Consider the following 144,179-nt stretch of genomic DNA (forward strand, 5'->3'; position numbering starts at 1 on the left):
AAACACAAAATCGAAAACTGAAGAAAAGAATCGTTATCTGTTTTTTCATTTTGGTTTTGGAGACAAATAATGAAGAAAACATTTTTATTTATTTATTTTTTTTTTCATTTTCTTAAAACGAATGTCTTAAAAACAAATGAATGAATGACACATGGATTTTTACAGTGGGCTGTGTTTGGTTCTCCTCGACGTGTTTCAGTGCTGTGCCATGAGTCACCTGAGCTCCTGCTGATGGGAGACTTCCCTTTTTCACGGTGCACCTCGTCCTGTTTGTTCTCCGCTCGTGTCCCGTGGGGAAAGGACCTTTGCTCCGTGGAATCTCTGAAATCCCGTGGGACCTGAGGGAATCAAAAGTAAACTGGGACATGTAACTCGCGGACAATGGACAATGAAAATACACCGAGCGGCTGATGGAGCAGATTCGCAGCCTCGTTTGCCCCCCTCCTCAAACACGAATCACTACATACACCTTCAAATGAGTAAACGAGAAAGGAAACAATGACCTCGTTCTATTTGGCGGAATACGACTCCTTTAATACGATTACACGCAGTAGGTGGAAAACACTGTGTAGTATTGACCGAGCAGCGCGCATATGGGAGCGGATACTAGCAGGGCTCCTTCTGCTTTAATCTCCTGCACCCCCCCACCCCCCCGGACCCCCCCGGACCCCCACAGACCCTCCCTTAGCAGGAGATCAGAGGCTTGGCTGTGATCCACCAACCCCCGGAGGCACGCAACTCACCGAGGAGCAAGAGATAGAGCATAAAACGCACAGTCAACCGCTCTTTACCGCCGTGCCCAGGCTCCCCGGGAGAGACGGAGATCAGGTACGGATATCCACAGCGGAGGAGAGGGGGGTGAGGATTAGGGTGTGAGCGGAGAGGTGAGGTGGGAAAGGATTGAGGAGATGTGCTGACAAAGCGGTGGAAGGAGCTGATAAAATAGTTGGTTTGAAGTTAGATTTTTAAAAATCTTGATCGAAGCAAAATGCAAAAGGCAGAGATGATTGCGCTTGTTCGTTTGGTTGGCTTGTCGCCTCCTCACAGATCTGACTTGTAACTTGGCGTGATGTCTCTATGGTGATGTGAATACTTTTATCTGTCAAAATGTCATAAACACTGCTCAAAAAATATCTTTATTACTGTGAAGAGTCACTCACTGTGACACAGAGAGAGAGAGAGAGGGATCTGTCACTCTCTCTACCCTCCCTCTTTCTCTCTCTCTATCACTCCCTCTTTCTCTCTCCGTCCCTGTCTCTCTCTGTCTCTCTCTCCACCCTCACTCTCTCTTCACCCGTTGTTCACTCTCTCTCCCTTTCTTTCTCTCCCACGCTCTCTCACTCTCCCTACCCTCCCTCTTTCTCTCTCCACCCCTATCTCTCTCTATCACTCTCTCCACACTCACTCTCTCTTTTCACCCTTGTTTCACTCTCTGTCCTTTTCCACCTCTCCCTCCCTCTCTCTCTCTCTCTCTGTCACTTCTCCACCCTCACTCTCTCTCTCTTCACCCTTTGTTCTCTCTTTCTCCCTTTCTCTCTCTATCACTCTCTCCACCCTCCCTCTTTCTCTCTCGGTCCCTATCTCACCCTCTCTCTCTCTCTCCACCGTCACTCTCTCTCTTCACCCTCCATTCTCTCTCTCCCTTTCTCCCTCTCCCTACCTCTCTCTCCACCCTCCCTCTTTCTTACACCCTCCCTCTCTCTCTCTGTCACTCTCTCCACCCTCACTCTCTCTTTTCACCCTTGTTTCACTCTCTCTACCTTTCTCCTTCTTCCTCCCTCTCTCTCTCTCTTTCTGTCACTCTCTCCACCCTCACTCTCTCTCTCTGTCACCCTCTCCACCCTCCCTCTTTCTCTCTCCACCCTCACTCTCTTTTTTCACCCTTGTTTCACTCTCTCTACCTTTCTCCTTCTACCTCCCTCTCTCTCTCTCTCTGTCACTCTCTCCACCCTCACTCTCTCTCTTCACCCTCCATTCTCTCTCTCTCCCTTTCTCCCTCTCCCTATCTCTCCCTATCTCTGTCTCACCCTCACTCTCTCCACCCTCCCTCTTTCTCTCACCCTCCCTCTCTCTTTATCACTCTCTCCACCCTCACTCTCTTCACCCTTTGTTCTCTCTCTCTTTTTCTCTCTCTCTCCCCCTCTCTCTATCACTTCCCCCCGTCTCCCTGTCCCTCTCTCCGCCCTCACTCTCTCTCTCCCTTTCTCTCTCTATCACATTCTCCACCCTCCCTCATTCACTCTCCGTCCCTATCTCACCCTTCCTCTCTGTCTCTCTGTCAATCTCTCCACCCTCACTCTCTCTCTTCACCCTTTGTTCTCTCTTCCTCTCTTTCTCCTTCTTTCTCCCTGCCTCCATCCCTCTCTCCTTCCCTCCCTTTCTTTCTGTCACTCTCTCCACTCTCTCTCTCTCTCTCTCCATCCCCTTCGTTCTCTCTCCTTCCCTTTCTCCCTCTCTCTCCACCCTCACTGACTCTTCGTTCACTCTCTCTCCCTTTAGCTATCCCTACCTTCCTCCATCTTCCTCCTTTCTCTCTCTCTCTCTCCTCCCTCTCTGTCACTCTCCCACCCTCTCTCTCTATTTCTCTCTCCATCCCTCTCTTTCCCTCCTTCTCTACCTCTCTCTCTCCTCCCTGACTCTCTCTTTTCATCCATCGTTCTTTCATCCTGGCTTTAACCAATACGTCAGATCCTTTAAATGTGCACTACGTAACATTTCTAGTGGAGAGTCTGCCACCTGCTTGTTGCTTGTTGTCTAGAATGTTCCACGTTCTAGACAATCCTGCGTTTTTGCGGCACGTCTTCATGAAGAGAATCTGGTGTTGACGAGGTGCATCTCGAGTGTTCAGGTGTCGGACCAATCAGGGACTATTATCCAGTGACATAGTAAAATTGTCTCTTGTGAGTTTTAAATTTTTTCTTTCTTTTTTTTACTTTCTTTTTTTAATTCAGTATTTGACCAGGTAAGTCAGTTGAGAACACTTTCTCATTTACAGTGACGACCTGACCAAGAGGCAGAATAAAACAAAACAAACAGGAAACACTCACACATAAACTCTAACATGAAACAGTGAGTAGAGATATAAGACAGTGAAACATTTGCAGATTAAAGATAAAAAGTGTTAAAAACATGTGCAAATATCCTGTAAAATAATCCGGATGGAGTTTTAAAAAGTCAACAGAGGTAAAAACAAACTAAGTTTTAAAGTGTGTTGAAGGTGGTTCCAGTTACTGCTGCAGAAAACTGAAATAAGGAACGACCCAAAACTGTGAGGACTTTAGGAACGACCAGGGTTATGTATCTGTTGGAGCACAGCGTGTGTGTGTGTGTGTGTGTGTGTGTGTGCTGAGGTAGGACAGAGTTTTACCAATTAAACATTTATAAATGAAGAGTAACCAGTGGGTTTGTGTGCGGGTGTGGAGAGACGGACACTTCACCACAGAGTATAAAGTCATGTTATAATGTTGTTGTCTCAAAATCAGACCTGGAGTTGTGTTTTGTTTCATTCACACATTTTTGAGTACCTCTTTATTATTCGTCTGTCTACATCTGCAAAATGTTGTTCCACCTGATGATGTCATGTAGTGGAAGTTTGCAAGTTGACTGCTGCGTTTTACCTTTAGTTCAGAGACGGGCGAATCCAGTAGCCTGATTCATCAGCCGGTTTCACTTTGTAGAAACTGTCTGACCTCGCAGTATTAGAATTCTTTCGCTCAACAGTAGGTGGGTACTTTTATTTAATTTAACCAATCACTGTTGTTTGGTCGTGACATATGTAATCCCAAATTCCGTAGGAAGAAAGACAATAACGTCTTTCCCCTTGATAAAATTCACCAAACATTCTCTTTGTTCCGGCTTTAAATCCGCGATCTTGGGAATCGATGACGACACAGAATATATGGCTCTTCACTGATTAGTTGGAGCCTAAACTCGCACTTCTGGGGTCTTTGCCAACCGTCTATAGAGCAGGGGTGTCAAACATAAGGCCCCGAGGCCAGATCCGGCCCTCCAAGACCTTTAATCTGGCCCTCGGCTGATTTTTTACTAAAATATTTTAATAATATTTTCTATTAAAATATTGTTAATTTTCTGTGGTGCTTATCATAGCAGTGTCTCCAGCGTCTCTGTACGTGGCCCCTCCCACCAGAGCAGCACAAATGAAGACTTGTCTCTTTCCAAACGCTCTTAAAGGACGATCGTTTTGACTGTTGACCGTGACACCCTCATCAGAAAAATGTCCAACATGAGAAAAGTGGAGCCGAGTGCAGGATTTTCCAAGAAAATTGGACTTATTCCTATTTACATACAAGTTCATGTTAAAACATTGTGTTTAAATTGCATTTTTCTTAAAGTGTGGCTACAAATCCAGGGCAGAAATCATTCAAATGATTCTAGTGATGGTGTGTGGAGTTTAAAAACACAGTGGAGCACTTTCTATACGACCACATGACATCACAAGGTGGAAAAGAGTGTGTATAAGAAGGTTAAAAGTGAAAAGTTAATTTTGCGTATCAGGTCTGCTTTAATACAAAACTACATTCTACATTCTACCTTATGGTGACATTATAAATAACATAAATATGCAAATACACCACATTTAATTCATTTCAAATCACATGATGAATTAGACCTACATTTGTCCTTCTCCACTCTCTCTCCTTCTCTCTCTTTCTCAACTCTCCTCTCTCTCTCCCTCTCTCCCCTGCGGCTCTGATTATGCAGATTATACATTCACAGGTGATCACATGTGTACAAATAACTGCTTTTCCCCGCTCTTTCTCTTTTATTATACCAAACTGCAGTGGGGCATGTTAGTGGGGAGGTCACCTTGTATGCTTCGCTAAATCAGGCCATATATAGAGCTCAGCCTGCACATGCGAGCTTCACAAAGGTTCATATTTTATGGCACTGGAATGACGCAAATGTAAACATCTCACAGCAAACAAATCATTCAACTGGACAATGCACATAAAGCCGCTAAAGGGAAATGAAAAGCAGCGTAATGGGTTTATAACGATTCATACAGAAGCACGCGAATGCTGTTTTTAAATTTCATTTTTATTTATTCATTTATTTATTTCCTTCACCCATTCTTGCTATGTTTAGATATACCGTCATTTATTGAGTGCACCTGAATATAAGCCACATCCACTCATATAAAAAATAAAAATAAAAATCTTGCACGTCTTCCACAACGTTTTCAAGTTCGGGCCATCTGTTGTTTTTATCTCCTCTGAAAGCTGCCGTCGCCAAAATCTCACCATCAACTCACTGATGTCGAGCTCACGTGCAGCAGCTCTGTTTCCTTCTTCCACAGCCACATCAGTTGCCGTTATCTTAAAAGCTGCATCATCTGCATTTCTTCGTGTGTTTTCCATGAGGAGGGTGTCTGTATGAGGCGCAACATAACTGTTCAAAACACAATCAAACCAGCATCTTCCTCGGCGCATCACCCCCGTCTCTACCCGCGATTTACTGCACGTCTCCTGCAGAAAGAGTCTCTGTTCTGTCTGTATCATGTCGGTGTCTTGTAGGATTTCAGCAGATTTCAGACTCTCCTGGGGGGCGGGGATAGGTGTATGGATCAGGTATGAGGGGATGTCCGGCTACTGAAGTTGAGTCATTTCTTCTCAATATTTATGCATTCACCTGCATTTAACACATACGGGTCATTAATACATTAAAATCAAATCAAACTTTATTTATAAAGCACTTTTCATACAAAATGTAACATAAAGTGCTTTACAGTGATTAAAAATAATCCTACATTTCCATCTACCCACCAACCCAACCCCCACACAACCAAACAACCCAGACACACACACACTCACACACACTCACACTCTAACATGCTAAAATACATAAGACCTCACACAGTAAAATGTGAGGCTGAATACAGGCGAACCAGTTGATAAAGCACCATCAGAGGAGTCGTCTACACCAGGAGCAGAGAGACGTCCACCACCACCAGGAACCGCCACAGGAGCCAGGGGAGAGATGAAGCCCAAGCACCTGTTTCCCACTCACTAATGTTCAGTTAGCATCAGAACAACTGTGTTATTTTATCACACACAACCGTGTAATAAAATAACACAACTGTTTTAGTGCTGACAACACCACTAACTAACACGGCAATTTCATGTTAACCGCACAGACAGCGGCGCTTTCTGCACTCAGGCTGCACGCGCATCCATTGTGTCGATAAACAAATAATCCGTCCATCTATTCACCGCATCGTTGTGTAAACCGCAGATTTCAAAGTGTGAAAAAAAAAGGAGCGGCTTATAGTGCAGAAATTACGGTACATCAGTCATGTGTTTGTCTCTGTGGATGTTTTATTCTTTTGTCTGGATTTTTTCATACAGTGGCATTAAACTTATCTTGCATTTATTCAGTTCCATTTTTTTATTTTTTTATTTTTTTTATTGCTATAAAGAACTAGGAAAAATGCATTCTCAATGTGAGAGGGACTGTAAAACTCAACTTTGCTTTGCCCCACAAAAAAATCTGAGGGTTAGACTCTGTTTCCATCTTGTTATAAAATGTTCTATTTATTGTTAACTTGAACCATGAGCCAAGTGAGTCACTATACGACTCTTTGGGATGAGAGGTGACTGGCTGTCCGCAGAGTGGTCCTCCCTGTTTCACATTTCTGTCTGAAAACACTGTTCTAAAGTTGTGATAGTGGCCAAAGAATTCTTGCATGTGAGTACAAGCGATGTGCCAGTAGGTGTGTGAGTGCGAGGGACTAGTTAGTTTTAAATACATACTTTATTTTTGAAGGTTTGAAAATCAGATACATCAGCTTTAAAAGACACTTCATTTTGACCTTTTCGTTATATGTGAAGAATCCCTCAGTAGGTAGAATCCACGGCTCATCCAAGCTGCGAAACATCTTCAACCAAACTAACTTTAGTCCAGTGGACAAACTGAATGTTCTCCTCGCCTTTTTGTTATATGATGTAGACAGTGTTGGGGTGTAACAGATTACATGTACTGGAGTTACGTAATCAGAGTACAAATTATGAGTAACTGTTTTCAGTTACAGTTATTGTTTCAGTGAGTGGTAATTGGATTACAGTTACTTTGTTGAAATAAATGGATTACACAGTGGTATTTTCCTGTTTTCACATTATTTTTATTTATTTATTTATTTCCGGTAATTCCACTCATTGCTGGAAAATAAACCAGGTCTAAACCAGGTCTAAAACCAGGACTAAAACCAGGTCTAAACTAGATCTAAACCAGGACTAAAACCAGGTCTAAACTAGATCTAAACCAGGACTAAAACCAGGTCTAAACTAGATCCAAACTAGATCTAAACCAGGTGTAAACCAGGACTAAAACCAAGTCTAAACTAGATCTAAACCAGGACTAAAACCAGGTCTAAACTAGATCTAAACCAGGACTAAAACCAGGTCTAAACTAGATCTAAACCAGGACTAAAACCAGGTCTAAACTAGATCTAAACCAGGACTAAAACAGGATTTAACAGGACTAAATCATGCTGCGTGGACGTGTCTCCTCCTCTTCTATCAATAATATTTTTAATACGGTTAAGTATCCTAGTCTTTGCTTGTCTACAGCAAATCAAGCAATCCAAAGTATTCAGATTACGTTACTCACTTTAAGTAATTTAATGGATTCCGTTACAAACTACATTTTGGGGTATGTAATCTGTAATCTGTAGGAGAATACATTTTAAAAGTAACCTTCCCAACACTGGTTATAGAGTTGTTCACTCTCTGAAAACATAGCTGAAGTTTGCTTCTTTCACCATTCGCATTTTGCCCAAATTATTGCCTCACAGGTAAAAATATGAACTTTTAAACCCGTAAATGATCCCTGGACTCATTCTGTTGTCAAATAGTGTTCACACCAAACACATGGCTCTGTTAGCGCAGCATTCACAGGGGATAAGTAGGACTTCATTTGTTTACTTTCTCATTATTTCTTCCAGTCACTGACAGCAGAGGGCAATGCTTTAACTACACCTGGGGTGTGCAAAAGCAGAGATTATTTTAAGTTTGAAATGTGAAATACCCCAATGTGTCCATGCTTAAAAGATTTCTGATCTCTGCTCTATTGTTTCCTTATCACAAACAGACCTGGAGTTGTGTTTTGTTTTATTCACACATGTTTAACACACAAACCTGCACATTTAGACTGAGCTCTTCTCTCAAACTGAAAACACCACCACCTTATGATGTCATGTGGTTATACAGGAAGTGCCCCACTGTGTTTTTAATTTTCATACACCTTCACTAGAATCATTTGGATGATTTCATCTTGGAATTGCCAATCTGTACTGAAAAAAAAAAGGTTAAAGGAACTGTTAACTTGAAAACTACTGCTTCATGACATCACAAGGTGGAACAGAGCATTTCAAGCTTTTGAGATGTTTTAGCTAATAATCCAGGATTACTCAAACATATGTGTATGAAGCAAAACACAACTCCAGGTCTGTTTTGATGAAGTAACAACAGTCTATCATGGCTTAAAGTTCACAATAGTCAATGTAGTGAAATATAGGCCCTTTAAAATCCCCAGAATGCATAATGTGTTCTTTAAAACTTGTTGATGGACTTCTTCATCTTCTGTTTTGCACGCTCTTGTCTTGGCGCTACAAAAGAGTGGAGGTGTCTTGTATCTGTGTCCCTGATGTGACATGAATTATGTATAAGTCCCCAGCTCACCTCATCTCCTAATAATGCTAATAATAAAAGGCTTTGCAAGCTGCACTCACAAAACTTTCTGTGGCATAGAAAGAAACATGCAGCCAGGGTAACTCAAACTCCAACCCCAACAATACACTCAGACTTATCTCTAGATCTTTATCTAGAGAACTACATATTTCTATATCTATACAGTATAGCTAGGCCTATATACTGTATCTCTGCCTGTCTGTCCAGTGATTGACCTATGTATCTCTATGTATGTATGTATGTATGTATGTATGTATGTATGTATGTATGTATATATCTTTTATTTATCTTCTTCTTAATCTATCTATCTATCTATCTATCTATCTATCTATCTATCTATCTATCTATCTATCTATCTATCTATCTATCTATCTATCTATCTATCTATCTATCAGTAAATCAGTAAATCAGTATCATTTTGTTTGGGGAGTTTAAGCACATTGATAACTAAAATACAAAAATAGAAAGCTCAAACAATAGTCTCAGTGCAGCTCCACAGTTCGAGTCAGCAGATCCAGTGTGAGGGCAGTGTGGGGGGAGTAGCAGCCCTCAGGACAAAAGTGTCCCTCCTCTGTGTCCTCTGTGTCCTGCACATAGACTGTATATATACATGGACATAGCTAGCCTGAAATAACATTGTAATTTGTTTTTTGTTCTGTTCATTTGTTACAAAGAATGGCAGCATGGAGGCTGAGTGTCTAGCACTCATGCCTCACAGCAAGAAGATTCCGGGTTCGATCCCCGGGCCATTTCTGTGTGGACTTTGCATGTTTCTCCCCGTGTCTGCATGGGTTTCCTCCGGGAGCTCCGGTTTCCCCCATCAACCCAAAACATGCTGCAGGTCTCCAAGAACAGTTGATAGTCAAGGTCAGTTAAACACAAGCAATCAATGAAATCTGCCCAGGGACGACAGATGGAAATTAGCACTGATGCTACAACCTGGTACAATGCATCTCTCCTGTCGAGGTTGATGTGAAAATTGTGTGCTGTCCCTGTCTCAAAATAAATAAAATAAATAAATCGCTGAGAGCTGCATTGTTGCTGATTGTGTTTTTATTTTATTTTATTTTTTTTTTGTGAAACTTCTCGTCCAATCTCTGAAATAAATGTCTGAATTATTCAAATGCTTTTCTGAACACAAATGCTTTGCCCAGAGATATTACGAACAGTAGCGCTAACAAGTGCTGAAAATTGGATTGTGCTAACGTCCCAGGGCGCTACATGGAGCAGAATGAGAAGAACGGCTGCAAGTGAAATAAGTGAAGATGTAGGCCACCAGGACCAAACCGCAACTAAACTAGGGCTGAACCAGGACAGAAGCAGGACTGAACCAGGACTGCACAGAACCAAACAAATACCAACCTAGTGCTGCAATGTGGCCTTCTTATTACACCCCCATCTTCAAGAGTCTTAACCATCATCTCCTCAGTAACATATTTATAATTTAATTATTTTTAAAAAGCTCTACTATCAAAAGCTAAGTATTCATTAAAGAGTTGGTATTATGCAAAATCTTTTTTTTTGTTTTTGTTTAGCTTTCATACCGTGTTATAATGTTATTCCCTCATCAAAAACATGTCTGAAGAGGTTTTAGAGTCATCCATGCAAGTCTGAGTAATTAAATGATCTCTCCTGGGCCTCCCCCATTACAGCTGTACACCTGTAAGATTCTGTACAAGGCTCCGCCCACAAGCCTACATCACCCATGCTCCCACAAAACAATTCTCCATAAATATACAAAAACATGATACAAAACTGTACACAACAAGTTCACAAACCTGATGTGATGTGCAGTAGTTTCATTAGCAGGATGCATGTTGTGTTGTGATGGTACTCTGAAGGTGGAGTGACTTAGCACTGAGAGCAAAGGGAGGGAAGACTCAGAGCAAAGCAAACTTATAAAACATGTCAAAATGTTGTTTAAGCTGAAATAGCATAAACATGCTGATCAAAATATGTTCTGTGTTACAGTTCGAAGTAAATCCCTCCTCTTTAAGGAAGTGCAATTGTGAATTCTATTAATATACATATTTCATATTTTCCTGTATACATTTAAAATTTGTATTTACATTTATTGAGCAATACAAGCTGTTTTTGACAGTTCTTTTATTTTTAATAGCTTTACCTTATTATTAATTAACCTAATTATGACAACAATCGAAATACTATTAATAAAGTAATAATAATATAAAAAAATTATAACTTTTTCAAGAAGCTGTACTTCTAATAATTCTAATTTTAAAATCTTCCCCTGAGTAATATTTTCTGAAGTAACAAGTCTAAAAGTGACAAAAACTGTCAGATGACAAAAATACAAATTCTATTGAAATAAATATAAGTCTTTATGATTTATCTGGGCCATATTCACCGTCCATACATAATGAAAATATATGCTTTTATTGCAGTATTTATTTGAGTTACGTGGTGTTGCAAAGTGTTTGAGTGGGTGTGGTACACACCAGACTAGTAGAATATTTGGATAACATATTAGTACCCTAACAATATGGTTTTGGAAAAAAAAACAGGAGCTCATGTATGGCCAGTTCAGACCTTGTAGAGAAAATTAAGCAGTATGTGCATGTGGAGGCACAAAACTCACACACAAAAATCATTAAGATAAGACACAAGGATCCATTATAGAGCCACTCCTATTTATGATTTACATAAATTACTTTGTATTTTGATCCAGTCACATAAAATACTTTACGCTGATGACACATAAAGATCTGGACCAGTTAGAAAAACTTCTAAATGAGCACCTGGTCAAGGAAAATACTTGGTCTGAAAGCAACAAACATTTTAAAAAAACTTTTTTTTTTTATGTGCATTGTCTCTGATAAATAATATAATCTAAACTAAACTAAACTAAACTAAAGTAATCTAAAACATAAACCGAATTATTACATTTAGTTTTAAATCATCTTAAAAAACATTTCATTTTAAATCATTTTAAAAACCCACCGTATAAAAACCCACCATATATACGGTCTATGAAATCCACGCGTATTGGAAGAGGTTTTAGAAATCCGAGTTGCTTTTAAACGCGCCACAGCGCTGTCACGCGCTCCTTCGTTAGCAAACACAGGAGCTAGCACAAGAGCTAACTCGGAGCTGACATGAGTGCTGCGGTCGTGGTGCGGAGGTTAGCGGCTCTGTCCGGGGCTTCTGCGGTGGGACTGGGGGCGTACGGAGCTCACGGTACCGTCACACATCCGTTAACACTCAGTCCGTTATTACAGGCTTTTTATTTGTTGCTTTTAGCCCACAAGAAAGCTAAAAATACAAGACGTCAGTGCTGGCAAACCGGACTCCCTTCATAATAGTGTATACTAAAGATTGCATGTCGTATAAACGTGATCGTACGTGGAATAAAGAAATAATACGGGACTTTTTGAAGACTGTAAGATATAAAGGTTAATTCGGGTTCACTAAAATTGATTTAGATCTATGTTGTTCTTGTGATTGCTGAATAAGTTATGCAAAAGTTCAGATAACAAAGTGGTGGTTAATTATCTGATAAGCAACAAAACAAATAGTGTGAGTTGAAGTTTCGTGTTAACTCCCTTTTAAAAATCTTTAGTTACACGTTAAATGTTGTAAGGCACTAATCATATATGATACTGGAAAATTTTCTGCAGAATTATACTGTTATTGTTTGCTGAATTAAATTAATTTGCATATTTAATTCTCTATTTTTGCACAGGTTTCAAAAATACAGATCCTGATGACTACCAATTAATGGTAAGTAGCAACTTCAGTCAGGCTGAGTATTTTCTATACTAATGTTTAAAAATAGATGCATTTAAGTCACACAATTCTCTCTACATTATACATCATTCTACATGTTTGCCTATGGTGGACTGTTCAGCAGTTATCATGCACATATTTGTGAACACTGCCAAGAAAAGTTTTCAGATTGTCTGAAAACTCAAGAAAAAACACAAAAATGGATGTTGAACACATTTTCAGGAGCTTGTGATCAATAGGAGCGTTCATGGTCTTGTTTAGGAGTTTGATTTTTCTACTAAAAGGTGATAGTGTGAACTAGCACGTGATTGTAATTTTATGTGTGAGGGATGTATTTAACAGCACAAATCATCTCATCTGCCATAGTTCCAACAAAGCCAGCTCTTTAAGGTCGGTTCTTGTGTTTAAACAAAGCTCGGACTAAAGTCAAACTTGAGTAACAGAGCTTCAGACAGAGCAGAGCCTACAGTTAGCATTACATCCCGAGGGAATGTTGATAACAGCAGCTGCAAAGTATCAGTAGGTTATACACTGACATCATTTTACATGAAATCTCCATTGTATTATATTCCCTTCAAGTACAGGAGGAAATGTCCTAACTCACCACTGATCCTCGTGAACCTTTGCCTCAGTAATAAAGTTCCAAAGGTTGTGATCATGTCATCTGCATAACCTCTACTGAAAAAAACAGCTCCTCATCTCTTGTCCCCATCTGGGAGTATGGAATGGAAGATAATTTGTTTCATCAGATTTTGAATTTGAAATGCCGTTGAATTTCTCATTTTTAATTTTTTAACTCAAACAAGTTTGAATATTTTTTATTCTGAATGTCAGTTGCTGAAATTTTAAGTATACTTTTTCAAAAATGGTGCAGTGAAGCGATCTGAGTGGTCAAAATTCACCTCATCAAAACCTCATCTCTTTGATTTCTTAAGTTTAAACCCCCCCACAGATGAGAGCAGCCAATAGGAAACAGCCTCTGTCCTCCTCACTCACACAGGATCCATGCTTCTGCCTTGCCATTTTCACAGCAAATTTTATGCTTGAAATTTTGACTATTTAAAATGTGACATTTTTATTCTGAATTTGAAACATATTGAAAAATATGCTTAAAACTTCAGCAACTAAAAATCTGAATAAAATTAATTCATTTTTTACAGAATTCAAATTGAGAAATTCAGCGGCATTTAAAATTCAAAATCTGATGAAACAAATGATCTTTTCTAGTATGGCATCATTACATTCCAGAATCTGAAAAACACCAATACAACAAAATATTTATTTCTGTAGACTTATTTGAGCAACTACCACTTTAAATTGGCACTGTGTAACTTTTCTTGTGGAGGGTCCGTCAAATACTTTTCTCTGTGGAGCTCCATTTATTTATTGCTTTATCTGGAATGTTTCACAGTATGGCATTAAACCTGTCTATTTATCTTCATGGAGACCAAACCAGATCAAGTTCCAGGTCAGATCTGTGGAGAAGAATGCCAGATTTTAGGTATTTCTGAGCTCTAAAACCACCTGTAATCAAATGTACAGAATGAATGTTTAATGTCACACTGTGGAACATCCTGGGCAAAGCAATGACATCTCCATAGAAACAAGCAGGTGATGGATGCCCAACTAAAAAGCGACATAGTGCACCTTTAATATATGGTCAGTATTTTTGTTGCCACCCAAAAATACAACAGCAAAAAAAAAAAAAAAAAAAACTCACGAGAGACTGTTCTATCCAGAGTACAAAGTGAAAACAAAGTGTTCAACTCTTATCTAAGAACACTTTTAATATTGTTAACAGTAATTGTGAATAATGCATGAACATTACAGCACAATGTATTACTTGGCATGGTACAATTACAATCTAATAATATAATACAGATGGTTAATTAGCAGGTTTCTAGTGCTACCACGTATAATGTAATCAAATCTAATTAGCAACTTGAATAGGCACAATTATCAAACGGCAAAGGCTGCAGTTCTTTAGGTAATAGAATGTTCTCAGGAATAATTTATGAATAGAAATATGTCAAACGGATTGTTTAGACCTCAAACAAACTTCTGAAGTACACGGGATTCTTGTATTTCATATATTACTTTAGCACAGGGCTGTCAAACTCAAATTCACAGAGGACCAAAATTAAAAACTGTCGTGGGCCAAACTAAATATTTATTGAAAAATTTCAACAACATCTGCATGTTTTCTCTTCTTTTGAGATCTGTAATGTTAAACCTTTTCTTATTAAAATGAATGTTTAATAATAGTTTTGCCTAAACATTGAACCCAGAACAAGCAGAATATAAAATAAGAACATTTTAAGTCAATAATGTCTCTAGAGTCCATCTGTAGCCGGTGGGCAGTTCTAATACATATTTGATATGATCTTGCTGGCCAAATATAATTATATCATGGGCCAAATTTGGCCCCTGGGTCTGAGTTTGACATGTCTGCTTTATCAGTTTAAATTTCAGTCTTTCAGTCGACAGATGTTCACAGATTACATGTCTAGCATTCAAACTGCACAAATCTATCTATGTCAATGATATATCAGTATCCCGGTAATTAGCCATCTCCCAGTTATGGTAGTATTCGGGATACTGCGTTTACATGCACGCGGAGAAACCGGGATACTCATATTTGTGTATACATGATCAAATAGAGTATTCCGGTTTCTTGACATAATCTTACAAATGCACAAGCACAAAAATTAACCTAATTTAAGTTAATAAACCAGGAAAAATACAAACGGGAAGCTTGGGAGGTTATTTTAACAGATCCATGGGTTCTAACCAGAGACACGGAGCTATGACATATCCCACAATCCACTGCACCGATCAAACCCAACGTGTAGATTTTTTATTAAAATATTCTGCATAAATAAACTCAGCTTTATAAGATATGAACCATAACCACATTAGCCCGTTTGATAATGTAATTCAGCTTTGTCACATTTGTTTACGTTTTACTGAAACTAAGACTGCATGGCTAATTTGCATAAACTCTTAGCGCCGATTAAAAACAGCTTGCTCCTTGTGCCACTGATGTGGTTCAGCTTCTGTCGGACTAAAGGATACGACAATTTTTTTCTGTGACAGAGGAGGCGCTGATGATGGTGAGTGTGTTCTGTGTATATATCATGGAGGAGATGTTTCATGTTTAACTTTTCAGAGATCATACGTGTGCAGGTTGTACAAGTGCAGGTTTAGTGCAGCTCTTTATTTTACAGTCATTTCACTCATGTATGGTCACTTTATTTATGTCGCTGTTGTAGTGGTGTGTCATTAATGTGTGGTCATTGTTCTCCTTTAAGTTTTTGTGTTTCTTCTCTTGATAGTTGTGGATAAATTCTTCATGTTAGCATATTTATCCTTTTTGGAGCTTGTTGGTTGAAGATTTGGTGATGGGGCAGATTTATGAAGCTGCTGGAGAATACGACACACATTTACACACATATTTTGCAACAGAAAATTATTAATTGGAAGTTCAGCAAAACTACAGCGTGTCACTTCTGGCCGTTGTTAAAAAGTTCTATTTCATTTGGTTGGACTGTAACAGCAGTGGATCATGGTCTATGTAGTTCTCTCTCCCATGTGACAGGCCCTGACACTGAAATGCCGCAGTGGTTGTTACATCTCCATAAATGTCATCTTTGTTTTGTTTTGTTTTTCTTTTAGTTAATCATCGCATTTGTGTCTTTGTGTCCACAGCTTTTCGAAACGGCCAACAAGTACCACTTCTACCACAGCCTGGCCCTGCTGGGAGCGGCTCAGTGCAGACAGCCCGCCGTGGTGAGTGCCTGCAGAGTGTGAGGGCAAACATAATAGTGGAGGTTCACTGTACCATTGCTTTTTAAATGGATCTGGTGAAAAGGCTGGTTTCTAATCAAGGACAATGAAAACCAGTCTGTGAGAGAACTAGAAATGATGTAATATTCAGGCTTTTACAGTACATTTGGACAGCTTGGCAGTGCAAAAAGAAGTATTAAATTTTGCAAAAATTTACTCAAGTAACATAAAAGAACATCTACTTAAAGGTGTAAAATTGTGTAACTTTTCTTGTGGAGGGTCTGTCAAACGCTTCTCTCTATGGAGATGTTATTGCTTTGTCTGGAATGTGTCACAGTATGGCATTAAACCTTTTTATCTTCATGGAGACCAAACCAGACCAAGTTACAGGTCAGATCTGTGGAGAGGCGACTCCGTTCAGTCAGAATGCCTGTTTTTTTAGGAATTTTTGAAGTGATTCAGCCTCCACCAGAAAAATTACACAATGCACCTTGAAGTAAAAGTACTTCACATAGATTTTTGACAACTGTTAGTGTGTATTTCTGTTCCGATACCTATACTATCTGCTGGTCCCCGATATCAGCCGATACCAGGACAGACACTGAAAATAAAATGTATTCCCTTTAAACACAGTGTGTGATAAAAATGATCCAACTGAGTTTTGTACAGGGCAGCCGCGGGGTCTTAAAAGTCTTAAAGGTCTTAAATTTCATGTTCCTAAATTAAGGCCTTAAAAAGTCTTAAATTATGTTGTCCAAGTCAAATTTTTTTCCACAAACGTCTTAAATTTCATTAGCCTATTATTTTTATATACTCTCCTGGGCTGCAATGCAGTGTTAAATGGAGGGAGGAAAAAAACAACAACGTGAAATCATGTAACATGAATGAACGTCTAATTTGGAGTATGCACAAACAATACTCTGGTTTCTGGCGCCAGCGGTAAAGAGTAAACCATCAGTAGAGTGAACAACAATTTGTTGTTATTGAAAATGTTAAATGATTGAAGCACTTTAAAAGACAATGTGAGACAAGACAATGTGAAAGATTTGTTTGTCTTGTTAGAATGTTATAAATAATTTTTTGGCCATTTTGCAAGCAATGCGTAGGACTATAAATGAGTTCTGAATGAGATTTTATAATGAAAGTATTTTTTATTTAAAGCAGTGAGTAATGGTCATTATTACAATTGGATCTGGTGTTTTTCGCCTGCATAATGGGTGTGATGTTGGTCTTAATTTTCATTTAAGTGGTATTTAAAAGGTCTTAGAAAAGTCTTAAATTTGTGGTAGTCAAACCTGGGGATATCCTGTTGTAACGGTTGTGTTTGTGTTTGTCCAGTAAATCCTCTTATTACACCAGACCAAAATGGGATATCGACTGAACCAGTATCGGCACCTATATCGTATCGGTGCATCCCTAGTGGCAGCTGTATATGTAGTATATTTTTGTTTGCTCAAAGCTCAAACTTTAACTCTAAACCTTAAGTGTGGATGTTACCATGAATGTGCTAAAAAAAAAAACAACAACAACTCTCAAATCATCTGAAAAGTACTTTTCAATTTTTAGTCCAGACCTGCTGTTGTGAAGTTAAAATTTACTTAAAAGAAAAGTACATACACATAAAAATTTGCATCAAGGCGCTCTACCTGTTTGTACTGTCTTAAAAATGTGAACTTATAACTTTACAGTGATCCAAAGTTTTTGCTCACTTCCCTTTCATTCAGAGCAGCTGAATTATTCACTTTCAGACACAAGAGTGGAGACAACTACAGTGTGGATCGAACCAAATGTTTCTGTCCAAGCCAACCCAAGCCCGATAGGCATTATATATTATTATTATTGTTAGATATTTGTGTCTGAACCTGACACAATTAAAATCTCACTATTTTCATAGGCCTAATAAAACACGGAGGATATTGTTTGTGTGGCCTTTAAGAGACACAGAGGTACAAAATACAAACTCGGTAATCGGGATATAGAGAAAATAATGAGCAGACTTTATTCCTCACCTCTGGTAAAGTGGTAAATTTAAAGTGCAGCATCTCATCCACATTATCCACAGAAATTGTCCTCCGCAAATAATGACATCCAAACCACAAAACAGCACTGTGAATCCAGTTTGAAGCGTTATTTAAAAGTAATAAGAGGAAAGTAGCTCCTCATGTGTGTGTTTACATCCACACAGTGCACAGATCGAGGTGAAGCTGCAGATCAGCCATACTGACTCTATTTCCTGTGGACTTAATTGCCAATCTTTTATGCTTTACAAATCACGTATCTGAAATATTGCACCACATTTCACAAATATTCCACCACATTTCTGAATCTGTCAGACTTCATTCGGGTTTCCTTGCTTTAGAGGCAACAATTAGCATGCTAGCAATGTTTTAGAATTAGATGCAGACAGAACACAACAGTCTTATTTTGACCTGAAGAGCCACTTATACAATATTTCTATACTGGGACAGTTTTTGGTTTCGATATGATATCGGTAAAAGTGGCTTTGGAGCTGCCAATAGCCGTAAAAACATGTAAAAACTCACTGTAAACCTTCAACTGATTCTAAAACTTTGATTTTATTTTACTCAATTGGATTTTAAATCACACTTTGATAAAAACAGCTGTAGTTTTGTTGCTGGCCTAAACTGTGCTGAAGTTCACTTTTATTTATAGTAAATATTTTAGATCAGACACAAGTGCTGTCTCAGATCACACTGGGGTAAACAAGCACACGTGAGTGACGTAACTCTGGTGCGTTCAGGTGTAGTTCGGCTACACAGACACAGATAAATATTGATGCGGCGCCACACATTAGGACATTTATATGTCTGTAAATTGGATTAAATAGACATAATATTAGGGTGACCAAACGTCCGTTTTTCCCCGAACATGTCGCATCCTGTCCTGGATGTCCGGGTTTTTTTTCATAAAGTGATGTAAATGTCCGGGTTTTCATGATCTTTCATTGGGCCATTAAATTGAGCGTCTCTTGTAGCTCTCTGTAACTCAGAAGGAGCGAGCAGACACAAACAGTTAGTCAGTCTGCAACATGCTGAAGTGCAAATGTGCATTTAACAATGACATGTACAAGAAATTCTCCATTTTCCGTCCTGGTCGGGACAAGTGCGAGGCCATGTGCACAGTTTGCGAGGTGAGAGTAGCTCAATGTCGAGGCCCCACCCCCGGTAAAGTGTCCGGGTTTTCACAAACGGAAATATGGTCACCCTAGGTAATATAGAGTCTGAGCTTTATAACGAGGTATAACCTGCACACTAGACACACTGGACTATCGGTCTAGATCGGCAAGATTTAGGCTGATAGCCGATATGTCTTCAAGTGCTCATATCACCGATATATCGATCGGTCGGGCCCTAGTTTCTGTTTCCATTCCTCTCCAGTCTGGCTCTGCTTCTGTTGTAGGGAGTATTGTACCTCTGATGACATAAGCCAAGATAAAAGGTGCTGAGCTGGCAGTGTGGGGTGAGCACAGCACAGAAATGCTACAGTATCTCTATCAGTGACGCACATTTATCAAAGAAGACAACAGTAATGGATTCTAAAGCATAATATGTCTTTTTTGAACTTCTAAAATAGGACATTGAGAATGATACAAAAATCAGTTTTGGTTGACATATTTTCTTTTCTAAATGGTTGGTTGGCTTGTCTTCTTTCTCCTTTGCGCTCATCCAGAACAGGCCCTTTTGCAGACTTCACTTTTAATAATGCGAGATTTAAACAAAGAGGAGCGGTCAGGGGCCCTCTGTGGACAAGTGCACTTTGATCCAGCCCCAGCACAAAGGTTCAAAGGTGCGCATATGAAATAGAATATAGATTACCCTCATTAATATATACGCATGCTGTTATGGCCCCGCTCCTATAGATGTGTGCTGTGGGAGAGAAGGAGACGGGCGGAGAGAGGGATGGAGCGAAACAAAGCCAATTCTCATTCTACTATGACAATTCTGTACATTCACATTCACAACAGTAAGGCGAAAATATATTGTCATAGCACGAAAAATTGAATGAAAAATAAATGTAAATGATGAGTCTAGGTTGTCAAGAGTATCGAGAATCAGATATGAATCAAAACTAAAGCTATTATCAAAACTGGATACTCATTTTTCGAAGGTACCAATGCTAAAAAAGAAATAAAGCTTTCCTGAATCGCTTTAGAATGATCTGGAGCTGTATCAGAACAAGAATAACGGCACATAAACTAGTGTACACCCATGGACCTGGTTTAGACCTGATTTAGACCTGATTTAGACCTAGACCACTATGGAACCTACCTGGAGCACTGAGGATTACACACATATAAGGACACATGGGAATTAGGGATGGGCATGATTAATCGATTAATCGATAATTGATCATTAAGAATTTCATCGATTACGTAAATTTTAATCGACAAACCGAATGCAGGTTGCTGTGCGTAGCGTGACCAAACAGGTCTGTACATGTGTCTCTCTGCACTCAGAAGGAGCGAGCAAACACAAACAGTCGGTCAGCCTGCAGCGTACCGAAGCACAAATGTGTATTTAACGATGACTTGTACAAGAAATTCCACGCTTTCCGTTGCGTTCGGGACAAGTGTGAGGCCATGTGCACAGTGCACAAAGCAGGAACATATGTTTCGGTGTCCAGTGGGAAAAAGCTTTACCAGGTGAGAGTCGCTCAATGTCGATGACGAGGCCCCGCCCCCCTCCCCCCGTACGGTGTCCTGGTTTTGACAAACGCAAATATGGTCAAACTAACCTGTATTCACCTGAGTCATGTCTTTTAATCTGACAGAAATTGACCGCATCAGCGACACAAGAGCTGTATTTTTTTTTTATCTTCGCTGAGTTTATGCAAATTAGCGATGTGGTTTTAAGTTTTGTTTCTGTGAGAGTTGAACAAAACTGAATTAAACACATTATAATGTCAAACGGGCTGATGTGGCTCTAGAGTCGTTACGGTTTATATGTCGTAAAGTTGAATTTATTTATGCAGATTAGTAGTGCAGATAGTAATAATAATGATGATCATTTTAATATAAAAACGTTAATGATTAATTGATAATCGATCGTTAATTCTTCCGACGGTTGATTAAGAAAATTTCATCGAATGCCCATCCCTAATGGGAATAGAAAAAAAAGTACTAGCATTTAATGTGGAAAATGACAGGCTATTCTCTAAAGAAAGAATGAATGAAGAATGAAGAAGTTTTTTATTATCATCATGGTATTGGAATCAGTATTGAGTATCGAGTATAATTTGAAACTTTTATAACACTAGTCTCGATTTTTAGAGCTTATTCTTGCCATATTAACACTGCTTCTCTTCAGCAGGGGCCTCAAAAATCAGAAAAGAAATTAATGTTGTTCTATGCCTATTAGTGCTGCCTCAATATTAAAATTGATTTCAGTTCACTGGAAAAAGCCTGATACTTGATGCATTTAAGATAAAATTATTTTGATTTGTTCCACAATGGGAATAATTCAATGTTGCAATGCAAAGTTTCAAAAATGCCACATTATTTGACATAGAATAATTCTAGTTTCTTTAAAGGTGCACTGCGTAGCTTTTTGGTTAGGGGTCCGTCACCTGCTTGTTTCTATAGATACGTCATTGCTCTGCCTGGAATGTTCCACAGGATGACATTAAACATCTCTACCTTACATTTTTTTTAAACTACAGGTGGTTTTAGAGCTCAAAAAAACAACAACAAAAAACTATAAAAACGACATTCTGGCTGTGAGTGGGGTCGCCTCTCCACAGATCTGACCTGGAGCTTGTTCTGGTTTGGTCTCCATGAAGATGGAAAGGTTTAATGCCATACTGTGAAACATTCCAGAGGAAGCATCTCCATGGACAGAAGCATTTGATGGAGCCTCCACCAGAAAAGTTACACAATACACCTTTAAATAAATTCAGTGAGGAACCTTTAACCCTGGAACCTAGAAATGCATTGTTTGATTTTTTTCCTTTTTTTGTCTCCCCCAGGCTGGCACTCTGCTCGTCGCTGGGATGGGCTTGTTCTGCGGAGCTCTGTACCGCCAGGCGCTGACCGGGGAGGTGGCACCCAAGAAAGTGGCACCCGTGGGCGGTGTGGCCATGATCGCGGGGTGGTTGGCCATACTGCTGTGAACCTGCGAGCGTCTCCGTGACCATCGGCTCGACCTAAAGAACTGAACTAGAACTACGTGAATGACGCCCAACCGCTCCCATGGGTGTCATCGGGAGATAAGGTCACCCTGACGTTATCAGTACTTGTGCTTTGTGTTTAGCTGAGGCCAGTTGAATCAAAGGGACCTGTAGTCAATACGGAGTCAAACTGCTATGGCACTAATAAGAAATGTATTTTTTTGAGCATCACAATGAAGTTGAAATTCACTTTCTCAACAGCTAATACTTTTTATAGCTAGATTATACGAGCAGCTTTATTAAAATTTGAATAACAAGATTGCAGTTGTTTTGCCTTAAAAAGCTATTCATATAAGCTTTTTCCAAATGTAATCTGGTACTATTGCTTTAATTATAACCAAAATATCGTGATATCGTATCGTCAAAAGTCTCACAATAATATCATGGACCACCACAATATATCGAATCTCAAGTCTCGTTGCTTAAATTCATTGTTACGGTGCAGCAACAGCTAAAAAAAACAGTGAGAACTACATAGACCATGATCCGTGTCTCATTCGTTCATTCGTTTTTTTCCCAACCAAAATGAAAAAACAGATGTTGATTTGTTTTTTCAGTTTTCGATTTTGTGTTTAAATGAAAAATGGAAAAAACGGATAACGGACGTTTACGTGACTCCCCTGACTGTGATGCCGGACTTTTGCACTGCATACGGATTGAACCAGGACTGATCCAGGTCCGGGACCAGACTGGGACCGAGATCGGGACTGAGATCGGGACCAGACCGGGACCAGAGCAGACTCCGCAGGGTCCGAGCCTCAGCTTCGAGCTCTGGATCAGTCCTGGTTCAGTCCGTATGTGGCACAAAAGTCCGGCATCGCAGTCAGGGGGTCAAGTAAACGCTCGTTATCCATTTTTTCCATTTTTCATTTAAACACAAAATCGAAAACTGAAAAAACAAATAGTTATCTGTTTTTTTATTTTAGTTTTGGAGACATAATGAAGAAAACGGTTGTTTTTTTGTTTTCTTATTTTTGGTTTTATATTGAAAAACGAATGAACGAATGATACAGTCTACATGCTGAAATAAGTGTTATAAGCACTTTTAAAGCTTAGTTATTTGCATTATGACCAGAGAAAAGTAGCATACTCACACTTTTGTTCACCTCAACAAAATATCATACCGTGACATGCATATCGTGTAAATACGATATCGAGAGATTTGGATCTGGTTACATCTTTATTCTAAAGTGTATGATGTCCATGATCAGGATACAGATTTCTTTAGAGACTTAAATCTAATAATTTTGTGATGAAAACATTTGCACTAAGATCCAGTACTTTGTGATATGCCAAAACACGTGTACATTTGGAGTACATTTTTTGTTTTGAACAATTTACAATAAAGGGACAAATATTCTAAAGCTGAATGAATTATGATTTTTTTTTATTGTGAAATAATTTTGAGCTTTGAGGAAAATCATTTATTATGCAAATTAAAGTAACAGGTTATGACCATGGATCTATAATAACAACTGGATAAGCCCCTCCCCCTCTGTCCCGCCTACAGACAGACTAGTGGCCGCTCCAGGTACTGCAGCTTCCGGGAGCTTGGGCCCAGAAAGAATTCTCCCATAGAAGCACAATGCATTTTTTGGGAATTCAACCTGCCCGTGTTTGGCTGACAGGGCATCCACCACTTTCAAAAATAAAGTTTGCATTTTTTTCTCTGATGTCTGAAGCCTCCTCAGGTTTACTCCTACACTAAGTGGTTTTCTTTGGGACAACATTTAATATGACACATTTCATTGACAGCTGAAAAATGGAGAGGAATCAAGGAGAAGGAAGCGAGGAAAGAGAAATGAGACACAGCCATTGTTTCTTGATTGGTGTACAACCAATTTAGTATTGCAGTACTACAGTATGTCCCAGATAAGTGTAAGTATAAATGCATGCACAATCACTGTCATAAGGTGGAACATTCGTGGCATTTCCATGGAGACAAACTGGATGTCAGACCTTCCACCAAAAACAGGATTACTATTTTGAATCAAAGTTCAAAGTTAGCTTTATTGTCAATTTCTTCACATGTACTTGATAAACAAAGGAACGTAGATGACAACTGGGAGAGTGAGAGGCCGTTACGTCTGCACGCGCCGCCATTCAAATCGTAACGCCATTCAAGTTTTGCTGCAGCCGACTGTTGCAGTTGTGTCCTTTATGTCTCAGTCAAAGGTCTCAGGTCAGTTTCACAGGAGGACTGGTCAGGGAGGGTCAGCAGATCCTGTGGAAGAGATAAACATGTCCCTCCTCTGTGTCCTGCAGCATCACAGCAGCCTCCAGGGGGCACAAGGTGAACACAACAGGAAAGTAAATTCTTACTCCGCTCTGGTGTTAAAATGGTCCATTCCCTCAAAATGTTTTCTCTGGATCCATACCCATTTCAAAGTGGCTGTACTACTTTTTTTTTCTGTGTAGCAAAGTTAGTTTTACCCCAGTACAGATATATTGCATAAGCAGTTGAGGTAGAAATGACACCACTGTGTACTGTCTGCATTTAATGAATCAGGAAGTGTGTGTTTACCATGATAGTTGCTGTTGTTAGCGCTACTGTGAAGGCAAAACTCCCCTCTGGTTTCTAAAAGTTGTGAAACACGCTGATAAACTCATCACGGTGATGAATTATTATGCTCAGAATGCCTAAGGTAAGTGAGGAAGAACTTTGTACCACTGCAAACTAAAGCCTTGTTCACACGAGATTAGTTTGACCTGTGGATCTTTGGTGATTTGTAATAATTGTGGAGGAAGCCTGAGATCTTAATCTCGTGCCAATGTGCCATATCTGTAATTTGTAAAGTAAAAATTCCGCCACAAATGCTCAAGTATGTCTGGCGATACTAGTCCTGTGCGAATCTGCTTCTCGGTGTTTGTTGTTGTAATTGCACCTTTTCGATCTCTTTCTTTTCTTTCCGTGTTCTTTTCTCTTTCAATCTCTGTCAATGTCATTAAAATAGAATCATTTACGGACTTATCTGAACACAGAGGTGGGGTGGTAATTTGCAAATGACCAGACGTTCCCATGTTGTACTTATCCCGTGCGAATAGGACTTCTGAGAGTAAAAATCATTTACAGCTCCTTTAACTTGAATATTTCTTATTCCATTGCACAGACAGCACAAGACTGACGCTCTGTAAAGGCCACAGAACATTCCTATATATGTTTCATAGGAGTTTCCGGCCCAGAGGAACTGAATTGACTCTGCCTCGCTTCGCTCACGACTCCTCACATCATCATCAAGTCTGAGAAGCGCTGCCATATTTTGTGAACATCTAAATCACAGTTCACTTCACAGACATTTGCGTTGGATTGCTAACAACTTCCAGGTGATTTTAGGAAGTTGCTGTATTCTGAGACTGGATAAAGAAGTGGACTGAGCGAGTGTGACGTCACCACAGTGTATCAGCTTCAGCCAAATGAAGCTCATAGCGGCCGGCCGTTACAGGGGCGAATTTGGAGCGGAGTTTAATATTTGGAATTCCACACGCGAGTATCATGGCAAAAAGCCAATCGGGACCGAGGCTACTGAAGGTGACGCCCCTTCTCGCTTAGCTACGCTGTCAATCAACCTGTTGCTGAACTAACGCCAGCGGGAGTGACGTCTGGAAAAGAAGGTGCCTGACTGGTCTGTTATGAATGTTTATATCTTGATTTACAGTCAAAATAGAGAAACAAAACACCAGGATACAGTAGAGCAGATGAATACAAATATTTTAAGCTCAAAATGAGGAGTTTGACAGCAGCAGTTACGGAGAGAGGAGCGACGGTCTTTCAATACAAAGAGCCAGAGTCAGTGGACAGGAAACTCGTCCATACTTACTTCCTGTTATTTTATTGGAACACGACGGCTAGCAGGTTAACTGTGTCCATTTAAATATAGTCTATGATACTACCACAAAAAGACTAGCCTGGGATCCAGAACACACACTTCACACTTCAGAACAGTGGAAAGTTACTTTAAAAAAGTAGTGTTTGCTCGTTACTTCTTTAAAACGTCGTCCCTTATTTTACTTAGTTACCCTCTATGAAAAATAACTTTTTACGTTACTCTTTACTTTTTGGTGGTAAACTCCATCTAAGGGTAAAATCGGCATGAGACTGATAGTCAACAAGAACTGTAAGGGAACGCTGAAAAGATCTTTGAAGACAGAGTTCAAGAGGACATGAAAGCGTTCAGAGGTAAACGGGTGGGATCTGTGCAGTCTGCCGGGGGGATTCAACTCAGCGGCTAAGGGATGGTCATTTGGTGCAGGAGGATCTCTGCAAGGGTCCTCTCCCCACTTCCTTTGAGGCGGTGTGCCGCGACTGGCTCTGGGTCAGCCAGGAAAGGCTTAACGCGAGCTCTATAGCTCCTCCCACCAGGACCTCGCCGCTTCCTGGAGCCATGAGATCACTGCCCACTGCATCCTCTGCACCTGGGCGAGGATGGGCGCCCCCTGCTCCCGGTGTGACTGTCAACTAGGCTGGACTGTCTTTCCCAACTGCGTCACGCTGCCAGGGCAGAGACGGCCCACGTACACAGAAAAGTAATGTTGCACTGAATTGAAAAAAAACCAACAGTTTCATCACCAAATTTTCAATTGTAGAGCGTTATTTTTACCTGAAAAAAGTAGTAACATTACTCTAAGTAGTTACATTACACCCAGTTCTGGTCACCAGTGAATCTCCCTTCACATGGTGTGATTGATTGTGTCCATATCAAAACAAATATGGCTGATTACCAGAAAAAAGAAGAGAGGTGAGAGAATATTAGGGGACTAATGAGCTCCTTCATTTCACATGTTCCACTGAAATAAACACACCTGATTGGACAGTGGTGTTTGTGCCTGGATTGAGATGCAACAGAGGGAGAGGTGACCAGACTGATCTCACTCTGTACAAAAATACTCAGAAATACCAGTCTGGACTTGCCAGGCAACAGGAATACAGTTAGTCAACATTAGTATTCTGCATGTGTTTTTGGTAAATGTACATGACCAGTCAAAGGTTTGGACACAGCCTCTCATTTGTAAATATTTTTTTACGTCTTTCTACATTTTAGATACATAGAGAAGACATCAAATACATGAAATAAATGTATGGAATTATGCAGCAAAGCACACAACTTAAATCACACCTCACCTAAATATGTTTTATATATTAGATTCAAATCCTCAAAATATCCACGATTTACTTTGTGGACTGTGCTGTAAACCCTTGGCCTTCTCTCATTGATCTTCTGGATGGAGTCTTCTGAAATGGTTTTCACTTCACAGCTGTGCCACGTCAGGGTCAAGAAATGACAAAAGTGCAAACCAGGACTCAAATCAAAGATCGACAAGTATGTATGAGTTATGCTGAGATGCTACGAAAGAATCTACAATGCAAATAATCATGGAAATAAAGAAGAAACACAAATAAAAAAGTGTTCCCAAACTTTTGACTGGTCGTGTACAGTTACTTCGCTCATTATCGGAGTTTCCAACCCAAAGAAACTTGAATTAACTTTGCTTTGGTCACGACTCCTCCTCACCTCCTCATCATGTCCTCACCTCCTCATCATAAAGTCTGAAAAGCTCCGCGTTATTTCCGAGAACTCCCAACAGCCCAATCACGCGTTTCTCACTCAAATTCGCACGAGAAAAGTTCCCGAGTGCGTGTGCGGATGATTCAGACGACAGCTCCTTTACAGTTCGTCAGCTCGCGGAGATGAGACAGGCCAGGTTTAATTTAGCGTCCCTGTTGGCTCCTCGCTCACACGGATGGCAGTTGGCATCTCCATAAGGAAACTGATGAAGAGGAGGATCACACCGGCGCTGTCAGCAGACCATCCAACGCACACAAGAAGGAGAAGGAGGGGGAGGTGTACACTCGCAGGCAAAAGTTTGGATACACTTTTTGTTTTGTGGTATGATTATTTGCGGTGTAGATTCTCAGTGAAGACGTGGCACAGCTGCGAAGTGAAAACCGTTTCAGGAGAATTCATCATGAAGCTCACTGAGAGAAGGTCGAGGGTTTGCAACGCTGTGGACAAAGTAAAAGGTGGATACTTTTAATATAAAAAATAATAAATCTACAGAACTTGCTTCATATATTTGATGATGTCTTCAGTGGAATGTGGAAAGCATGGAAAGCATTAAAACCACATAAAAACAAAAACAAAACAAAAACCATGAATGAGAGCGTGTGTCCAAACTTCTGACTGGCAGGGTCCTGGTGAAGACAAGCTACACAAAGTATACTTGAAACATGTTTGTGGTCATAGTTTGATTTCTACCGTATTTTTTGGACTATAAGTCACACTTTTTTCATGGTTTGGGTGTTTCCTGCGACTTATAATCTGGCATAACTTAAATATTAAAATTTTCAGACTGACAGCCACGAGAGGCTCTAGACATGTGTGTCAGTATCTAGTACTACTATTAGTCCTGTACCACTGTCACTTCACTCTACTGCGCATGTCTCCTGTAGAAATAGTCGCTGTCTCGCTGCAAGTTGTGAACTATTCAACCGAAAACGGTAATCGAGCAGCAGAAAGAAAGTCTGGAGTGAGCGAGAAACTTGTGATTGACTGGCAGAAACCAGGGATGGAGAACACAGCTTCACGGCAACCGGGCGGGTGCAGCATGTAACTTTCCTGGAAGTCACTGGATGAATCGACAAAGCCAGAACTTCAGTGACAAACTGAAACCATCCTGTCGGGATTCAGAAAGGCCAGAATAATTCTAACTGGAACTGAAGCCGAGTCTGACGACAGCGACACAGAAGAGGAAGCGACGCTCTGTTTACCTCATGGATTTATGGTTTACCTCTGGAGGTTGCTCAGAAGTGACACCGAGGATGAAGAATTCAATGGATTTAGTGATTTGGGGTGAGATCATAAGTTTGATAAACTTATGCTATAATTATCTGAAGAACTGTTAATATTAATATTAATAACTATTCAGTCTTTTGTTCTCTGTTCTGCTGTTATTACTAGAACTTGCCTTTCAAGATGAAATGTCGGTTCCTGGTCTCTGATTTTATAAAATACATTTCCCCAAAAAGTGAGACTTATAGTCCGGTGTGAATTATATATGTTTTTTTCTTCTTTATTATGCATTTTTTGGCTGGTGCGACTTATAGTCCAGAAAATACGGTATTAATATTTTAACTTATGGGGGCGGTTCTAAGTGAGTACATACTATTATACTTTCTATCTTTGTTTGTAACTCTCATAACCTTAAAAGATGGAGTATTAGTCCATTACCACACTGGTTTGTCAAAGCCTGATCCTGTCAGATCTCAGAAGCTCAGCAGGGCTGGACCTGGTCAGGACTTGGATGGAGACACTGGGAATTCCAGGAGACACAATGTGGTGACAAAAACTGTTGTTGTGTCCTTAGGCAAGACACTCCACCCACATTGCCTAGTAAGAAAGTGATGTGCGTGTGAGATGGTGGTGGTTGGAAGAGTCTATGTCACATTTTAGCAGGGTCAAAGGTCAATTTTTAGCCAAATATTTTTTACAGTATTTCTTCACATGATAAAGGAGGTCTCAAATACAAACAAAATGACATGAACTCATTTTTGACAGTGTAGTTGTATTATAAAGAATTGTATACATAAAAATAATAAATATGAATGTAATAAATATTAAGAATGTTAAGTTTGATGAATAAATGAACAGATGATGTTAGTGGCAGAATCAGAGAAAGTGCAGCTCAGATTATATTACAATGTGACAGACGGAGAAATTAAAGTATAGCAGAAATAAGTGCACTTAGAATTTTGACTTTTTTCAATTGTTATGAACACAGACACTCAGAGCATCGACCAATTTGACTCACTACACTCTTTGTCAGAGTTTGAACCAATCAAAATGGATGGAGCACATGTGTTTAGCAGAAAACAAAGATCCTGTTGGACACTCGTTTTGTCGGAAATATACTTGGAAAGCCTCTCTCAGCTTTTCAAGGAAAAAAGTAAGTTTCTCTCTTGTATGGTTGGAAAGTTCTGTGCAGTTCTATAAAACATACTCTCAGGTTTATATGATATCTGGAAGGGTTAAATAGAGATTTCTTTTATATTTCTATTGAAAATGTTTTATTTGTATTGTGCAGCACTTTGGAAACGTTTTTTTTTTTTTAAAGAAATATGCTATAGAAATAAAGTGGATTGTCGAATGTCACAATTTCTCGTGAACACAACCTACAGAAGTCACTTTGACCAAGACAAGACATCACATTTTTTTCAGTGCGGTTGAAAAAGTAGACTGTTATAATATAGGTCCTACATGCTTCTTTTCCCGCGCTTAAATGATGTTGTGTCCCGAGCCCATTCTTCTTCCTCTGTGCAGGAGACATGTTTAATTACAGCGGGCCTGTGGAGGGGGGGATCACCGTGTTCCATTGATTTTCACTCTGGCGTGGTTTCAGCCCTACATGAAGACGAGGGGCCGCTTGTGTCTTCACAGGAGCTATGAAGACACAGCAAGAGGACAATAGGACTGCACACACTGAGCTAGGGCTCATATTACACTATTTTATGATCAGTGTTGGGAGTAACATGTTATAAAAGTAATTAATTACTGTAATGTATTGCTTTTTGCTGTAACACAGTAATGTGGCATTACAGGGGGAAAAAATGTTAATATTTTAATCGGTACAAATGTCAGTAATGGATGTTACAATGCTTTTTAACATGGATTGAAGAGGCGGGTTTTTTCATTTTTCTTCACACAAATTCACTAAAATCACTGTGATCAGCAGTGGTGAAATGCTGGAGACACACTCGTGTAGACCGTCAGGTGACCGCGGGCAAAAGGACCAGCGCAGAGCTCCATGCTCCACAGAGCTGACCGCAGCTGACCCTCGATCACCCCTTGTAGACAGCCTGTTCCACGGACTCGGGGTTCTGTCAGAAGAGGTCTTAGATTCCAAGTTTTACTCCAAGATTAGTCCTGGTTTAGTCCTGGTTTAGACCTGGTTTGGTCCTGGTTTAGACCTGGTTTGGTCCTGGTTCAGCTCTGGTTTAGTCCTGGTTCATTTCTGGTTCAGTTCTGGTTTAAACCTGGTTTACTCCTGGTTCAGTCCATATATGACTCAAAAGTTATTTTGGTGAGAGTAACTTAAAAGTGCTGTAATAGTAATGTAATGTTTTACATTTTAAATACAATAATATTGTAATGTAACAAATTACTTTGAAATGACACTAACAAGTCATAAATAACACATTACAGTTTTAAAGTCACTTGCCCAACAGTGTTTATGATCTATGTTAAAATGTTACATCCACATGTCCACACACCTTCACTAGAATCATTTCTGTCCTGGAATTGACGATCTCTATTTAACTACGATCATTTATTTCTAATTTTATTTATGTGCAATTATGGTTTATAATTACTCTTAAAAACTTGACTTTGTACTTTTTAATGTTTCTAGTGACAATTTATTAATATCAAACCAGACTTTAACTTTATTACTACATGACCTCAAAGTAGGTGTAACGTTAGCAGATATTTTCACGCACTGCTTCCCTCTTCACTGCACGGGGGACATGCAGATCTACCGCCCCCTGCTGGTAGAAGCTATTTCCATTCACATTAGGCAAGTCTCAGTAGAACAGACTCCCTGGCTTGGGACGTGGCGGCTGATCCAAACTCATTTGACTGGCAAAAATGTACTTTCTGCAGGCAAAAAATGTACTTTCTGCAGCATAAAACATGATTTGCATAATTATTTATTTATTGCACAGGTCAAACTTAAAGGTGTGTTGTGTAACTTCTGCTGGAGGGTCCGTCACCCGCATATTTCTGTGGAGATGTCATTGCTCTGACTGGAATGTTCCACAGTGTGACATTAAACAGCTCCATTTAACATTTATTCAATTACAGGTGGTTTTATGTCTCAAAAATACCTAGAAAAACAGACATTTCTCACCACAGATCTGACCTGTAACTTGTCTTCATGAAGATAGAAAGGTTTAATGCCATACTGTGAAACATTCCAGACAAAGTAATAACATTTCCACAGAGAAATCCATTTTGAATGACCCTCCACCAGAAAAGTTACTAAGTGCACCATCAAACCATTCTTATTTAATACACTATTCAAGATACACGACATTTTCAGTCCTTTCTAAATTCTGGTCTGGTCTGTACATCTATGCAAAACACAACACACAAGCTCATATTGGATTAGACAGAGAGAGGTCAAGTATCAAAGAAGAGTTCTAGTTTTCAACACATTTCACAAAGTTGACTGTGTATGATTAGAAAGCTTAAAGAAGACCTCTATGGAGTACGAAAGCTTTCAGAAATATTCGTGCGCATAGAATAGAAATCCGTGCATATTTGGCTGTAGTTGCTGTAGTTGTAGTTGTAGTAGGAGTACAGGACTACATCACACACAGAGGTTTCATGTAAAAACAGAAGGAGTGATCGTCTGGAAAGTCCATTACCTGTCCAGCCAGAACCACACACTTTGACAATACTTTACAAAGACGAGTCATCTAATTTGAATTGGCTATAATTGACAGGCTGATTAACCAATCAGAGAGGTGCAAACTCTGTTCCGCTAAAACAAACAGTGCAGTGAATGGGTAAAAAATAATAATAATAAATAATAATAACAACAACAGCAACAACAACAACACAAAGGACTGAGAAATAGCGTGGATTTCTACAGAAGCTACAACTGAAGCACCAAACCTTCATTTATATATCATAGTACTTTCTTTTACCACGTGGTCTTATATTTGTGTAATCCCTCAGTGGTCCAGGTGCCATAATGTTCAAATGGCATATCATTCTAAATCTATTCAGGAAAGGTTCATTTCTGTCCTGTGAATGTGACTTTTTAGTATTAATACTTGTTCTATTGAGTATCTAGTTTCAATACTAGTTTTAAAGAAGACTATTGTGCTTGTGTCTGCTCTATAGTTATAATCTATCACATCATTAGGTTAGAATTTGCACATTTTAAATCTTAATATTTATCTAAAACAGGGATCTCCAACATTTTTCCTAAATTGAACTACTTTTACAAAATGAAAATGCCAGAGAGCTACTACTTTTAGCAGCCTTACAAAATGAGTGAATAGCAGAGTCACATCCTTAGATGAGGTACAGTTAGATCCTATAAAACATAAACTATTATCTTAGTGTACAAAGTTAAGCATCAAAATAATACATGTTCAATGGAAATAGGCATTAGTCAATCAAATTTTACTTATTCAGCACAATACGTACAATTCAAAAGTCCCTTGGAGACCCCTGATCTAAAACGACGTAACAAAAGAAACAAGTGTGCTGACTTCTGCGTTAGAAAACTGTGACGCCAGGGGGCGCTGTGGAGCCGCTGAACAAGATGGCAGCCTAACGTGGGTTCTACTCAACAACTCTGCTAAAAGTTTTAAAATCCTGGTAACCGTCGCTTTCCATTACATCCACAACATGTCTAAACAAACACGATTAAAGACTGTGAGATTAGCTCCAGATCACGCAGTGCTCAGAAGCCCAAAACTAGTTCTGCAACGACTGCGCTAGCTGACAATGCTACAAGGAGCATGAGCCACAGAGCGAGCAAGCTGCTGTGTTGAGTGAGCTGCAAGCGATGCGCATCAAAATCAACTCAACTGACACAAAAATAGACACCATCGTTAGCTTTGGTGACAAACTGGACGAACGTATAACTGAGGTGAACAAGTCTGTCATTGAGGTGAAAGGGAGCTTCGCTACTCTAAAGAAGGACATCTCTGCCAATGCTACGCGGCTTACGGAGGCTGAAAGCCGCATTGGAACTGCTGAAGATAGTTTGGAAAGTGTGAAATCTGAACTTGTTGCTGCTACAAAGCGGATTGCCTATTTGGAGTCAAAGACGACAGATCTGGAAAACCGCGGTCGGAGGAAAAACTTAAGACTCGTGGGGCTTCCTGATGGCGCTGAAGGTACCCAGCTGATGATTGACTACATCCAGCATATGATGCCGCTCTGGTTGGGTCTCGACGCTGCCACCAGGTATACTCTGGAAAGAGCGCACCGCACTTTGGGGAAACCAAAACCGGGTCAAAACCGAATCGTGCTCATTCGTTTCCTGCGCTATCAGGACCGTGAGTTTATTTTTCGCACAGCCAAGAACCGCACCATCAACCACGAGGGCCACAGGATCTTCTTTGCGCAGGACTTCTCAGCTGAAAACATGAAGGGGAGGAGCCCATTCAACTCAGTGAAGAAGAAGTTCATTGATGCTGGAACTTTCCGGGGATTCCAAGTACACCCTTGCAAGATGAGAATTCTTCACAACTGGAGAGTTGTTCTTTTTTCTACACCAGAGGAAGCTGAGGACTTTCTGTTAAACTAACTTGTTTTACATGACCATGGAGCACAGGTAACTTCAGTAGACTTAATGTGGACAACAGAAGGGGTGCACGCTGCTTAACTTTCATCTGCGTATATTATCATTTAGATGTGTAGGTATTACACTTGATGCTTTCTTTATTATTATAATAATTATTATTTTTGATAGATTTTTGATGTCTGAATTTAAACTACCGGAGCTGGTGGACAATTTATGTTATGCACCTACCTTTAGCCTGAAGTACTAAGAGTGTCATGGATACTTTGCGTTACAGTTCGATAGACTAGGATAAAGTTATTTTAAGGTAACAGTTGTTAAGATGCAGGGTTGGGAGAGAAAATATGGGAGAGGTGTCTGCACAGTTTAGTCATTCCTCTTTTTTTTTTGTGGATTGACACTTGCCCTTACACTGTTCAGGTTAAATAAGGGAAGGGAGTTGGGATTTGAGGGGTCTTTTATGTATTTTTGTATGTTTAGTTTTATTTTTGTACATTTCACTATCCTTGGCTATTTATTTCTTGTCACACTCAATGCAGTTACCCTATTACACTTAAGATTATGGAAAGATCAAACTTTACGAGCTGGAATGTCAGGGGACTCAATAAAATGTCAAAAGTTGAAGCAGGTTATGAACAGACTTAAAAGTTTACATTCTAAAATAATATTTCTTCAGGAAACTCACATTACTACTACTGAAATTAAGTATGTGCAGCGTAGATGGCCAGGTCAGGTTATACATGCATTTTATAATAATATCCACAAAACGATTCCTTTTCATCTTACTAAAACTATTCAAGACCCTCAAGGTGGACTTGTTATTGCTCAGGGTAATATATTCTCTCTCGCATTGAATCTGGTTTGCCTATATGGACCTAACGAGGACAATCCTAAATTTTTTGAGGACTTTTTTTTAACCCTGTCCTCATTACAGGGTTTAAACATTATCGGTGGGGATTTCAACTGTACGTTGAACACCTTGTTAGATCGTTCCACTAAATCTGATCCACATAAAAAACAATGTAGGAAAACAATAATGCAATATATGAAAGATTTAAACTTGACAGAAATTTTGGAGAAACCTTAACCCTGATAAAATAGAGTACTCATGCTACTCAGGTATACATAAGTCCAGATCTCGCATCGACTATTTCTTATTGTCACAAGAACTGGTTGGTATGATTGTATAGTCATTAGTGACCACTCTCCTATCTCAATGTCTGTAATGGTGGACAAGCTAACACGATCCCCTCCTATCTGGCGTAAAATGGCTTCAAAATCCAGAATTTGTCAAATACATAGAGAGCAAGATTAATGCTTATTTTGAAATGAATACTGATCAAACAATGCGTCCATACGATGGGAGGCTTTTAAAGCATATATTCGAGGGCAAATTATAAGTTTTACAAGTTCTAAAAGTAAAAAACAAAGAGAAAAAATTATCAAATTAGAGAAACAAATAAAATCTTTAGAAATAGAAATAAATGAGAGAGATGACCCTGAAAAACAAAAATGCTTAGTACTTTTAAGGACAGAGTACAATAAAATAACAGCTGAGAAGGCAGCCAAAAGTTTATTGTGGTTAAATCAGACCTTCTATGATCAGGGTGAAAAAGCTGGTAAATTGTTGGCATGGAGAATTTAAAAAATTGAATCCGAAAGGGCTATCAATTGCGTATCCACACAACCAGGAAACATGATAAATGATCCACAAGGTATTAACAACGCATTTAAAGAATTCTACCAATCATTGTACAAATCAGAACGGCCTCCTTCCTCCACTGATAGAGATGCATTTCTTAATCATCTTGAGTTTAAAACTATTGCAGAAGAGGCTCAACAGGATTTGGATAGTGATATTACTGTCCAAAAACTATTAAAAGCCATTAAAAGCATTAATTCGGGCAAGGCTCCAGGTCCAGATGGCCTGCCTATAGAATTTTACAAAACCTTTCATAATCAGTTAGTAACTCCACTTCTAAAAATGTTCATGGAGTCATTAAATAATGGTATCTTACCTCTGACTTTAAGACTAGCAACAATAATCCTTATTTTAAAACCTAACAAAATACCTACTGACTGCTCTTCATACAGGCTCATCAGCCTTATGGGGGTTGATACAAAAATATTGTGTAAAGTTCTCGCTAAAAGATTAGACCCACACATTCCCCATTTGGTGCATAATGACCAAAATGGGTTTGTACAAAATCGTCAAGGTTTTCATACCATTAGAAGAGTCCTAAATATAATTCACTACACAAACAACACAAGGGATACAGCACTTCTGTCTCTAGATGCAAGACAAGCGTTTGATAGGATTGAGTGGCCTTACTTGTTTAGTGTGTTACCGAAATATGGACTTGGGAAAAAATTTCTAGCATGGATTAAATTATTATACACAAGCCCCACAGCTTGTGTAAAGACGAACAACAACATATCAAGCCAGATAACACTAGAAAGATCGAGTAGACAGGGCTGCCCCCTTTCACCGTTGTTGTTTATTTTAGCCATCGAACCCCTGGCTATGTCTATTAGAACTGACACAAATCTTTCAGGAATAAGTGTCGGAGGATGTGAACACAGAATATGCTGACGACGTGATTCTTTTTTAATCAAATCTGTCAACTAGTATTCCAACAATTTTACAATTAGTCAATAAAATTGGTCAGTTCTCTGGATACAGCATTAACAACTCCAAATCCTCCACACTTTTCTTAAACAAAGAAGAAAGATCCCACCCAGTCATACGCACTCCATTTTACAGTGCGAGAGATGGATTTACCTACCTTGGAATTAGAGTTACTCCAAAAATAAACACTCTCATTAATACAAACTATGAACCGCTGTTGAGTGATACGCGAGACTCACTTGAAAAATGGACAACAATGCCCTTATCAGTGATAGGCCGAATTAACTTAATTAAGATGACACTTCTACCAAAATTTTTATATTTGTTTCAATCTCTTCCTCTCCCATTGCCAAACTAATTTTTTAGAGAAATTAATAATGTACTTTGTAGATTTATCTGGAATAACAGAAAACCTAGACTTAGATTTAAATTACTGTAGCTGCCGTATGACGGGGGGTTTCAAATGCCTTGTTTTCAGTGGTATTACTGGGCTGCTCAGCTACGATGTGCTATGTTTTACTTTTCCACACAATCCTCTCCAGCATGGGTCTCTATTGAACAATCATCATCTAAATTGTCATTATGCCTTTACTTCTACTCTGCAGATATTAAAACACTAATTAAAACAACAGCTAACCCTTTTCTTAAAAATACAATCAATATTTGGTTTAAAGCTCATAAGCATATTGGTGATACACCCTCCATCTCTCGATTCTCTCCCATTTGGGGTAATACCCGGTTTGCTCCGGGCAGGGCAGATGGTGGTTTAAAAAATTGGGCAGGCCATGGTCTGCAGACAGTAGCAGATTTATATGGTCAAGGTCATTTACTAACATTTAATGACATCTGCTTGAAATATTCCATCCCCAAAAAACATTTTTTTAAATATCTGCAGTTGAAAAATTTTATCTCATCAAAACATTATGACATTGTGCATGAGCCACCGCTGTCCTGCCTGGAGGACACTGTCATGAAGCATATGCATGGGAGAAGGCATATTTCCATACTATATGCCACACTTGTTTCTCATGACAAAGAATCCAGCATGGATAGAATGAGAGCATGGAGTTTAGATATCAAGGAAAATATTAATGAAGCAGAGTGGGCAGCTGCCTGTTTAAAAGCTCAAACACACACGATCAACACAAGATTGAAATTATTACAACACAAATGGCTAATGAGGACATATATAACCCCTGAAAAACTTAGTAAATGGTCCCGGGCATTCCAGACACTTGTGTTAAATGTTCGGCGGAGAGGGGCACCTTAATTCACTGTGTGTGGGAATGTCCTAAACTGGTAACTTTTTGGAAAATGGTGGTTTGTACCTTAAGTAAAATTGTTGGCATTCGGGTGCCTCTCTCAGCAAAACTGTGTGTCCTCGGAATATACCCAGACAACTTCACTATCAGCTCTAAAAGTAAGACTCTGATCGACTTTGGCCTCCTGCAGGCCAGGAGGATGGTTGCTTTATTGTGGAAAGAGACTGAAGTTTCTTCTGAACAGTCCTGGAAAAGAGAAATGTCTTTGTGTGTTACACTGGAAAAGCTGACCTATATCATTAGAGGGTAAAGCACAGGAATTTGAAGAAGTATGGACACCCTTAATGGTCTTTCTCAGAAAACTATAGTTGTGACAGAGTGTGACAATTATTATTCTTTATTCATTATTTTATTTTTGTTATAATTATTATTATTTATTTTATTTTTTGCTTTTTTATTTATTGTTATTTTTTAACATTGTATGCTTATATGCATATGTATTTATACATATGTGTTGGTGCATTACTTGCTATGCAATTACAAATCTCTTAATTGAAAACCAATAAAAAACATTGTGGAAAAAAAAGAAAAAAAGAAAACTGTGACGCCCAATGGGAGCTAACGTCAACGTAAACATCACAACAAAGTGTTGTGAAGTCGTCAGCACTTCCCATGGATAGCTGCACATCACACACTGCCAATCCTATGCTCATGCACGTGCACATTTAAGAAAATGGAATTGGAGAACCATAAGTACAGAGCAGTGGTTGTGTACTGTGTACAGGTAACGGTGAAAATACGAGTCTTGAAAATAAGCGATTACAGATAGATGGAACATGCACAAATCTCTCCAGATTCAAGTGAGTAAATGGTGAGAGGAAACAACTATTAGACTGAGAATAGTTCTAAGAAATATGTTCAGAAAAAGTTCTAACGACAAATTTGGGGAAAAGTGGGTAAACGCGCTATTTCCCATAATTTGAGGGTGCTGATTCCAAATATTTTGTTTACCAAGTTGAATTTTGAGTTTTAAGAATGTTAATTAGCATAATACCATAGACACCAGGCTAATCAAATTAATCTTCTCTTTAATTTAATGGATTTCATAAAAAATGACTACGTCTCTCGGCTGGCCTGGGAACGTCTCCGGATCCCCCTGGAAGAGCTGGAGGAAGTGTGTGTGGAGAGGGAAGTCTGGGAAGCCCTCCTCAGACTGTTGCCCCCGCGACACGACCCCGGATAAGCGGAAGAAAATGGATGGATGGATGGATTTCATAAAAAGTCCAGAAAACAAATAGCAGTATACTGTACATATATATCAGGTAAATATTATAACTAAGATAGAAGTCACCACATGACCTCTAATTAGCATACTGAAATAAAAACAAGACTATACTGCAGTTTTTTAAAGCCAGCGTCCTTCATTTCCTTCATTTGATGAGCAGAAATGAAACTAATTCCTGATTCAGATTTCTACTAGGTTTGAATTCTAGGTGACTGCTCATTTTTATTCCTATTTATATTACATGAGTAAAAGCTCTGAAAAGTTGATTTCCTAGAATAGGTGTGCGATACTTTTGACAGTCCCAGTTATAACCAGGTAACCTAACTGTGTTTACTCAATGATGCACCATAAAACTGAAGTGACAGGTTTTCATGTTTTTCATAATATTACTTCATTTGGTGGATAGTGCCTGTGGCAAATATAGTTTTACATTAATCATGCAACAGTTTGTGGAAAAAATATAAAAATTTTATAAAATAGAGTCAATTTAAAAAAAAAAAAACCCAAAAAAACTCCATGGCACTGATTCAAAATTCTAACCAAACTGCAAGGATGTTTTACACAAAGAACCCCATTTTTGATTTATTTAACTTAATAAAAGATGTTGTCCTTTATTTTTACTCATCAAATTATAAAAGATGAACTTTGGTCCTTGTTCACAGGATGTTTGATAGTAGATAGCAGTTTTGGAATCCAACCAAGAAGTAACGCTGATGATTAAAGAATAAGAAATGAAAGAATGTTTACTGCATTTACACTGTTTGTTGAAATGAATAGTCTAACCTGTGATATGCATTTGAAGACATTCCACATTAGGGTTGTCAAAAAATTTAAAAAATCTGATACTAAAACCCAGTATTGAAAATGCATACTTTTGTTTAACAATTTAATAAGTATTGGTACTAAAAAAATCCCAAAAATGTGAGAAAATCTGACCTTTCTTGAAGAGTCTTAGAGCAGTCTTGAACTTTATCAAGACCATCAAACCACATTGTAACTTAAAGCTGCATTGTGTAACTTTTCTGGTGGAGGATCAGTCAAATGCTTTTCTCCATGCAGGGTTCTCACTCTTTTTCTCTGAGAAAATTTCCAAACTTTTCCATGACTTTTTCATGACCTAAAATGAATTTTCCATGACTTTACAGCACCTCCATGTGTAAAATTGATCAGACTTTTAGGGCTAAATATGAAATGTTAACCCTTTCCACTCACCTTAATCTGTAATCCGTAAGGGAATACATTTTAAAAGTAACCTTCCCAACACTGTTTGTTTACCCAAAATACTGAAAAAACATGCTTGAAAAAGGCCAGAACACAAATAAAATGTACTCACTTAATATACTGACTCATAAGTAAGTCGTGAATAAGTCATGGACCGAGTGCATAACAATTTTCTCTAATTACGTACTGTTTTTATTATTACCAACCGTCCCAAAGTGAGTGAGGGTGTCCCAGTTTTTGAAATTCTGGTCACCCTAACATAGGCAAGAAAAAATAAATACATCAAATACCAATAAGTCTGAACCTTAATGAGACTCACCACAGAGCAGCAGAGTGAAGAGCATTGGTCCACAGTACATGTCTGCTTTTCCCATGAGGCACTGCTCTATCTCTACACCCAAAACACCAAACTCTGCAATATTTAAGAGCCCAAACTCCAAGTGAAGATGTAAAAAGTGAGTGAATAAACAAATAGATGTGAGGGAGGTTGTATTTGATCAGATTGAATCGTAAGCACCTTATTTGGATATGCACTCGATGTCACAAGCACATAAATATTCAAAGTAATTTCATTTTCCAAACCAGAAAGTTAAACAAATCTTTAAAATGCAATCAGTTTGTTTTGTTTAGAGTAAAGTGCATTATCTATCTTTCCTGGTATTCCACATGCTTGTCTCCATAGAATTTATTGCTTTGCCTGCAATGTTCCGCAGTATGGATTTAAAGTAGGCCTATCTATCTTTCAATTATTCATTTGGTTCTGTCCACAGTGGCGTGCTGCTAGCTCACTGTGAGGCACAGCGAACACAGATTTTTAATTAAAATGTGAAATATAAAACAGCCAACCACATCAAACTAAAAGTAAAGACAGCCCGATTATTTGTTTGTTACTTTAGTTTTTGGCAGAATTTGAATATGTACTATTCCTCAAAATTAGCCTTAGTAATGAGACAAAAAGATGTATGTTTATTATCTCTGAAGTGTCCTCCAGTGAAATATTCACCTCATTTCTGAAGTGTTTAACATGTAGTGAGGGAAACCCAGCCACAGCTCTCTGCTCATGATTCACTCTTGTGCACAGAGCCAATTACAGGTGATTTTATTGTATTTTTGGCTGAAATGTTACATGGTGGGGCTTTAAAGCATCATGTTATAGTTGTTTCCCTTCACCCAGAGTGGTATTTAGAATGATTCGTGCATAACTGAGTAATCTCTAATCACTTATTTTCAAGATGTCATATTGCTGATAAGTCCCTGTTTCACCACCAACAGTACACACCCACTGTCACGTACACACTCTGATCTCCTGTTTTATTTTCTTCATCACTGATTAAGGATTTGGCAACATTGTGTAGTCATTTTGGTTCAAATGAAAAAAAAAAAAAAAAAATCCACTGCTTGTTAGTGTGATGTGCATCTGTTCACAGGAGGGGGCCACAGCTCTTTGCTGTTTACGGCAATGTCAGCAGCTAATGGGAACTGCAGTTTTCTAACATAGAAGACAGCAGACTTGTTTCTTTTATTACATCATTTTAGATGAATGCTGACATCTAAAATGTCTAATCTCTAACACGATGATCCATGGGTGTCATAGATTATAACTACAGAGCAGACACAATCACAGTAGATGTTCTTTAAAGTCTACAGAAGACAAGAGCCACGACACACAACTCAAGACATGTTCAATCTCGAATGACAAACCACAGTTCACTATTCTCTGTGCAATTTGTACATTTGAATTGATATGTAAAATAGATCAGATTTGCTTTCACCTTATTTTGCCTATAAACATTTGTGTTGCTGAACGGCCTCTCAAAATTGGCTGAATATCCAAACCTATTTGACTTGCAAAAAAACAAATTTGAACTTAAGCAACGTCTGAACCTACTGAGTGACTTTTTTATTCAGCTTGTTTATATTTATATTTCTACTTCAACTGTACAAGGACCCAGTGCATTTATTAACATTTGTGTGCATGTAGAGATCAGAGGGGTAGGAGCCTAATCAGTTACATTTACTTGAGTAGGCATACTAAAGTACTTTTCTAGCAACATATGCTTTTACTGTTACTTGAGTAATATTTTTATTGAAGTAACAGTACTCTTATTTAAGTAAAAGTTGTGCTTCCTCTTCCCACTCTGAGTAAGTCTACAGTGATAAAAGCTTTATGTGTCAATATATGAAATGATTTGAACATTTGTGTTTCTTGCAGCGCTCCTTCTCATATGGTTTAATTTGTCTGTCCTTTAAAAATACCGTATGTTGTGCATTATTTTATGTTCATCCTTCAAATGACTTTAACTTCAAATTAAAAATCATTATGTCCCAACAGTTACTCTTTAAGTTAATCTAATTTGAGTAGTGGTTTTCCCAATACTTCTACTACTACTACTTAATTCTTACTTGAGCGATTTCATGGACCACTACTTCTACCTGAGTAATATCAATATACTTCTACTGGAGTAACATTACTCTTACTTGAGTACAGTTTTTAGCTGCTCTACCCACCTCTGGTAGATAGATGCTTAATTAGTTCACATGGAAATTCTACTATTGGGCAGAACTAAATGAATTATGTTTTAATAATAAGAAAAGGTAAGTAAATTGCTAAAGATTCTTCTCCTGCCCTAGGCCTAGAGATTATCACTTGTACGTCAGGAGATATTGAACAAAAGCATGAGGTCATTGTATTCGTTCCCTGGAGCTCATGCCGTTAAGGTGTATGTTTCTATTGCACCATGTCTAGCGGCACTACTCTAACATTACAAGAGTCTGAGTAATAATGTGTCATGTCTTGGGTTTTGCATGTAGCTTCCACTGAGCTGCTGCAATCATCTTCATGAAAACAACAGATTCTTAACTGCTTCTTACAGGTATATTAGACTTTTTTGTTTTACCTTGTTTGAAGGCTCGCTGTATTCTGATGGGGGTTCACCAGTTGTTTGTCTCCATAGAGATGTTAACACTTTACCTGAAATGTTTCACAGAATGATATATTAACTTTCTTGCATTCTTTGCATGTTTATTTCTGCTGAATATTATGTTATTTTTATCTATTATAATGTGGTTAAAGCTCACAAGAGTCAATTTTGCATAATATAGAACCTTTATAAAAACAGGCATCCTCCACAGATCTGACCTAAGCTCTAATTTGGCCTAGTAACATCAATTGTTTGTGTCTAGGATACATTTAAAGCAGTCAGACCTATTATGCAAACTTGACTTTTTAGTGCTTTTTACCATATTATAGTTCTTTCCCCTCGTCAATCACTTATTTTCAAGCCACCATATATAAAACTGTATATAAAGATGTAAATATGTTAGGAGGGTACTATCTTCTTATAATTTAAGATAAATATAAATTTTCTTTATTTCCACTAGGCTTTAGATGATAAAGACTTATTGTACTTATTGTCTTTCAGTTGCTAAAATTTTTTTGTATTTTATTTAAACTTTCTTAACATTATTTTTGATAACTTTATTCATATGCATGTTGGCTACATGTCTGTAATAAAAATGATTTCCCCTTGTAGATGAATAAAAGTATAATACTGATTTATTATATTATTTATATAGTAACATTATATATGGTATTAATATTTAAATGTATAATACACATCAGCCCATGTTACGTTATTTTCTGATCTCTGTTATAATGTTAATTGTTTCCACATCAATACAGAAAGTGCTCCACTCTGTTTTTAAACTCCACACACCTTCACTAGAATTATTTGGATAATTTCAGCCCTGGAATTGCCAGTCTCTACTGAACTAAAAGTAAAAGGAGCTGTTAACTTGAACACTACAGCTCATGACATCACAAGGTGGAACAGAGCATTTTGAGCTTTGGAGATGTGGACAGACTAATAACAAAGTTTGAAGAAGTATGAACATTATAAAACTGAAATAAAGCTCAATTTTGTGTAATAGTGGACGTTCAACCTGTGTGAAACCTAATATATGCAGTTTATTTATTTTACCATAATTGTACAATGTTGTGCTGAAGTTTTAATATACATTTATGTTGTCTTTTGACTGCACATTTCTATTCTCTTGCTGTTTTTATACTATATGTTGCAACACTGGAATTTACCCATTGTTGGACAAACAAAGGTTCTATTGATTATCTTATCTTAAATTTTAAAACCCTGCATACTGAGCGAGAGAGCAAAACATTTCTTGACTATTGCCCAATAGCCTAATAGAGCCTCACAGACCATTCCACTCTGTGCAGAGCTTAGTAAAATCGCCCACCTGTCCACTAAAACCCCACCTCCACCACCAGACTCTATCTCACCAGGGCAGGGGATTTTAATCATAAACCTGACCTCACAAATCCATCCGTGCGCGCTTCGCTGCTAACGAGGGGCGTGCGTAATGCGTAACCGTGCCACCACCACCACCACTCCCCTCTCCACTGACTCCCAGCAGCCGCTAATCCCTTTCCCTGCGCGCATCCTGGAACTGGGAGGAGGAGTAGCTCGGACCATGATTTCTGGGATCGTGTTGCCAGGGGGAAGGTGGCACCGTCGGGGACTTGCGTTTGGAAATGACAGCTGCGTGGACGGAGAAGAAGCACCACCACGGGGATCTTCGAAATAGTAAACAGACAAGATAACGATTAAAGGTCTCCCTCGCCTCGCCGTGGAAAGGGTACGTGTGTCGGTGCGTGTTTTTTTTTTTTTTTTTTTTTTTTTGGAGGGGGCGATCGGACCCAGAATGAAACCAGGCGTGCGATCTGTGGCACATGTTTTGCAAAAATACGGAATGCAAAATACGTGCAAGTTGTGCGTTAGCCTCTATCCCTTTGGCACGGGCTTTGGAAATAGCCTGACGCGTAATGGTGCTCTTGCGTTGCACTAGTTCCACAAATGCACGAAAATGAAGCATCGTATCATATCTATAGATGAGTTAATTTAATGTGCATGCCTGGGACAAATCTTCAACGCGCGTTAGACTTGTTACGAGCCCCAAATCCCGTGCAATCCAACATGGAGCGGCGGATTCGCTCACACCGTGGGGCTTGGAAGAAGTTAGCGTGTTAGCTCGCGGTTCCAGGGCTACTTGGGAATGCATGGGCAGCTAGCATTCAGGCTACAACCGGGTAACGATGGAGGTTTCCGTGTGAATATTTGCGTGCGGGCTGAGTTGTGTCGCTGCACCTGTCTGGCCGTAGCCACCTGTCGTTAGCCCCGGCGTGCTAATGATTAGGCTAGTTAATTGCCCGATAAATGAACTCGTTTCCCGGGCGGCTTAGCTCTCCTACGTGACTCATGCCTCGTACCGTTCACTTATGGTTACTCAAGCGCTCTACAGCTAAGATGGATTGTTTAAGTATTGTTTTAAGAGCTGTGAAAGTATTAATTAGCTTGCTTTTATCCCGAGACAACAGGGTGGCTAATTAGCGCTGCTATTAGCTTAGCGGCTAGATTGACCCAGTTGAGTTGGACAGAAGCCATATTGACATGCCACCTGACTGAGATTTGTTTACATCGAGGATTGAAACGATTTCCTCTCGCGTTGTCTCCATAAATACATGAACTATTGTCCAAATACGTTGCCAAATCCGTGGTCCCTTTTTTACAAACTCGTAATATGAAGATTCTTAAATAATTAATGGCTTATTGTCAGTGTTGGGAAGGTCACTTTAAAATGTATTCCCCTATAGATTACACATTACATACACCAAAATGTAGTTTGTAATGTAATCTATTAAATTACTTAAAGTGAGTAATGTAATCTGAATACTTTGGATTACTTGATTTTCTATAGAGTAGCAAAGACTCGGATATCTTCACATAAGATGTTTTGTCTGCTAAAAGACAATAAAAAGCCCAGTTTTTCCTTAATCATATTAAAACTATTATTGATAGAAGAGGAGGAGACATGGTCCGAGCGGCATGGTTTCGTCCTGTTAAATCCCGTTTTAGTCCTGGTTTAGACCTGGTTTAGACCTGGTTTAGATCTGGTTTAGATCTGGTTTAGATCTGGTTTAGACCTGGTTTAGACCTGGTTTAGACCTGGTTTAGACCTGGTTAAATCTAGTTTAGACCTGGTTTAGCTCTCACTTATACCTGGTTTTAGTCCTGGTTTAGTCCTGATTTAGACCTGGTTTCGATCTCGTTTAGACCTGGTTTTAGTCCTGATTCAATCCTGATTTAGTCCTGGTTTAGACTTGGTTTTAGTCCTGGTTTAGTCCTGATTTAGACCTGGTTTAGATCTAGTTTAGACCTGGTTTTAGTCCTGATTCAATCCTGATTTAGTCCTGGTTTAGTGTCCGGCAATGAGTGGAATTACCAAAAAAAAAAAAAAAAAAGTCCAAAATGTGAAAACAGGAAAATACCACCATGTAATCCATTTATTTCAACAAAGTAACTGTAATCCAATTACCACTCATTGAAACAGTAACTGTAACCGAATACAGTTACTCATAATTTGTACTCTGATTAAGTAACTCTGGTACATGTAATCTGTTACTCCCAACACTGTCCATAAATACATGAACTATTGTCCAAATCCGTTGCCAAATCCGTGGTCCCTATTTACAAGCTTGTAATATGGAGATTCTTAAATAATTAATGGCTTATTGTTGCCAAGTAGTTGCAGAAAGCCTCTCAAATGAGGACAGAGCATCCAGTGTTTATACTTTGCAGCCCATGTCGTCAACATTCCCTAGGGACAGGGTGACCAGCCGTCCCTATTTACCCCAGGACGGTCCAAGTTTTGAGTCCTGTGTCCCCTGTTCCAGCAGATTTCTCCAAAACCATTCATTTGTCCCTCTGTTATATAAGAAATGTCCCAGTTGTCCCTGTTTTTGAGTGATTTCATACCCACCAATAGTTATGCTCTCTGTGCAGCTTTGGAAACTGCTTTGTTTGTAAAATGTGCTATAGAAATAAAGTGGATTTGGGTTTAACGTGCGGAATATATTGTCATTTGTTTAGCTAAAACACAGAAAACGGTGCTTGGAAATGACTATAAGGCGACAAAATGCACCAACAAAAGTCGAGAGTTGCGAGTTGAGAATGGACAAAGTGATGCTCTCTTTTCTAGGGATGTGCAAAAATATTGAAATATTGATATATTCTATAGTTTAATATGATGATACAGTATCAATGTGGGGGAAGAATATTTTTTTGGTTTAGTTTACTCAATTATTTTGTTACAGCACTACAGTTTTGTTGCTGGTTTAGAGGAAGGAAACTCAGTGACACATCTGACATGTTCACTGTTTTGTTGATTAAAATGATTGTGTTTCATTTTCACTTTGTGCAAGAAGTGGTTTAACAAAGACTTTTAGTATCACAGCCATCATTTTTTATTGAATAGCATCAAATTAGTTTGAAATATATCGTATCGAATTGAAAGTGCGCTGTATCGAGACATGAATCCTATCATGGCCTATGTATCGAGGTATGTGTCATATTGATACCCAACTCTTCTCTTTTCACAATTTTATTTATTCCAATATCCCAACCCGGATGTGTCCCAGTTTTAAATTTTGAAAATCTGGTCACCCTACTGAGGGCTGTGATGCGAACCTTTAAATCTATTTTGGATTTTTTTCTTTAGTTTTCAGATCTTAAAACCTTTTTAATGGCTGTGCTTGTAGATTTCATGGTATTTCTTAAAAAGAAGGTGGGAAAAAAGTGCTAAATTTAAGTTCACATTATGAGGGGGGAAAAGTGTTTTTCTATAATTCCATTTGCAAAATAATTATTGACACAAATTCAGTACAATAACAGAAATGTATAAAGCAAGAAGTATCTCTCTGGCTCAAACCTGGTAATAACTTTTAATTGGGTTGGTTTATTTCAGTGATACATGTGAAACAAAGGAGCTCATTGGTCCATTGTTTGTCTGATGGGAGAAAAGTTTAATTTCACACTAAATACTGGTCCAGAGTTTAGTGCTTTGCTCATTGATTCTGCAGAAATTCACAATGTTTTTCAGTCCCCTGCGATATTTTTTCTTTTTTTTCCCCTTTTAAGCAGACACTTGTTTTGATATGGATGGAGCATGCGTGTCCCTGATAGGCTAATCCACTTGCCAATCACACCCATCTGATTTTTGGGAGATTCAACAGTGTCCAGACTCACATCTTCATGAAGTATGGGTATATTCATCTTTTTGCAGTTTATTGTGCTGCCCTAAACTTGGACTTAGATGCAATTTCTATAGGCTACTCATATCCTACCATACCTCAAAATGTGCCCATTTACAAATAATAGGCCATTTGTAGCTGCCCCCATCTCAGTCAAACCTCATAGTTTTGCATATTATAAGCCTCCTAATTAGTTTACGTTGTAGTGAAAGCCTTTCTCACACTTGTTGCTAAATGGCTTACTATTACCTACATTTGTCACTAAATTGTTTGTAAGCTTCTTGCTAAGTGACTGACTGCCATTTATAACGCTGATCCTGTTGGTATGCTTACTATTTGCCAAGTTTATTTTAGCAAACCATAATCTTCTCAGCCATAATAGCATGAACAGTAAAAAAAAAGTTTGTAGTTTTTGCTCAAAATGTATACTTAAAACAAGGTTGGGAATAGAATTTGTGTAGTGTTTTATATTTTTGCTTCATGCTCTATGATAAAAACTGTGCTCTACTTGTGGTTGTGGTATAGCTTATATATTAAACACAGACATTTTCTTCTATAAATGTACCTAGATATAATTATGGACCTCTGGCAGCCCGTTTGTACTGAAATAGCTCATGCACTTCTGTAATTCCAGACACATCAATTGCAGCCTTGTGGTTCTCTGACGTCATATTTCCATTCAAAACAAGCGTCCTTTAGTCCCATGATTAACACATGGCAGGTATTGTAAAAACACTCCATCTGTGCTAACAAGGTGTTTTTGTCACTATAGCTCTAAAACAGAGTTTGTCATATTTATATTCTAAGTATATTCATAACACCATTGTTCTTATTTAGGTCATATTCTATAAAAAAAATGCACAACTTCTTTTTGCATGTTTATTCGGGAGGTGTCAGGTGGATTTGACAGTGCTTTGTGAGTAAATAACTATGATGTTTGAGCAACCAATATCTGTGAAATTTTATATCTGAAGATTGTTTTCTTTGTAGATAAAGATAAAGTCATCCCCAGACTAAACTAGGTCTAACCCGGGACTAACCTGGGACTAAACCAGGTCGAGCTCAGGCCTAAATGTGGACCGAGCCTGATGATGATTCCATGTCTTGAGCTTTGTGTTGTAAAGTTCTAATCACCCCAAGTTTGTGCTGCAGTGGATGTCTGGAATCAGAAAGCTGGTATTGATCTGTGTGTTCCAGTAGCAGTACTTGTGGAGTTTCTCGTCCTCCTGTGATTGCAGCACAGTGGAGAAAGGCCAGGTGCTTCTCCTTGGCAGCCTCACGTGTGTTTTTGTGTCTGGGGCCACAGCATTCATATGCTCTTTGAAGGCTTTCACTTCTTGTTTTCTCCTTTTCATACAAGTTCACAAGTAGCTGAGGCATGCTAAAATGAATGTTACAGACTAAAGTAATGATTCACAGGAGGAGCCTGTGTTTAGAAAGGGAGATGTTTGCATTTCAATGCTAAAACTAATGCAAATTTTTTCCTGTAAATAGTTAATAAATTAAAATAACAACTCAAACTGAAGTAATCTACATATAAAATAAGCAGGGAGCCTTTTCATTAGATTTTTTTTGTATTTTAATTGGTTGTTTATCTTATATTTTACACTTTTGATAAAAGTTGGCATTAGCTTTGAGACACAGAGAGCTAGCTAGCGTGCTGCTTTGAGATTTGTTTTTAAATGTCAAGATTAAATTTAAATGTCAGAAACAGGATTAAGTTTAAATAATGAAACTAAATGAAACAAAATGCTTTTGTATGTTTCAGAGATGGAGACACTGATGAGTGCGGTGGCCCCGCGCTCCCCGGCCCCTGCCAAGAGGCCCTCAGAGGTGGACTTCAGATCCGGGGCCTCGCTGGAGCAGCTCTCTGCACAGGTGACCGAGCTGGTGCACCAGGAGCAGGGGGAGTTTGGAGACCAGACTGCCTTAGAGGTCCACACCGCCAAGGACTTCATCTTCAACATGCTAGGTACTGAAGACATTTTACTTACGTCTGGTTCTTACAGTTTAGTATGATTAAGTCAGATTTGCCTGTTTATAAAGCATTTTTATTATGAAGCAGGAAGTAACACTAGTGCACTCTTAGCATGCTAGTTGTTGTTACTTATTGTGGGTGCAAAACTCTGGCCTCTGAAAGTTGTGAACAATGCCTTTAAACTCATGAAACACATTTTGACAGAAGTACAAGATCTGAAACAGAGTACTGCTTTTTCAAATACCTTTATCAAAATAACAAAAAAAAAAAACAAAAACAAAAAAAAATCCCTAAAAAATATATATATAATAAAAAAAAAAGTTAAATCATGTCAGACCAATGGATCATAACTTTTTACACCAAGTTCTTCTGCTTGAAAAATTTAGGTCCCACCAGAACTAAACCTGGAAGAGTTTCACCAAATCTAAAGCAGGATTTGCATTGATATTGACAAAATGATTAGGACATTTTAGCATACTTTATTTATTATTCAGTGTCAGTGTATTCATGTGATGCAGTTGCTGCTTTTAGAATTCTGCCATGTCTTCATCTTAACAAGCACAGTGTGAGAAGTGCGTGCTCTTGGTGCTGCTTGTTATTTGCTGAAGGTGGTTTTGTTTGAGCGCTCTGCCCACACCTGCTCTCTCTCTCTCGTCTCTGGGCCCTCGTACATGTGGAGACCTGAACTCTGCTGAGCTCACTCCGGTATTATTATCAAGAAATATCTGTGTTTTCCAAAATAGCCGCTGTACTGTGGTAGTGCTGTCACAATACCACAGTGGTGTTTTAAACAATATAATGCAGGGAGAGGTGATATATCGGTGCCACTATTGCTATCTTCCGATATTCGATACTGATATTTGTTCTACCGCATTCTCTTCGTGCCATGTCTCAGTCCCAGATTGTCTTCAGGGCATTAGTTTTGTCTTTTTGAACAGATTCATGAGTCAGAATGGAAATAGAAGAGACACTGCAATTTATAATTTATTATATGTCAAATAAATTATTACATTGTGTTATTTTTACATACGTAAATTGTAACTTCATCATCTTTACTTCAACTTAAGATAAATTTGTGGGCCTTACTATGGATTTTAAAGGTCTTTTATTACACTAAATGGACTCTCGCAGGCTTTAAGACATATTAGAATGTGTAGAATGTGAAGTTGTGTTTTGTTTAAGTAAACCTTTATTATTAGACTGTTTGCATCCCCAAAGTTCAAAATGCTCTGTTCTACCTAGTGAGGTCATAAAGCTGTAATTTTCCTTTTTACCTTTTAGTTCAGTAGAGATTGGCAACTCCACAGTTGAAATTATCCAGATGATTCTAGTGAAGGTGTGTGGAGATTAAAAAAACAGTGGAGCACTTCCTATATTACGCCAGGACATCACAAGGTGGAACAGAGTGTTTTCTGTTGGAGAGAATTATACGCAGGGTTAGATCAGATCCTTTTAGAAGCTCAATATCGGTATCAGAAAATATCAGTTATTGGCCACAGCAATAGGCCAAATATTGGATATTGGTATCGGCTCAGAAATCCAGAGCAGTCACTCCCAGATGTGTCATTTTCTGCACAAAATAAGAGCCGTTTGTTTTGAATTACCATGCAGTAGTTTTGATAAAGGAAAATGTCATTCACCAATTAACCTTTCAGTATTGGTAAAAAAAAAATAAAAATGCTAGTTTTAATCTGAGATTTAAAATATTTACTATAGATACATTACATTCAAACTGATATGAAGTTTCCGTACCAGTATTTATCCTACTTGTTGTGTGTTCCGTGTTTCTATTATTGGCTCTACATGGTGATTATGGAACAGTTATTTTGACGTGAGTGGATTTGAAGTGATTGCTTTGGTGTTAACTCCATGTATGTCACCCTCAGCTGTTCACAGTGGTATTTACGCCTTTAGCATTCATTCTCTGCTTCGTGTCGTGCAACTAAATATAGGTTCTTCCAGCAAATATACACTATAGAGATTAACAGTTCAGATGTAATGGTGCCGCCTTCCAAGCTCGAGCTCATGATTACTCAGTGAAAACCAGTTAAAACCGCTTAATTCCACTTAAGCGTCTTTAAAGGAGAGTGCCAAATTGGCAGGTTCACTCCAACTGCAAAGCTTCGAAAAACAAAAAAAGCCTAATTTATGATTTTTCCAACAGGTGTTGAGATTATGAGGAAATTTCAGATTTCTGTTTTAGAAATGGGATTCTGTTCAAAGTGGACGTTTTAAACTCAGGAAGATTAATTTACAAAAAGATTGAATTATGAGCTGAAAAACTATAATGCAAGTTTGCATTATAGTTTGCATTTTGCATTGCATTTGTGCCGGTTAGCTGTATCGGCGCTTAGCATTCGCATTAGCAATACAGTGACACCATAGAACTATAATAAAATCTGGAAGGTGAAACCAAGATGACGTCGTATGAATCATTTTCTATTCTGCATTTACTTCCTCAATAGGCTGTATTCACGCTTATGTCACAAACTAGGAAGACTGTTCACGGTAATAAGTCTGACAAAATCTAGAAAAAAATAAAAATGGCCCAGTTTTCTTCATCTGCCATTGTAGTATTCCGTTTAGAGATGTGCTGATAGCCAAATTAGGGTGACCATATTTCCGTTTGTGAAAACCCGGACACCTTCCCGGGGTAGGGGGTGGAGCCTCGACATTGAGCTACTCTCACCTCGCAACCTGTGCACATGGCCTCCCACTTGTCCGGAATGGGCTGGAAAACGGAGAATTTCTTATACAAGTCATTGTTAAATGCGCATTTGTACTTTGGCATGTTGCAGACTGACTGACTGTTGGCGTCTGCTCGCTCCTTCTGAGTTCCAGAGCTACGAGAGACGCTCAGTGTAATGGCCCAATGAACGGTTATGAAAACCCAGACATTTCCTTCACATAAAAAAAAAACAAAAAAACCCCCAGACGCCCAGGGCAGGACACAAAAAATTGACATGTCCGGGGAAAAACGGACGTTTGGTCACCCTAATCCAAATCTCTCGGTACGATAATATTTATTGTGATATTTTGGAGAGGCTTATATAATTGTAGGTAGGAGACTTTTTTGCTTTTAAAATACTTTGACAAGTTTTGGTGTGAATTATTTGTCATAATCCGAAGAATTCAAGTAAAACATTTCTTCATGTTGTTTGCACTGAAATGAACCATGGGATATGTAGTTCCCGATGTTTATAAGACTATACTACTACTATACTACTATAAAACGTGCATTTAAGTAAAGGAACTTGTGATTTGATATATTGTGACAGCTCACGGTATTATTGCGAGACTTAAGACTATACGATTCATGATATTTCGGTTATTGTTACATCCTTAGTTCCGTTATGTTTGGCGACTCAACAATTCCAACCACACCTCAGTTTTCATCATTTCTCCACTGACACACAACTCCGAGTGCACTGGTACATGTGATTAGAAGAGATCAGGGACAAACTCCAGATGATTCCAAACAGCACATACATCTGCAGTCTACATTTTACCACTGATCACATTTACTTCAGTGGGTTTGATCACAGTCGGTCGGTGAGACAAGTGTCGGGAACTACACCGGAAGTCGTCATCGCATGTTTCCAAACTTCTTCATGGTTTGTGACATAACATAAAGTTAACATGAAGAGCCTATACGGGTGAGCTCCTCCCATCCGTGTGAAGTCTGTAATGTGCACGGCGTGGAGCGTTTGGACCTATCAGAGTGAGAACTGGTGCGGGCTCAGAGCAGGTCTCCGAGTCTTGCAAAGATCACTTTTAGGCGCTTTGAAGATTTAAAAAGGTTAAAACGTTGTGAAAATTCGAAAAGAATCCCTATAAAATTGTTCCAGTATTTAAATACATACACATCCTAACACATGCTAATACGCACTTCCTGATTACCGGACATTTAAAACACTTTCTTATTAGATGCAGGCAGCACACTGGAGACATATTTTGACCTCGAGCTGCTTATACATTATATCTGTACACATTTTGCTCAAATACATGGGAAAAATAGTGTACAGGGCTTTCAAAGTTGGTGTTCATTCATGTTCCCCACTGGGCCTTCCACACGCTGTCAGACTGGCCTCACAAACCAGAGCTGGATTAAACCTCTGCTGGAGCGTGTTTTTTTATTTTATTTTTATATTTAGTTGCTCCTCACTGGCTGACAGATCCGAGACAGACCCTTATTTACTCTGCCTCGGAGTAAACAGTTGTCTTTGCCTGGGGCGAGTTGGCAGGCGCCGCTGTACCGACCCGAATCTCAGCAAAAAACAAAAGCGGGATGAAAGAGGTAAAAGGATGCAGCTCCAGACCCCCAACCTGGTGATCAGACGTGGGAGCCTGTTAGCTAGCAGGAGGGCTGAGTTTGTCTTACGCCTGAACGGAAATAACGATTGGCCAGGTAGGGGAGGCTTATTCACTTTGCAAGGAAAGGTGGGCCAGCTTGAAATGTATGGATGTAACAATATTGGAATTACAAATGTTGTGTTTTCTCCCCAAAGAGCGTACTGAAAAAACGTTGCAAATTTAAATCACTGTGCACTGTCCAGAGGTGGTAGAGTAGCCAGAAATTATACTCAAGTAAGAGTAACGTTACTTTAGAACAGGGGTGTCAAACTCATTTGGTCCGGGGGCCGTATCCAACCGACTTTGATCCCAAAGGGGCCGAATCAGAAAACTCATGGGATATAAACCCCAAAAATAAAAATAAATTCAAATATTTGTGCAGAGAAACACAAATCTATTACAGAAATCTTTTTTAATTGATGAACTCTTTCTTTTACAAAATATTATAATATTATGAACATCCTGAAACTTTAAGAAAAATACAATTTCAACACAATTTTAACATGAACTTGTATAACATTAACTTGTAGAAATAGGAATAAGTAAATTTTTGTTGTAAAATCCTGCACTCTGCTCCACTTTTCTCATGTTGGACATTTTTCTGATGAGGGTGTCACAGCCAGTCAAAACGATCGTCCTTTAAGAGCGTTTGGAAAGATACAAGTTCTCATTTGTGCTGCTCTGGTGGGAGGGGCCACGTACAGAGACACTGGAGACGCTGCTGTGATAAACACCACAGAAAATGACCAATATTTTAATAGAAAATATAATTAAAATATTTTAGTAGAAAATCAGCTGAGGGCCAGATTAAAGGTCTTGGAGGGCCGGATCTGGCCCCCGGGCCGCATGTTTGACACCTGTGCTTTAGAATATTATTACTCAAATAAATGTACAAAGTAGTGATCCAAGAAACAACTCAATTAAGTGTAACATAAAGAACTTCAGATTTATAATTCAGATATAATTCATGTAATTGGAAGGACAAAACATTAAATACTGCACAACATCTGGTATGTTCAAAAGATGGGCACAAAAATGACAAAAACAACATTACAGGGAGTTCAAACATAAATGTTCAAATAATTTCATATTGTGAACATACGCTTTTGTCACTTCCTCACAATGGGGAAAAATAACTTAAAGTACTTGTTAATTCAGTAAAATATTACTCAAAAGTGTAAAAGTATGCTAGTATTCTACTCTGAAAAGTGCAATTTCCTCAAAAAGTTACGCAAGATTAAAAATGGGGTGCTGTCTGTAACTATAAAATTAGGCGCTGATCAGGTAACGCAGCTTAAAGGTTACACATTTGTTTTGTAGACTTTTAACTAAAAACTTACCCTTTTTTTTTTTTTTTTTTTTACTAAAAGGCGCACAGTTCAATATCGATAAGGTTGAATTCTCTTATCTGTTTTTCATACATAAGGCACATTAAGTGGAACTATCGGACGACACTTTGCATAAACTATAAGCGGTGAAAAAAACGGCTCGCTTCCTTTGCGCTGAGGCGGTTCAGCTTCTGTCGGACTAAAGGACACGATTCAATGGACTGTAGGTGTTCTTTCTGTGACAAGGCGATGGCGGCAGGGTACATTGCATTGACACAGAACTATACTTTGCTCTTTACTCTGCGAGGCTCGACAATCCATCAAGCAGTGTGGCTTCGTAGCTTACCAAAGTTGTTTTAAAACATTTTGACAGATTTTTGAACACCATGTGCCACATAAAATCAGTTCAAGGTCAGTAAGCACAACCAGAATTAATACATGAGGTCCAATGTTTGAGAAAATGAAAGGATTTTAAGTGCGCATTATAGTCCGAAAAATACTGTAAATGACTAAGTGAAAAAGTATGTTGGTTTGAAAATGTTTATATTTATGTAAATTTTACGTTTACATAGGTAATAGTCTGATAAGGATTAGGGTTGTCCGAAGTGTCAAATCAGAAACTAATCAACACTAAAACTAGTATTGAAAGAAGATACTTGATAGATACTAAAAATGTCCTTAGTCACAGGACAGAAATGAAAACCAGTAAGCACAAAACTAGATCAATATAGTTTAGAATAAAATAACACTGCCCTTTTGTAATATATCTATAGCCCTAAAATGCAGCAACACGGTAAACTGAAAATACGATGAAAACTACATCGACCACAGTCCTTTGCTCCATTCATGTGCAGCCAACAAAGAAATGACTCTTACTTTACACGCCTTCTGAATTATTGCACAAAAGGTTCATTTGGACATTATCTTCGGAAAAACTCCTCCGCGTTCTGTAGCGTCTACCTCCATTCCTCACTACATAATATAACACAATACATCACATTGATTTTTAGCACTTGGTTTTATACGCCGTGCTTCATTAAACATTGAGTGAAGGGCGTGCTTATTCTTATCCTCCCTCCTCAGTTTGTTGCTAGCTGGTTTCTTTGTGAGATTTGTGTCTCAGCTTGTGGATGATGACTTTTTAAAATGGCGTTGCCTTAAAATATGACCTTCTCTGGATTTAAATGATGCTGTGTTCCTGGTATCTCGTAAGGATTGAACAGTGCAGAGTAGAGCTGGTTATACAGAGGAGGAGCAGCCCTGTCATGGAGGTCACCTTCAGCTAAGATAAGAAACAAAAACTATTTATCAACTCAACAAGTGATTTTAGAACATTGTAATTGTTTTTAGGGCTGTTTGTAGGGTTGTTCCAATACCATTACTGGTATCAGCAAAAGCTCAGGTACCGCACATTTTTACAAGTATCTGTTATCGCCAAGTACTCAGACCAAATCACTGATCCGATACTGTGTATTTTCCACAGTGAGGACCTGCGAGCAGCCGCTGTTTACCTCGGTGGATAATGCTACTGTTAACACCCAGAGCAGGTTTCATGTGGACTGTGGAGGGAACATGCTGATAATGACAGAAAAGACATCTGTGTTACCTCTTTGATACCTTCATTTTGCCTTTAGTGTGGACGCTGAACGTAGTAGAAAAACTGCGCTACAGAGAGTGCAGCCCAACAACAGCAACAACAGCACTAACTCTGACTTTGTTTACTTGACAGAATCAGCCATGTGCTCTCAGGACAAGTGTCTTTTTTACAGGCCTCACTGATGGTTTTATCCAAGCTGTGGTAGAAAGTGACGAATTAGAAAAGTATAAGTGCTTAAATCAGCACTACTTATGGTCAAAATCATGATATATTTGACTCAAAACACTTAGTTCCCAATCAGTTTTATTCTTCTAGATTTTCTTAGAATGGCCTTTTAGTAGATTGATTTATTGCTCTTGTACTGTAACAAAATCTGTATTGACGAATACACTACACTAAAGTACACAAAGTACACTAAGCCCAATTATGAGTGTCGGTTCGGATCCCAAAAATGGTATCAGAACAGCACTAGTTGTTTGTAGGGATGCGAGATTAATCACAACCTAAATCGCAGTTTGAATGGAGATATTTCACAAAATGGTAAAGTACCATAATTTCCACTACAAAAGACAAGTCTTATAAGTCTTATTCTGCATAAAACCTGCTAACATTTATTGGTTTGTCAGTTAATATTTCAGTCCTTTCGGCTCTTCTGTTTTAAAACGTGAACTTTGAACAAAATTCTATTATTAAAACCAGACCTGTCAACAGAAATTTGGAGTCCCGGAGCAAGAAGCCTCACATGAGTCCCCTCTAAAATGAATAGAAAGATTCTGGGTCCTTAAGAACCTGGGGCTTGGGACAACAGACCCCTTTGCACCCCCTCCTTTGCCTAGCTAAAAAAAAAAATAAAAAAATCTAATTGCCATTGCAGTCCTCTTTTTTTTTTTTTTTGGAATCCTTATTTTTTTCTTTGTTCTCGGTTCTTGGTTAAATTAGCTGACGGGAAAATAATAATTTCTCACCAAATGCTGACCTTGATCTTATGATATGGTGAATGGAACTTAATACTTTAAGCCGACATGTTCGCAAAACAAAGCTAGCGGGTTTGGAACAGGTGTTTCCTGTTTACCCATAATGCATCTAACAACAGCCAAAGCAGCTGCATTACATAAAGAGAGGTTAAAACACTGTGAAGGTGCACAGAAGGCAAATTAAAGTGTAAAAAAATTGACATAAACCAGTAGTTTAGTGTTTTTAGACTAGCTTTAGCCATGTCTCACAGTACCACATAGTTGGAATTATTAAATGTCCTTTTGTGAGTTGCTCAGATCAGCCTTATAATTGTGAGTGTAATTTAGCTAAGATTTAGAGTTTATTCATTAAGAAAAGCTGAGTTATGGTAAACCCTGGTCCCTGAGCCGTGCCCAGAGCATGGAATGTCCGTCCTCTCTTACTGTAAACTATGCCCAAGTGCCAGTCGAAACTTGCCTTAAGAAGCACTGTCTGCGTTTCTGACATGTTAACCCATTTCTAGGATTCTCTGTGTAAAGTGAAAAGTGTTAAGCCAGTACAGACTATGACAAAAGTATTTATTTTAGCTGTCTGCCATGAGTCATTCCTTCATCACAAAACACTGACTTGTGTTTTGTTTCGTTCTCAAATATAAAATCTTTTCATCTTTACTGCGGTCTCTGAAAACACATTGTTGTTCTTATCCCCTCCCACTCTAGGAAGCTCCGACCAATTATGAGGCTCTCTAACTGCAGTCTGAACTTACCTTTGTAAGCATATATGGTCATAGAAAACATTACAGGTCACATTACGTAAAGTGGACTCTTGTGAGCTTTAAGCCATGTCAGAATGTGGTAACCTCTTGAAAAACAGACCTGGAGTTGTTTTGTTTCAGGGCTGAAATCATCCAAATTATTCTAGTGAAAGTGTATGGAGTTTAAAATGTGCGTGCGGTCCGCCTGGTCCTCATCTGACGGAGCAGTGATCGAATCCACCCGGAGCCCGATAGGCATTAAGATATTTGTGTCTGTACCTGACACTATTAAAATCACACTATTTCCACAGGCCTAATGACACACAGAGGATATTGTTTGTGTTCCTCTAATGGACACAGAGACACAAAATACTAACCTGGGACAGAGTGAAAATAATGAGAAGACTTTATTCCTCACTTCTCATAAAGCGGTAAATTTAAAGTGCAGCATCTCATCCACATTATCCATAGAAATTGTCCTTCGCAAATAATGACATCCGGTCCACAAAACAGAGCTATTAATCCAGTTTGAGGGGTTCTTTAAAAGTAAAAAGGTGAAAGTAGTTCACGTGTGCTTACATCCACACAGCACACGGATCGAGGTGAAGCTCCACAGTTTTGACTTGTATCTAAACTGATTTTACTGGAAACGGGAAACAGCTGATGCGCCGATGTGTCAGAGTCCAACCTGAGCCCGAACATAAGCATAAACCAACACGCATTCTAAATATTTGTCTGAACCTGTCGGACTTCGGTTGGGATTCCGTGCTCGAATTTAAAAATACAGTGGAGCACTTGCTGTATTACCACATGACATCACGAGGTGGAACGGTGTGTTTTCTGTGTGAGAGAAGAACTCAGCCTAAATATGCAGGAAAATTGCAATTATGTTTTTGATGAGGAAATATCATTATCATGTAATTCAGGAAATAGTATAATGTGGGCCCTTTTTAAAGATGCATTGTGTAACTTTTCTGGTGGAGGGTCTGTCAAATACTTTTCTCCATGTTGCTTTGTCTGGAATGTTTCACAGTATGGTATTAAACCTTTCTATCTTCATGAAGACCAAACCAAACCAAGTTACAGGTCAGATCTGTGGAAAGGCGACCCCGTTCACAGTCAGAATGTCTGTTTTTCTAGGGATTTTTAAGCTATAAATCTACCTGTAATTGAATAAATGTAAGTTAGAGCTGTATAATGTCATAGTGTGGAACATTCCAAGCAGAGGAATGACATCACCATAGAAACAAGCAGGTGACCCCCCAACCACAAAGTTACATAGTGCACTTTAAAGACACATGAACACTGAGGATGAGGAAATATTACTACTGCCCTCTGCTGGCCACTCCATCCGTTTGAGCACATTTCAGGGCAGAGCGATTACCTTAAAGCACCCCGCGCCCCTCTGGCTCACTCCAGCGCCGCTCCCTGCCTCATTAAGTGGCGTGCCCGTGGCTCTCCTCAATCATTCACAACTCGCTGTTTTTTCCCCCTCCTGGTCCTCCACACCTCACTGAAAACACTCTCTCTCCACTACAGCGTCTGATTTAGGGCCAGGCTTTTAACTAGCGGCCTGGACCCATCCTTTTAGCTAAAAATATCTGCCATTTCGGACGATGGAGCCTGCCAGCACAACGAGGATAAAATATTTTCCTTATTAAGCTTTTTGGTTGGGTGTGATGGGAGTTCCGCCAAGCAGGAGATGAGTGGATTGTCAATGAGTTGTGTTCATGTTTTTTAGAATTTGATGATGTTATATTTTCAGATGGATGGGGCAGGCCTATTGATTGACTTTGCAGTGACATCAAACTGGGGGTGTTCTCTGTACATCTCTGTTGAAGGAACGATCATCGGTTACCATGGCGATACAATGCACACATCAGCAAACACAGCCAAAACATTTTAAGACTGAAAACGCATTTTAAAAAAAAATAACAATTTGCATTTAAAGAGCACATTTTCAAGGGGCCTAAATCAGCTCTTTCTGATCAGATTGTGTTAAAATGAAGCTCAGTTTAAGTCTAGTTTGTGTAATAGCTTCTAACAGAGTAGTGCTTTCAGTTAGCTTCACACTCCCGGGGAATGTTGATGACATCAGCTGCAGAGTATCAATAAAACTTCAATCATGGGTTATCAGAGATAAACCCATACTGGTTCACCTACAAGACAGAAGCGATATTTTAGTTCAGTGCAGAGTACTAAAAAAGTGTATACAATATTTAAGGCAGGGGTGTCAAACATACGGCCTGGGGGCCGGATCCGGCCCTCCAAGACCTTTAATCTGGCTCTCGGCTGATTTTCTACTAAAATATTTGAATTATTTTATTTTAATTATATTTTCTATTAAAATATAGTTAATTCTCTGTGCTTATCACAGCAGTGTCTCCAGCGCCTCTGTACGTGGCCCCTCCCACCAGAGCAGCACAAATGAAGACTTGCCTCTTTCCAAACGCTCTTAAAGGACGATCGTTTTGACTGTTGACCGTGACACCCTCATCAGAAAAATGTCCAAAATGAGAAAAGTGGAGCCGAGTGCAGGATTTTCCAAGAAAAATTTACTTATTCCTATTTGCATACAAGTTCATGTTAAAACTTTGTGTTGAAATTACATTTTTCTTAAAGTTTCAGGTTGTTCATAATATTATCATATTATGTAAAAGAAAGAGTTCATCAATTAAAAAATATTTCTGTAATAGATTTGTGTTTCTCTGCACAAATATTTGAACTTATTGTTATTTTTGGGGTTTATATGCCATGACTTTTCTGATCCGGCCCCTTTGGGATCAAAGTAGGTTGGACCAAAATGAGTTTGACACCCCTGCTTTAAGGAGTAATTCGAAATTGAATGTTTTTGGAGAAATTATCCAAATAGGCCCCACCTATCAGCCTAAAAATATCGGCAAAGTGTATCAGCAGCTCTGGATTCTAATATATCTCACTGGTCATGGAAAAACTCATATTGGTCGATCTCTAGTTTCACCATTCAGACGATGTATTTTGGTTTAAGTTGTTAATCGCTATGTCAACAGTACAACATTTTCTTCATTCTGAAACCCATGAATGTGAGATTTAGTTTTTGAAAGAAACATACAAACCTTTGATCCACAAATGGTCAACCTTATTACCGTAATTTCAGGACTATTGAGCACACCTGAATATAAGCTGCATCAACTCAATTTTAAAAGCAAAAAAAATGTGTACACCTGTAGGCCACACCTGTCTATATGCCGCAGGTGTCCACCTCTTCAAGAATGTTTTCAAGTTCAGGCCATCTGCTTTTTGCGTTGAGTCAGTTCGTCAAACTGCTGTCGCCAACATCTCACCATCGACTCATTGATGCCAAGCTCCTGTGCAGAAGTTTTTTTTTTTCTTCTTATACAGTCACATCAACTGTCTTTAACTTAAAAGCTGCATCAACTGCATTTCTTCCTGTGTTTTCAATGAAGAGCGTGTGTACATGAAATGCAAAATAACTGTTCAAAATACAATTAAACTAGCATCTTCCTCAGTGCATCACTCCATCTCTCCCTGCGCTCTACGGTGCATGTCTCCTGCAGAAAGAGTCTCTGTTCTGTCTGCATCATGTCAGTGTCTTGTAGCATTTCAGCATATTTCAGACTCTCCTGGGGGCGGGGATAGGTGTATGGATCAGGTATGAGTAGATGTCTGGTGTGAGATAGTAATTTGACCCCCATAGTACATTGACCCTGGGGTGAACACAGCGCTATAGTAAAGTGACCCCCCCATAGGATTTTGACTCTCCTTACTTTTTTCTTTAGTAGTTACTTATCTGATCATTATTTCTCATGTAGTTTACTTTTACTGTATAGTGCTACATATTCACTTTCTTTTAAGGTATTTTAAGGAATGTTTTGATGGAGAACGACTTGGTATTTTGTATAAATGTAATGTATTGTTAAAATTGCATATACAGAACAATCTTGTCACCTTTTATATTGTATTTAACATTGTTATGGTTTTTAGTTTGCTCTGTTCAGATCATCTTTAATCATAATGTCAATTTAGGCAATGGTTTGTAAGAATAATGACCTTGAATTTAGTCATGTTGTGTTATAATAAACATATTGGTGGTCAGATTACTATAGTCATAGGATGTTGACCTCCTTTATATATAACTAATCATTGTCAATATTCAGCTAACATGACTTCTTACTTTACATCATAATAACTATAATAAACATATTGGGGGGTCAGATTACTATAGTCATCTATTTAACTACTCAACTGATCATCTCTGTCTATTTGAACAAGATTCAAATTATTATACATCACTTTGATTACCAAACTCATTAATAACTACTTCTCTCATTTTCAGTCAAATATGTTTAAATAACTAAGGATTTTTTTTACATTCAAAAGTTATAATCGACATAAAAAAATGCATCTGAGTTCTTTAAAAACACTTGAATAAATATGTCAGTATGTTTTAATTTGCAGATATAGTATTAATATTCAAAGTTTGTCTATAAAATTCAAGTTCTTTATTAATAAAATATAGATTTTCATAGGGAGGGTCAACATACCATAATAGGATTCTGACCCCGGGGTCAAAATACTATATGATATGTTGACCCCGGTGGTCACCTCACCGCAGGGTCAAAATCCTACACCACACCAGCTACTGAAGTTTGAGACATTTCTTCTTATCATTTACTCATTCACCTGCATTTAACACATACGAGTCATAAAGACGTTTCTCACTCTCTCTCTAATGTTCATTTAGCATCAGAACTTATTTTATCACACGGAGATAAAATGTTTTAGTGCTGACAACAGCGCTAATGTTGCAACTTCATGTGAACCGCACAGACAGCGATGCTTTCTGCACTTTCCAAACCATAGACCGTATATATATGAATGGACAATGTGCCAAAGAAGTGATCTGTCCATATATTCGCCGCATCGTTGTATTAGCCGCAGGGTTCAAAGTGTGAGTAAAAAAGTAGTGGTTTATAGTCCGAAAATTACGGTATTTGTTTAGGGTTGGCTCCACGAACTTGCCATATTAATCTTATATTTCTAACTCTTTTACTGACCGTGATCATGTTTTGAATTGAATAATGACACCACAGTTTGTTTGGTGTGGATAGGCCCAGTAATGACAGAGAGATGAACCACAAACCAGGTCACAATCTGCAATCTGACGGTTACACAACAAACTCCACCTGAGAATCATAACCTGTCTCCAGCTCGGGTTAAACTAGAGAAATTCAATAATGTGATGTCACACAAATCCAACCTATTGTAGACTAATTACCAGTTCCTATGATATAAACTCACAAAATGTACTGTAAACCGCACAATAACGCAATCTAGTAGCTTCAAAACCTCACTTTTCTGATTCCTATTTTTGACTGAAGTGAACCGCTTTGTCTCATTGTGAAGTTGTCTAATTGAAAATGAATTTGTCTCGTTGGCAAAATGTGTTTTGACTTGGCGTGGCACGTATCTGGCAACCCCCTTTCACTTTAAATAACCTGAAGTGACAGTCGGCGTCGCTCTCCCCTCATTCCAAAAGCAATTAAATATTCAGAGGATCATTTGAAGGCATCATTTCCTTGCTTCTGTCAGCCATTTTAAATAAACGGCCAAATAAATGTACATTAAACTCCTTCTAGTGCCAGATAGACATATTCCTGTCTCATTAATGGTGGTAAATGTTGTCATTTTAGAGTTTTAAAAGTTTTTCAGTCGTGATTTCTGAGCATACAAAACTCCATGGTTGAAAGTAGAGGGCATAAGGACTTTGCATTGACAATGAAGCAGCTCAAATGAGGCTAACAACACTAGAGTCTGCATTCGAAAGTTGAGAAGCATTTTGAGTGAATTGTGAAGAATTTTGTGGGCTTTAATGATCAGAATGAGTCTGGAGAAGGTGCGTGTTTTTTTTTTTTTTTTTTTTTTTTTTTTAAAGAGGGCCTGTTATATAAAATTAACTTTTTGGAGCTTTCTACCATGTTGTAATGTTGCCTTGTCAGAAACACGCCTGAATATTTTGTCCATCTCTCCCGGACACCATTCAAACCCTCCTTTTGGTTAGCTGTAGGACTGTAACTAACTTTTTTTTTTTTAATGGATTAACCTAACGATGTATAAAGCATAACCCAATGTGTTACCTGTACATACCGTATTTTCTGCACTATAGGGCGCACTTAAAAGTCTTTAATTTCATCAAAGCGCTTTATATATGAATTTATTGGGGTGTCTTAGTATGACTTTAGTAAACTACAAAGCTGCATCACTTGCAGCATTACGGCTCCTGTAGTCAGGAGCATCAGGAGTAATCCATACTGTGATTCCTTTTAATATCAAAATGCATCCTTGAGAAAAGGAGTTAATTTATTTAATTCAAAGGAGTTCATTTATGATGTATTAAGCAGAGACCATTCATGACTAAGATATGAGTCAGTATAGACAAGGGGTGTGCAAAAATATCAATATATCATATTGTTTAATGTGACGATGCAGTATCGATATCATGGGCTGCTGTATCAATATATCATCAAGAGTATTTTTTGATATATTTTACTAAATTATTTTGTTACAGTACTACAGTTTTGTTGCTTGTTTAGAGGAACGCATTTGACACATTCACTGTTTTGAGGATTCATTTTATATTTTATTATTTAATTTTTGAACCATATCGAATTGATTTGAAATATATCGTATCAAATCGAAAGTCCACTGTATCAAGGTATGTATCGTATCGGCAACTTCTTAATGATGCCCAGCCCAAGTATAGTCACATTTTCTTTGTATTTTGGTCGTTTTTAAGCAACTTTTTTTGTATTTTACTTAAACAAATGACCAGATTGGTCAAAAATGGGGACACCTGGGACATTTCTTGTATAAATCTGGGACAAATCAGTGGTTTTGTATAAATCTACAGGGACAGGGGACACAGGGTTCAAAACTGGGACTGTCCGGGGAAATGGGGACGTCTGCTCACCCTCACCCTGCCATGGAAGCAGAGTATAAAAGTATCAAAAAGTAAATGATATGTAACCCATTCTGTGTACTTCCCGAACCTTTTGAGTATAATGCCCCCTCGCCGTCACACCATTAGCCTCCCTGTCGTCTTTCTGTGGTCTCGTCTTCCTCCCTCGTACACCTCCTCATCTTCTATCAGATGACTTGAGCAGCCCTCTCTCTAGTCTAATCTCCTCATATGAATTTCTGAACAGTGCACGGGTGGTGGGTGCCTTCACCTTGGGGACCCGGGGATTAATCCTCCTATAAAGAGCTCTACTGATAACACTCGCCTCACACTACATTCACTCATTTTTGATGGCTTCTGTTGCTTGTTCTGCTTGTGTTTTTTTGTAAGGTCATTCTTTGTTTGACTTTACAGTGAAAGTACGCCTCCGTTTTGTTCCAAATGATAGCTATTCTTCCTGTAGTGTGAGGAGAGACAGATACATTCAGGATAAATCATTTTTGAAGGCCTGTGTTGCTTTTTCTGCTAGTGTTTTTCATTAATTCTTTGTTTGACCTTAAAATAGTACACCAGTTGTGCTTCCACAGTTGAAATGATAGTCTTCCTGTGTCTGTCTCTTCCTCACACCACATTCAGTCATTTTTGAAGGCCTGTGTTGCTTGTTCTGCTAGTGTTTCTTGTTAATTCTTTGTTTGACCTTAAAAAAAGTACAACTTAGTTTTGTTCAAGCCCTGGGGTTTCAAAATGGCCGCCCATTCAAAGTCAATGGGCTGAGCTCAGTGGCGCATGATCTCAGATTCGCCTTTAGTCCGGCGAGGTTCTTCCGGTGACTGTGGGCCGACCGAGCATGCGCAGCAGTGCTCTTTTCTCCTGCAGGCACACGCGAATGCACGCAAATGCACACAGACAGAGCATGGGCTCGTGTATCATGTGATCGCTTTGACCAATCAGAACAAGATGAACTAGAGTAGAGCCAGAGTGAACGATTATAAAGTGTTTTTTTAAGACAGCTGAAGGGTGTTGAGCTGAGAAAAAGTTTATAATCTAAAAATAGGTAAAAATTAGTAAAAATCGCCAACAAATCCAACATTTTTGAAGGTTGTAGGTCCCTGTCAGCCGAACATGAGCAGTTTGTGATTACATTCTGCTCTATGAGAAAAATCTTGTCTCGGCCCATGGGATGTGTTCTGCTGAAGTTCCAGTGAGTGTCACTACGTCAACTGGACACAGCTACATGCAGCAACACCCTATAAACTTATTTTAAGAGATCCATGGTTTTGTTCCACAGTTGAAGTGATAGCTGTGCTTCCCGTATCTGTCTTACCTCACACTAAATTAATTTTTGAAGACCTGTGTTGCTTGTTCTGCTTGTGTTTCTTGTTAATTCTTAGTTTGAGGTGCACTTTCACTTTAAAGTTAGTTTTGTTCCAAATGATAACTATACTTCCTGTGTCTGTCTCTCCTCACACTACATTCAGTCATTTTTGAAAGCCTGTGTTGCTTTTTCTGCTAGTGTTTCTTGTTAATTCTTAGTTTGACTTTAAAGTGAAAGTACGCCTCAGTTTTGTTCCACAGTTCAAATGATGGCTATACTTCCTGTGTGTGTTTTGGTCAGTGGAATTCTGCGAACCAAACAGGAAATGGGAAGCTTTGTCAGCCAAACACATCACTTCCTTTATTGTCATGGACAACTGTTCGACCCTAAACGGCACAATTTTACACACACAAATAATAAAACATTCTAAGTATTTGTAATTACATCAGGACCAAATAAAAATGTAAAAATAAAGATAATAATAATGGTAAATGTAGGCTAAAATGGCCAAACATAAGGAAACATTTACTGTCACTGACTTGCGACAGTGAATTGGTAAAAAATAAGGTGAACCCATTAAAGAGTTCAATTCAAGTGAGGTGAACTTTTAAAATGCACAAGGAAAAGTCTGTTTTTGGTGCAACTAACTATTATTTTTATTATGGATTAACCATAACCAAAAGGCGCTACAGCTTAAAAGGGACCTACGTGTTTAACAAGCCCAGATTCAGAACCAAGGTCATGGAGTGAAGTATCGCTGAGAAAGGAGTTCATTTATTTAATTCAAAGGAGTTCATTTATGATTTGTTAAGCAGAGAACATTCATGACTAAGATATGAGTCAGTATAGTCTAGGGGTGTGCAAAAAAATCAATATATCATATTGTTTAATGTGATGATACAGTATCGATATATTGAGGGAAAGTCTGTTTTTGGTGAAGAAATGTTATGACATAATTATGGGTTTCAGAATCAGAAAGTAAAAGTTGTACAGTTGTCATTACAATTAACAATTAAAAGCAGTCCTCTAAAAACAGTCCTTGAAATGTCGCCCGTAAACAGGAAACAGAGACCCATTAAAAGCTCAGAGCCGTTGTGTTTGCATATAACCTTATAAAACAAGATGTGTAAACAAATTACTTTAAGGGGCACGTTGTCAGTTGTCCAGTCCGGGGTCAGCAATTGAAGTGTACAAAAATATTGCTATATCGTATTGTTTAATGTGATGATACAGCAGCCCTCAGTATCAATACTGTATCGATATATCGCCAAGAATATTTTTTTGGTATATTTTGCTAAATTATCTTGTTACAGTTACAGTTTTGTTGCTTGTGAAGAGGAAGGAAACTCATTTATGTGACACATTAGACATTTTCACTGTTTTGATGAGTAAAATGTTTGTGTTTCATATAGGGATGGGCATGAGTAGTCGATTAATCAATAATTGATCATTAAGAATTTCATCGATTATGTTAATTTTAATCGACAAACCGAATGTAGGTTGCTGTGCGTAGCGTGACCAAACAGGGGCCCAGACATGTAGCTCTCTGCACTCAGAAGGAGCAAGACACAGACAGTGGGTCAGTCTGCAACGTACCGAAGCACAAATGTGTATTTAACGATGATTTGTATAAAAAATTCCACGCTTTCCGTTCCGGTCGGGACAAGTGTGAGGCCATGTGCACAGTGTATAAAGCAGCACATATGTTTCTGTGTCCAGTGGGAAAAAGTTTTGCCAGGTGAGAGTCGCGCAATGTCGATGACGAGTCCCCACCTCCCTCCCCCCGTACGGTGTCCTGGTTTTGACAAACGCAAATCTGGTCACACTAACCTGTATTCACCTGAGTCATGTCTTTTAATCTGACAGAAGTTGAACCGCATCAGTGCACAAGAGCTGTTTTTTTAATCTTCGCTTAATTTATGCAAATTAGCGATGCGGTTTTAAGTTTTGTTTTTGTGAGAGTTGCGCAAAACTGAATTAAACACATTATAATGTCAAACAGGCTGATGTGGCTCTAGAGTGTTTACGGTTTATATGCCATAAAGTTTATTTATGCAGATTAGTAGTGCAGATAGTAATAATAATGATGATCATTTTTCTTCCGACGATTGATTAAGAAAATTTCATCGAATGCCCATCCCTAGTTTCATATGAACTTTACTCAAGGTTTACTTTGGGCTTTATTTTTTTATTGAACTGTGTTGAATCGATTTGAAATATCTGAAATATCACTGAATCATATCGAATCATAAGCTCACTGTATCCAGATATGTATCGTATCATGTCTTATGTATCGTATTGGTAACTTCTGAATGATATCCAGCCCTTGTCACCACACTGCTTGTGTCTATGGAGATGTATTTTTTTGCTTCATGCAGGAATGATACATTTAATGCCATACTCTGGGACATTTCAGACACTTTCGCAGCATTGTTGTAGTAAATGTGCTAATTTACAAATAAATTTGACCTTGCCCTTGACCTATCCTGCATTTTTTGAGTTTCATGTGTTTTCTTGCTTAAAGTGCCTCACAGTGAGTTGGGTCACCTCTCCGCAGATCTGCCCTGTGTGAACATAGACCTGTTTAATGCCATAGTGTGTAGGGCCAATCAATCGGATACAATTCAATAAAATATAAAAGCTTAGTCATGGCTGTGATACTAAAAGTCTTTGTTAAACCACTTCTGCAAAGTTCATATGAAATACCACTAATACCTTTTAATCCTCAAAACAATGAAAATGTCAAATGTGTTGCATAAATGAGTTTCCTTCCTCTAATCAAACAACAAAACTGTAGCTGTAACTAAATAATTTAGTAAAATAAAACAAAAAAATACTCTTGGAGATACATCGATATAGCAGCCCATGATACTGATACTGTATCATCACACTAAACGATATTTTGATATTGTTGCACTCCCCTAATTGTGTGTGAGAAATCTGGCAGGCACAGCAAAATGTTTCCATGGAGACAAGGACATGGTGGACCCTTGACTAGAAAAGTAGTGGACTCTTATAAGTACTTGGGAAGTGTGTTTGATTCCTCTCAAGGATGGATAAGAACACAGCAAATCATCAAACGACGACAGCAGTGAGTTCACTTGATAGGGAAGCTCAGCTCTTTTAATGTATCGTCTAACATTTAAAATAATTGTTATCATTCTTTTATTGAAAGTTTGCTGACCTTTTCTTGTATTTGTTGGTTTTATGGATTATCTGTGAAGGACAGGAACAGTCTGAACCAGATAGTAAAAGTGTGCAGCAAAATCAGTGGTGTTCAGACAGAGGATTTGGCCTCTGTGTGGAGACATCAGATGCTCCAAAAGACTAAGGTCATACTGAGCCAGCCTAACCATGTTCTGCACTCACAGTTCATGAAAATGCCCTCTGGGAGATGATATGTCACCCCACAGGAAAAGACTAACTGTTACGCCAAATCTTTTATTCCTTCTGCCATAAGGCTTTTAAATGGAAAGTGAATTTGTTACTGTGTCCCTGATGCACTGTGGTTTGAATGTATGGTGTCTGTCTTTCTTTTCTTTTCTTTTCATTTATTATTTATAGATTGTGCACGACCAGAGATATGCGAACTGAATTGCCCTTTGGGATTAATAAAGTTGTTGGTTGATTGATTGATTGATTTGATTGAGAAAAGTTACGTAGTGCACTCTTTAAACTCCTATCAAACTCGTGTGTTGTAACAGACCCAGGTTTGAGCTTATTTCAGTCTGCTTTGCGGACTGGTCAGGGATTAGACCCGTGTAAACAGGCTAATCTGCACACATTCCACACATAGGTCATGATTAACAAACCGTAAATGCCAGTGCGTCTGCTGACTGTTAGCTGCTTCTTATTCCCACAACCTTTCGGTGGATTTGAGGTTGCACAACTTTCAGATTCTGCAGCGTTTTTCAGCACCTACTTGTTACATGTTAAATTTCCATGATAAGTCTGAGAGTCTGAGAGTGTGAGAGTCAGCTGTTGCCTCTCTCTCGCCTTGACACTTTCAGGTCCTCGTCTTATTTAAAGGAATGCCATTTTCCTCAGCGCTATTTGTGGAGGTGATGGAAATGGGAGCTCATTTTCACCTCTGCACTCACCGTTTGAAACTTCTGCTAAAGACGCTTCTCGGCACAGATGTGTCCGAGGAAATTACATTCAAAGAAACTAGTGCACACTTTTGAAAACATGTGCTGTACTTTAGACGAAGACTTAGTTCAGTGGAATTGATGAAAGAAGGAATATAGTTTTTAAAGATTTTCTTGTTTTGGATATTTATTGCACAGAAACAACCTTACTGTGAGCGGGTTTGCGTGTCCACAAGTGCTGTCACGATACACAAATGTTTTCAATTTTAAGGCACAGATACCAATTTCGAAACTACGGTGACAATAAAACTACTCTTTCTTTAGACAATAGAATGGGTCTTATATGTGTGTAATCCTTCAGTGGTTCAGTAGGTTTCATAGTGGTCCATGTGCTCTTACACTTCTGATACAGCTCAAGATCATTCTAAAACTATTCAGAAAAGGTTCATTTCTGTCCCGTCAATGTCACTTTTTCGTGTATCGCTACCGGCTCAAATGAGTTTCGATTAGGGATGGGCATGATTAGTCGATTAATCGATAACTTATCTTAAGAATTTTGTTAATTACGTTCATTTTTAATCAACAAACCGAATGCAGGTTGCTGTGCGTAGCATAGGGTGACCAAATGTCTGTTTTTTCCCCGGACATGTCTGTTTTCCACGTCCTGTCCTGGCCGTCCAGTTTTTTTTTTTTTTTTTTTATAAAGTGATGCAAATGTTCAGGTTTTCATGACCTTTCATTGGGCCATTAAACTGAGCGTCTCTTGTAGCTCTCTCTGCACTCAGAAGGAGCGAGCAGACACAGACACAGTCGTTCAGTCTGCAACATGCCGAAGCACAAATGCGCATTTAAAGATGACTTGTACAAGAAATTCCCCGCTCTCCGTCCCGGTCAAAACAAGTGTGAGGTCATGGGCACAGTGTACAAAGCAGCACATATGTTTAAGTGTCCAGTGGCGGTACCAGGGACCTAAAAAAAAAAAAAAAAAGATAGATTGTGATCTGAACTTAATGTGGGTGTACTGTACACGGTGCAATTTTTAACCCTTTTTGAGCCAATTTTAGGGTTAATCGTGTGTTGTGCTTCATGTAGTAAACATAGTGTAACGAGAACCGATTAAAACTTCACATCAGCAATCGTAGGTCGCAAGAATATCAAAACCTGTTTGAAATCCAGTCGCCTCTCTTGAGGGCTTCACACTGTTGAAGTAGATTGTATAGTGTGAGAACATGAATCATGAGCCGTGAACTTTTAAACCCTGTGATTTGGTTGTACAGTTTGAGCTGAGGCTGAGAGAAACGATCGAAAAATATCACACAGTGTGTCCGGCTTTAAAACAATCTCAAACGCATTTTAATTGGCAGGGAGGTAATAGTAACTGTAATGGTAACACATGTATGCATTTAGTTCATTTTACAAACTCATTAAAAATTTTAAATATGTATTTCTCTGGAAATATTGCTCCTATCAACACAAAATAACCCTGTTCTTTATGCCTGTCTGTTTTCAGAAGATCACATCGTAAATTGAGCTTGATCAATATGAGTTAAACAATTTGTGACTTTTTAATGTTTTTCTATATCTCCCAGCCCTGTGTTAAAACTAACTTAAAAACAACCACTACATGACATCACAAGGTGCAACAGAGCATTTTTAACTTTGGAGATGTAGACCGACTAATAATGCAAGATTACTCAAACATGTGTGAATGAAACAAAACACAACTCCAGGTGTGTCTTTGGCTAAAAGTTGAATGGCTTAAAGCTCACAAGAGTCCAGTGTGTGTGATATATGACCTTGAAGAGCAATAATAAGACTCAGCATTGATGGAAAAAGATTACGTGCAAACTATTACTGAAGGCGAATAGTAGTGCACATGACAGACGGGAGCTCGCATACATATCCATTTACCATTGATTTTGGAATAGCGGTAAATGTAGCCTGTATTAAATGGCAGTGTTATAATGTAATCATAAAAGTTTGGGGGACCTTGGAGTTAAGTGAAGGGCGAGCTGCTTATAGAGCTCATTAGTCTTAGTCCCACTTGCGCTGGAGCCTGTTCTGTCTTAGCCTCTGCACTTCACCTCCACAAAGGACACAAGGAAAGTTACTGTTTGTACAAGCTAAGGGTCTGTACCTGATTTTAATCCATGGATTTAAGCAAAATGAGGCTCGCCCCAGTACAGATATACAGTATAAATATACAGATATACGGTATAAATATACAGATATACGGTATAAATATACAGATATACGGTATAAATATACAGATATACGGTATAAATATACAGATATACGGTATAAATATACAGATATACGGTATAAATAAAAATACAGATATACAGTATAAGCAGCTCTTGCGGTGAAAAACCACTAACAGTCAAAAGTTTGGACTCATCCAAATACTACTACATCCTGCTTACTTCATATATTTGATGTCTTCTGTATATCTAAAATGTAGTAAAAATAAAGCACACATTCTTACTATTGTCTACATTTTAGTTACCGTATCTTCTGGACTATAAGTCGCACCAACCAAAAATGTGCAATGAAGAAGAAGAAAAAAAACAAAACAAAAACACATAAGTCGCACTTTTTGGGGAAATGTATTTTGTAAAATCGGAGACCAGGATCCGACATTTCATCTTGAAAGGCAAGTTCTAGTAATAACAACAGAACAGAGAACAGCAGGCTGAATAGGTGTTAATATGTTAACGTAACATATTAACAGTTCTTCAGATAATTATAGCGTAAGTTTACCAAACTCACGATCTCACTCCAAATCACTAAATCCATTGAATTCTTCATCCTCGGTGTCACTTCTGTGCGACCTCCAGAGGTAAACCATAGATCCATGATGTAAACAGAGCGCCGCTTCCTCTTCTGTGTAGTTGTCGTCAGACTCGGCTTCAGCTCCATTTAGAATTATTCAGGCCTTTCTGAATCCCGACAGGATGGTTTCAATTGTCACTGAAATTCAGGCTTTGTTGATTCATCATTCATCATTCCAAACTTTCTTTTTGCTGCTCAATTAACGTTTTTGGCTTAATATTTCACTCTGTCCAAATATATAAAGCCTTTTACTGTTACTTTAGATTCTTCTGTACAGATGTCTATTAGTTTCATACCTGACAGTGTCGGCTTCACTCTGCTCTTTCCTCTTCAAGGGTGAAGTATAGTTCTGCGTCGACTGAATGTGCACTGCCGCCGTCGCGTTGTCACCGTTGTTTTCGATTTATGGATCTGCGTCGAGGTCTGTGCACCGTGAAGTAATTCACCACCAAAACGCTAGGGGGCGACGATATCTGTCCTTTCATATATACGGTCTATATGTATGACCTGCAGATGTATAATCTCTGAAAAGTTTAACATGAACCATTTCCGACGCAATAAAAGCACAGAACAGACTCATTAGTACAATGTCCCTCTGTCACAGAAAGAACACTCATATTCCACTAAGGCGTGTCCTTTAGTCCGACAGAAGCTGAACTGCGTCAGGGCACAAAGAAAGAACTGTTTTTTGAGTGCTTAGTTTATGCAAGTTAGCCATGCGGTTTTAAGTTTTGTTTCCTGTAAAACATAAACACATATGTGCAAAGCTGCATTACACACATTATTTCTCAATGTATATTGAAAGAAAGGAAAGCCGAGTACAGGAAATGTCTGCAGTGCGGCGGTTGAGACGACCAATCACAGCCCTCGTCTGCGTTGCTTCCCCTGCTGTCTGCATCTTTTCGACGCGTAGTTAGAAAATTTCGGAGGTGCACATCGGTCAATGCAAAGGCTCTGCTTAGGGGGTACACACTGACGTAGACTCTCTGCGTCATGACAGACGATTTGGCGCTGGACCATAAATTGGCCTTCAGTGTCACGTGATGTTGCTGCGATGTGTCTGCTCAGCTCATTGAAGCAGGTTTTGGTTCTGCCTTCCTACTTGCAGCAGTAGGACGACACCATGACTGGCCCATCTGCAGTCCGACGTTTTATAGTTCTGCATCGAGGTTTATGCGCCACGAAGTAACTGACAGCCACAACGCTAGGAAATGTGTGTAGAGCGGATGTAGAGAGGACCAATCACAGCTTTTATTGTCTGCGTCACTTTCCCTGCTGTCTGCGTCGGGTCAACGCATAGTTATGAAATTTCAAAGGTGAACGTTGGTCGACAGACACTCTGCAGAGGGGGTTCAAGATGATGCAGACTGAGTAGCGACGCAGGTGTTTTGATGCAGGACCATAAATTGGGGTTAAAGGTAACAACAACCAGCAGGCACGTACTGTGGACAGTACACAGCAAGTATTTTGACCTCAAGAGCTGCTTCTTCAATATGTCTGTACGTTTTGCTCAAATACATGATTAAAAAAAGCTCTTTAAACATGTTTCTAATAAGTTGTGTGTTTACATCCTGCCAAACCGGTGTAATTATTGACGCTAAACCCTGAGGCAGTTTTCCTGTAGATAGGCTCACTCTGGTGCTAGCGCCGCACACAGCACAGCTCTGATTGCCTCTGATTGCAGCACACTTGATTCTGTCTGTTGGAGGTACAGCGTGAGGGCATCTGAGGCACAGGAGACTTTAGGCTTTAGAAAAGATCACACGCACACACTTGAATGTTTTGTTTCCCTCCAAAATGGATCTGGATTTACATAGATTTTGCATAGTTTTTTACGCTAGTAACAGTATTGATTCTATTAGGAGTGGGCTATATTGACAGAATTAATACTTTTTGTTTTCCAATAAAATAAGATATTATGCCGGTCCTACAAAAATGTGTTAAAATGTCTTTAAATACATTAGTTGAGGTTAAAGTATCAGGGTTAAAATTATAATTCTGCACGTTTGTGAATGATCTTTGTTTCATTTCATACCATCACTTGTACACGTTAGTCCAATTTTTCTTTTTCTTTTTTTCCCTGATGGAGATTATGATTATGATTATTATACTTTATTTTTTTTTTATATGTGTGTGTGTGTGTGTGTGTATATATACATTTTTTAAAAAATATATTGTATATGTATATATACATAAAAAAAAAATATATATATATATTAAATATATATATATATATATATATATATACATATATATATATATTATATATATATATATATATATATATATATATATATATATATATATATATATATATATAAATTAATTTGAGCAGTAAATGCATTAATAATAATATAAACTTGTGCTTAACTGTTCTCCTGAGATGATGCTGATTTATTGACTGATTACCAATTGAAAATAGGCCAACTTAAAAAAATAAAAATAAATTTAAAAAATGGCAGTATTACACTCAGACACATTAGAGGATATTTTATCTGACTGTTTCTAAAGGCAGTGTTTTTTCACCATATTATTAACGTCTGAGGCCTGTAAAAAGACAAAAACCAGTCCCAGAGCTCATGGTTATTTAATATGTGTACAGCAAGAAACAAAAAGTTGGATGATTCAGAAGACATCTCAGAGGTAGAACAAATTTTAGCAGCTGTAGAGCCTCTCAGTCTGTTAAAGCTGCTCTGGGTAATAACCTACATTGACCGCCGATACTGATACCAGTATAGGATCAGGATATCGGTAGTACACGCACCACAGTTTGACAACCGCTGGTCTAAAGTCTACATGGTCTATTGTAAGAGCATATTTTCTCAGTGCCAGCACTACAAATCTTCTGGCCACACAAAAACTAGCTCACCAGCTCTCACTTGACAGCTCCAGTTTAGTCCATAAATAGTTCAAAATTTTCCCAAAATGAAACTCTCCATTCAGAGGCAGCGCTTATAGGATTAACTTTAATCCTCTGCTGTGAAACCCGCCTAGACTTCTCCACTTTGCTGCGAGTCTCCCGACGCTGTCTACAGGCATGTGTGTGGATCTGAGCGCTGGCAAACACTACCATGTCCAATATCTTCTGCACAAAGTTTACTGTACACTTTGGAACGACCTCAGAACTTCCTCCACTAGTGCTGTCATGATACTAACATTTCAAACTCGATTTCGATACTGAGGAGTAGACTCGATACTCAATACCGATGCAGAAAACCTGATAATAAAAAGCACTTTTTCTTTAGACTATAGAATGTAATTTTCAGAATTGATTAGCGATGGGCAGTTAGGAATATTTTGAGCCAATACTGCTATATCAGTATTTGGCCTGTCGCTCTGGCTGATAACCGATATTTGCCGATACCAATATTTATCTTTTTAATATCCATAAAAGGCCCAAAAATGTACCTGTCATATAATGCTGTAATTCCACTTTCAATTAATGTGTTCAGAAAGGGCACAGAGAATGAGGAAATACCAAAAATATCTGTACTGAATCTCTTTATCAAAATACTGATATCATATTATCCCTCCTTACATTATATCATAGCACTGTATTTTTTGCACTATAAGTGGCATACTGACAGCCACAAGAGGGCGCTCTGGGCTTTACTAGTAGATACTGCCTGTGCCAGTATCTACTACTACTATTACTGCTGTACCACTGTCACTTCACTCTACTACACATGTCTCCTGCAGAACGAGCCTCTGTTCTGTCTGTATCATGTCAGTCGATCGCACCATTACTTCTGCAGCACTGAAAATTTTACATTTAAACAAACTTATAAAGACGACTGAGAAGACTGAACACAAATTCCCTCAAGAAGAAAATCACATTTTGCAGATTCCAAGCTGCAAGTCGTGAAATCTGCAGCTGAAAACAGTAATCGAGCAGCAAAAAGAAAGTTTGGAACGAGTTAGAAACTTGTGACACCAGGAGGATGCACCATGAAACTTTCCTGAAGTCACTGGATGGATGGACAAAGTCTGGACTTCAGTGACACTGAAACCATCCTGTCGAGATTCAGAAAGACCAGAATAATTCTAACTGGAACTGATGCTGAGTCTGACGACAGCAACACAGAAGAGGAAGCGGCGCTCTGTTTACCTCCGGAGGTCGAGGCCGAGTTGTTCAGAAGTGACACCGAGGATGAAGAATTGATTGGATTTAGTGATTTGGAGTGAGATGGAGAGTTTGGTAAACTTGTTCTGTTCTGTTGTTTATGTTATAGTTTATCTGAAGAACTGTTCATATGTGACGTTAACAGTCTGTTGTTCTCTCTTCTATTGTTATTACTACAACTTGACTTTACACAGGAAATGTCAGTTCCTGGTCTCTGATTTAAAAAAAAAAAAATAAAATTCCCCCAAAAAGTGCAATTTATAATCTGGTGCGGCTTATGTTTTTTTTTTTCCTTCTTATTACGCATTTTTTGGCAATACTAACAATTTTTTTATAGGTCAAATTGGGGTCAGCAGCCTCCAGGAAGCTTCAAAATGCTCTAAACTGACCAAAATGTTGTTGTCAGTTAGTTGTTTGCAGCACAAAACAGCACAAATGGAGCACAAAGTTTCGTCTGTGGTGTTATGGTTCTTAAGATATTGGCAGTTTTTTGGCAAATGACTTCATCCAGCCCTAAAAATGTTAAATAGTTCTGGTGTGATTTATACTCCGGAATGACTTATAGTCCAGAAAATACAGTGCTTTCTTTTCTATTCCCATGTGTCTTATATGTGTGTAATCCTCATGTCCATGTGTGTATACTAGTCTATGTGCTCTTCTACTAGTTCTGATACAACTCAAGCTCATTTTAAAGCTATTCAGGAAAGGTTCATTTCTGTCTTGTGAATGTGACTTTTTTAGTATTGATTCCTGCTCAATTGAGTATCTAGTTTTGATTCTAGTTTTAGTATCAGTTAGTATCTGAAACAAGGTTGTCAAAAGTATCTAAAATCAAAGTTCATTGTACTCTTTGGAACAACCTCCGAACTTGCTCCGTCCAATTTCGCGCCTTTGAGCTGCTAGCAGGCCAGGCTAATTGCCACGCTCCCTCCCCCCCTCTTCCTCTGCGGATAACTTTTCCCTTTATTGTCGTTTTTCCCATCACTCCATCCCCCTTTTTTCCTCGCCTATTTGATCCAATTTATCAGCGGAAGATAAGGCCCAAACAAATCAGAGCTCCTTTAAAACGGGCTGCCCTTTGGGTCCTAGTCTGATGTTCCTGGCGCTTTCATCCACCCACGCATTCATTCTCCCGTTTTTTTTTTTGTACCGCCATTTTCAGATCTCCTCTTCTGATCATCGCTTATGCTCGATTCTCCTCACCTCGCGTAAAGAGCCGAGGAGCCGGTGCCCAAAAGTGGAACTAATAAAATCTGAAATCTGCCTCTCTGTAAATTGTTTTCAGCGGCGTGGTGCCCCTCTCCTCGTCTCACCCTGAACGTTTTGTTGTTGTTTTGGAGTTGTAGAAGAAAGAGGCAGTAATAATGTCGTGTTTTATCTGAAAGGGGAGCTGCTAATGCGTCTGAGTCTTACAAGTGTGTCAGACATAAACTATTGTGCGTCTGTGACTGAATTACTTAAAAGAGAGAGGATTATGCATTATCAAGTTTTTGGAGTTTTCGACCATTTTATAATGTTCCATCATCAAAAAGTGGTTTTAGATGTCGTCCATGCATGTTTAAGTGATATAGTGATCTGTTCCATGCTCTTTCTTAAGCCTCCTTACAATTAGCTGTAAGATTTGTCCAATACTCTGCCCACAAGCCTGTGTCTCCTATGCACTCGTAGCATTTTCAAAACAATAAAGGGTAACATGGTGATCTTAATATGTTTTCGCAGTTAATACCTCATACATAATAATTGAATCTTAATAACACGACATATATAATCATACAAATGTTATGAATAATGAAATAAACATATACATACACTGTATATACTGTATTTTCCGGACTATAGGGTGCACTCAAAAGCCTCCAACCCAATCAAAAAATGACTGCGTGCCCCACAATCCAGAGCGCCGTATACACGAATCCACTCAAGTGTCCCAGCACGACTTAGGTAAACTACAAAGCCGCACCACCTGCAGAACACACGAACAGGTATGGAGCAGACAGCGACCGCACAGCGAAAAACACCCACAGACACACTCATCACTCTACGCCGACGAGGAACGGAACGGAGGAACGAACCGAAAAAGCGAGTGCAATGTGCAGAGTCACCGTGAACGCGCCAAAGTCCCACTGACCCATCCAACTGTTGTGTTTCTTTTAAAGTCTGGTGCGGTTTATATGTGAAATGTTCGAAACTAGACCATTCATTAACGGTGCACCTTGTAATCCAGAACACCTCATAGTGCGGAAAATACGGTACATCATGTGACACTTCTGAGGAAGATGAAGAGTGCAGCCAAAACTGTCAAGGCATGAAACTAGTAAAGGTCAATCTCAAGTATAATCAGTATAGAAGGCCTAATGAACCTAATCAGCCTGATGTGTTTTATTGTTCGATAATTAGAAAGTGCACGTGAACATGCTAGTAGTTAGTTTAACCCTAAATGCAAAGCTCCTCTCTGGCCTCTAAAAGTTGTGAAAATGCTCATAAACTCACAGCCAACAACACCCACAGACACACTCATCACTCCACACCGACGAGGAACGGAACGGAGGAACGAACCGATAAAGCGAGTGCAATGTGCCACTTCTAGACACAACTGAACAAGTCACTGCGAACACGCCGACAATCCAGCGGTCCCAGACAGCACCCTCCCTACACGCCACAACTGAACAAAGCCCAGAGTCACCGTGAATGCGCCAAACAAAGTCCCACTGACCCATCCAACTGTTGTATTTTGTTTAAAGTCCGGTGCGGTTTATTTGTGAAAAAAGTTCGAAAATAGACCCTTCTATGACAGAGCGCCCTATAGTGTGGAAAATATGGTAATAAATTCGAGAGGAGTCCGCTGCAGGTGGCTCGGGCATCTGTTCTGGATGTCTCCTGGACTCGTCTCTGTTGAGGTGTTCATGTCTCACTGGGAGGAGACCCCGGGGACAACCCAGGACACACTGAAGGGACAATCTCTTGGGTTTCCCCGTAGGAGCAGAAGGAAGTGTCTGGGGTGAGGGCAGTCTGGGAGTCCCTGCTTGTACTGCATGGATGATCAAATCATAGAGTGGCTGTAAAACTTGGACTTGGACTTAGGCAAACTTTATCTATCCACAAGGGAAACTATTTGGACGCAGTAGCTCAAACATCACAATATAAAACAATAACAAAGATCAAAAATAGAAATGGTAATAATACATTTTGAATAAGTAGCAAAAAGAGTAAGAGGCAGGTGTCAAATAAGACCTAATTATATAAATGTACAAGTCAAAAGAAAATAGAAAAATAAGTAATACAATATGAAATCTCAACTTTATACAAGAGGTCATAGGAAGATAGTTAGATTTTAGATATCCCACACCTTAAGTTAAAACTCACTTTTAATATATTGGAAAAAATGATTTGCTTAGAAATATGCAAGTGAAGAAGAGGAAATGGAAATGGAGGCTGAAGAGGCTTATGGTTTTACTGCTGAGATGAAGAAGTCTAAAATTAGTAGCTCCTAATGTTGGTTAGCTAAGTGAAGTTTATGGACTTTAATAACGTGGAGGAGCACTTCTGGATTATCACTAGATGACATCAGAAGAGCTGATATTTAACAAAACAGTGCATGGAAAAACATTTTGAGGGGTGACAAAAAATGCACTATATACACTTTTATTTTATTTTATTTTTTGTCAGCTATGCCCTTAAATCTCCAGAATAGGAGAATATTTTGTTTGGCCCAACCAGCTGTTTAAATATGCATAATGAATATTTACTAGGGGTGGAACATTAACACGTTAATTACGATTCATTAATTACAAAGAAAATACTGCATCAAAAATATTAACCCATTTAATCACAGTTTGTCTGCCAAACAACACGGAGCGTTTGTCAGTGCACCATGTCGTGGTAAGACAATTAACCTTTGTGAAGTTGGTCCCCCATCAAACGCAAACTTACACAAAAAACTTTGACAATCGTTTCTGCTTCATTTGTGCTGTTTTGTGCTGCAAAAAGTTTGGTTTGTGTTGGGTTAGTTTTGGAGATATTAACAATTTTTTTACAGGTCAAATTGGGGTCAGCAGCCTCCAGGAAGCTTCAAAATGCTCTAAACCAACCAAAATGTTGTCAGTTGTTTGCAGCACAAAACAGCACAAATGGAGCACAAAGTTTCGTTTGTGGTGTTGATATTGGCAGTTTTTTGGCAAATTACATCATCCAGCCCCTCAAAATGTTAAACAGTGCTGTGGAAAAGTCTGTATCAGTCTGTAGTAACTCGCTTTTGATTCATATTTTATATAATACAGACTTTTCCACAGCCTCAGGTCGTTTCTCTTCACTAGATTTGCAAAGTTTTGCTAAAGCTGCTGTCGTCAGCTGAGCAGAAACGACATCATATAATGTTTGCAAAAAATAATACTTCATAATTTTAGGAATATACTTGCAGAAATGAAAATTGTCACAGCACAAAACCACACAGACAATATATAAATGTTTTGAGGCTATTTAACATTTTGAGGGGCTGGGTGATGTCATCAGTCCAAAATAAAACTGCTGATATCTTAAGAACCATAATCGCACAAACAAACATTTTTGCAGCACAAAACAGCTCAAATGAAGTACAAACGATAGACATAGTTTTTGTGTAGGTGTGCGTTTCATGGGGGGCCAATTTCACTGAGGTCCCCAATTATACTGACACACACAGTCAGTATAATTGACAACAACAGAACATGGTAGTGCTCTGGGTCTGCCGGATGGTAAATTTCTATAATAAAAAAATAAAAATATGCGTCAAATTACAAAAGCACCTCAACCCTACAACAACAATTAAATGCAAAACATGTGACAGTGAGCACAAAAACACAACGTTCAGAAGGTCACAATTTAAAATGAAATGGCCATTTTAAAAGAACTTGAGTTTAAAAGTCATGTTTGTGTCTATTATCTGATGAAGTCGTCCACTAAAACTCATTTACATAAAATAAATGTTGCTTTTGGGGCAAATATTGTTATGCGATTAATTGAGATTAATTGCAACACCCGCAATTAATTCCACCCCTAATATAAATCAGTTAAGGCATGAAGAAATGTGACTATACTCTCATGCAGTTTGTAGTAAATCAGGGTTGTGAAAAAGTTCAAATTCAAACTATATATCTTGGGGGAAATTATTGAAATCTGTCCAACATGTCAGCCCAAAACAGTCAGTAGAGCTTACTGGTCATCGGTTTTTGGATTCTAAACAATGGATATCGGCATTGGCCATGGAAAAAAAATGTACTGGTTGAACTCTAATCAAACATGAACATTTTTGCATTATTGCGAGATAGAGTCATGCCTATTCTGTTGTCATTTTTTGGATATTATTGGTTAATAATAGTGGTAATTTTAAAATAATGTGTTTTGATGAGAAAATGATGTGTTTCTGCAGCACAATACCGGCACTAAAAAGACCAATTTTCACTTTGAGCTTTAGACAATAGACACAATAGAAAAAAACGAAAATTACCAAATCGAATTTACAAGAAACAAGTTAAACCTGACAACTCCAAATGTCAGTTCAATCTTTTCACAAAAGAAAACCGCCCCAAGAAGCCCGCACGCTGTCACACAATTATCTAATTATACCAAAGAATAATTGAAGGCTGTCTCCGCACTCGTCACCCCGGTGCTAAAAGCGTAACATTGTTTTCAACCTTCTAAGAAAGAAAAACATGTCCCCAAATCCCTCCTCGGCTACTCCACTCTTGTAAACTCTCCCAGCTACACCCGCGGGGCTACAGTACATAAGCTAAATTGGGGTTTTGCTAGCTCACAAAGAAACCGAGTCAGGTCCGTGGGGTAAAGCGGTGTTGATGCTACGCTTGCTGGAGGCGCAAGGTTTGAGGGGTGAAATACTTAAAGCGCTTTGGAGAGGACTGACTCGGCCGCCAGGGGGATACTAGAGGATAAGGACGGCGGTGCGGTGTGTATTTTAGAGACAAACAAGCGAGGGACAGTGGCTTAAAGAAAACTCCAACAGTGTTAACACAGAGAAAGTGCGAAAACCCCTCAGGCTTTTTCTTAATTCCTTTTTGTCCACCATCTGATCAAAAGGAACTAACAAGCTCATGGACATGTGAAACATAAAGGGAAAGCTGTAACCTACTTATTTTTGGCCAAATTTGAAATCTTCTGGGGAGAATCTGAACTAGTTTGGACTCTAAATCCGCAGATAAAAAAAAAAGCAAAACCTAAAATTCAGAAAGATGTAATAGGACTTTTATAGGAATTCTGCCTGGACTTTTAAACCTAATTTCAAGTCCCTTCTGCTTCAGCTTTGACATGACCCAACAAAAGCTCAATCTGCTATGTGTCAGATCATCCCCAGCGACACCAGCTATGCTTATTCTTTTCATATTTACTGTATTTTCCGCACTATTAGGCGCGCTCTTAAGCCTCCAACCCCATCAAAAAACGACTGCAGGCCCCACAATCCAGAACCTATACATGAATCCACTCGGGTGTCCCAGCACGACTTCAGTAAACTACAAAACTGCACCACCCGCAGAACACGCAAACACACACGGAGCAGACAGCGACCACACAGCGAAACACACCCGCAGACACACTCATCACTCCACGCCGACGAGGAACGGAACGGAGGAACGAACCGAAAAAGCGAGTGCAATGTGCCACTTCTAGACACAACTGAACAACTGAGTCACTGCGAACACGCCGACAATCCAGCGATCCCAGACAGCACCCTCCCTACACACCACAACTGAACAAAGCCCAGAGTCACTGTGAACGCCACAAACAAACAAAACCACTCACCCATCACACTGTTGTGTTTTGTTTAAAGTCCAGTGTGGTTTATTTGTGAAAAAAGTTTGAAAATAGACCATTCAATGACCAGAGCGCCTATTAGTGCAGAAAATACGGTAATTTCAAGTCACTTCTGCTTCAGCTTTGACATGACCCAACATCTGATACACAGCAGATTGAGCTGCTGTGTATCAGATCATCCCCAGGGACATCAGCTATACTTATTTTTTTTATATTTACTCCAAATAACTCGGGATGGAATTTGAAATCTGACTTTCCACTTAAAATAAGAGCAGATCAGACAAAGGCCCAAACTCCAGAGCTCCAGCTTCACAAAGAGTCCAGCTATTTGTCAGTGCTCCAAAGTGTTCAGAGACAGATTCAGGAGGAAAAGGGCAATCGTGCAAAATTAACTCTTCAGTGGTTTAAACTAGGTATGTGCAAAAATATTGAAATACCAATATATTTGATTGTTTAATGTGATGACACAATATCGGTATATCGCCAAGCATATTTTTTGGTATATTTTACTCAATTATTTTGTTATAGTGCTACAGTTTTGTTGCTTGTTTAGAGGTAGGAAGATCATTTATGCGACACATTTGACAGTTTCACTTTTTTGATGATTTAAAATGTTTGTGTTTCATATGAACTTTACACAAGAAGTGGTTTAACAAAGACTTTTAGTATCACAGACATGATTTAGCCTTCATTTTTTATTGAACCCATATTGAATCGATTTGAAATGTATGATCAAATTGAAAGCCCACTGTACTGAGATATGTATCGTGCCGTGGCCTGTGTATCGAGGTATGCATCGTATCGACCTCAAATTTCTCATTAATTTTTCCCATAAAAATAAACTAATCTTCAAAGTTTGCTCATGGTTAATCAGCTAATTGGTACTAATGACCAAGAGACCTATAATTGGATTTAAAATCTGTTTCTGAAACTTTACAAACTGCTTGGTTATTGAAACATTTTGATTTTGCTCAGTCTTGTGTTTTAAACATGCTTTTTAGACTTAAAACAACATGTTACAGATATTAGTTAGCACATAGTCTTTGAACTCTTATTTGATAAAAAAAAAATTATATATATATATAATATATATATATATATATATATATATATATATATATATATTAGTGCTGTCATGCGATTAAAAAAATGGAGAGATTAATTAATTATGATCTGTAATTAATTAATCTAATTAATCTCATTTTAATCTTACCTAAAAATTGCTGAGAAAAGCCTTCAATTTGAGGTATTTTCATTTAAATTCATTATTACATTATTGTGGCAGATCAAAAGACTGATATAGATTTAAAAAAGTGACTTTATAAAGTCATTTATTGTTTAACAAATCTCTCCAAATTGGCTGTTGAGCCCAAGTCTCCATGAATAAGAAACTGTTTGCTGTAAAGTAGCAAAGACGAGGAAATCTGAACATAATAACTTTTGTCTACTTAAAGACAATAAAAAGTCCAGTCTTTCCTTAACCATATTAAAAATATTATTGATAGAGAAATGCTTTATATATGAGATCACTGGTTTTAGTCCTGGTTTAGACCTACTTTAGTCCTAGTTTAGTCCTGGAATGGATTAATCCTGGTTTTAGTTCTGGTTTAGTCCTGGTTTAGTCCTGGTGTTAGTCCTGGTGTTAGTCCTGGTGTTAGTTCTGGTTTTAGTTCTGGTTTTAGTTCTGGTTTTAGTTCTGGTTTTAGTCCTGGCTTAGTCCTGGTTTAGTCCTGGTTTAGTCCTGGTTTTAGTCTTGGTGTTAGTTCTGGTTTAGAGGGGCACAGGAGGAAGCGCAGTTTACGCCGCGTACGCGAGAAAACACGATCCACACGCGGCTCACGGGAGCAGGTCGGTGTCCGCGCAGTGTCTACGGAAGGAAACGTGGTCCGCGCATTCTCAGGGTAATGACGATGATGAAGGTGTGTGTTTGTTTGTGTGTGTTTGTGTGTGTGTTTGTGTGCATGTCCCCTCATGTGGCAGGTCACTATAGGACAGTAGTGCAGACATCATGAGTCTATGCAGGTTGTTTTCAGGTGACATTTAGTTTATTTTATATTTGTTATTTTCTTTTATATTTCACGTCGGGAGAATAATTTCCAAGACACAAATGCGTTTTTACCTGTGCACTGCTGCCTCTGTTCTACTGGCTCTTCGACCTCGTCCATTGTGCGACTGACGCCGCCAACGTTAACATGACGTTTACATCGCTCTTACTGCGCGCTTTTTGTGTGGCTTTCCGGCAATGAGTGGAATTACCGAAATAAAAAAATGTATAAATGTGTTTTGTGTGTGTGTGTTGTTGTCCCAGCAGCGCATAAAAACAGGTTTTATAATAAAGAAACTCACATACAGAAACACTAAAGTTAGAGATTAAAAATGAGATTAACGCGATTAAAAAACATAACGCGCTAAATATGACTGTAATTAATTAATCGCAATTAACGCGATAATTTGACACCCCTAATATATATATATATATAATAAAAATAATCAAGTTAAACCATAAAGATATAATAGCTATGCACGACTGGGCACAGAGCCATTTCCTTTGGCTTGTGTATTCTTTACATGAAACCTAATAAATACATATACTTACGTACATAAATCCTCAATCGTACAGTATATCCCCCCAAGAGGATACCAATGAGCCTCTTGTACTCACTTGGAACCAATCTCTTCTTTACCATGTCCTCCTGTTGCCGTGCACTTAATTTCACACTGTTTCTATCAATATTCCACCATCCGCTCTCATAAATAAATGCAATACCTTTCCAAACCAACCTGTCTGGTGGTGGGTACGCTCCCTCATCTCTTCGCGCTGACCCCCCGCTTGTAGTCCCAGTGAGGCTCTGCGCGGCATATGCCAGGTTCACGCGCCGATTTGAATATGAATTGCCTTTTTAAATGTGCGTACGCGGAGAGGCTCGATTCAGAACAGCTTTTTATTTACAGATGCTACGTTCTCCGGTAAAAACACTTTTCATAGCGGCGCCGAGCGGAGCGGGGAAAAGACGACACGTGACCTCAGATTTGAAATGTCAGCTTTTAATGTAATCAAATGTTTAGAATTGTAAAGTGCGGGAATGGGAGTGCAGCAGCGTTCACTCACGAAGGTAGGATTAAAAGCGTTGTCCCAGATTTTCACGGTCTTAAAACGTCAAAAAAACAGAACTAGTTGATTTTAAACGGTTGGCAGTGGTACAAAGTTCTTCCTGTTTCTTCCTCACTTACCTTATGCATTCAGAGCATCCAGATTATTCACCACGGGGAGTTTATAAGGGCTTTTCACGACTTTCAGAGTCAGCTTCACCGTCACAGCAAAACCCTAACAACAACTATCATGCTAACACTTACTTCCTGATAACAATAAAATGCTTTGCAATTAGTTACAGACAGTACACAGCTCCTCCTGCTTGTTTTTTGTCAAATAGACCTTTTTCACAAAGGCCGTTAATTTTAAGGTATGCTAATATCAACATCATGAAATCGATTTTTAACTTTAATTGTAGAATCAGTCTGAGTGAACAAGTTCCTTCTGTTTTATTCATAATCATAATGATAATTTTGCTCAGTAGTTCACTAATTTGTCGTCTTTCTCCTTTAAGTTTTCGTCTTTCTTCTCTTGATAGTTGTGGATAAGTTCTTCATGAAGAATGTTTATCCTTTTGTGTGTGTGTTGTTGGTTGAAGATTTGGTGATGGGGCAGATTTATGAAGCTGACGGAGAATACGCCAGACATTTACACACACATTTTGCAACAGAAAACCATTAACCGGAAATTCCGCAAATCTACAGCGGGGCACTTCTGGCCGATGTGAAAATCAATCAATCAAACTTTATTTATATAGCACTTTTCATAAGAAATGCAACACAAAGCATCTATTAAAGAGATTGTTTTCATTTATTGAAAGCTAACAGGGTTATAAGCATGGATCTATGGTTAGAACTGTGACAAAAATGGTTTGCATGAGGTTCAGGTAAGACGCTAGGCCAAGGTCGTGTTAGATATACACACTGGTAATTCTGTTATGTTACAATATTTTTTCTACATTATTTTCACACTTGATAGTTTATGGTTAAATTGTTGTTTTTGAAAGGTAATTGTCTCTTGTTTGTTGATAAAGGAACAAAAATAAAATTTGAAATTTCCAGTTGGACCCTGAAGTGACGTCATTACCGTATTTTCCACACTATTAGGCGCTCTGGATTATAAGGCGCACTGTCATTATAAATGGTCTATTTTCGAACTTTTTTCACAAATAAACCGGACTTTAAAGGAAACACAACAGTGTGATGGGTGAGTGGTTTTGTTTGTTTGTGGCGTTCACAGTGACTCTGGGTTTGTTCAGTTGTGGCGTGTAGGGAGGGTGCTGTCTGGGACCACTGGATTGTCGGCGTGTTCACAGTGATTCAGTTGTTCAGTTGTGTCTTGAAGTGGCACATTGCACTCGCTTTTTTGGTTCGTTCCTCCCTTCCGTTCCTCGTCGGCGTGGAGTGATGAGTGTGTCTGTGGGTGTTTGTCGCTGCACGGTCGCTGTCTGCTCCGTGTGTGTTTGTGTGTTCTGTGGGTGGTGCGTCTTTGTAGTTTACTGAAGTCGTGCTGGGACACCTGAGTGGATTCGTGTATAGGGCGCTCTGGATTGCGGGGCGCGCAGTTGTTTTTTTGGTGGGGTTGGAGGCTTAAGAGCGCGCCCTGTGGTGCAGAAAATACAGTATTTAAAACACAATCAAACATGTCTCCATGGAAAATGTTTCGAAGTATGGTTTTAACTATCTGTTGTCATGGAATCATACAGGTGACTTTCCACCTCCAGCAAGTTGCATACTGGGTCCGGTCAAGTGGTAACAGAGGGAAACAGGGGCAGATTTTTTACATTCAAATGTCTCTTATTCAGAAACTAGAGGGACTATTGAAATAAGTAAAGTATCAGAATGTAGGAAAGAGTTACACTCCAACAGGGTCAAGTTAAACCTGGGATATTCTTTCAAGTTGTTGACAAAAAATTTAAAAACTCATGTCGGTAACGGAGGGAATGAAATATGCAGCACTTTTTGGGCAATAAATCCAAACAGTGATAACTAGTGGTTCTCACTTACATATCCTTAACAAACTGGTTTGAATATTTGCTTCATCTAGTTTTCTACCATATGGTACAAGATTAGGTTGAAAAACCTCTTACTTTTTGACTCATGAGATTTTTTATTAAGAAAAGTAATGGAGGAAAATTGTACAAGCAAGTAGAAGGTGCATGATTTTGCATAATTTGTCGCTTTTTTCTTCTGAATACTTTAATATTACTTCAAAATGAAAGGAAATTATTTCTATAAAATATGTCAGTCCTTCCAAGCAAATTTTAATCATTTTAAATCCTTTTTTTTTTTTTTTTTTTTTTTAAATCATGTACCTTCATCAACAGTTCAAAGATGGAATAACACAAGATATGATGAAATACATCCATTTATTTACATGATTTTGTCTTTGAAATTTGGGAAATAATTTTTGTTCCATGTTTCATACATGGTCTGTTTAAAACGTATGGAACTTTAGAACCAAAAATGGTGCAGAAAAAAGGTCAACAGTTTCATAAACTAGAGTACATATGTATCTGTTGAATACATTTTATATCAGATGCATTAACTTGAATTTTTGGCCTTGCTGTTTACTTCTGCTTGACCGGGCCCATACTGTTTATTGAGCTTTATTTAACCAGGATAGCGGTAGAGGAAACCTACGCCTGCACAAAGAGAACATGCAAACTCCACAAAGAAATGCCTTTTTCTTTAACATCACCTTCTTTTTTTTTTTTTTTTTTCAAATAAACATAGACAGACAAAAAAAAACATATGAGTCAGGTGTTTGGCTGGTGTTTTGGGGGTATGTTACATTAAAATTGATAGGCTCGGTTATTTTGTCTGCTAAAGAACTCTTAATAATTGACAGAGTAGACGCCATATGGGTTATAGCCGTGTGACAGTGCTCGTTCCAAACAAAGAGAGCAGCAGCTGGCCTCGGTGTGTGGTAATGAAGCAGCAGCCAGCGCTCTGATGAAATATTGACAGGGACTCTTACTGGGGATTCAGAACACAGGATTTTAAACTTTTCTTTTCAGCGTTTAGAGCCACAATTTAGTTTTGGCTTAAAAATGAAAGTGAATGTGACAGGTTTTCATGTCTTTTCTAAATGTGACTTAGTTCGGTGGGATAAATTGGTTTTGTGGTCAATATTCATCATTGTTTTTTATCAATTAAGCTGTAGTTTGTGGAAAAAGTTGAGAAGATGAGTATGAAAAAATACAAATAAATACAGGAAGAACCACAGGAAGTACAGAACAAAGTTTGGTTACACGTTGCCATTCCAACATTGACGTCTAATTGTCGGAGTAGCGGCATTTTCATTTTTTATCTCACGTCCCTGCACTCCAACGTTTAGTTTTTTTTTCCTTTGGTCGGAGTGGCAGCACTTAAGCCTTTTTTTTTTCCAACATCCCTCCATTCCGACACACCTTATTCTGTCTGCAGACTGTCTTTCTGTCCCAGTACAGGCTCTAGTGCTGAATTCAGGTCGGTAGGCGGTGTTTGTCGGTAGGAGGAGCTGCTCCCTATGTGGCCGCCTCTCGTGCCATTAGAGCTTTAGTTCGGCTTCATCAGTGTCGGAATGGGGGCATCAAAGTGTCGGAATGGGGGCATGTCGGGGTGCAGGGTTGTCGGAATGACAGTATGTCGGATTGGGGGCTGTCGGAGTGACGGTATGTCGGAATAGGGGTTGCCGCCCACAAAGTTTAAACCTTCATTTAACAAAATAAAGGTGTTGACATTTATTTCTATTGGTCCAATTTTAACTATTGTGCAATTCAGACAAGTTTTGGCCCTTGTTAACGTTATGGCTACTAGCATACAGTTAGCTTTATTCTCTTGTGCTTGGGAAAATTTACCTTCACCTCAAGAAAGCACAATGGAACGGTCAATCAAATCGATTTTTCCGAAACACAAACCTGGGCACAGCAAACATCACAGGGAGAATTGTCTTTACGTCATTTCAATATGTTAAGTTCTGTATGTGTAGAGAAAGTGTCTTCTAAAAACTTTGTAGTGACATTTAGACTTTCTTTCACATCATTTGACAGTAGACAGTTTTTTTCTGAACATGTAAAAGTCAAACTGCCATAACTGAGTTGCTGACGGCTAGCGTTAGCTAACAGACTATTTATTAGCAGGAGCTAGCGATGCGTTACATTAAACTTTCCCGGGCAACCATATTTTCCCCGACTGTTGTAATGGAACACATTTACAACAGATGTCGGGAGAACTGACTTGAATTTATCCACTACTGACATTCAATAGAAGGCAGGGAAAATAGGATGTAAAATTCCAAACTGCACCAAAATTAACTTAAAGGGCCCATCTCATGCAAAATAACTCTTTTCACATTGTATCTTCTGCACATAAACAAGCACAATTTGGGTTTTAGAACATCCATTACACAATAGTTCTGAAATCTTACTGATTTCTTGGAGACAGTCACAGACCAGGAACTATGAAAGGTCGACTATTGCTCCTCCCCCCGCCCATCCTGAGAAAGCACAGGCTCCGCCCTCCAAATGTGACGTAGGCTCTGAGTGAGCCGCCCTTCCTCCACCCATCTCAGGGAGGGAGGGGGAGACAGAAGCAGAATTGGGCAAACTTGAATCCTATAATAATGTTCGATCAAATGAGGTGGTCATAATCTGTACAGGCGACACTAAACATCAGTGGTCGTAATGACTGAGGTGTAATCGCCATTTTTTTCTCGTGCAGAATCATTGAAGACAAGTCACTAGAATAAAATGATGCCCTAAGTCTGTTGTTAGTATCAATGTAATATCGTAAGACGACATGACGTTTGCCAAACTAAAACAGGTAGAACAAGGGAGATGACATGCAGATTGAAATTATATATCGGATAATCTTCAAAAATAAAAGATGCAGTTTGTTTTTAGTTCTCTTCAGCGGTTTACTCGCGGTAAACTTACAGATCTAGGATCTCCATCACTGGACCCTGGTATCGTGGGAACAGCATCCTTTTCCAAAGTGTCACTTCTGCTTCGTTGTAAGTCCAGTTTTAAAACACCCATAGTTCTCAAAGCGTCTTCAGCGAAGTGTCGCTCGCAAACAAAAATGGGAAGCGCTTTCTGCTATGTCAAACGTGTCATAGGTGTATCTGCCACTTCATTGTTGTAGCAGCTTTAGTTCGTTGTCATGTGGGAGGGTGGCAGAAATATGCTGCAATTTGTTAAAAAAAAACACAGAATCAATCTAAAAAACACTTGGGCGACATATTCAAGGCCCACACATCACTCTTAAGGTAGAAAGCTCTGAAAAGTTGATTTTGCATGAGATGGGCCTTTTAAAAATAGGGTTGTTCTGATACCGGTACTGATATCAGCAAAAGCTTATTGCACATTTTTCAGGTGTTGGTATTTGATTCCACTCTGTATTTTCCACAGCGAGGACCTGTAGATGCGAGCTTGGCTGCTGTTTACCTCGGTGGATAATGCTCCTGCTAACGCCCAGAGCAGGTTACATGTAGTCTATGGAGGCTCTGCAGACTCACTGCGTAAACACTCTGATAAAAACATTTGTGTTTCCTCTTTGATACCTTCATTTAGTAGAAAAGCTGTTCTATGGAGAGTGCAGCCTGACAACGGCAACAACAATGCTAACTCCTTTGTTTACTCTGCAGAATCAGTGTGCTTCAAGGACACATGTTTTTACAGGCCTCAATTTTGGTTTCCCATGCTGTGGTAGAAAGTAACACATTTGAAAAGTGTTGTGCACTACTTATGGTCCAGATAATTATGTATATACTGTATTTTCAGGGCTAATAGGCGCTCCTGATTATAAGGCGCACTGTCATTAAATGGTCTATTTTCGAACTTTTTTCACAAATAAACCACACCGGACTTTAAAGGAAACCCAACAGTGTGATGGGTGAGTGGTTTTGTTTGTTTGTGGCGTTCACGGTGACTCTGGGCTTTGTTCAGTTGTGGCGTGTAGGGAGGGTGCCGTCTGGGACCGCTGGATTGTCGGCTTGTTCGCAGTGACTCAGTTGTTCAGTTGTGTCTAGAAGTGGCACAGTGCCCTCGCTTTTTCGGTTCGTTCCTCCGTTCCGTTCCTCGTCAGCGTGGAGTGATGAGTGTGTCTGTGGGTGTTTGTCGCTGCGCGGCCGCTCTCTGCTCTGTGTGTGTTTGTGTGTTCTGCGGGTGGTGGGGCTTTGTATCTTACTGAAGTCGTGCTGGGACACATGAGTGGATTTGTGTATAGGGTGCTCTGGATTGATGGGGTTGGAGGCTTAAAAGCGCGCTCTATAGTGCGGAAAATACGGTATTTGACTCTTACCACTTGGTTCTCAGTCTGTTTTATTCTTGTAGATTTTCTTTTCAGGTATTCTTTTAGTAGATCGAGTTATTGCTCTTCTTCTGAGTAGCATGTTTATGTTTGTTTAGTGTAAGGAGTATACCTGCTCATATGCACTTTAGTTTTGACTGCATTAGTGTGACCTTCTTTGCACAAACGTGTACTCATGTGTGGGTCCTCATTACATACATTAAATGAGCTTTGGAGCAGCAGTAGCTACTTTGTCCTTGAGCAACACACTTCACCCACCTTGACTTGAGTGCCTGAGGAGTAAATCCATAACGGACTCTTGGAAATTAATTTAGTGACCTTGTTTTACTGTTTATTAAGTCTGAATGAATTATGAAGCTGAACACACAAACTTGAAATTGTAATTAAGAGTTGCAAGATTAATCACAAGCAAAATCACAATTTTAATTACCACATTTGCCAACTTGAGGTTAAATGAGTTTTGAAAGCATGTTAGAGAATTTGTACTAATTGTCTTGAGTTGGTGCTTTTCAGAACTTGATTTGGTGCGTGTGGTACTAGACCCAGGAACTCACTCTACCACTACAAAAACCAGCATTTTCACAATATGAATTTTAGCTGTGCCCATCTGTATTAAGTATAAATGGCCAATAGACAGTGTTGGGAAGGTTACTTTTAAAATATATTCCCTTACAGATTACAGATTACATACCCCTAACTGGAGTTTGTAACGGAATCCATTAAGGTACTTAAAGTGAGTAACATAATCTGAATAGTTTGGATTACTTTACTTTACTGATTTGCTGTAGAGAATCAAAGACTAGGATATTTTCACATAAGAAGTTTTGTCTGCTAAAAGACAATAAAAAGCCCAGACTTTCCTTAACCGTATTAAAAAATATTGATAGAAGAGGAGGAGACAAGGTCTGAGCGGCATGGTTTAGTCCTGTTAAATCCTGTTTTAGACCTGGTTTTAGTCCTGGTTTAGACCTGGTTTAGACCTGGTTTAGACCTGGGTTTAGTCCTGGTTTAGACCTGGTTTTAGACCTGGTTTAGACCTGGTTTTAGACCTGGTTTAGACCTGGGTTTAGACCTGGTTTTAGTCCTGGTTTAGACCTGGTTTTAGACCTGGTTTTAGTCCTGGTTTCCTTTAAAAACAGGAAAATATCGCCATGTAATCCATTTATTTCAACAAAGTAACTGTTATCCAATTACCACTCACTGAAACAGTAACTGTAACTGAATACAGTTACTCATAATTTGTACTCTGATTACATAACTCCAGTACATGTAATCTGTTACTCCCCAACACTGGTAACATGTGACATCCACCCACAGCTGTTCACTGCCTTATCTTTAAATATTTATTCATTTGAGCACAATTCAGCAAAAACACATAGAGATCAAATTGGACAGGAAGTGGTGATGCTAACAGTAATGTTGCCGGACGCTGTTGTGCACAGAGCCTATTCTAATTAAGAGGCTAATCTGTCTTTTCTTCCTTTCCAGGTCTTGTCCAGAAAATTGACCAGCGCCTCCCAGTGGCCAACGAGTACCTGCTGCTGTCCGGTGGGGCGCGTGACGGCGTGCTGGACCTCGACCCCTCGGACCTGGGCAACTACGCCAAAGGGGCCGACTTCCACCTGGACTTCACCCTGCTCGTGCCCGCCCTCAAGCTCCACGACCGCAACCAGCCCGTCACCCTGGATATGCGCCACTCCCCACCCTGCCACTCCTGGCTCAGCCTGCGCCTCTGCGACAATGCCGTGCTGTCCCGATGGAGTGTGTGCTGCGAGGAGGAGGGCGCCCTGAGCCACGAGGAGGGGGAGGAGCAGGGGGAGGGGGAGGAGACAGGTGAGTGAAGAAGGGGGCGGGGCCAGGAGCAGGGGGAAGAACAGTGGGAGGAGGAGGGGGGTGGCCCCATATCTTTGTTGCGCTGAAAATATGGAAAATGTGTCCTTACTGTGTGAATGGGCTTGCATCTCCACAAACCTAACTCTAATTTGGCCTGGAGCAGGATCGTCTCCTGCTTGTTTTGTTCCTTTGGCTGAAGTATAGCACCAAACTTACTATTTTTTATTTTTTTTTATTTCTCAAGTGAAGCTCAGAACCTCCAGAATTCCCTCCCTGAGCTGCAGAAGCTGCACTAGCATTGATTCAGGATTGATGCAGGTGCTGGACTTTAGGTAGAGACTGTTCAGATCAGAGAGAGACATTTTAGGTTTAAACACTGGATTTCACCATTGAAACTGGCAACGCAATCACCTTGAACAGAAACACCGATTGCAATCTTACATAGAGTCCTTTGAAACGTGCCTGGTGAATCTTATTAGTGTTTAGATTTACAATATGTATTTTTGTTAAGAAAATCGTGCACAGGCACACACACACGCATGCGCGCACACACACACACACACACACACACACACACACACAGCTCTCCAGCGTGTACAATACAAAAGAGAGGGAGAAGATAGGGAGAGAAAACCCAAAAATGCTTCATATTTTCGAGAACATCTGAGGCGTGATATTTTGAAGCAATTCCTTCCCTTGACCCTCGCTGAGATTGGATGTTACTTTAAGCTTTCAGACTGGTGAGAGCAGACACCACTATAGAAAATAAGCACAGCCGTTCACAACTGCAAGTCAACAATGAGAAAGTTTAAAGCTCCTTATATGATCACACTGCAGCATCGATTCACTACACTCTGGGAAACTTCAGAGAAGTATAATCGTATTTGTGGATGGGATTGCTTTGATTTTCTGCAATTTGTGGATATGATTTGTCAAATTTTATGTGTTTATAAGTTTAATTACCCAACACTTTGTTACAGAAACAACCTGCACCTCCCAAGAAGACATTTTTCTCTTTTACTCTTTACTAAAGGGTTTATACGAGAGCCCCACTGATACCAATTTTAAATTTTTTTTTGTGGCTCATATGATAAAACGGGAGTTGTAGGTGCTGATAGCTGATATTAAAAACCAATATATTTAGTGATGTAAAAATTCACTGTAAATCTTCAGTTGGTTCCTCTGGGTTTTAAATCGGGTTTGTTTAGGCTACATTTATTGTTATTTTGCCTCTTTACGTCATAATTAAAGACATTAGGTGGCATTCACATTCTAGCCAGTAAAAAAAGTAAGTAAACTAATTAATACATAAGTCCTCTGCAGTCCTCTGTCTGTGGGGACAGTCCTTTCTTCTCCACACACTCACTTTGATAAATACGGCAGTAGTTTTGTTTTTGGCCTAAACTAGGCTGAAGTTCACTTTTATTTCTCATCACTATTGTGGATCAGACACAAGAGCGTTTAAAGCAGTGTCTCAGTGTTGTGCACGTGGATCTATAGTTGTGCACGGGTGTAAACAGTTACTCTTCTGATAAATTTGAATGTAGCGCCACATATGAGGACATTTGTCTGTAAACTGGATTAAATGGACATAATAGAGAGTCTAAGGTATAACATGCCCACGTGGACTATCGACCCATATCGGCGAGATTTAGATCGATATGTCTCCAAGTGCTCATATTGGCTGATAATATCGGCCAACTGATATATCAGTTGGCCCCTAGTCTGTACTCTATTTTTCCATGTATTTCAGCAAAATGTGTCTTGCCCCAGTACAGATATATTGTATAAACAGCTCTTGAGGTCAAAATAAGTCTGCTGTGTGATGTATGCATCTAATTAGCAAGCGTTTCCTCATTCATTGCTCAAGATACGAGCGTTAGCATGACTCTGGTCTCTGAAAGTTGTGAAAAGCTCTCAGACTCATTGCAGTGGATAATCAGGATGCTCTGAATGCATAAGGTAAGGAATAACTTTGTTTAAAATGAACTAGTTCTCTTTTTCTTATTTGAAGACATTAAAAACAGTATCATATGTTCCTTTTGCGCTGTAAAATTATTTAAATCTTTCTAACTTTTTCCTAGTTGCCACAAACATCTTTAGAAACCATGGCTGATAAATGTCAGAGGTAACAGCTGTTGTTGTTAGCCTAACTTAAACTTCTCCATTCATCATCGTACCAGTTCTTGTGCCACTGTTACCGGGCACAGATGGCAACATGAAATACACAGGCTAGTACATTACAGATTGACTGCATATGTTGTATATATTATAACTTTTCAAAATGACTTTTAAGGCTCTACACTTGATTTTACCATTTAAAAAATGTGGAGAAACAAACTTCATTTTAATTTCTTTTCCTCACTTACCTTATACCAGGAGTCTCCAGCATGTAGCTGTCCACCCCCTCCAGAGTAGCTCACCAAGGGATTCCTGAATCATAAGTATTGTTCTAAGTAACTCACATTTGATAGAAGTAAATGCCTGTTATCATTGTAAATGCATATTTTGATGCTTGACTTTGTGGACTAATAAGTGGATAATAGTTGTGAGTTGTGTGTGGTGGATCTGGTCAGATCTCTTTTGCTCAGCAGGGCCCGGTCAGTACTTGGACCACTGGTCCTGTCCTTAGGCAAGGCACTTCACCCACATTGCCTAGTATGAAAGTGGTGTGTGTGTGAGTGTTGTGGTGGTCGAATGGGGCCGATGGCGCAGACTGGCAGCCTTGTTTCTGTCAGGTTGCCCCAAGGCAGCTGTGGCAACAATAGTGGTTTACCACCACAGAGTGTGGGGAGAATGAACAATGATCTGTCAAGCGTCTTTGAGTATCCGGAAAAGCGCAATATAAAAGTGATGCATTATAATTATTTTATTATTGTGTAAATGTTTTATATCAAACTGTACTTAGGCTCTTATATTTACTCGGTTTCTTGTGACTGAAACTAAAATGAGTCGTTCTGTGGCAGTTTGCTTTTGTAAAGGTAGCTCACCAGAGGAAACAAGTAGGAGACACCTGCCTTATGCATTCTAATTATTCACCTGGATGAGTTTAGAGGCACTTTTCACAACTTTTACAGAACAGAACGGAGTTTCATTGTCTGGAGTACACCTAACAACAACTAGCATGCTAACAAAAATGCTTTATAATTAGATGTGCTGTGTTCTGAGGTTTTTTTTTTGTTTTTTTTTTACTTTTGTGGGGTATTAAGCGCTAACACATACTGTAACATATTTAGATAACCATGTTACCTGTTATTGTTTTGAAAATGCTATACTCCCCTTAACATTTTAGTTTTATAAGTTTCATTTTAGTTTTTGGCGCTCCTCCCTTTGCTTCACAACAATCAGCGTGCGTCCCTCTAATGAAACTCCTGCACATCACATCAGGTTTGTGAAGTCGTTGTGTACAGTTTTGTATCATGTTTTTGTATATTTATGGAGAATTGTCATGTGGGAGCATGGGTGTAGGCTTGTGGGTGGAGCCTTGTACAGAATCTTCCATCTTACTGTGAGGAGGGGCTGAACGGGGCCCGGGAGAGATCACTAGATTACTCAAACATGCATGGATGACATCTCAAACCTCTTCAGGCATGTTTTTGATAGGGAACAATGTTATAACAGGGTAGAAAGCTAAAAAAAAAAATCAATTCTGGATAATACCCAGACCCTTTAAGGATATTTTTTTGGAAGTGAGTTAAACTTTTAGCGCCATACTTTGAAAACTCTGCATCAGTTAATAATCTTAATCCTCATCAGTGATTTTCAGTGTTGGGTGCAAAACAACAGTTGGCTGCAGACTGAATGCATAATAAATGTTTCTCAGAGCACCAAGGTAAACAAGGGCCCGCCGGAGCATGAAATATAAGGCACAGAGCTGGGATCTGATACACCATTTATCTGAGTGATTAAAATGCAACCTGCTTCCTCACCACACACAGCCTATTAGAGCAGCTTTGTGCTCATTTGTCCTGTACATAGTTCACAATGGTACAAGAGCCGAGGAAGACGCTTAAATCATTCCTCTGTTTGCTTTTCTTAGAATTCCACAGCTGGAAACCTTCATTAAAAAACACATAGTATGTATAATTGACTTTTTTATCCTTTAGCCAGGTTATTATGTTGTCTCATCATCAAAAACATACCTGGAGGTGTATTTTCATTTCATTCACACGTGCATCGGTACAATATTGGTGGATATTGGCGCCGATATATAACATTTTCATGGATTGGAAATCTGTTTCAGGGTATCTGTTCAATTGATATCCCATCTTGGTCTATAAATTGAGGTACTAAGACGATTTACTGGCCAATTTGGCTCAAAACATCTCTTTATTGTTATTGAAATTGATAAATAACATCTCCAAACCACATTTGGATTTTTTTTTTTGCCATACATCGTTTGTTTATAGAAAATAAATAATATTTTCAGTCTCTGCTGTAGTATCGGGTGATATCAGTTATCGTCATACGTTAAAAACATGAATTCTTACTATGTGCAGGCTTACTTGTCCATAGATCAGACTATTAACTTGAATAATCAAGACAAAACAGTGATATCTCCACTGAGACAAGCAGGTGATGGACCCTCCACCAGAACTGCTACACAACTGCTCCTTGAATCTACATTAAAAGTAGTTTTAATTGCACTGTTTGCATATTACCTGTTTAGTTATGTCATAGATAAAACTTCTAACTTCTCCTGAGCAGTTTTTAAGTCCATAAACCATCACTGGACTCATTCTGCGCTCAAACTGTGTTCACAACAAACACACGGCTTATCTTCCATTCACAGGTGAAAATGACTTTATTAGTTTACTTTCTAAAGAAGACTGAGCTCTAACGCCTTAATGCCTCATGGAAAAAGAGGCACAGTTTCTAAAATATATTTCCCAAATGCAGACATTATTTTAAAGAGGGGGTATTATGCTATATATATATATTTTTTTTTTTCTGTTGTTTGTTGTTCCCTCTTCAAAAACATGCCTGAAGAGGTTTTAGAGTCATCCATGCATGTTTGAATAATTTAGTGATCTCTCCGGGGCTCTTTTCAAACCTTTAGCTTTAAGATTCTGTACAAGGCTCCGCCCACACGCCTACATCACCCATGCTCCCATACGACAATTCTCCATAAATACATACAGACATGATACAAAATTGTGCACCTCAACTTGACAAACCTGATGCGATGTGCAGGAGTTTCATTAGTGGGATGCACGCAGATGGAGAACTCTGAAGGGGGAGTGACTTAGCACTTACAGCAAGGTAAGGGGCGATTCAGGTAACATGGAGATCTAAATATGTTATGTGTTAGCAGTTAATATGCTGCAGAAGTCAAATACTCCCTCTTTAAAGAAAAAACTAAACAAAACATACTTTTAAAACAAGTAGATACACCACACTGTAAAATTCATAAATAAAGTCCATCTCCTCAGACTCTATTAGTTGTGGTCTGTCTTCAGCCTGTTCTTTGTTCTGATAAATAAATAATGTGATTCTCTGTGTCTCGTCTCTGGTGTGAGAGTTAAAACTGTATCCATTCGCCATGATATGGTGAGGTCTTTTTCTTTTTGAACGGGTCAATAAAAGCAATAGAACCTCAGAAAGAGTCAGAAATCTTATACTACTTATACTTTACTATACTTTTTTATATAATGTAAATGAACTCCCAAGATACCAAATTTGTATGAAAAATGTGTAGACTTTTTGCAGCAGTATGTAACTTTTTGGAGTTATCGCATCAGCTGCACCATTCCACGAAAAAAAGAAAAAATAAATAAATAAATAAAATACACTTTGGAACATTTTAATTGGAGATTGATAAGTTTTATGTCATTACTTGTGGAAGATTATGGCCAAAGGAACAACATTTCCATGGAAATAAGCAGGAGGTTCCCCTTTCATGGAGATGCAAACCCGCTCCCAGTAAAAATTCATGTTTTTCAGGGGCCTTTAGTTTATTTTGTTAGCTAAAAAGATACAAATTGCTACAAGCAAAAAGTAAAACAAAAAATCCAAAACATAAAATAATGATTCATATTACCAACTAGGGATGGGCATGATTAGTCGATTAATCTATAATTGATCATTAAGAATTTCATCGATTACGTTCATTTTAATCGACAAACCGAATGTAGGTTGCTGTGCGTAGCGTAGAGTGACCAAACAGGGTCAGTACGTGTAGCTCTCTGCACTCAGAAGGAGCGAGACACAAACAGTCGGGTCAGTCTGCAGCATACTGCTTACAGCGTAACTGCAAATATGAATGATGTGCAACGATGACTTGTACAAGAAAGTCCACGCTTTCCGTTCGGGACAAGTGTGAGTCCATGTGCACAGTGTATAAAGCAGCACATATGTTTCTGTGTCCAGTGGGAAAAAGCTTTGCCAGGTGAGAGTCGCACAATGTCGATGACGAGTCCCCACCTCCTTCCCCCCGTACGGTGTCCTGGTTTTGACAAACGCAAATATGATCACACTAACCTGTATTCCACTGAGTCGTGTCTTTTAATCTACATCAGCGACACAAGAGCTGTAGTTTTATCTTCGCTTAGTTTATGCAAATTAGCGATGCGGTTTTAAGTTTTGTTTCTGTGAGAGTTGAACAAAACTGAATTAAACACATTATAATGTCAAACGGGCTGATGTGGCTCTAGAGTCGTTACGGTTTTATATGTCGTAAAGTTGAATTTATTTATGCAGATTAGTAGTGCAGATAGTAATAATAATGATGATCATTTTAATATAAAAACGTTAGTGATTAATCGATAATCGATCGTTAATTCTTCTGACGATCGATTAAGAAAATTTCACCGAATGCCCGTCCCTATTACCAACATACAAGTTCTGATATTGATCTGGACAGGAGTATTCAAAATTTATTGGCCCTCGCCACTAACAAAGTTAGGGGCGAGGGGTATTGTTCTTCGTCGGTTTCTTTTTTTTTTTTTTTTTTTTTTTTTTAATTCCCTTTTCCGACCAAACGATCGCATTTTTGACCCCCTGAACATCGACGAAAAGTCCCCAAACCGGGGTCCAGATCGACCGGTCCGGCGAAAAATTCGATAAAACGGGCATCGCGACAATGCCCAAAGCCCCCCCACTCAACAGCGCCCCCTTGAAATTTCAAAATTTTGAGATGACTGGGAGGCTCAGACGCATATTTTGGAGTAGGGTCACGAAATTCGGAACAGTGATAGAACTCATGGAGACAAACAAAAAAGCCAATCATTGTGCACCCGTATGACGAACAGGAAGTCGGCCATATTGGATCAAAAATTCGGCGCCGTTTCGACTTGGGGGTCTACAAAAAGATTCAAGTCCCCAGGGTTTCGTCCAAATGAGCTCAGATTTGACATGTCACATCTAGAGACATGAACTCACAGAAATTTTCAACTTTTTTTGAGATACTCCGTACGGTTCGCCCGTAGCACGCCGGCGAATAACGCCTTCGTTTCCTGTTTTTTCGAAGGCCTGTCACGGCCACAGGCATTGTCATAGAGAACTCAAATTCAAAATCACAATTGCGTGACCCAGGCCTGAATGTAATGAAATATGAAATCTAATAAAAGTGAACTCTATAGCGCCCCCTAGCATAGACGTGAAACGTCAACATTATCGGATTTTTACCAAATTTGGAAATTAAATTCTATGCCTGATGACAAGCAAAAAAAGTGCATTACGGACATGGGGTATTTTTTCACAGTTGGCCACCAGGGGTGCAAAGACTCCCCCCAAAAAAAAGTTAAAAATTTATTACACAAAACAGGTTTTGTCCGATCGTGCTGAAATTTGAATCACTAATGCATGATCCCGGCCTGAATATAATACACTATAAAACATTTGAAAAATGAACTCTATAGCGCCCCCTACCATAGACATGAAACGTAAGCATTATTGGATTTGTACCAAATTCGGGAATTAAATTCTGTATATATGATTACAAGCAAAAAAGTCTATTACGGACATGGTGCATTTTTCATGGTTGGCCAGTAGGGGCGCAAAGACTCCCCAAAAAAATAATAAAAAAATGATTACACCCACAGGCTTAGTCCGATCGTGCTGAAATTTGAATAAGAAATGCATGATCACGGCCTGAATATAATACACTATAAAAACATATGAAAAGAGAACTCTATAGCGCCCTCTACCATACACATGAAATGTCAACATTATCGGATTTGGACCAAATTCGGGGATTAAATTCTATGCATGATTACAAGCAAAAAAGTCCATTATGGACATGATGCATTTTTTCATGGTTGGCCAGCAGGGGCGCAAAGACTCCCCCTAAAAATAGTAAAAAAATGATTACAGGGACATGCTTAGTTCGATTGTGCTGAAATTTGAATCACTAATGCGGGATATTGGTCTGAATATAATAAACTATAAAACATATGAAAAGTGAACAGTATAGCGCCCCCTACCTTAAGGCCCGTTCAGACCAAAGCGTCAAAGCGTCCACTTTCTATGTAAAGTCTATGTGGACGCGCGACTAGAGCGTCCTGCGTTTTTGCAGCGCGTTTTCGGCGTCAGCGCGGCGCGAATCTGGCGTCGACGCGGCGCTACTTGAGCGTTTTGGCGTCAGCGGCCAAGACGCGCGTCCAAAGCGTCAGCGTCAAGAAGTTGAAAATGCTGAACTTTTCACGTCAGACGCGCCGCGTCAACCAATCAGGGACGAGTATCCAGTGACGCAGCGACGTTATTATCAGGAAGCAAGACCCGAGAACCAGAACCAGAACCACCAACATGAGCGGAGCATAAATATATACGCCACAATCACCGAGCCGATCGCAAGGACTACACCAGGACCGGACCAGGACTAAACCAGGACTCGACTGGGACTAAACAAGAACTAGACCGGGACCAAACCAGGACTAGACCGGGACTGATTCAGTGTCATTAGCGGAGTATAAATATATATACGCCCCAGTCGTCGACCCGATCTCCTCCGCTGATGTTTTATGTCATAAAAACACTCTCTCAGTCTGGTCTGATATTGTTTCGGGAAAAGACCGGGACCGGGCTTTTGTTTCCACGGCAACGGACGCGCGTCAAGTATTTTTGTCCCGTTTGTTCACGGCGTCAAAGACGCGCGTCGGGGGCGTCTACACTCAAATGCAAACGCGTCCAAATAGAGGCGTCAAGGCGTTTTTTGACGCTTTGGTGTCAACGCCTCTTTAGACATGAAATGTCAACATTATCGGACTTGGACCAAAGTCGGGGAATAAATTCTTTGCATGATTATAAGCAAAAATGTCTATTACAGTCATGGTGTATTTTTCACGGTTGGCCAGCAGGGGCACAGAGAATCAAACATCAACATTATCGGATTAGTACCAAATTCGAGGATTAAATTCTAGACATGATTACAAGCAAAAAAGTCTATTACGGACATGATGCATTTTCCACCACTGGCCACCAGGGGCGCAAAGACTCCCCCAACAAATAGTTAAATAATTATTACACCCACAGGGTTAGTCCGATTGTGCTGAAATTTGAATCACTAATGCCTGATCATGGCCTGAATATAATACACTATAAAACATATTTATTTATTTAGGGGAATAAATTCTTTGCATGATTATAAGCAAAAATGTCTATTACAGTCATGGTGTATTTTTCACGGTTGGCCAGCAGGGGCACAGAGAATCCCCCCAAAAATATTGTAAAAATTATTATATGCACATGTTTTGTCCGATTGTGATGACATTTCTATCAGTTATACACTGCATGACCCTTATTCCATTGATATGTCAAATACAGTTATCAGGGATACAGCGCCACCTATATGAATGCACACAATTTATTATTGTGTGACATAAAATTTGTTTTACATTCATTTGTAAAACTTTGCCAAAACATTCACTGACGTACTCCTCATCATAAAAGTCAGTAAGACCTATACCCTAGTTTGACACTTTGGCCTCTAGAATAATTTCACTTCTGAGAAATTTAAAGGCACACTATGTAACTTTTCTGGTGGAGGATGTGTTTTCATGCACTTAAGTCTTAGTGTGACAGTGCTCTTGACCATTAAAGTCATGTGACCTGTGGCTTAGTGTCTACAGTTTGTCTCTAGAATCATTCACTTTATCCAATTTTAAAGGTACACTATGTCATTTTTCTGGTGGACGAGCTGTTGGCCTCGGGAGCTGTCGGGAAGAGAGAGCGGTGTGTCGGGGCGGTCGCGAGTCCCCAGCGTTCGCCGGGGGGGCGGTGCGTTGGACCAAATTCGGGGATTAAATTCTATGCATGATTACAAGCAAGAAAGTCCATTATGGACATGATGCATTTTCCACGTTTGGCCAGCAGGGGCGCAAAGACTCCCTGAAAAAATAGTTAAAAAATTATTACACCCACAGGCTTAGTCCGATCATGCTGAAATTTGAATCACTAATGCCTGATCACGACCTGAATATAATACACTATAAAACATATGAAAATTTAACACTATAGCGCCCCCTAGCATATACATGACATGTACACATTATTGCATTTGTACCAAATTCAGGGAATAAGTTCTATGCATGACTATGAGCAAAAAAATAAATAGCGGACATGGTGCATTTTCCACTGTTGCCCAGCAGGGGCGCAATGACTCCTATAAATATTTAAAGGTGCATTATGTAATGTGTCTAATGGACTAGCTGTCGGCCTGGGCGGATGTCGGGGAGAAAGGGTGACGTGCCGGGGCGGTCGCGAGTCCCCGGAGGTCGCGTGGGGGGGCGGTGCGCGCCCGGGGCGAGGGCCACCATCGCCGCGCGCGGCTTTAATTCAACTTCTTTTTTCACTATCAAAACTTCTCATAGTTAAATTTTGAAACTATCTGAAACTGCTTTATGTTTAACATCTGGACTTTTTTTTGTACCTTGACTCTTGCCTGAATAAAGCTTTCCATGGGTCAAATGAAGAGGACAGATTTCCCTACAGGGACCGTTCAGTGAACCTTAACCCTGCCTTTTTGTCATATATATTTTATTTTTATTTTTTTCCCCGATATTATGGTCTTATGGTCAGACAATAATGCCACAAGATGTACAAATATACAAAGGCCATATTTAAATCCCCTCCTCCCCATTCCCAAGCCCCCCTTCACCCTCCCCACACCCACCCTTAACAGACGCTGAAAAAAAATAAAAAAATAAAATTTAAATATATATATAAATAAATAAATAAAAATAATAACAATAAAATAAAAATACAATAGTGATAGTAATAATAATATTGACAAGAAAATAAAAAATTAAATAATAAAGTCATCATAATTATATTGTAATGATGCAAAAAACAAAATATATAGAAATTACATACATATATACATACATACACATGAACGCACACACCCAAGCACACACCCATAACAAATGTATAAAAAAAAAATTAAAAAAGTGACGTATTTAAGTATGTGTACAGGTGTCATACAGGTGAACATATCTTGTTTACCATTTAGTTCATAAGTCAGTTTTTCCAGGGGAATGGTTGATGATGACTGAGTGAACCATAAGTCCAGTGTAGGTAAATGTGGGGTTGCCCACTTCAAAAGAACATATTTTCTTGCCAAAGACATCATAATCATTAACATAGACTGGGTAACATTATCAAAACGTTTGTCTGGACAAAGATTTAACAAGATACAATGATGGTGACATGACAAAAGTTTTTTTTTCTGTAATCTGTTGGGTAACAGCATGTACATCTCTCCAAAATTGTTTAATATATTCACATTCTCAGAATAAATGTACTAGAGTAACTTTATATTTTTGACATTTATAACAAAGATCAGAGCTGTCAGGGAACATTTTCTGAAGATGCACTGGGGTATAATAGAATCTATAAAATAATGAATAATTTTGTTCATGTATTGATATAGGTACACATTTAGGATTTTTTTTTTTTTTTTCTTTTTACAAATTTCAGACTTAACCCTGCCTTAACCTGAAAACATTCTCCTGGTTATAAATCTACCCTTGTGCCCTTGTGCCAGGTAAAGCCGTGCCCCCGTCGCTGGGCTCTCCGCAGGCCCTGGACGGCTGTTATTTCTCGCCCGCCCTGGTCACAGACTGGTTCTGGGGGGTGGTCCGGGAGGCCGTGGAGGAGCTGAGGAGGAGCCCGCAGAGAGGCATCCCCACCCCGGAGAGACTGGAGCGCAACGGGCCCCTCACCACCATCATCCTACAGGTACTGCATATGCTGCTGCGAAGGGTGACCAACTCCAGCTCTGTTTTTGAGGTTACAACATTCTGACATGACTTAAAGCTCACAAGAATCCATTTTCCATTAATACAGAACCTTTAAAGCTGATATTGAAACTAGGTACTCATTTTAAACTACAAAAAAAATCTCTAACATCATTAAGTTTGATTTATCTGTAACATTTTAGAATAATGTTGAGCTTTATAACATCAGACCTGGGATAAGATAAGATGGTGAACACAACAATATCTGACTACTGTTCTTTACTGTGGAAATGTAAATAAGTAAATATTGAAGGTTGTGTCAACAGTCAAACCTATTGATACTTTGCAGCTGTCATCAATATTCCCTTAAGGATGAAGCTAACTAGAGGCACTGTTCTGTCTGAAGCTGTTACTCAAGATTAGGGATGGGCATGATTAATTGATCATTAAGAATTTCATCGATTACGTTCATTTTAATCGACAAACCGAATGTAGGTTGCTGTGTGTAGCGTGACCAAACAGGGGTCTGTACATGTAGCTCTGCACAAACAGTCGGTCAGTCTGCAACGTGCCGAAGTGCAAATGCGAACGATGTGCAACGATGATTTGTACAAGAAATTCCACGTGTGAGGCCATGTGCACAGTGAACAAAGCAGCACATACGTTTCGGTGTCCAGTGGGAAAAAGTTTTGCCAGGTGAGAGTCGCGTAATGTCGATGACGAGTCCCCACCTCCCTCCCCCCGTACGGTGTCCTGGTTTTGACAAACGCAAATATATTCACACTAACCTGTATTCCACTGAGTCGTGTCTTTTAATCCGACAGAAGTTGAACGGCATCAGCGACACAAGAGCTGTAGTTTTATCTTCGCTTAGTTTATGCAAATTAGCAATGCGGTTTGAAGTTTTGTTTCTGTGAGAGTTGCGCAAAACTGAATTAAACACATTATAATGTCAAACGGGCTGATGTGGCTTTAGAGTGTTTACGGTTTATATGTCGTAAAGTTGAATTAATTTATGCAGATTAGTGCAAATAGTAATAATAATGATAATAATTTTAATATAAAAACGTTAATGATTAATCGATAATCTATCGTTAATTCTTTTGACGATCGATTAAGAAAATTTCATCAAATACCCATCCCTACTCGAGATACTTTCATGTTTTATCACAATCTGACCAGAAAGATAAATGATTTACTCGAGAGCTGATTCGTGCTGTTAAAAAAGTCCCTCTCAAAAAACGTTAAAGTCACAGTTTTTCAGTGAGTCACTCTCACTTTTTTGTTGAAAATCAAACTCCTAAACAGGACCACGAACGCTTATTTTGACAAATCCCCCAGCTTGATGTGACTGCAAAGTATCACTTCCTCAGTATTGAAAGACTTTCTCACTAAAGTCACCTGCTCAAAGCCCCACATTTCCTTTCCTTACACAGATCACGCTCTCATTTTATCAGTGATCCTCAGATAAAACCCATATTTAAAGCAGCCCAATGGCTGTGATGTACCTGATCTTTTTCCCCCCATGTATTTTAGTAAAATGTGTCTTGCCCCAGTACAGATATAGTCCTTGAGGTCAAAAAAAGTCTGCTGCGTGCTGTCTGCATCTAATTATAAAGTGTTTTAGTCCGAGAATGAGGAACTATGTGTTTTTAAAGGGGCACTGTGTAACTTTCTGGTTGGGGGTCCATCACCTGCTTGTTTTTATGAACATTATCTTACAGTTATTAAACTACAGGTAGTTTTATAGCTCAAAAATACCTAGAAAAACAGGCATTGTGACTGTGAGCAGGGTCACCTCTCCACAGATCTGACCTGTAACATGGTCTGGTTTGATCTCCATGAAGATAGAAAGGTTTAATGCCATATTGTGAAACATTCCAGCCAAAGCAATAACATCTCCATGGAGAAAAATATTTGACGAACCCTCCACCAGAAAAGTTACCCACCGCTCCTTTAAGGCTGTAAAAATTGGGTAATCAGGTAGTGAAAAAGAGTGTCTAAGCGTTTGATTTTTTAGTAGTGTTACAAAATTACACTTGACATGTAAAACTTAGAAGAGACTGTATTGTGTGGAGATGTCGTCCATGAGTTGATCAGCGTGTGTCTTCTGTAGGCGGGCTCCAGCCGGGTCCTGTACGACCTGCTCCCTGTGGTGTCGTTTCGGGGCTGGCCTGCGGTGGCTCAGGGCTGGCTCACGGCAAACCACTTCTGGGATGGAAAGATCACAGAAGAGGAGGCCATCTCAGGCTTCTACCTGCTGCCCTGCTGCGCACCAGCAGGAGGCAGAGCGGACCGTGAGTGGAGACTGGCCTTCTCCCGCAGCGAGGTCAGTCTAAATGTGCTTGTACAGGTTAAAGGTGCATTATGTTCGTTTTCTGATAAGGGGATTTGCCAGTCTCTGTGGAGGTACTATTGCTTTGTCTGCGATTTTCCACAGTGTAGAATCTGCAAAAGTTGTTTTGGTGATATGGTGTAACATAAGACAATGAATAATAATGGTAAAATATAAACTATGATTTAAAAAAAAAAAAAGGAATGTTTACAATTAAAATAAACAGTGCAAAACTAGCAGTATAAATGATCTGTTTAGTGTTTCCTCACTTACATGCTTTATTGTTCAAAATACCTTGAAAAACATGTTCTTACACACAGAGTCACCTCTCCACAGACCTGACATGTAGCTCTTTGTTGTGATTGCGTTTATGGTGATGTCTGGGCACCACAGTTTTCTAACAGTCAGTGAACTTGTTTCTATTAAGTTTTTAGATGAATATTGCCATTTACAATGTGCATATTGTAACATAATGATCCATGTGGGCACACACAAGCACAATAGGTCCTCTTTAACACTAACCTTAACCTTGTTTTCATGGAGATGATCAGGGAGCAGACCACAACAGTAACACAGAATACTTTTTAAAGTGTGTATGTAGCCTCCGCTCTCAAACTACAATTGTTGTGGAAAGAATTATGTATCTCTTGATGATAAATAATGAATCCATTTGTGAAGACCAGTGAAAGTTTGGAATACAGACAAAGGTTTATTCTAGTTCCAGTAGATATGGACAGGACTAAGGGCTGCCCCAGCCACAGACCAACAGCTTCACCTGAGTCTCCATCTCCCCCCAGAGCATCTGAGCTCTGAAGATTTATACAGAACTACAACTTAGAAACATATCAAAGCAGAGTGACATACAATCTTACATTTGAGGACTGATAGTACAGCAAAGGGCTTCCTGAGGGTGGAGACAGTTGTGTCTGCTGAGCCTTTACACGTGTTAATGACTGAGCTGATCTCAAGTAGAAATTACATTCATTTACACAAACACAGATTGAGAGAAATCCTTCCACAATATCAGTTTCCATCACAACAATCACACCTGAACCTGTGTCTCCAGAGCTTTACCCTGCAGATAGACACATCCAACTTTGTCTCATTCTCAGTTTATGGACTGACCATGGCTCATGTGAAAGCTCACAACCTCCAGAGCTCCCTCCCTGAGCTGCAGAGGCTGCACTAGCACTGACTCCGGATTGGGGAGTTGACCGTTCAGATCAGAGAGGCATTTTAAGTTTAAACCAACTGAATTTCACCATTGAAACTGGCAATCCAAACAAGACGCTCATGTGAGGCTCATTCTGCTTTCTGATTATAACATCAATAAATGAGAAGTCTTAGTAAATAAGAATAAATCTGCATTACAAGAGTTATCTTTACCAATACTATTATTATTGAAGTATAACATGTAAACTGATAATACTGGTAAAAATGCTACTTTGGTTTTAAAAATGCTGCATTTCAAAAGGATTAAGATATAAAAGATGTAATTTCTTCAAGGCCAAACTTAAGACATAACCGTACAGCAACACAACTTTTGACTCTAGTATTCTCCTGAGTTAGTTGCTGTTTTCTTCATATTTTCTCAATTTCATATTTTCTAAACTGTCAAAACAAACTGTCTTCGTACTTCGTCTGCTCTGCGCTCTTGTAGAAAATAATAGAAATTGAAATGGGATTGAGATAATAAAACTCATTTTTGGTCTCCACTTCGGTTATGTTGGAATTGGCGTCTCTATTCATAGGAGAAGGGTAAGATTTTGTTGCTCTATATTTCATTTCTGTAGTCTCTTCAGCAGACAGAGCGCACAGACTTGGTATAACATTTTGATTGTAGTTTTCATTTTAAGAACAAGTCAGGCTTTGATTCGGTTTGATCACGACTACTGCCTACGGGTTTTACATCCCAACAGACTGAAACTCAGATTTCCCCTAACGTCAAATGTAGTTAAAAATGTAATAACTCCCTCTCCCATGCTCTACATTATTAAATGACACATATTAAATCAAATTAGCTTTTTTGAGCTTTAAACCATTTTGTTCCTTCATCAAAAACACACCCGGAGTTATATTTTGCTTTATACACACTTCAATGATAAGTCTTTGTCTAAGTCTGCTCCTTCTAAGCCCCATAAGAACACACACCATTTTCAACTCTCCAGCTTTGTTACGGCACAGGTAAAAGTAGTGTGCTGTTTTTAAGTCCATACACCACTACAACTGTGTGTTAATGTTTGCATGTTGGAAAAAGTTGCTAACCCTAGTTGTTGTGATTTTTTTTTAAATGTAATTCCTTCAGTTGCCAGTAGGTGCCCAGTTCTGTCAGTGCATTTGGTGTCTATTCAGTTCTAAAACATGAAATGCCAAGACAAAGGTACTCAAGAGTAGGGGTGGGCGATATCTCGATATTTTAAATATATCGAGATATTTTTAAAACATGATATGGATTCTGACATATCGGATGTATTGATATAATGCTTATATTCAATTCTGATTTCGCCGTTTCGCTTGTTTGTCTTCTCTGTGCGTGTCCCCGCCTCTCTGATTTTCCGTTTGTCTCATTCACTGCCGCTCTGAATGCTGAAAGTTGGTGCCAGTGAAAAGCTGCTAGCACCACAAACTTTTTCCACCATTTACAGACAAAACCATCAGCAGCACATCCTCTGTCACAGAGAGAACACTCTGAGAACACACAGAGAGAACACACAGAGAGAGAACACACAGAGAGAAACACACAGAGAGAGAACACACAGAGAGAGAGAACACACAGAGAGAGAACACACAGAGAGAGAACACACAGAGAGAGAACACACAGAGAGAGAACACACAGAGAGAACACACAGAGAGAGAACACACAGAGAGAACACACAGAGAGAGAGAGAACACACAGAGAGAGAACACACAGAGAGAGAACACACAGAGAGAGAACACACAGAGAGAACACACAGAGAAACACAGAGAGAACACACAGAGAGAACACACAGAGAGAGACTCTGAAAACACACAGAGAGAACACACAGAGAGAACACACAGAGAGAACACACAGAGAGAGACGAACACAGAGAGAGAACACACAGAGAGAGAACACAGAGAGAGAACACAGAGAGAGAACACACAGAGAGACACAGAGAGAGAACACAGAGAGAGAGAACACAGAGAGAGAGAGAAACACAGAGAGAGAGAGAAACACAGAGAGAGAGAGAGAGAACACAGAGAGAGAACACAGAGAGAGAGAACACAGAGAGAGAACAGAGAGAGAGAGAACACAGAGAGAGAGAGAACACAGAGAGAGAGACACAGAGAGAGAGAAACACAGAGAGAGAGAGAGAACACAGAGAGAGAACACAGAGAGAGAGAACACAGAAGAGAGACACAGAGAGAGAGAACACAGAGAGAGAGAGAGAGAACACAGAGAGAGACACAGAGAGAGAGAACACACAGAGAGAACACACAGAGAGAGAACACACAGAGAGAGAAACACACAGAGAGAGAAACACAGAGAGAGAACACACAGAGAGAGAGAGAAACACAGAGAGGAGAGAGAGAAACACAGAGAGAGAACACACAGAGAGAGAACACACACAGAGAGAGAACACACAGAGAGAGAGAACACACAGAGAGAGAACACAGAGAGAGAACACACAGAGAGAGAACACACACACAGAGAGAGAACACAGAGAGAGAACACAGAGAGAGAACACACAGAGAGAACACACAGAGAGAGAACACAGAGAGAGAACGAAAGAAGCTGAACTGCATCAGCGACACAAGGAGTGAGCTGTTTATATAAAAGAGCCATGTGCTTTTAAATTTCATTTCTGTAAAACGTAAACACAAGTGCAAAACTGCATTAAACACATGATAATGTCAAACAGGCTGATGTGGCTCTAGAGTCGTTATGTTTATATGTTGTAAAGTTTAATAATGTGAAGTTTATTCATGCAGAAGATTTGAATGAATAATCTGCTGCAGTGTCACTTGTACAATAGTGTTTGGAAACGTTGGGTTTGATCTGCAGTGGATTGTGGGAAACCTCAGAGCTCCTCACACTGGTGAGGAACATGGATCTGTTCAAATAAAAAACATCCTGAGCTTCTTCTGCTGAAGGAGCTCATGGTTATTGTACAGTTACAGAGTTAATGTAAAGATGAGCTTGAGTTGAGTTGTTTTATTTATGAATGAAAAGAAGGAAATATGTATTATTTCTTTTATTTTACAGTAAAATTATTATTTATGTAATCAGGGTTTTTTTGTAATCTTAAATGTGGCAGAAGCACTTTGTTCCTACATGAACTGCTGACCTCTCGCACTTCAATAAAAAAAGACATTGTGCAATTTGGCATATTTGTTTTTGCAGGAGTTTTGGGAGGTTATTTTTCTTGTACACATATCAAGATACAGCAAAATATATCGATCTATTTTTTGCTCCATATCGCCCAGCCCTACTCAAGAGTATGTTTAAAAGCCAGTAACAGTACAATTACTCCATTCATTTAGGCTGTAACAGTATTGGTGTAGTGGTGAAACAGTGGGATAAACACATACCCACCAACCACATGGTAGCTGGTTATTTGTGATTGTGATCAAGGTTTTCTTTTTCCCACTGGGATTTTTTATTTTATTTTTTTTATTTTTTTGCAGAGAGTCTGAGGCCAGTTTTTCACAGTTTGATTTTCTAACTTTCTGTTGGTTAAAGTAACAATTTTGTGAGTGTTGTTGTGATTTTGGGCTTTACAAAAATCAATTGAACTGAACTGAACTGAAGTCTTAGAAAGGTATTTGTCCCTGTTCACTCCTCTCACTTCATGTTGGGAGTTTGGCCTAAAATTAAAGACAAATCAAAGTCTAACAATATATTTTTCATTTTCAATTTCAAGTTTTCAGTTTTTTCTACAATGGGGACAGTGGTAGTTTTCATATTCTAGAATATGATAAGGTCCTGATCATGATTTCCTTATTGATGACATTGTACTTTGCCATGAAATATCAGAAAGGTAAATTCATACATGTTGAATCTGATCATTAGTGACTAGACCCAAGAAGTCACTGTATGAAAAAAAAACAACAATATTATTATGATATTCTTTTAGCTGCGCCACTAGAATATTGTGATGTCATCTGAATTCCAGCAATAGACAATGTTTTGTGTGTGTGTTACAATTATTCTAAAACAAAAGGATTTTCTGGACCGTTAGTGGTAAATGATCATCTTGGCTGAGCACATTGTGAAGATTAATGTTGCTTTTTTCCATGGCACCAAGAGGCCATTATCTCTGCAGATTTTCTTTTTTGCCAAATTGTTTATTCAATTACTATAAAGTTCATCTCTGTAGTGCACTGCTCCACATTCTAAAATATTAATGAGGATTATACAGCCATTTCACTCCATTTCAAACCTCTTTTTTTAGACACCTGTAGCTACGCGTTGTGCAGTGCCCCCTACTGATGGATGGAAGGAATACACTTCAGCTTTTATACAAAGCTTTGTCTGTTTTCTTGTTTTAGTCCTGCTTTAGTCCTGCTTTAGTCCTGCTTTAGTCCTGCTTTAGACCTGGTTTAGACCTGCTTTAGACCTGGTTTAGACCTGGTTTAGACCTGGTTTAGACCTGGTTTAGACCTGGTTAAGTGGTGTAGCATGTGCAACATACAGGAGGGAAGACTGTCCGAGCCACGTACGACGCAAGGGAGGGGGGACGGTCTGTGCATTGTATGGGAGGGGGGCTAGCTCTTTCACAGTCCGATACCGGTCCCCAGCCCAGGGGTTGCGGACTCCTGCTCTATTCTATTCTATTGTTATTATTATAACTTGCCTTTCAAGATGAAATGTCGGTTCCTGGTCTCTGAATTTCCTCCAAAAAGTGCAACTTATATATGTTTTTTTTTTCTTTTTCATGATTAAAAATATGGTACAAACTAGGGCACATTCTCACACCTGGTGAAACAGTGGCTCCTTTCAAACCAAACCTGCACCATAAAGTGGACTGAGGAGTGTCTGGAGAGAGAGTGATGCTCTGGAGTGAATGAAATGAATGATGATTTTGGTAAGGATGATGTTTTTAAGGTGTTGAGTGAACTGGGTATGAATGACGATACAGAATTGTTATGATCCGGTCATTCTCTTTGCATGTTGGATTTTATGAACTACAAAATCAACCTGCTCAGGGACGACAGGTGGAAATTACCACTGGTGCTATAACCTGGCACAAAGCATCTCTCCTGTGAAGGTTTTTGTAGATTGTGCACTGTCCCTGTCTCATTAAATAAATAAACTCAACTAAACTAACCCCTACATCTGTAATGTTTGATTTTGTTTTCCTCCTCCACAGGTCCAGCTGAAGAAGTGCATCCCTTACCCCATGGCCCAGGCGTTCCAAGCAGCTAAATCCATCTTAGCTCCCGTGCTGGCTCGCCCGCGCTCCGGCCTGAGCCTGTACCACCTGCGCACCCTCCTCTTCTGGGCGTGCGACCGTCTGCCCTCCGCCTATCTGTCCTGCCCCGACCCAGACACGCCCGGGCGCCTCATGTTGGGACTCCTGGACGATCTGGCCCACTGCATCCTCAGCAAAAACTGCCCCAACTACTTCCTCCCACAATGCAACATGCTCGAGCACCTGTCCGACAGCCAGGCCCTGTTCATAGCGCGTAAGCTGGCGTGCGTGAGGTCGGACCCGCTGGAGCACCTCCGCGCGGCGCAGCAGTCCGGCCAGCTGAAGAAGGAGCTCATGGCCAACGCTAACGGACACGGGTCGCCGGGGCATCAGTCCAACGGGATCATTTCCCCGTCAGAGGATAAGCTCGCACAGAGACTGCAGCAGCTCGTCACGGAAAACCCCGGAAAGTCCATATCGGTGTTCCTGAATCCCGATGATGTCACGCGGCCGCATTTCAGAATTGATGATAAGTTTTACTGAAGAGGAAGGAGGGATGGTACAGTATAAAGAGTGTACGAGTGTTAAAATGTTCTACACTGATGATTGCTACGAGAAACATGAACAATTCGATATTTGTTTATTTGTGTCTTAATATAAAAAAAAAACAAAACAGTGCCCTACAATTCCTATTGGCCTCCTTTGACAAAAAGAGAAATTCAGCATAATTTTTATTAGAAATATAAAAGATAAAATGCTGTCACATTATTATTATTATTATTATTTTTTTTTTTTTTTCAGTTTTGTTTAGATTTTTTTTTTTTTTGTAATTGTTGATAACATTGCAACAGTATTATTTTTTTTTTATTCTAAAGATCTAAAAAATCTAAAACTAATGCTGTGTTCCAGGCAACTGGGAGGTCACATATTTCTCAGCTGAATGTTTTGACCTTGGAGCGTTCCGGCCGTGGATCTAGATCTGTGGTTCCAGTGGAATTAAGTCAGATGCAAACAGTATGGCTAACGATAAACCGAAGGATAAAGAAATGTAAATATTTGCCATGTTTACATGAGACCTTTAATTCCAATAAAAAATAAAAATACACTTAACACTTAATTAAAATTATTATTCAGAATTAAACTTAATTCTGAAGTAAGTGTTTGGTTTATTCAAATTTTAAAGCCAAATTTATGTATTCCTGGATCATGATTCACGTTTATTCTTAAAAATAATGTCGGTGCTTTGGTGCATTCTCTTTGTGTCGTCCTTCTGACACAATCTGGATGATCCGGCTCCATCAGTCCTGGCTTGGGACTTTCATTCACGTCTCTTTGGATTTGTGAACAGGATGTGGGAGTGGGCTGAGGTAGAGCAGCCTCACACTCAGTTTGTCTTCTTCCTCCTTCTCCGACACTCTTCTCTTCTCCTCCTCAGCTGACAGACGTAAAGAGTGATGAGACAATTCTCCAGCTGCTGCACAATTATCATCAGAAACACAAAAAGTTTGGATCATGTTTGTGTCCGTGGCGTAACGACAATCTGAGATGACAGAAAAGCAGCTGAAGTGTGTTTTCTTCCCAAAGACGTAAATACGTTTGTGTCTGTGCAATCAGAACCTTCCCCACCCCGAGACATTTAGTGGAATTAAATAAAGGCGATTTAAAGAGTTTTCCATGTAAACCACAATTCGAAATTTTTATTTCCATGGAAACTCCAAGGAGAATATTTTAATTCAGAACTATTTAATTCAGATTAATTTGGAATTAAAAGACATCATGTAAACATGGTCATTATATGCTGTTGCTAACATTTGAAATAACAGAATATAGTCAGATTTAGTCTGTATCAAATGTTTACATTGTTTTTTGTTGCTTATCGTCTCACAATTACTTTTTGTGGTGATAAGTTTTATTGTGAAACGTCACAGTTGAACTCATATGTGAAGTGGGAGTCCTCCAATCATCAGTTTGCAAATACCAGTTGGAGCGCGATGTTCCAGGGCATTTTTCAAAGTTAAGGTGGGAAATATCCCATTTCCTAGTTGCCTGAAACACACCAAAACTTACCAACGATATTTAATCAAGGGGCACTGTGTATATTTTCTTTTTCTTGCTTTTCTCTGTATTTACAAGTGTATTTATTCTTTTTGCAGTATATAACTTTAAAATCAGATCTTGTTGCTTGTCAGATTCGTACAGTTATAGGACTGTGACATCTACAGCTAATAATACTAATGTAAAGGTGATTATTACTGACTTCCCTAATGTAGCCACAACAAAGTGAACATTTGTCCACACTTGAGCACAGTGAACTCTGCTGCCCCCTGCTGTAAGACTGAACTATCCAAGTGCAACAAAGCCTGACTTTATTAAACCAAATGAACTTCTTGCTAACGTCGTCTGACTGGGCTAGCATTGCACAAGTAAAGTAGAGAAGAGGAGGGGTCGTTGTCACGGAGACGCCCCCAACTGCCTAACAAACTGGCCTTAACGAAACTCATCAGCCCTGGTACGAAACGAAAGGCTTCTATATTTGTGTTCAAATCTCAGATGGACTGAAAGAGCCAATAGATTTTATCTTAAGTTTTAAATATTGAGACAGAAAATCCACTAATATTGAACCTTGTTATTTTGGTCCCATTTGGTCACATTATTCCAGAGATCTCCAACCTTTTGCATCCAGTGAGCTACCTTTAGGAAACGAAACTGCCGAAGAACTACTCATTTTAGCAATTGCAAGAATTGAGTGGATAGAAGAGGGTAAGCCTTAGAGTTGTACAGTTACACGCCTTTAAAACCATAAATCATTATCTATTTATTAGTGTATAAAGTTCAAAATAACACATTAACAATTGTAATTAATCAAATCTGAGTTACCGTATTTTCCGCACCATTGGGCACACTCATAATCCTCCAACCCCATCAAAAAACGACGCCCTATACACAAATCCACTCGGGTGTCCCAGGACGACTTCAATAAACTACAAAGCAGCACCACCCACAGAACACACAAACACACACGGAGCAGACAGCGACCGCACAGCCAAAAACACCCACAGACACACTCATCACTCCACGCCGACGAGGAACGGAACGGAGGAACGAACCGAAAAAGCGAGTGCAATGTTCCACTTCTAGACACAACTGAACAACTGAATCACTGCGAACACGCCGACAATCCGTTGGTCCCAGACAGCACCCTCCCTACACGCCACAACTGAACAAAGCCCAGAGTCACCGAGAACGCCACAAACAAACAAAACCACTCACCCATCACACTGTTGTGTTTCCTTTAAAGTCTGGTGCGGTTTATTTGTGAAAAAAGTTTGTAGATAGACCATTTAATGACAGTGCGCCTTATAATCCAGAGCGCCTATAGTGCGGAAAATACGGTATTCAGTATAATACTTAATTCAGAAATTCTTTGGCGAGCTACTTCTAACAGGGTGAAGAGGTGTTGGTAACGTCCGAGCTACAGGTTGGAGACCCCTGCACGATTCAATCTAGAGGCTTAAAGTTGTGTTTACAGGTCTCTGTTAATCTGTCAAAATAAGTTGATGGAGTAAAATAACTGAACCAAAGTTACTGACAAAGAAGCTGAACTCTCAAGCCCACAGTTTATTTGTTCCCATACATGATTAAAAGTGATTCAACTTGTAATTTTTAATAATATAATGTAGGACTTTAAAGGTAGGGTGTGTAGTCTTACACTTTTAAATACTGTACTACAATCACAACTGAACATGTCTCCAGAGCTTTCACCTGCAGACAGAGACACATCCATGTTTGTCTCATTCTCAGTTTATGTGCAGGTTTCACGTGAAAGCTCAGAACCTCCAGAATTCCCTCCCTGAGCTGCAGAGGCTGCACTAGCACTGACTCATGACTGGTGCAGGTGCTGGAGTTTAGGTAGAGATCGTTCAAATCAGAGACATTTTAGGTTTAAACACTGGATTTTAGCATTGAAACTGGCAACATAAATGAGAGAGTCATGTGAGGCTCATTCTGCTGTCTGATTGGATCTTAATAAACCAGTCTTACAATTGTTATCAGTAAAAGCATTTTAAAAATCTTACGTACCCTACCTTTAACCAGAAACCAGCTATTTTATTTCACTTTTTGTTATTTCAAGATTGACCATAAATTCTGCTCTCCGTCCTAATTTCAAACCTGCGGCTCTGGAAAACACAACTTATTTTGAAGTGTTCTTTCTGCCTGAGATCTGATTGGGCGAAACAAGCAGGACTAGGTGAGCTGATGTAACAGAATGTAATGTTTGGACTTTTGTAACAGCGCCTCTCGCTCTCTTAGCTCATCTGATGCTATCTGTTTTTCACTGTTTTGATCTTTCTCAGGTATTCTTAGAAGTCTTTAAGTTCTCATTTTTTTTGTGCTGCTGAATTAAAAAAAAAAAAGTTCATTTCGTTCACAAAATTGGGCTATAGTACGCACCAAAGAGCTATTAATGTACAAAATATAGAAGTGGAATGTTTAATGTTTGTGTTTTTGTAATCAAAGATGGGTACCATGCAATGTACTGAAAGTCTTGAATATATCACAGTTGTAAGCACTTGCATTTTGATGATAAAAATACGATACTTTACCTTTTTTATGTACAGTTTAACAATGTGAAAAAATAAGACAAAATTAACACAATTAAAACAATATTTTAAAGAAATTATTTAATTGATCAGAATATTTTTGTTTAAGGTTGGGTAAATCTCTGAAGGAGCACCTCAAGGTTGTATTTTTTCCCCACTCCTATTTAATCTTCAAATATTACACTAATAAAAAAAAAAAGACAAATCACATACACAATCAACATTTCAATTTGACATGATTCACAATGTTTTGGTTAAAGATTAAATTATTTTAATGAGTGAAACATCAAAACGCAAGTGCACTTTAGCAGATACACATCACAATATTCTCACTCTAGCGTCTGCAAGTGCACTGCTTTGAAATGACGAGTTCTTTAGTGAGTGAGTTAGTTCTAGTGTGGTCTTACTCACAACAGTTTATGAAATCGAGTATTTTAATGCAAAACATTAACATAAAATTAAAGTTGTGTGTACAAAATGCATCCAAACAAAGTAAAAACTACTCAGAGACAATGGAGTCCACAGTCCACCTTCCGGAAGAACAATTTTCATCCATATTTTTCCCCGTAGACTTTATAAAATTAAACGTGCGAACTTCCTGTGGATCCTAGCGTGATTGTTTTAAAGGTGTATTGTGTAACTTTTCTGGTGGAAAGTCCGTCACCTGCTTGTTTCTATGGACATGTCATTTCTCTGCCTGGAATGTTCCACAGTGTGACATTAAACAGCTCGACTTTACATTTATTCAATTACACAGAAAAGCAGACATTCTGACTGGGAGCGGGCTCGCCTCTCCACAGATCTGACCCATGAAGATATGTAGGTTTAACACCATACTTTGAAACATTCCAGACAAAGCAATAACATCTCCGTGGAAAAAAAACAACACACCTTTAAGTCTGAAAAGCACGGTGAAATGTTTTAATAACTTTGAGATTTCTGAAGTTTCAGAAAGACATTTGACATTACATAACTGCTTAGCCTTGAGCAAGTTTTCTAACCTTTAATATGAACTTCTTTCATAAAGTCTACGGCAAAATTGAATGAGAAATGTATTATAATACTCTCAATAGAAATGTGTGATTCACAAAGTCCTAAATGTACTTCAAATACTGTTTACACTCTACTTCTTTTGCAGCTCTGTAGTACTTCATTTTCTATTCAGATGTATTTAAGTGTGGTGCGTTTATGTGACGGACAAACTCACGAATGTTGTATTTTGTGAGTGCGCGGGGAGGGGAGGGGGAGGGGGTAACAGTGCATATAGTTCTATGGTTAAAAGCACAAGCCAAGTTTACATGTTCAGTGTTGAGTTTCGTTTGAGAGCGGTGAAAAGAGGAGAGTTGTGAATGTGCGGCGTACTACTGACAGACTCACTGTTCTGACAGCGCGGACTGAAAACCAAAGCGCCAGTGTCGGCCTTGGTTTGCAAAACTGAATACTCGAATTTAAGATTTCAGAAACGAAAATATTTGAAGGTGAAATGTAAACTATTCATATTTTAGATTCGGTTTTCAAAAAATCACAGGCACATTGTTCAAAGTGCACTGTGCAACTTTTTGGTCTTTTCCGTTGGGAGTCCGTCACCTGCTTGTTTCCATGGATACGTCATTGCTCTGCCTGGAATGTTCCACAGTGTGACATTAAACAGATCTACCTTATATTTATTCAATTACTTCAATTTTATAGCAGAAAAGGTACTTAGAAAAACAAACATTCTGACTGTGAGCGGGGTCGCCTCTCCACAGATCTGACCTGTAACTTGGGCCGGTTTGGTCTCCATGAATTTTAATGGCATACTGTGAAACATCCCAGACAAAGAAATAATCAGTGTTGGGAAGGTGACTTTTAAAATGTATTCCCCTACAGATTACAGATTCCATACCCCAAAATGTAGTTTGTAACATAATCCATTCAATTACTTAAAGTGAGTAAAGTAATCTGAATACTTTGGATTACTTGATATTGTCATACTTTTTAAAACTACATGAATGTACCAACCACATCCTGAAAATTCTTGTTTGTTCTCTTCAAATTGTCTGTTGAGCCCAAATCTCCATGAACAGACTTTTGTTTTACTGTAGAGAAACAAAGACGAAGATGTTTTATCTGTTTAAATAGAATAAAAAGTCTAGACTTTCCTTAACCAGATTAAAAATATTATTGATAGAGAAATGATTTTTATGTGAGATCACTGCTGGATGAAATTATGTTCACCTACTGTTAGTGTCATACTGTTTAGACCTGGTTTAGTCCTGGTTTAGTCCTGGTTTAGCCCAAAATGTGAAAACAGGAAAATACTGCAGTGTAATCCATTTATTTTAACAAAGTAACTGTAATCCAATTACCACTCATTGAAACAGTAACTGAATACAGTTACTCAGAAGTTGTAATCTGATTACATAACGTCGGTACATGTAATCTGTTACTCTCCAACACTGGCTAGAATAATAATCTCCATGGAGAAAAGCATTTGATGGACCCTCCCCCAGAAAAGTTACACAGTGCAGCTTTAAAGCACATATACAGGAGTTTTGGTGCATTCAGAATGACTCAAAAATAACTCAACTATTTCACCAGTGACTATAAATTGTTGCGAATTTTGGTTTTGGTATAATGTTTTGACCCAAATTTCAATAGATTGCACAAAAACTAAAACTTCTCATGGTTTCATCAAAATTCTTTGTATGTAAATATGGTACTTGAAGATGGTTAAGTTGATGCAAATGTTATTTTGTGAGATGAAGATGGACGTGTTTGTTTTTCGAAAAATGCAATGCGTGTTTAAAAATGATGAAATTGTTTTCTGAAGACTGAAATATGAACTGATAAATGAATTCAGTGCGTTTCAGAACGTGTTTGTAGAGATCTAAACTACAGGGTTGGCAGATTTTACACAGAATAAGTTGCCGTGGAGACAGAGGGAGGGCATCTGACACAAATGGGGACATTTCCGAACATATTTGTAAAGATCTAAAACTACAGGGTTAGCAGATTTTACACAGAAGACCCTGTAGAGACAGAGGAAGGGCATCTGACACAACGGGGCATTAGCTCTCGGTATTACCTGATGACTGTCTGTGTTGTCATTTGCTAATTGCGACTCTTCAGATCGTGATTGGCCTATTCAATCAGTCCTATACAGTAGAACACTCCACCGCTCACCTTTTGTACAATTTCCATTACTGGCATTTTTACGTTGTTGTGAAAATATTTCTGAATTCTGCGAAAAGAATGTAATCGAATTCTCAAAAAGTGCTGATTTCAATTTGTACCGAATCATTTCACTTTTCTGTCGTTTTTAACAAATGCAAAACGTTTTCTTTGTGTCATAATCTGCTCTTTTTATCAATGACTTCAGTTTGTATCATTCAGTTTGAGCTTTAGCATGAAATAAACCACTACATTCTCAACCAACTGTCTTCTTGTGTTTATTCTAGTAGTAGGAGTACTAGTAGTAGTATTAGCAGCAGCAGCAGCAGCAGCAGTAGTAGTAGTAGGAATAGTAATAGTAGTAGTAGGAATAGTAATATTAGTAACTTTTAATTTTTTTTTTTTAATGTAATAGTACTAGTCTTAGTCATAGTAGTACTTGTACTTGTTTATGTAATAGTAATAGCAGCAGCAACAGTAGTAGTAGTAGTAATATATTGTGGGTATGAATCAAAGTGCACTACCTCATTCAGAAAGATTGTCTTCTTTTTTTAATGTAATAGTCCTAGTCGTAGTAGTACTTGTACTTTTTTATGTAGTACTAGTACTAATAGTAGTAGTAGTTGTAGCGGTAGTAGTAGTAGTAGTAGTAGTAGCGGTAGTAGCAGTAGTAGTAGTAGTAGTAGCAGTAGTAGTAGTAGTAGTAGTAGTAGTAGTAGTAGCAGTAGTAAGTAGTAGTAGCAGTAGTAGTAGTAGTAGTGGCAGTAGTAGTAGTAGTTAGTAGTAGTAGCGGTAGTAGTAGTAGTAGTAGCACTAGTAGCGGTAGTAGTAGTAGTAGTAGTAGTAGCGGTAGTAGCAGTAGTAGTGGTAGTAGCAGTAGTAGGTAGTAGCAGTAGTGTAGTAGTAGTAGTAGTAGTAGTAGTAGTAGCAGTAGTAGTAGTAGTAGTAGTAGCAGTAGTAGTAGTAGTAGTAGTAGTAGTAGTAGTAGTAGTAGTAGTAGTAGTAGTAGTAGTAGTAGTAGTAGTAGTAGTAGCAGTAGTAGTAGTAGTAGTAGTAGCAGTAGCAGTAGTAGTAGTAGTAGCAGTAGTAGTAGTAGTAGTAGTAGTAGTAGTAGTAGTAGTAGTAGTAGTAGTAGTAGTAGTAGTAGTAGTAGTAGTAGTAGTAGCAGTAGTAGTAGTAGTAGTAGTAGTAGTAGTAGTAGTAGTAGTAGTAGTAGTAGTAGTAGTAGTAGTAGCTAGTAGTAGTAGTAGTAGTAGTAGTAGTAGTAGTAGTAGCAGTAGTAGTAGTAGTAGTAGTAGTAGTAGTAGCAGTAGTAGTAGTAGTAGTAGTAGTAGCAGTAGTAGTAGTAGTAGTAGTAGTAGTAGTAGTAGTAGTAGTAGCAGTAGTAGTAGTAGTAGTAGTAGTAGTAGTAGTAGTAGTAGTAGTAGTAGTAGTAGTAGTAGCAGTAGTAGTAGTAGTAGTAGTAGTAGTAGTAGTAGTAGTAGTAGTAGTAGTAGTAGTAGTAGTAGTAGTAGTAGTAGTAGTAGTAGTAGCAGTAGTAGTAGTAGTAGTAGTAGTAGTAGCAGTAGTAGTAGTAGTAGTAGTAGTAGTAGTAGTAGTAGTAGTAGTAGTAGTAGTAGTAGTAGTAGTAGTAGTAGTAGTAGTAGTAGTAGTAGTAGTAGTAGTAGTAGTAGTAGTAGTAGTAGTAGTAGTAGTAGTAGTAGTAGTAGTAGTAGTAGTAGTAGTAGTATGCTGAAGGTTCTGTATGAAAGTAAGTGCAGTTCTCACATGATCCAACAGAGGGCGCTGTGATACCAGTGTTTGTGTTACAGATGCTGCACTGGCTCCATGTGGAAGTACAGAAGGGGGAGGTTCTAGTTTGTCATAGTACTAGCCTCAGTACTAGTATTGTATTTATGTTTTGTGTAGTATATTTTGAAGATTCTAATGTCTTAATAAATTAATTTGAAATGAGATTGAAAGTGATCACTCTCTTTGGTGGGATCAGAAAGGTTGAAAAACAGATTGAAAATGACATCGCACTAGGAGAATTCTGACTAAAAGTTTGACAATTTACACAAGAAACACAATTTTCCAATAGAGTAAAAAGAGACAAAACATTTGAGGAGTATGTACATAAAAGTATAACATAAATCTGAGGAGCTCTTTGACAATCAAAGTCTTTTATTTCAACATGAACAGTGTCTTCTCCAGGGCTTAAAGATCCTCCTGGTGTATTTCACATTCTACACTGTGATGATGTCAGACTCTCAGAGGGGCCAAGAGACAGTTACTCCTGTTAATTATGTTGTACTTTACCAAGAAATATCAGAAAGGTTCATCCCAAATATGGAACCTGATCATTTTATTATTGACTAAACCAGGGGCTTCTAAACTAAACAAAGGCTTCTAAAATTTGATTTAAGGGCCAGAGCAGGAGCAGATGGACGGAGGGTTTTGGTAATCCACCTCATAAGAGAAAAAATAACCTGAGATATGCACAAAACATGTCTGATGTTATTGAAATATCTCATCATTGAAAATCATTCCAAAGCATTACAACAAAATATGTGTCTTTCAAGTCCCACAGTGTTTACTGTTTATTGAAATAACTTTATAGCATTGAAAATAATCATTATTATTATTATCATTATCATATGATCAAGATTAAAGGACCACATATGGCCCCCACGCCGTAGTTTGCCCACCCCTGGACTAAACCCAAGACCATGCACTAAAAAAATCACTTGTAAGATTTAGTAGAAAAAAATCCTCTTAACAATTTGCACTCACACCTTTTAACCCGAACCCTAAATGTTCCTGCTGTAATATCAGGTACAATTTACTTGTCAGTATTTAGTAAAATGTTCTCACCATCACCATTAACAGTCAGGAATTCACTGAGTTAGAATTTACCAAGTTAGAAGTCATATTTATGTAAATATGTTAGTTACATATTTTATGCAAATAAATAAAGTACACTATATAAAATATTGTCATAATGAATTGCATTGCTGTGATGACATAATAAAGTAAATATTATATGTCCAGTTTTTACTGATGTAGAATAAATGGTATTTAATATTTCTGTCCACAGTTTGTTCAGCTCCGCGGGAAAGTGGGTGACAGGGCTTTTATAGTGAGAGCGTGGGCCGTGTTGGTTCTTGGGGTGATTATGTGTTATTATTTATTAGACGAGCTGCAGATGTTTTTGGGGAAATGTAAGTCAGATCATTTTTCACACAAACCCAGAGAGAGGCAGCAGCAGACTGTGTGTGTTTACTGTGGACTAATGAGCCACACACTCGAGCTTATCTCTGTCACTTTATATGAAGCCTTCTGCAAAATCCACTCGGTTTTTATCAATAACCTTGTGTACACTTCTGCTGCTGTTTTCCATCAACATTCCCTGGGGGTGTTGGTAAGTGCTGAACATTCCACCATAGACATACATGCAGAGCCCTCCCAGCATGATGTCATGGCAAAGTAGCCTATTGATCGATCTTCAAAATATAAATTTGTCTCTTCAGATTCAGAATTCACTTTATTGTCTCAAAAGGACGTTTGCTTCATTTTCACCTGTATTTCCTCATTTATTTACTTTAAATCTTTTTTATGGGCCATGAACCAGAAAGTACTGACACTATGAGCTAATTGTTGTTAGAACTCCTGTGGCGTCCAAACTCTGCTCTGGTCACGTAGAAACTCACCATAAACGGTTTCATATAAATGATTTAAAGAACAAAGATGATGCCAAATGGACTTTTTGGACTTTTGTGACATTATTGTTCCGTCATTTGTCTCAGACTCAGAGTCAGAGGCATAAACCAGCTCTTTTCTTTGCTTCATTCAGTCGGGTTGTGTCCATTTAAAGGTTGTATAGAGGATTTTTTAAGGGAAAAAGAAATACAGCGACCATCCTTGTGCATGTATGACACCACCTTCCTCCTCCACAGCTCCCTCAGTAGAAACACCTCCTCCCGCCTCTTTACTCTAGAAATCACGCTTGTTTACAGCCAGTGCGTGTTCAGAATTACTGTTAAAGTGTCTAGAAGTAATTTAGCGACCGATGCATCAAGGTTTTAGACCCTTTGTCTGCTTCAGTCACACCATCGTTGGAAGGAATCTCCAAGAATCACCTCAGTTTGGCTTCGCTCCTTTTCCTCTTCTCTTCTTATTTCAGTAACCTCAAAAACGGATTTTCTTTTGCGGCGAACTGGTCGTGGATTTTCGTCCACCATCGCAACAAACTTTGAGCGAAATGTAAGGAAGCTACAGTTTGAAAAAGCCTCTAAGAACCGCTGCATAAACCATGTAATCCCCGCATGCCGGTGAGTCAGTTACACTCGGGAGTTTGACTGACAACCTAACAGCCAATAGAAAATGAGGTAGCCTTGTTTTCTATTGGCTGATGTTTATCGGACCTCACTACGTCCACAGTTGATAGATTTTCATTCTTTTTTTTTTGGTCATCATAATTACAAGGCTGCTGCATCTCTATAATGGTATTTTAAACTTCCATTGACAATTTGAAACAAACAAAAAAAATCCTCCATACAACCTTTAAACACCTGTCGCTGTACGTCAGGCATGCCCAAACTATGGCCAGTGGGCCAAATGCGGCCCTCAGACAAATTTTCCTTGGCCCCTCAGGCTTCCAGCTAAATTGAATTACCTTGCATCAATTAAAAATAAACTTTTTACTGCAAGTTTTTTGAAAATCTACGTTGATAAAGTTGATATTTACTATCTAGTGTGTGGTTTTAAGGATCTTAACGTGGATAAAGACTGATGGTTCATTCTAATGTGTTAAACATGCACATATTTCAATTATTCACTGTACGTACTGAGCTCCAGTTTACAGTCCTCTGCTTCGTCTGTGTTTAGATTTGTGGCCTTTGATGAAAAAAGTTTGGACACCTCTGCTCTACGCCATTGTTTTCCCGACTCTCCCAGTGCATTGTGGTCTATACTGACGCTCTAGTGACCATCGATGCACACGACTTTTCAAGGTGCATTGTGGGAAGTTAAGAGAGCATTACTTTTTCACCAGCTGGACATTCAGACAGCACTGAAGATGGTGTGACCCCTAAACGTCCTAAGTAGGGAACAGTGTGGACCTTCAGACACAGCCTCAGTCTGAAATTTCCCAACATTGTGATGTCATAGATAGAAACTCTGAGCAGTTTTTAAAAGACTTGAGGGCAATTTTAGTACTTTTGTCCTCGGCTGGATTAAAAAAAAAAAAAAAATTCTATTAAAACTGCTCCTTTTACCCCTAATGAAGTGTTATACATCCTTTTTTTTCAGTACAACTGTTATTTCACAATCTGTTGCTGTAGTTGTGTCATGTGGCCAGGGAAGAACGTCTCTCATTATTTTCACTTCTAAAACATGAACCAAAGTAAAGATTCTCAAGAGCAAAAAGAGAAAAAAAGTCATTAACATACAAATACAAATCATGCACCATATTTGTTCTTAAGTTTGAAAAAATGACTTTACTGTAAATATCAGTGCTTTTAAGTAAATATGGCACAGTGCTCGGTGAGGTTAGACTGTAAAAGTACTTCAGTACTTTCCCCCCTGTACTGTGTGAAGGTGATGTTACTATTTTACTCTGTGTTCTGTCTGTTCCTGTGTGTGCATGATCCATCAGCCCCACTCCAACACACCGCTGTGTCTCTGTGTCCCCCGTCCCTCTTTGTCTACAACTCTGTCCTCTGTCTCAACTCTGTCTCCAACTCTGTCCTCTGTCTCCAACTCTGTCCTCTGTCTCTCCCTCTGTCCCCTGTCTCCCTCTCCACCTCTCCCTCTGTCCTCTGTGTCCTCTTTCTCTCCATCTGTCCCCGCTCACAGTCCCCAGGAGCAGTAAAGAGACAAATATATTGTCATTTTTTTAACCTAAAATACAGAAAACTGAGCTTGAAAATTACCATAAGAAAAAAAAAAAAAAAAAGCACCGTCAGAGTCTCTCAGATTATGATTGACCCACAAAGTAATTTAAAAATGGACAATTAGTTAACTACATTCTCTTTTCACTATTTTATTTATACCAATAACCATCCGGGTGTGTCCCAGTTTTGAATTTTAAAAATCTAGTCTCCCTATGTTCATAGAAATAAGCAAGGTGACGAACCCCCAACCAAAAAGCTCCAGAGTGCACCTTTAATGTGTTTGTGATTACGACCATACAGTATTTTCCAAGTACTTTTTAGATCAAATAAATGTTAAGAAACTTTCTTTATAAACTCTATTTAACTTAAACAAATGACAAAATGAGTTTACAACTGACAGAGAACATCTTTAACCGTTTCTAGTGAGTAAAATCATGAAAAGAACTCAAGGAAATAGAGAAATAATCATGCCCCAAAGTCATTTCAAAAAGATTTTCATTTCCAGGCTGTTCACTATCTCCCAAATGACACAGACGTCTGGGGAGGGAGAATACTGCAGTTTGTTTGATTCTAGTGCTCAGTCAACACAAAGACAACTTTAGAGTTTTCATTTCATAATAAAAATGTACCTACTCCTTATGGAACATTATGGATATAAATGCACAAGACTGTTCATGTAGAGTGTTTACATGTGCATCAGTGTCCCGGGGATGAGGCTTATTCCGGGTCTGACAGTGTTCTGAACCTGGTGTTTACCTGCACTCACAGAAACCACCGATACTCATATCCCTGTGTACATGTACCTTCAGAGTATCCTGGATATTTAGACTGGTTGCTATGGTAACTGTGTGGTAACTTTGCAAACTTAAGGTTGTTTAACAACAAACAACAAAAAATAAAGACATAGACTAAAGTAAGAACATGAGACTGTAAAGCTCAGTCACAACTTCAGTGAAAAACGTTTTTAACTGCTGAAAAATACAACAGTGTCACAGAGTCAGTTTGGTTCAAGAGCAGATAAACCACCAAAGAGGTGAGGCCATCGATCTAGAATCAAAACTGGATAAGCCCCTCCCCTCTGTCTCTGCTCCAGACAGACTAGTGGTCGCTCCAGGTACTGCAGCTCCTGGAGCTTGGGCCCAGAAAGAATTCTCCCATAGATGTCATGGTTCATGTTTTGTAGTGGTTGTAGTTTGTGTTTTATTTTGACATTTGTTTTGTCTGCTTGTAGTTCTGAGTTTTACTTCCTGATTGTTTGTTGTTGTTGATTGTTTGCCCCGCCCTAATGTGTCTCTGTCCGAGTTTCTCCGTGTCTCTTATCATGGCAATTTAGTCTTGAGTTTTGGATTTTTTTGATTTGTCATTAAATATTTTGAAGCAGTCCGGCGTTTTGGGTCCTCCCTCTGTTTCCACATGACAATAGAAACACAATGCATTTTGGGAATTCAACCTGCCCGTGTTCTGACAGGGCATCCGGCTTTCACAAAGGTCGGATTTTGTAGGACTCTTTTCTTTTTTCACAACATAAACTCTTAAAAAAAAAAAAAAAGTTTAAATTCACCAAGCGCCTAAAAGTGATCTTTGTCAGAGTTAGCCTCGCCCCGCTCTGACCCTGCTGTAGCTCCACTCCAGCAGCTCTCACACTGATTGGTCCAAACGCTCCACGCCGTGCACATTACAGACGTCACACCGGATTGAGGAAGTAAATGTGAAAGAGAAAGTTATTTTTGGGCCCATGTGCCAATGAGCACAGGCCATGTATAAATTATTATTACTTTAAAAGTCCTGATAAGAGTTTGACTCTTTTTGGGAAAATAACTTTTCATAACTGTTTTTTATTACTTCAGTTCGTACATGCTCAGTTCCGCTCCAGTTTTGAGAAATCAGGATACTGTGTCTACAGGCCACAATATCCTGAATAATACCAGAAAAACCCAGTGCGAGTCTCCTGGTTTCTGGCATATTCATGAGACTGAAATCAGAATACTGCGTCCACATGGACACTCAGCAGAGATAACTCTAAACCCTCCTCAGTGCTGCTGGTTTTAAGAGCTTGTCAATTAAAATACTTCAAAATATAAAAACTTACTATCCCTCAGAGATGACTGGCCCACATGATCCAAACTCACTAATGACTTCAGTTGTGTGCCTTGCTGTCCGATTCTCCTGCTCCCCCATCTGCTCACATATCAATTAAAACGAGTTTAATTATCTAAGTATGAGAGGTTGTTCGTCGACAGGACTGTGATTTGTTATGGCTTCATAACGCCACTAGAAATCTGGTAACTAAAGCTGCACAGTGTAACCTTTCTGCTGGGCTTTGTTTCCTGCTTGTCTCCATGGAGATGTCATCGCTTTGGCGCAGACTGACACAAGTGACGCTGCCAATCTGCTCGGCTCCTCCCACGACCGACACTCACACACACTCCGCTTTCATACTAGGCAATGTAGATGAAGTGTCTTGCTTAAGGACACAGAGTTTTTGTCCCTGGCACCCCCCTGTAGCACCTGGTGTCCTCAGTGTCTCTCATCTAAGTACTGACCAGGCCCAGTCCTGCTTAGATCCTGAGATTTACAATAACTCCTCTACTGGGACAGGCTAATGAAAGTGAAGTTAATGGAAAAGTCTCCCCTTTTTTAGCAGTGAAATGTGAAACACACATGTCCAAAAGTACAGTTGAAAAGTCTGTAAAGTGCAGTTTAGACGATGGAAACTCTTTGGTCACGTGACACATCTCGTCCTCATTTCCTGACCCTATAATACTGCTCCTGTATAATTCAGATGGAAAGTGCTCAGAGCTATTCATACTCTACAGCAGACAGTCTGCAAGTCACTCTGTCTGTCCCCAAATGTGATTTAAGAATCTTTTATTTATATTGTCTTGCATAGATCTTATAAATCAGCTTAGCATAATGAAAAAGAAAACTTTATTTGTCTTTATTACACTCAGGCCCAGAGCAGATTGTATAAGCAGCTCTTGAACTCAAAGTAAGTCTGCTGTGTACTGTGCATTTTATTAGAAAGCATTAAATCCAATAACCAGGAAATGTGCAGTTAGCATGCTAGTTGTTGTAAAAACTCTGCTCTCTGAGGTAGTTTTCATACTGTCACTAGTTAGTCGAGTCTGGGTCTGTCTGAAGGTGAGTCTGGGTCTGTCTGCAGGTGAGTCTGGGTCTGTCTGCAGGTGAGTCTGGGTCTGTCTGCAGGTGAGTCTGGGTCTATCTGCAGGTGAGTCTGGTCTGTCTGCAGGTGAGTCTGGGTCTGTCTGCAGTGCAGGTGAGTCTGGGTCTGTCTGCAGTCTGCAGTGAGTCTGGGTCTGTCTGCAGGTGAGTCTGTCTGTGCGGTGATGGTCTGTCTGCAGGTGAGTCTGGGTCTGTCTGCAGGTGAGTCTGGGTCTGTCTGCAGTCTAGTCTGGGTCTGTCTGCAGGTGAGTCTGGGTCTGTCTGCAGGTGAGTCTGGGTCTGTCTGCAGGTGAGTCTGGGTCTGTCTGCACAGTTGAGTCTGGGTTTGTCTGCGCAGGTGAGTCTGGGTCTGTCTGCAGGTGAGTCTGGGTGTCTCAGCGGGTGAGTCTGGGTCTGTCTGCAGTTGAGTCTGGGGTCTGTCTGCGCAGGTGAGTCTGGGTCTGTCTGCGCAGGTGAGTCTGGGTCTGTCTGCAGGTGAGTCTGGGTCTGTCTGCAGGTGAGTCTGGGTCTGTCTGCAGGTGAGTCTGGGTCTGTCTGCAGGTGAGTCTGGGTCTGTCTGTCTGTCTGGGTCTGTCTGCAGTGAGTCTGGGTCTGTCTGCGCAGGTGAGTCTGGGTCTGGTGAGTCTGGGTCTGTCTGCAGGTGAGTCTGGGTCTGTCTGCGCAGGTGAGTCTGGGTCTGTCTGTCTGGTGAGTCTGGGTCTGTCTGGTGAGTCTGGGTCTGTCTGGGTGAGTCTGGGTCTGTCTGCAGTCTGGGTCTGTCTGCTGAGTCTGTGAGTCTGGGTCTGTCTGCAGGTGAGTCTGGGTCTGTCTGCAGGTGAGTCTGGGTCTGTCTGCAGGTGAGTCTGGGTCTGTCTGCGCAGGTGTGTCTGGGTCAAGCGCATTTGAAGCACATTGTCGTGGAAAGTTCTTTGATCAGCTGATGGACTCTCACGCGGTTCATGATGTGTGTTTGGTTTGAACAACATGTTCTTATAAACTCATCGTGCTGACTAATCTGGATGCTCAGAGTACATAAGGTAAGCGAAGAAGAACTCTGGACCACTGCAGCCAAATCTTCATCTCTCTATGAAGGCTCTGAAGGAGAAGATCCTCACTGGAAAACAAGTGACCCCACAGACTCAGTGTACAGCTCACCTAGTCCGTCAAATCCACCCGGTGTGTGATTCCTTCTGGACCACAGTGACGTGTTGACGAATCCTTCCTCCTGAACATGTGTGATTGTGCTCATTGTGTCATTAGCCTTGTGCCTGTCCTCCACACAAGCCTTGTCCTCCAGGGTAAACTGCACTGTTGTCAAGAGTGAACCCACAGTCACTTCAACCAGTAATGATGTCACTGCAAAGCTATTTATTCATTCAAGTGTAGGAAAAAAAACAAAAAAACACAGAATTTCATCCTTTCGTTTTAAAGGTCCCATATTACACAAAACTCTTGTGAGTTTTAATCATGTTCTAAAGTTGTTATCTCCTCAAAAATATAACTGGAGTTGTGTTTTGTTTTATTCACACACATTTGAGTGACACTTTATTATTAGACTGTTTACATCTTCAAAGCTCAAAATGCTCTGCTCCACCTTGTGATGTCATGAAAGTGGTAGTTTAAGTTAAAGAGCCATAAAATCCCCTCCTGAAGCTTTACTCCACCCATAAGCAAAATCTGAAAAATGCTCCAGAGTGGGTGGTGCCCAGCATGTTGGGGGGAGAGGGTGTAGAGTGGTGCCCGGCGAGTTGGGGGGAGCGTGTGTACAGTGTTGCCCGGCGGGGTGGGGGGAGTGGGTGTAGGGTGGTGCCCAGCATGTTGGGGGGCGTGAGTGTAGGGTGGTGCCTGGTGGGTTGGGGTAAGAGGGTGTAGGGTGGTTCCCGGCGAGTTGGGGGGAGCGGGTGTAGGGTGGTGCCTGGCGGATTGTGGGAGCGGGTGTAGGGTGGTGCCTGGTGGGTTGGGGGGAGATCCATCTTGGCGCAGACGTGTGTTCTAGACTTTAAAGGTTGTATGGAGGATTTTTTTTGTTTCAAGTTGTCAATGATAGCATTATAGAGATGCAGTAGCCTTGTAATTATGATGACCAAAAAAAAGAGAATAAAAATTCATCAACTCTGGACGTGGTGGGGCTAAACATTTGCCAATAGATAACGACACTGCCTCGTTATCTGTTAACTGACAGACAGGCTGTCAATCAATCTCCCTACGTTTCTAGCGTAACTGACTTGCCTGCGCGCCGCCGGTACGTGGCTTACGTACGCCTGTCACGCAGTCCACAGACGCAAGACGCACAGACGCTGTTTACTCCACCAACGCAACAGTTCTTAGCGGCTTTTTTTTACCTATATCTTCCTCGCAGTTCGCACAAAGTTTGTTGCAATGGCGCGACAAGAATCCAGGAGCAGTTCGCCGCAAAAGAAAGTCCGTTTTTGAGGTCGCTGAAAGAAGAAGACAAGGGGAACAAGCAGCGAAGCCAAACTAAGGTGATTCTTGAAGATTCATTCCAGCGATGGCGCGACTGAAGCAGACGCAGGGTCTAAAGACTGACGCACTGGTCCACAAAATACTCCTGGACAGGTCACTTCTGCTTATTATGAAAACGTACTTTATTTCCAAGAGCTAGTCAAACGTTTTTCAGGACACGAAAGTGATATCCTATGTCTGAAAACTTAATTTTCTAGGCAAAGAAAGAGTCCGCTTGCTGCTGCGTGTTGTAGCTAGTTCATTCGCACGGAATCTCCGCGCAACCTTCTCTGCTCCCCTTTCCTGCTCCTGTCCCCGCTGCCCGATCCGCTCTTCCCCCCTGCTCCTCACTTCTCCGGGCACGGAATCTCCGCGCACCGCTCCCCTCTCCTCTCTCCTCTCTCCCTGCTCCGCTCTCTTCTCCCTGCTCCTCACTTCTCGTCCGCGCACGAAATGTCCGCACACCCGCTCCCCCCGCTCCTCACTTCTCCGTCTTGCCTAACCAACACTGTAGTTAGTTGTTTACAAGTCATGTGCAGCGCACCGGCTGTAAACAAACCTGCTTCTGGTGTAAGGAGGAGGCGGGAGGAGGCGTTTCTACGTAGGAGCTGTAGGGGAGGGGGGGTGGTTTCACGCATGCGCAACATTTGAAAAAGGACAAACAGTCGCTGGATTTCTCGTTCCTTGGAAAATCCTCTATACAACCTTTAAATCAGAGAGGACATTTGTGCCTCCTGTACCGCCTGGAGACGTCAGTGTTTGTGCTCGTCATGTAATAAACCTGTAAATCCAACCTGTAAATTCAAATGTCCTGGCTGTAGTTGATCCTAAAGAGGCCGTTAACGACACGACTGAAAACCAATTTTTAACAAATATGCACTAAAATGCCAAAATAAGGGCAGGGCTAGATACATTTCTATTTTAGATCCATTTACACAGAGAATCAGTCGAAAAAAGTGATTTTGGTGTTTAGTGGCCCTTCAACAGCTCCTTTTACTTTTATTTCAGTAGAGAATGATAACTCCAAGTCTGAAATCATCGAAATGATGGAGTTGTAAAACACAGTGGAGCACTTCCTGTATTACCACATCATAACAGAGTGGAACAGTTTTTTATTTGAGAGAAGAACTCAGTCTAAATGTGCAGGGTTTGTGTGTTAAACGTGTGAATGAAACAAAACACAATTCCAGGTCTGTTTGGGACGAGGAAACGACATTAGAACACTGATCAGAACATACTGGCCCTTTAAAAATAACGCACAAAATCAAACTAAAATCCGATTAGTGCAAGAAACACAAATGTTCAAATCATTTCATATTGTCGACACAAAACATTTGTCACTTCCGGTGCACTGTCACACTGTACATAACAAGTATGAGGTCTGGAAACTACTCCGACAAGAACACTTTAATGAATAAATAAGCGACCTTGGGGAGTAACAGATTACATGTACCGGCATTATGTAATCAGAGTACAATTTATGAGTAACTGTATTCAGTTACAGTTACCCTTTCAATGAGTGGTAATTGGATTACAGTTACTTTGTTCAAATAAATGGATTACACAGCGGCATTTTACTGTTTTTACATTTTGGGCTAAACCAGGACTAAAATCAGGACTAAAATTAGGACTAAAACCAGAAATAAACCAGATCTAAACCAGGACTAAAACTAGAACTAAAATGAGGACTAAACCAGGTCTAAACCAGGACTAAACCAAATCTAAACCAGGACTAAAACCAGGACTAAAATCAGGACAAAACCAGAGCTAAAGCCAGGTTTAAACCAGGACTAAACCAGGTCTAAACCAGGAGTAAAACCAGGATTAAACCAGGTCAAAACCAGGTCTATACCAGGTCTATACCAGGTCTAAACCAGGACTAAACCAGGACTAAAATCAGGACTAAAACCAGATCTAAACCAGGACTAAACCAGTTCTAAACCAGGACTAAACCAGTTCTAAACCAGGACTAAACCAGGTCTAAACCAGGACTAAACCAGTCTAAACCAGGACTAAACCAGTCTAAAACCAGGACTAAACCAGGTCTAAACCAGGACTAAACCAGTTCTAAACCAGGACTAAACCAGGTCTAAACCAGGTCTAAACCAGGACTAAAATCAAGACTAAAACCAGATCTAAATCAGGACTAAACCAGGTCTAAACAATATGACACTAACAGTAGTGTGGGCATACTTTAAGGTGATCTCATATAGAAAGCATTTTTCTATCAATAATATTTTTTATCTGGTTAAGGAAAGACTGAACTTTTTATTTTATTTTCGCAGATAAAACATCTTTGTCTTTTCTTTCTCTACAGTAAAACAAAAGTCTGTTCATGGAGACTTGGGCTCAACAGACAATTTGAAGAGAACAAACATGAATTTTCAGGATGTGGTTGGTACGTTCATTTAGTTTTATAAAACATGACAATGTCAAGTAATCCAAAGTATTCAAATTACATTACTCACTTTAAGTAATTTAATGGATTACATTACAAACTACACTTTGGGGTATGTAATCTGTAATCTGTAGGGGAATACATTTTAAAAGTAACCTTCCCAACAGTGCGTGTGCGTCGTCGATATAATCAGTGTTTAAGTTAGTCTGGGTGTTAGCGGTAGCATTAGCCACAACATGATTAACAATGTAAACCCCACACGGACCTTCACTTTGAATAATACAGTTTGAATCAGCGCTAACGTGCTAATCCAACAGCTAATGTGCTACGGACAAAAACACAATCACCGTCATAAAAATTCTATATTTGTCTAGTTTGCCGTAATGTTTCGATGTTTTTTAAAAGATTTGGGTTGGATATAATGGCGGTATGTAATATTAAAAAGTGTTAAGTGCAGAACGGTGTCCGCACTCGGAGAGCACGGTTCACGCTGAGGCTAACGCGACGACGTGACGCTAGCATACGAGAGCTACAGCTGCAGATCTATAAATTATAATGTGTATGTAGAGGCTCCCGGGGTCCGCTCAGGTCAGCATCACTAACGACAAAACTTCACTGGTGTTATGGTAATGACTGTGTATGAAGAAAACAAACGTAAACAGTAGCAGAAAGAGGGTTATTTTGGTATTTAAAGCTGCACCAGGGAACTTTCCTGATGCCACTGGTTCTTCTCCGTGGAGATGTTATTGCTTTGCCAGGAATGTTCCGCAGTGTTATATAAGTAGCTCTTGAGACTGTGGTGGAAATGTTAGTATTGGGTGTTGTTTTTTCTGTTCAAAGTAGGGTGACCAAATGTCCGTATTCCCCCCCGACATGTCCGTTTTCCAAGTCCTGTTCTGGCCATCCAGGTTTTTATTTTTTTTTTATAAAGTGATGCAAATGTCCAGGTTTTCATGATGTTTCATTGGGGCCATTAAATTGAGCGGCTCTCGCAGCTCTCTGGGCATCAGAAGGAGTGAGCAGACACTAACACAGTTGGTCAGTCTGCAACATGCCGAAGCACAAATGCACATTTAACAATGACATGTACAAGAAATTCCTTGCTCTCTGATATCATGATTTTCTGGTTGCTGTATAAGAAAAGAGGTGAGGACCACAAAAGCGTTTTCTGAAGGTTTAATACAAACACGCAGAGCTCTGACTCTACTGCCGACATGAAACGACAGAGAGAGTGAGTCTCAGGAACGGACAGTTTTTATACACTGGTGGTGGACGACAGGTGTGAGGCTCATGTCAAACAGAGTGATCAATACACGGTCAAGCAACAGCTGTAGTCATAAAGGTGTACTGTGACAAGTAACTTTAGCAACAACAAATGGTCTATTGGGGTCCATAAACATTCCTTAACGTAATTTTAGGAAATAACAGACTTCTTCTCCTATTCCTTACATGAAGCTTGTTTGTCCTTCAACTAACATAAAAAAAACATGAAAAACATGCCATCACTCTCCGTCCCGGTCGAGACAAGTGGGAGGTCATGTGCACAGTGTACAAAGCAGGTAGAGATGTTTCGGTGTCCAGTGGGGGTGCCAGGGACCTCAAAGTTCACCAGGACACCGAAAAACATTCAAAAGTTTTGCCAGGTGAGAGTCGATGTCGATGACGATGCCCCACCTCCCTCCCCCCGTACAGTGTCCTGGTTTTGACAAACGCAAATATGGTCACACTAGTTAAAAGCCAAACTATTCTTTGTCTAATTCGTTCTCTCACAAGGAGGATCAAGGTACGTTTGGGTTTTCCATTTCCATGTCTGCTGTTTCTGTCACATGTTGAGTGTTTGATCATCCTGACCTGTACTCACACACTAATGTAAAGGTGTTACATTTCAGAGTTCAGAAATCCAAATGGCCACACTGATCTAAATGCAAACTGTTCTTGGGGAAGGGCATGGACCTCACACCAGTGTTTCCCAAACTGTTTTTCTGGGGACCTGTGGGGAGGCTGGCCCAAGTGGTCAAAAGAAGGAAGCAGACAAAAAAATTTCCCTTTCACCAAAAAATATGTATTCGTTCTTACACTGTGGATTTGTGGGCAAAACATGAAAAAAAAGACATATTTACAAAAAATAACTGCACTTAAATAAAGGCAAAAGCAACAGAAATTAACGAAACAAAGGAAACGTGCACATGGCTGCACTGATGGTGAACCCCGAATGGCTGAACTGCTCCCAATTTATAATTCCCAAACAGGAAGTCCCTCCCCGTGGGTCAGTGCCACCAAACAGAGGTTCGTTTGTTTAACAACTTTCCCTCTTTCTACAGTGTGGGGTTTACTTTCTTATGAGGGCCTAAGTCCTCTTTAACTAAAAGTGCTCAAAATAAACTAGAAACACTGAAATAACAAAATCCATAAAACAAAAGAACTGAAACCGAGTCTTCCCTCCACATGGTCTGGCCCAAAACCTCCCCCAGAGACTACAAATATGGCTGATGAAGGTCACGCCCCGGCTTTTGTCTCCAGACCATGTGGAGGAACAGGTGAGACGGTAAGTTGTCTGTATAACCAAATGAATGGATATAACCAAATAAAATGTATTTAAAGTAACAGGTGTGAAGTGATTAACTAAACGTTATATTTAGCTGTTTAGTAGAATATTGATATAGATGTAAAATGGAATGAAATGTAAAATGTAAGTACTGTATTTTCCACACTCATAAGCCCCCAACCCCATCAAAAAACGACTGCCCCACAATCCAGAGCGTCCTATACACGAATCCACTCAAAGCCGCACCACCCACAGCGCACGCAAACACACACGGAGCAGACAGCGACCACACCGCGAAAAATACCCACAGACACACTCATCACTCCACGCCAACGAGGAACAGAACGGAGGAACGAACTGAAAAAGCAAGTGCAATGTGCCACTTCTAGACACGACTGAACACTGTGAAAACGCCGACAATCCAGCGGTCAGCCTTATCATCAGAAGAGCCTCTAGTCAGAAGAGCCTCTAGTCAGAAAATCCATGTTCAGGTAGTGTTACAAATTGTTCCAAATGAAATGTATTTCAAGTTTTAAATATTTTAAAAAGTAAATATTAAAAGTAATAAATATATTAAACCCTTAAAATACAGCAAAAAATGTTTGAGGAAATAATGATTTGGGTGGAAATGTCTGTCTTAAGTGTAACAGGGTTAATAATTGTCTAATTTTCAGGCAACAACTTGCAAAATGTTCAGTAATTTGAGCTCTACAACCTTCATTTCAATTTTATTTTAAATCGTATTCTTTTAATATAGCATTGGTGGGTTTGTAAACCAACACATTAAGTAATACTGGCCTTAGCTAATGCTGTTATGCATGATTATGGGTTTTCCTGTCAATAGCTCTAAAAACGTTGATGTTGTAGACATTTTTAATTGGTAAACATCCAAAAGTTTACGAATTCTTCCCTGATATCCAGGGATTATTCCCTGTTGCTTTCATCAAATATACATTCAATTGTTCAAGAGAAATGTTGCTGACAAACCAATAGAAGAGGGAATGATTTTCAGACTAGTGGGCCTTCTGACTAGTGGGCTTTTTTTGATGATAAGGGTGTAACCGACACTCCAGTGGTCCCAGACAGCACCCTCCCAACATGCCACAACTGAACAAAGCCCAGAGTCACCGTGAACGCACCAAACAAAGACCCACTGAGCCATCACACTGTTGTGTTTTGTTTAAAGTCCAGTACAGTACAGTTTATTTGTGAAAAAAAGTTTAAAAATAGACCATTCAGTGACAGTGCGCCTTATAATTCAGAGCACCTAAAAGCCCAGAAAATACAGTAAATAGGGACAAAGGCCCTCGTTGTCACAGGACCCATATTTTAAAAGTCAAAAACCTTCGTGACCCAAGTCAATAGACATTATTCATAAATCACAAAATTAAGGTGGATTTCACCATTACTGAACATTCTGAAGATATTTTATTGTTGACTGAGTGACCGTGTTTCTGAACAATTAGTATTACTCAAGTTTAAAACAATGAAAACAGTAACTGAAGCAGCAATAAAAGGATCCAGAACTATTTGGACATTAAACATGGCCTATTTTTTATTT

The 144,179-nt window shown here is 39.3% G+C and overlaps 2 protein-coding genes across 3 annotated transcripts; both read left to right on the forward strand.

The window, feature by feature from the left end:
• The first annotated feature begins 11,762 nt into the window (after positions 1-11,762).
• On the forward strand, positions 11,763-23,193 carry tmem256 (transmembrane protein 256). Its single transcript, XM_020922261.2, has 4 exons — positions 11,763-11,903; positions 12,409-12,446; positions 16,161-16,241; positions 22,224-23,193. The coding sequence occupies exons 1-4, from the start codon at positions 11,822-11,824 to the stop codon at positions 22,365-22,367; spliced, it is 345 nt and encodes a 114-aa protein (XP_020777920.1). The 5' UTR covers positions 11,763-11,821; the 3' UTR covers positions 22,368-23,193.
• Positions 23,194-45,557: 22,364 nt separating this feature from the next.
• Positions 45,558-119,114, forward strand: tmem102 (transmembrane protein 102). 2 transcript variants are annotated; one of them, XM_020922260.2, is made up of 6 exons: positions 45,558-45,801; positions 51,009-51,212; positions 97,194-97,538; positions 109,522-109,715; positions 111,831-112,043; positions 118,382-119,114. In XM_020922260.2, the coding sequence occupies exons 2-6, from the start codon at positions 51,011-51,013 to the stop codon at positions 118,964-118,966; spliced, it is 1,539 nt and encodes a 512-aa protein (XP_020777919.1). In that variant the 5' UTR covers positions 45,558-45,801; positions 51,009-51,010; the 3' UTR covers positions 118,967-119,114. The 2 variants fall into 2 exon arrangements, with proteins under 2 accessions (XP_020777919.1, XP_055012814.1); XM_055156839.1 differs by having other exon boundaries at positions 45,558-45,789.
• Positions 119,115-144,179: the final 25,065 nt, after the last annotated feature.

This window comes from Boleophthalmus pectinirostris, unplaced genomic scaffold (assembly GCF_026225935.1).
Source record: "Boleophthalmus pectinirostris isolate CB_2022bp ecotype Guang Dong unplaced genomic scaffold, ASM2622593v1 HiC_scaffold_20, whole genome shotgun sequence".
Taxonomy (NCBI): domain Eukaryota; kingdom Metazoa; phylum Chordata; class Actinopteri; order Gobiiformes; family Gobiidae; genus Boleophthalmus; species Boleophthalmus pectinirostris.

Coding starts and splice junctions, on each gene's coding strand:
- tmem256 (XM_020922261.2), top strand. CDS start 11,822: ATGAGTGCTGCGGTCGTGGTGCGGAGGTTAGCGGCTCTGTCCGGGGCT. Junction 12,447..16,160: donor CTGATGACTACCAATTAATG/GTAAGTAGCAAC, acceptor TTGTGTCCACAG/CTTTTCGAAACGGCCAACAA. Junction 16,242..22,223: donor AGTGCAGACAGCCCGCCGTG/GTGAGTGCCTGC, acceptor TGTCTCCCCCAG/GCTGGCACTCTGCTCGTCGC.
- tmem102 (XM_020922260.2), top strand. CDS start 51,011: ATGGAGACACTGATGAGTGCGGTGGCCCCGCGCTCCCCGGCCCCTGCC. Junction 51,213..97,193: donor CTTCATCTTCAACATGCTAG/GTACTGAAGACA, acceptor CTTCCTTTCCAG/GTCTTGTCCAGAAAATTGAC. Junction 97,539..109,521: donor GGGGGAGGGGGAGGAGACAG/GTGAGTGAAGAA, acceptor CCCTTGTGCCAG/GTAAAGCCGTGCCCCCGTCG.